Below are 144,179 nucleotides of genomic sequence, written 5' to 3' on the forward strand. Positions count from 1 at the left end.
GAGTCAGACAAAAATTGCTCCTGGAAGGCTCCAGGGACTGGTAATAGACTGCAGAGTCTTTCACCATCAGGTGAAAGTTTTTCTCCTTTTTGTTGCCAGCAGATGACAATTCAATGTCCTGTAAGGACACCATTGTGGACAGACACACACCACAAAACCTATCACAACTGGCATTAATTGGTACCCTTCCTGGTAATGTCACAAAGTCAGGAGGGAGAGTTGTCCAAGAGCAAAGAGAATACAGAGACTGAGTGGACTGGCAGCTGAGATAAGCCTGGAGAGGCACGGAGCAAGCTCAGAGGAGAAAGGCCTAATTCAGAGCTGTCGGTCTCAACATTTTCCTCTTCCACGCCTTCTCTGGGGCAGATTCTGTTCTCATTTATATCAGTGTAAATCCCAAGTACCGCCATTGACTTCAGATGAAGTTCAGAGTTAATACCTGATTTACATTAATGGAAGTGAGAGTAGAATTTGGCCCAGGGAAGGCTTGAGAAAGAAAAAGCTGAAACCAACAGCTCTCAATTATATTTTTCTCTTCAGAGCTTTCTATTGTTCCCTCTCCTTTATCAGAGCTTCTCTCCACTGTCATCTTCCTCTGTTCTAGGACGAGTCTGTAAACCGTGGAGTTACATTGTCACAACCAAGAACAGGTACTGGCCTTCTGTCTAGCTCTCTCTCTCTCTCTCTCTCTCTCTCGGAGTTAAACTAAGCCAAAGATAGCTTTCTTTCCCCCTTCCCCATGCAAATATCCCTTGTCTGCTGTATTCCAGAGAACATTCCTCAGGAAACACACCACCAATACATATGTTAAAATATCCTGTGAAACTTCTAAAGCAGCAAAGGAGATTATGGCACCAGAAAACAAAGGAACTGGGTGATTCCACGGTATTGGTGTGTGTATGGGGGTGTCTGCTTATATTTATGCTCACTTATGTCCAAAAAGTTTCTACTGCCATCTCCCCCTCTGTTGCCCACTTTTTGGGGAAGAATGTGAGAGCAAAATCTGATTCTTCAAATGCTAAGTCTTATGGAAAAGTCCTATAAAATGTAATAGGCTTGTGTACAAACTACTGTAAAAACCAATCACACATAATACAACATGAATAGCGTCTATAGGGTTGTTTTTAACCAATCTACATAATTCTGTAACAGGGACACACTCCCCCATTACATTCTGTATTATGGTTTCAAACAAAAATAACTCAAACTCTGCAAAGTTGATCAATTATTAAATTCTGTAGAACTTTTCCATTCAGGGAGCTTAAGAAAGTGTTCCATGCCTAGAAAACTGAACTGCTGGCACACATGATCACATTACATCAGGGTTGTAGCACTTTGGGCCAGATTCTGCTTGGCCCTTCTATGGGTGTATAGATGGAGGGGCAGGGAATTCTGGTCTTTGCACAGCTAGGTAAGTACTATATTAAGTAGAACTGCAGTTCCTGCATTCAGGAAGCTCAGAAACTGCTCCATTCCTATTTCTCTGGGAGCATAGGGTGGAGGATGGCTGGGAATATGGGGGAGTCATGACCATAACCTCCCGTTCACTTGTCTGGGAAGTGGGACTGGCTCACTCAAAGAAGTAGGTTGCAGCACCTAAACAGACGTCATAGCGGGAGTACGTCCCCTGTGTGCCTAAGGCACTGCAGGAACATTCTACATCTGTGAGACAGAACACACCCTAGTGCCCCATCTTGGTTCGCACCGACCTCCAACTGGCACTGTTCCTTAAAGGCACAGTTAGCCCTTTACTGGTATTTTCATTTAAATGGATACATGTGGATCAATAATACTTCAATTAAAGAGATCTAAATTTCAATAGCAATTTATTTTTTCAACACACACACTGGCGGATCTATCTTCCCATGCACACAATCCAGCCATAGGGCCAACTTCTGCTCTCCATCCCATCCGTGTAACACGACCCAAGTCAATGCATTGAAATCACTGGGATTACACAAGTATAACCAAAATATGACTAATAATTTCCCAGGGTAGATGTGCTAATGCACAGATGTGATTACTTAGGCAGTGTACATAGCTAGGTATTCTTACTGCACTCTTCACTGTGGTGTCTGAGCACCTAACCAAAAATCACTCTGTCTATCCTTGGTTCTCTCTAGTTTTCTCTCCCTTCCCAACAGTGTATCTCAAAGCCAGGTTTTTTTTAATTTGGGGGAAAGCCCTGAGGCAATAATGGGTTTTACATATCATCCTGGATGTGTCAAGACTGAAGGTGGTTCTCAGCTCTCATGGAAGAACTTTCCATACCCACAAGAACATTGTCTCCTATTGCAGGGGTACTCAATCTTTTTCTTTCTGAGGCCCCCCCCCAACATGCTATAAAAACTCCACAGCCCACCTGTGTCACAAAAACTGGTTTTCTGCATATACAAGCCAGGGCTGGCATACAGGGAAGCAAGCAAGGCAATTGCCGGGGCCCCCCAGGAAGTTACATTGCTCAGTCTTCGGCTTCTGCCCCAGATGGTGGGGCTCTGGGCCCTGGGCTTCAGCCCCATGCAATGGGGCTTTGGCCTTCTGCCCTGGGCCCCAGTGAGTCTATTGCTGGCCCTGCTTGGTGGACCCCCTGAAACCTGCTCATGGCCCCCCAGGGGGCCCCGGACCCCTCGTTGAGAACCACTGCTCTACTGGTACTAGTCTTACTGTTGCTTGACCATTCGAGTACCACTGATGATGACTGTTGATGTGGTAAGGCCTGAACTTTGATCAAGAGCTGGTCCCTGAGATAGTCCGGACATGAATCATCAAAAAGAAGCCTTTGAATTTGAGCCAGTATTTGGTGGCGAGCCACTGAAGCATCCAGAGTCTCACCCTAATGTGTTTGCATCTGTGGGCTGCTGCACGCTGAATAGGGTGACCAGATAGCAAGTGTGAAAAATCAGGACTCTTTTTTTCCGAAGGAGGAGGGTGGGTTGTGTATATACAACAAAGCCCCTAATATTGGGGAGGATCCGATAATAGTGGGCCATCTGGTCACTCTAATGCTGAACTAGCAAGAGCTTATCCAAACCCACTCATTTTATTGCATACACAGAGCTTTGCTGTTGTTGTGATGGAAGGTCACAAATGAGTAGTTCACCGTGGTGAGGACTGCTTCCATCAGGAGGAATCATAGCCTTGTGGTCAGCCATAGCTGGAAGGAGGGTTTATTAGCAACTGTAACTATTTGAGTTTTCAGTAGCAGCAAAGAAGACTCTTAGGCCAGAGTATCATATTGATGATTGGAGAAGAGTTTCTTACGGTGTTATGGTGCTGGCTTTCATACTTCCCGATCTTCTTGTGCATTTGATCAACTTCTCTGGGTTACAGAACAGTGTCTTACTGATGATAAGTAAGATGGATGAATGCCTGGTTCATTTAAGTGAGACTAATCACCCTACATTTTTCTGATTAAGTGATATAGAAATTGAGTTTCCGTGGGCAAAACTGTCCTCTAAATAGGACCCAGAAATTGGTCAAACCTTAAAATGAAGGAGAGTTTTCATACATTCTGTAATAGGCAGAATTCAAAAAAGAGGCGAGAAACTCCAGCATGGGGAGACATGTCTGAGTTGGTCAAACTTATTTGAATTTAAAAACATCTAGATCCAGGGAAGAGTGAAAGTTCAGTATGTCCTTATTTTAACTGAATTAGTTCTCCTATCCCTGCCTCGTAGGTGAATATGGCTTAGTGATCTCTGCTGGGAAGGTACAATAAGTGTGACTTACAGAAGGATCATCTTAGCTCTTCATTCTTCCTTGGTGTATAAATTGACCTTCATAGATGTGTAGATTGTAAGGCCAGTGGTCCCCACTGTGATCATATAGTTTGACCTTCTGCATAGCACAGGCCACCGAACTTCCCCAAAATAATTCCTAGAACAGATCTTCTAGTAAAACATTCAATCTTGATTTAAAAATTGTCAGTGATGGAAAATCTACCACTACAGTCGGTAAATTGTTCCAGTAGTTAATTATTCCCACCATAAAAAATTTACAGTGTATTTCTAGTCTGAATTTTTCTAGCTTCAACTTCCAGTCAGTGGGTTGTATTATAGCTTTCTCTGATAGATTAAATGGCCCATTATTAAATATTTGTTCCCCGTGTAGATACGTATATACTGTAATGTAACCCTTAATCTTTTCTTTGTGAAGACGAATAGATTGAGCTCCTTGAATCAGTCACTATAAGTCACTGTTTTCTAATCCTTTAATCATTCTCGGGGCTCTTCTCTGAATCCTCTCCAAATTTATCAAAATCCTTCTTGAATTGTGGGCACCAGAACTGGACATGCTATTCCAGCAGTTGTCGCACCAGTGCCAAATACAGAGGTAAAATAACCTCTCTAATCCTCCTTGAGAATCCCCCGTTTATGCATCCCAGGATTGCATTAGCTCTTTTGGGCACAGCATCACACTGGATACTCACATGCAGCTGATTATCCACACATTTGCCCAAATCTTTTTCAGAGTCACTGCTTTCCACAATAGAGTCCCCTATCCTGTCAGTATGGCCTACATTCTTTGTTTCCAAATGTATGCACTTACATTTAGCTGTATTAAAATGCATATTGTTTGCTTGCACTCTGTTTACAAAGCGATCTAGATCGCTCTGAATCAGTGACCTGTCCTCTTCGTTATTTACCATTCCCCACATTTTTGTGTCATTTGCAAACTTTGCCAGTAATAATTTTATGTTTTGTTTCAGATCATTGATAAAGATGTTAATAGCATAGAGCGAAGAACCAATCCCTGAGGGACCTCACTGGAAACAGACCCCCTTAATGACGATTCCCTGTTTACAGTCACATTTTGAGACCTATCAATTAAACTATTTTTAATCAAGATGATGTGTGCCATGTTAATTTTATATCATTCTAGTTTTTTAATCAAAACGTTGTGCAGTACCAAGTCATTCTCCTTACAGAAGTCTAAGTATATTACATCAATGCTCTTACCTTTATCAACCAAACTTACAACCTTATCAAAAAAAAATCAAGTTAGTTTAGCAAGATCTTTTTTCTATAAATTCATGTTGATTTGCATTAATTACATTACCCTCCTTTAGCTCTTAATTAATCGAGCCCTATATCAGCTGCTCCATTATCTTGCCCAGGATTGATCTCAGGCTGACACGTCTATATTTATCTGGGTCATCCCATTTAAAAATTAGCCCAACATTATCTTTCTTCCAGTCTTCTGGAACTTCCCCAGTGCTCCAAGACTTATTGAATCAACATTAACAGTGTAGTTAGCTCCTCACCTAGCTCTTTTAAAACTCCTGGATGCAAGTTATCTGGACTTGTTGATTTAAAAATGTCTCACTTTAATAGTTTCTGTGTAACATCCTCAGAGATAGAAGTGGAATAGAAGCTGTTATCATCACCATATGATGAGACTACTGCATCTGTTGTCCACCAGCCCCACAAAAAGAACAGAAATATTTATTGAATGCTTCTGCCTTTTCTGCATTATCATTAATAAATCTACCATTTCCATCTAACAATGCACCAATACCTTGTCAGGATTCTTTTTGGTTCCTAATATATTTTAAAAACTCCTTGTTATTGTCTTTATCTCTGCTGACCATAGAAGTCTTCTTGTGTACCTTGGCTTCTCTTATCAATTTTCTACAATTCCTAACTTCTGATTTACATTCATTACTATCAACTTCCCCTTTCTTCCATTTGTTATGTATTATTTTTTAATTTTTTACAGCTGCCTTCATGTCCCCTCTAAAGCATATTGGTTTTTTTTAACCAGCACAGCTTTCTTCCTCAGTTGTGGAATTGTTTTTTTTTGGGGGCCTCTAGTAAGGTGTGCTTAAGTGATTCCCAATTATCATTCATATTTTGCTGAATAAATTCTTCCTCACAGCTAATTTGGTTCATAAATTGTTTTCAGTTTTGTGAAACTGACCCTATTAAAGCACCAACTATTTATATTACTGGTCTGACTTTATTTTGCTTGTACATGATAAACGTGATCAAGTCATGATAGTTGTACCTAAGCTACCAGTAAAATTTAGATTTGAGATAAATTTCTCTTTATCTGTTAGGTCATATTGTCCCTCTTTTTACTCTCCCCTTTTGCTACTAGTTTAACCCCCTCCTGACTTCTCTAGCCAGCCTGTCCCCTTCTACTGATGTGGAGGCTATGCAGACTATGCAGCCCCCTCTCCTCATAGAAGGTGGACCAAAGTCCCACAAAACCAAAGCCCTGCACACTGCACCATTTACCTAGCCAGTGATTAATGTACAGAATCTTCTGACTCCTGTCTTCCTTTGCTCGTGGGACAGGAAGGATCTCAGAGAAGGCTGCTCGGATATTTTTCTGTTCCATGCAGTGTGTTATGGAGATCTTAAAAACTGAAGGCTTGTCTGGTCTCTGTGGACTCTGAAGATACCATGGGACCCTTTATCAGAGAAAAGTTTTGCCCATGACAAAAATCTCCCGTCTCATTACTGAAACATTCCAATTGTCTGCTCCAGTTCAGAGGTGGCTGCATCTCAGACGTAGTGTCAGCTTCTTAGTTTGTCAAGTGCCATTTCCCTCCTTGCAGATCCACCATTTTGGTGTTCGTTTGCACATGCGAAATACATCCATGGGAAGAGAGTCACTGTGACGTGCAATAGGTATGGAGGACAATAGTATCTGAAACCAATCAACAGGCACCATAAAATTGGGGTCTATCCGTGGCAGCACATTGTTCTCCCAGAAGAATATATGGACCGAGCAGTTTAAATACTCTTTATTGGTGACAGGTGAATCTCAAAAACTTCAGACATCCATTTTAGCTCAGAGAAGCCTTCTGAAGTCTGAGTGTTTATCTAAATGACCATAGCAGCACTTCTTCAGTATACCTCACTAGACTAGGGGTGGAATCTCACGTCAGCAGACTGCCCCATTTGATTAATGCATCTGGTTAGCACTGGAATAGCCTTCCTAACTTTTTTGATGATACTTCCAGTTCCTGCTCAAACCAAGAACCACAGAGGTGTCCAAACCTTTTTTTAAAACGGTTTTAAAATATTTTTTTAATCTTAAAAAATGTTTGGGTTGTGTTCTGACAGAAGATCCGGGCCCATTCTTATTTTATCTGAACTGATACGCCCACCTCTAATATTTACTCCATATTTAATGTCACCTCTATGTCTCATTTCTAATCAAACGTATGGGTGGATGGATATTAGTGTGTAGTTTGTTAATTTAAAGCAATACATACATAAAACTGTAATAGCACCAGGATTGTTTTTTGCTATGCTTGACCCCACACTTTATGTACAGCCTTGTAGAAGGAGGATTTGGCTAAGAAGATGAGTGCCATATAGTAGAGGAAAAGCTGAGATATGAACAGGGCCGTCTCTAGGTTTTTTGCTGCCCCAAGCTCCGAGAGCACAACTGTCCAAGGGAAAAACAGAAAAAAAAAGAAAAAGGGGGGGGGCCGGAAAGCCGCCCCTGGAATTGTGCCACCCCAAGCACGTGCTTGCTTTGCTGGTGCCTAGAGCCGGTCCTGGCTATGAACTTCCAGAGTGAATGAAGGGGGGGAATGCAATGGAAACAGCATCCATTGCCATACATCGATCCAGCCTAGAGGATAAAACAGAAAAGTGGTTGGCGCCAATCTTCTGACATGTTTGAAAGTAACACATTTATACAGGATGATTGGTACTGGAAACGGCAGTTTCAGAAACTGTACAGGGGAATCAGAGTTGAACAGATGCGCAGCGTGGAGTGGGGTTTGTAGTAAGAATAGCAGGGTGAGCACTGCTGTCATTCTTCTGTATCCCCTTCAGTGTGGGCTGTAGTTTAAAAGCTACAATCTGGCTCCGAGGGCACTGTGCTGTACTATCGAATACTGTAGTATTGACCCATAAGCCTTGCTTGTAATATAAGACTGGGCTGGACAGAGACGAAAAATGAATATATGATGGTATGAGCAAACCTTTGCAGGAAAAAAAAAATCTCTACAAAAACTTAACAAAGTTGTATAATTGAATAGAAAGACATCCTTAACATCCTTAAACTCCAGGACAATTCAGATCTGAGTCATAAAGTCACCAAATGGCAGCCATTTTCATGACTTTCTCATCTCTTCCCTATGCAGGGTCCTATACAGCACCCATCATCCTACAGCCCAAACCCTTGAGCCACAAAGCCCTTGGGTCAAGTCTGGATCCAGATTCAAACTTTGCATCTCCACTCTTCATCACTGCTTATGACCCAGTCCTGCTGCCAGTGAAGTCAATGGCAAAATGTTCATTGTTTTCAGTGGGAGCAGAAAAAGGGTCTTTAAGGATCAGCTTACACCTCATGGAAAAGCTTTGAATAATGGTCTATTTAATAACAATCCTGCTGGTGTCATATTTTGTGCAGTTTAGGGGAGAGGGTGGGCAAGGCTCTTCTTTCTTCTTTTATTACTAGGTCAGTTTACGTCAAAGCCGGGTCTTTATTCTTTAGGAGCTGATCTGTTCCTGCAGCTTAGACCCCACTTGAAGTCATAATCCTTTATTGGTGACATCACAGTCATTGCCACAGTGACCAAAGTGATGTCACAAAAAGAAGATTACAACTTTAAATGCGGAATAAGCCTCAAGAGGAGACGAACTCCTAAGGAACTAATAGCCTGTTATTATATAAATGTCCCTAATAATTATATAATTGTATTAGGAATAAAAAAAGAAGAAAAGATGTACAATATAACGGTATTGGCAGAGATGTTTCTAAATGTTCAAAGTTTTCCATGAGAATCAGAGTTTTCTTATATCTAAAATTCTATATAGTTTTTCAAAGTTTTATAGTACCATTTAGCTTGTTTAATCAATTGCAAAATCTCTTCAAATTTTAAAATGTTTATTACATTTTAAATCAAAAGCAAAACACAAGTTCTGTACAATCCTTAATTTGCTTTATCCACTGAAGAATTCCATATCAACACATAAGTAAAATATACCTTTTATCATTAGGGGCTTGTTACAGAATTTGCACATATGTATGTATAAAACTATTCTCTAAAAGAATATATGCAAACAAGAAACAATCATTGCAGCTTTTTATGAGCTTGGTTATATATGACCTACATCTTAGTTTTTAAACAAAGGTGTATATATATATATATATATATATATATATATAGAAATGACAATCCCATTCCACAGGCAGTTCCAGAGACTGTTTATATATACTAAGCTATCTGATTATTACATTGTTTTATTTGTATGGTAAATAGGAACCATCATAATGGAAAATTAGGACAAGAATACCCTAGATGAAGCTTCTCAGTAAGGTATTTATTGCAAGAATAATTTAGACATTGAAATATAGTTTAACAAGCCCAGGGTAATTTCAGAATCTTTCCTGAGAACATTCTTTGCAGATGTCCCCAATACACTGGGTGGTGTCAAAGCATGGTTTTCCATACTCAAATAATTATTAAAAGTTTCTACTTGGGAATTTGAAAGTTGATTTTCTTGCTTTGTAATGATAAGATTAACTTTAAAAAGATTTTACACCAACGCTTCTGACCACATAGTTTGCATCTCCAATAGCTTTTTACATTATGCAAGTAGACATTTAAGGTACTTAATACTTTCTAACCTCTAGTGCCCTATTTACACAGAGACAGGCAGTCAGCATGGATTAATCTGATCCTAATTAACCTCAAACTCTTCTGATATTTGGTCATTGCACAGTAGCGGGCTGCCAGGTACGCAGAGGTAAACTGAGCTGGATTATCTGCCAGCGCATTTGCTTCATGGAGGGAGGTCTAACCCTTGGTATTTTGAATGAGTTATGTGCATAGATGGTTTTAAATCGAGAGCATGGAAATTGCTGTGCAAGGTTGGAGCCACAATGAAACTGGAAACGACTGCTTGTCCGGCCTCTGCCTAAAGTCCTTTTATCCATCTAGGTTAGATTTTTATGTGTGGCATCTATCACCGTGGCAACTAAACACAACACAAAATCAAGAGCACAAAAGCCCGGAGAAAAAGGCATTTTCTTTCCATTTCTCAGGGGGGGAAAGGAATGTGACTTCGTATGGGAATTATTTTTCCTTCCTTTTTGCCTTCTTTCTTTAAGTGGACATGTGTGAGACATGCTTTGATCTGAACTCTGCCAGGCTTGGCTTTTGTCTGATCTCTTCTGGCAAGGAGTTCTACAGCCAGGGTCACAGGCAACATGAATAATATCTTTCATAAAAATGGAATATATCCCTGTATATTTTATGCTAACAGAATGACTCTCTCTCTCTCTGTATATATATATATACACACAGAGTGTGTGTGTACACACAGTACCTAGATAATGGGTGCATTAAAGATCGCATATTGGATCTATGGCCAAGCAGCACTGCATGGCAATAGCAGGGATAGATCTCAGATCCTCCTGCTCCAAAGCACTTGAGCTAAAGGAGAATCTCTGCAAGATGAAACAATGTCAGGACTCTTTCAGTCTGTGATAAAGTCAAGTTCTAGCTACACTGCTGCTCAGCACAATCTTCAGTCTCAAATCACAGGTTTACAGGAAAATTTCCCCGACGTGTCAGCAATATGAGGTTTGTGATCCACAGTTGAGCAGTTCTAACTCCAGCTAACTCCTAACGTAACAGAAGACTAGACTGAACTGTTTTTTGGTTTTTATTTTTCCCAGATATATAGAAGTATTTAAACCAAAAGAAAAAAAGGAAATATATGAAAAGACACTGCACTAGAGAGAAAATGACAAGCTATAAAAATCATACAATGTTGAGATTTCTTAGGGTCTGTCTACACTTGGAGCTGGAGGTATAATTTCTGGCTCGAGGAGCCATACCTCAACTAGCTCTGATCGAGCTAACATGCTAAAAATAGAAGTGTATCCATGGCAGCACAAGCGGCGGAAGGGGCTAGTTGTCCCGAGTACATACCTCTGGTCTTGGATGGGTACGTACCCAGGGTGGCTGGCCCCTCCTGCTGCTTGCACTGCTGTGGCCACACTGCTATTTTTGGTGGACTAGCTCTATCACAGTTGGTGAGGGTAAGTCCTCTGGAGCTGGAAATTGTACCTTCTAGCTCGAATGTAGATATAACTTTAGAGAGAAACAGTCCAAGCAAAGACATGAACATGCCTTCTGAGAGCAAATGAGAAGAAGTAGAGGAGAAAATATGAATGAAGTGCAAGATGGAGAAAAACATCCAGGTTGCAAAGGTCTAGTGGTACAGACCAGAAGAGGTGGTGTACTCCAGGAAATCAAATTATTTGAAATCTCTCCTGAGACCACAAATCCTGATCCCCAAGCATGGTAGAGTCCACATGCTTCTCTCTCTTATCTGTGTCTATCCCACCTTAGGACCAGTGGCCATGGGTTTTCTGTGCTCCTTGGGCTGATGGCAGGTGTTAGTCCTTAGTTTGCTGATCACTGGCGCTAAAATGGACTCTCAGTGCATGGTGATTCCACCCAGTGGTTGGGTGAATATATTAATATACAACCCCCATGACCTCTAGGCCATAACAAATAGCAGCAACCAAGGACCAACCAACCTCTGTATTTGGCACTGGTATAACCACTGCTGGAATACTGTGTCCAACTCTGGCGAACACAATTCAAGGAGGAGGTTGATAAATTGGAGAGGGTTCAGAGAGGAGCCATGAGAATTGTTAAAGGATTAGAAAACATGCCTTATTATGAGGATTTAAGGAACTCAATCTGTTTAACTTTAAAAAGAGATCGTGAAGGTGTCACTTGATCACAGTCTATAAACACCTACATGGGAAAAAATATTTGAAAATGAGCTCTTCAATCTAACAGACCAAATCAAATGGTTGGAAGTTGAAGCTAGACAAATTCAAACTGGAAATAATATGTAAATGTTTAGCAGTGAGGGTAATTAACCATTGGAACAATTTAGCGTGGGTTGTGGTGAATTCTCCATCACTGGCAATTTCTAAACAAAGATTGGATGTCTTTCTAAAAGCTCTGCTCTAGTTCAAACAGGAATTATTTCAGGGCAGCTCTATGGCCTGTGTGATACAGGAGGTCAGACTCACAGTGCTCCTTCTGGCCTTGGAATCTCTGAATCTATAAAAATGAACAAACACTTTATTAGGGTAAAGGACGGGGAACCGAGGCATGAACAGGGTAAACTGCAGAGCAATAATCAAATAAAAATATCCCTCTGATATCTGAATACAGTCCAAGTTCTGCAAAGAGTATACAAGCAAATGGTTGAATCCTGAAATGTGTTCACAGTTCCTACATGGTCACGGTATCCAGTGTTCTCATGTCAAAGCTGTATAGGGCTGACTGAATACCTGTAGGACAACAATCAAAGGAACACTGCAGGCCTAACCATTTCTTGTCACACCCCTTCAAGTTCAGGTGAGCTTTCACCTGGCTGTGCACCATCATTCTCTTGCTAGCAGCTAACATCTAACAGGGATTTCCTTGCCCATGGACTTCCTATCTAGTTTGGTGAGGTATTCCCAGTACTCACTGCTAAAGCTACAAGACAGATCCCTATCTGAGTGGAGAAGGTCGTGGGTGGCTCAAACCTCGGCCTTCCCTTTGCTTCTGGAGGTGAGGCTAGCAGATGGTTCTCTCCCTCTGGCTATGGCATCTTGGGTCTCTGTTTCTTTCTCTGGGTCTGGCTTGTGACTGGTGACTGCTTGGGTAGAAGGCCTGGCTTCTCTCCCTGCCTGATGCTTTCAACAGCCAAACTGTTTCAGAGACAGCTAACTGTGGGGGGAACAGCCCTGAGAAGCTGGGGGCTTCTGGTTAGCTGGTCTCTTGGCTGAGAGGCAAAACTGGGTTCTCTCCTCTCCTCTGCTGAGAGCAACTCCTGAGGTCTGTCTCATTCTCCTTCTAGCAGTTAACACTCAGCAGCCAGCATCCTTACCCCAAGCCATGTGTGTCCATAAGCAGTACCCATGTGCAGGCTGTTGGGGCCTGTAGTTGGTTGCACTGGCATGTCAGTGAGGCTTGTTCTGGCCCAGAAATGCCTCCTCTGTCCCAAGCCCCACTGCTATTTGGGGTCTCAAGCTCGGGCAGGCAGTTTCAGTTTTGGCAGCCCTGGTGCTGCTCTGTCTATGTGACGAAGGGTCTACATATATAAAACTGTAATGGAGTTTTAGAATTGAAACTGAAGGATGCTATGCACCGTGGCTCTAAGAAGTCAGATTGCTCTGAGACCAGTTGCGATCCTGGAAGATGGTGAATGCTGTTACCTCCCATTGCTTGCTGGCAGGTGAGGGCACTCAGCTCCTTGCAGGATTTAGCCCAGAGTTGGGTAAAGGGGCAGAAATAAAATCAGTTACCTGGTGCGGCAGAAAGTGTTGATCTACAAAGCACGTGGTGCTAAGTGGGAAAGCTGGCGTCTTTGACCACCTGAGCTATTATTTAAAACACATTTTCTGTCTCTCTTATTTGCATGCATTTGGGCTAATTTCCAGATATGAAATTAGCCAGATAGGCACTCGAGCAGGAGCTCAAGAACTGAAAATAAAATTGATTGCTGCCTGACCAGGAGAATGGGTATTAAAAACGAAATGAAGGGGTTATGTTTTCCCCAGGAGAGGAGATACTTCAAAGACTCTCTCAAATCCCTTTGCTCAGTGTTACCGAGACACCTTCTCACTCATTCTGCTTCCATTTTGTGGTGATGTTGTTCAGTACCTCTGGATATTGCCGAGTCATACTGGAACTGATCAGCCAGTTCTCCCACACTCTCCGTAGCCTGCTAGTGAGGGTATTGGCCTGGGACATGGGAGAGTTTTTCATCTCAGTTCACTCTGATTTCAGCAGAATAAGGACTTGAATCTGGCTTTCTCACATCCCAGGCCAGTGCTTACCCACAGAGGCCTCTCTCTCCCCATTGGTCAGGCCTTTTGACACCTCTTCCCGAATGTAAAACCTCAGGTGTTCATTTCGAATATGGATATTTTGAGACCATTCTATTTTCATGAAAATGTTTAAAAGATTTTGTTTTCATTCCAGATCAAAAACAAATGTCAGAACCTTGGAAGTTGCTGTGAAACAGAATTGTCCTCCTCCTCGAATCATAACAGCCTGAGGTGACCCATCCTGAGGGCTCAGACAAACAGTTCTGAAGAGGAAATTTCTGCCTATGTAATGGACCCGGCTTGCACCAATGGCAGGTATCTCAAAACATTTCCTGGGGGGGGCTGGGGGGGTGGGAAAAGACTTCTCCGCAACCAGACCCTAAGTTTTAATTACGTATTTGGTAACCAGCTAGAACTTTCTGAGGAAAACACTACAGAGAGGCTAGATTCAGGCATCACTAAAAGAAGAGGAACAGGGCTCCTTTGCTATTTGCCTGACTCTGATGTTAACATTGGGTCTGGCCTGGGGCAACTTAAAGACTGGAATGCATAACTATAGGCTATATAAATGATTATCCTTTAGAGAAGCAATAAATACAAAATATATGCAGTACTTAGAATGAAAACACATATAATATTTGCATTTGCACACAGCTTCCTTATGCCATATTCATACAAAAACTGATGTTGGTCGGAGCACAAGGCCAGGTCAGCACTTAACTGGAAATGTGTATGCAAATGAGGAACTGGTGTGCAGTAGTCATCTGCAAATGTATGTATTAAATGTGCACATAACTTTGAAAAAGTGGCCCAGAGAACACAGAATATGTTAATATTAGGTTGTTACCTACAGGGAATAATTATAAGCAGGGGCAAAATACAAGCTACAATGCAAGCTAAGGCCCAATCCTTCCACACATGCTTAACTTTAGACACCATGAGCAGTCTCATTGACTGTTGACTTCATTGGGACTACTCGCAATTAGGGTGACCATCTTTTCAAAAGGCAAAAGTGGGACACATGCAGGACATTCTATTACCTTGGCAAACAAGATTTTTCTTTCGTTTCAGTGTTTCAAGAAAGAAACAAACATTCTCCTTGGATTGTGCAAGAAAAAAATTACAGTAACTGTCAGCATATTGTCAAAATCAATTTTCCTGGATTGATCCATTCGCCTTAGATCTTTATGGGCATTCCAAATACTTTACCAATCATTCGTTTAAATTCCTTAGGTAAATCCAATACCTCATTACATAAAGAAACAAGGAAAGTCTTGATATCCTTTCCCTTAAGTCTGTCACTCAGGGCCCAAAAATACACAGATTAGTGCTTCTTAGGCTATTCTCAAGCAGTTCAGTTTTAAATTGCAAAAGTGCTTTTATCCTCTCCTATAACACTAGCAGCATTCTCATCAGAGCTCACTTTCTTGCCAGTCCCATTATGATTATCTTCCACTACCACATTTAGTATCAGTGGCTACAATAGGGCAAAATAGGAGAGGCACATTACAATTACTGGTGACTGTGTAAATGTCACATAGCAACAGGACACTACTTAGAATTGTAGTGATGGGACAATACAAGGAAGGGAGAGGAGAGGGGAAATTTATCTGGAAGGAGATGACGTACTAGAAGTTGTATATTTGGAAAGGCCTACAAAATTTATGAATATATTTATCACCTAAGGGTGAAGGCAGCTATTCAAGCTATCCAGATCTGGAAGAGAGGGACATAAAGGCATGAAACTGTAAGGTTTCATGTTGCCCAGGTGGTCTGGGCACTCCTGGCACAAAATTTGAATGGATCATTGTAGCTCCTGTTCTGCCAAGCCACAAAATGCATTGAATAAAAACAAGGGAAGACATAGGGATAGGGAAGAAGGCAAAACAATCTTTGGAGGTTTTCGCTAAATTCTGTCTCTGTGGGTGCTGTGTATCCTCTGCAGCTTCTTTTCTGAACTCTTTAGGCCTTTACACTGGGTTGAACTAGTCACATTTCTTTTTTGAACACATAACCGCCATTGATTCTGCAGTCTTCAGGCAGTTAATTTCCAGAAAGAACTAAATTTGCTCAGGAAAATTTCCATTTTTTTTCCTTCCCTCCCTCCCTCAATTTCCTGCCCCTGCACCATTCCCTGTGTTTGTTAGTCTTGCCCTTCTCAGTTTTGTGGCGTACCAAAAATCTTCCATCAACACTTTCAAAAATTCACATACCCTCCCCCCGCCCAAGCCCTCTCCTGTTTGTGGATATTTGGGTTGAAGGAACATTTCCCAGTGCCTACATTCTGCTGGGCACGCCAAAGAATAGGAGCTTCCCCACTTCTCAGCATCTTCATTTCTCTCTCCAGAAAGGAGGTGGAGAGCTGCAGAGGAGTTTTGCATGGTTTCAGGTTTCAAAACTAAAGGTTCATGTGGCTCTAATATAATGTTGGAAACACCAAAGGAAAACAACGTTGAGTTTGAAAATCCCAGATTATGTTTTATGATAATATGTAAATCTGCCTTTTTGCTTTCAAAGCGTTGCTTACCCTCTACTGAGGGTTCCATGTTGGTTAGCTTGTAAGGTCATGGACCCTCTCAAAAGCAGAGGTATTATTGGGATAGACACAAGTGACATTTCTCTATTTTTACAGTTCCTCTCCCTCATTTTAATTTTCATATCCTGTTTTCCCTCAGAGTATGGTTTTATGCCATCTCAAGGGGATGTTTAGAGGTATTTGTATATGTAGTTATTTTTGCTTTTTAACCACCATTTTAATTTTTCTATGTCTCTATGAGTTTGGTTTCCTAAGTGTCCAAAATAATCCTTTTATGTTCCTCCTGGGGAAAATTTGTGCCACTGCAGTGCAGCAGAAAAAAGTCCCCACCCCCAGATTCCTTTTGCTTTCTTACAGAAAATGGTTTCTGTGGAGAAGCAAAGAGAAGCTGCAACGATGCTCACTCACCCCTCCGGCAGCTCAGACGCTCTGTCCCGGCAGCTGGGGGAGAGGTAGATCACTTGAGGGAGAGGGGTCTGGTGATGCCCTGGGGCACCCAGGGACATTAGTCCCTCCCCTTCCCTGAACAGAGCAGCCAGGGCTGGGTCACATCAACCCCCAGAAACTTCCCCGGGCTGCAGGAAGCTCTACACCGTGAGGGGAGGGGGAGGACTTGGCAGGAGGGGGTCTGGGTGAAGGGTGGGGGTGAGGATCAGCGGGGTGGGGGTTGGGTGCAGGGGGGTCTGGCTTGTGCAGACAGGGGAAGCAGCTCTCCACACGTGACCCCTCCTCCCACCCAGAACTCGCCCACCTAGCCCCCTTGTATCAGGAGCCCCCTGCACCCATAACCCCCCCAAATTCCCTCCCGCCAAGCCTCACCCCTGCATCAGGAGCCCCCCACCCCACTGAGCCCTAATCACCTTCACCTGGACTCCCCTGCAGAGTCCCATTCCCCCTGCACCCAGAACCCTGCACGGAGCACCTGCACGGAGCACCTAGATTTCCCCCCAGACCTCCCACAGAGCTGCCCTCAGCCAGATTACACCACATAGAAACCTGGTACTTTTGAGGGAATTCTTCGCCAAAAAATTAAAAATTTTAAAATTCTGCAAAGTTCTGCATATTTTATTTGTCAAAATAAAATAACAATATAATCACACCATTTTAAATAATTGAAAATGGTAGGATTTTCAAATAAAATATGCAGAATTTTACAGAATTTTAAAATATTGTGCACAGAATTTTTAATTTTTTGGTGTGGAATTCCCTCAGGAGTAGTGTGTGTATGTTTTATTTTGTGTAGCCAGTATATTAAATCTTTAATCCTGTGCATCTCTCAACTCCTGGGAAATAAATTAAAAGACTGTGGTATTTCATAAGGTTGTGCAGGGTTAGGCAGCAGCCAAGTTGGAGTTTGGTGGATCACAGTGAAGCCTAAAAAGGGGATTAAGGGGCCTAAGACGAAGGTCAGTGGGGCTACTCATGTGCTGACTATGTGCACAAGTCTTTGCAGGATTGAAATTTAAGGCCTTGTGTACACTGCAGAGTTTTGTCGGAAAAAAGGCAGCTTTTGGCGGTGGAGGTGTACACACTGCAATGCCACTTTTGGTGTCAAAACTCTTCAGTTTTGGTGACAAAATAAAACCATCTCAACGAGACAGAAAGGGATTTTTGCGGAAAGGTTAAAATGACAAAGTGTCAGTGTAAATGCTGCCATTCATTATATCGCCAGAACTGACCTCCCCCGGTATCCCACAATACCTGTGACTGCTGGGCTCACTGTTTTCAACTGGGCTGCCCTGCAGGCATGTGCCCCTCCCCTTTCAAAGCTCCATGAAGTTCTGACAGTTCACTGTGCTGCTCTGCTCTGGGAGCAAAGAGCAAATCATTAATGTGGAATGCTGTTGTCTCCCGCACTACAAACGCAGAGGCAGGCAGGCAGGGGCGTGCATGTGTGTGTGTGTGTGTGTGTGTGTGTGCGCACATGCATGTGTGAGAGAGAGAGAGAGAGACTGCTGTGCTATGCAGAGCCAGCGAGGGAGAGGGGGGCTGATGTTGGGGGTGTCCCCCTCCCCATGCCTCAGGACTGGTTACTCAGGCTGCTGTTTGAACTTAGAGACAGTATGCCAACACACTCACTCTCCCCCAACACTCACTCTGTCTCTCTCACATCCCCCCAGACTCTCTCACACACTCCCCAACACACACGCTGTCTCTCTTTCCCACTCCCTGTCACATGCTCTCGCCCCCTCTCCCCCACACACGCTTCAGTTGAAAATCTGGCAGTCTAGTAGGATGCCTATGGAAGAATGGGATTCAGAAACCTGCATCATGTGACGCGGTGCCTGCCCCATGGGGCATTGCAAACCCTTCCCAAAGCACCCGCCGGCCAATTGCACAATGGGATAGCTACCCACAGTGCACTGCTCTCTGTGTTGATGCAAGAGCTGCTAGTGTGGATGTGCTCTGCCAACACAAGGAGCATAGTGAGGCCATGCAACAACACTTTAATTAAAGTGGCATAACTTTTGACAACAAAACTCTGCAGTGTAGACATAGCCTAACTAAAGAGAAGAAACACCAAGAATGTGTAACAAACAATAAGAAGCAAATGGAGAGGGAGGATGAGAGCCACACTCATGATATTGTGCGAGTAGCATCATGGAGCTATTTAAGCTAACTGCACACAGCTTCCTGGGTCCGGACAATTCAAATGTTATTTTTAAATTATGATTTGAAAAATTCCCTATCAAACCATTGCTCCCTGAGCTCCCTTACAACTTGCCATTTCTAGATAAAGTGATCCTGATCATGATGCCTTCTTTGATTCTTTTGTCTTTGATTCCCATCTGTCAGCTCAACAGCGACAACAGAACCAAATGAAGTTTTTCCACCTCTATCTTGCACTGGCTTTGTTCATCTTTAACGCTTTTTATTCTATGTCACTCTTCACTGCATCTATCCAACGCATCCTTGGTCTTCCTTTATTTCTAGTTTCTTACACTCTCGTATGTATTGCCATGCATGGTATCTGTAGGAGTGTGCGTGACCATCCCTCCCTGTCAGTCTCGGAGGGAGGCCATGCCTCCTCACTACTACACAGCTAGAACGGCCATCTGTAAAGGGGGGAAATTAGCAGTCTCTGGAGTTCAGGCCCTCAGGCAGGGCAGAGCAATAGAGAGTGTAGGGGCCCATGCCCTCAGGGAAGGCAGGGCACCAACCAGTCTAAGTGGGCTCTGGGCCTCAGGCAGGGCAAAGTAATAAATAGTCTAGAGTCTAATGTCCTAGCCCTGGCAGACAGTACACCAACACAGGCCTCCTGGTCTTAGGAGGGGAGGCTGCCACACACCCCCCACCCCTGAGGTGGGGTTGGCAGCAGGGGGGTAGGAGGACCTGGACCCACCCTACTCTACCGGGTCCCAGTCCAGGGCCCTAACAGTGGTGGAGTGTTCCACTAGTGAGTCAGCAGGGATTTGGCTGCAACACGCTGACCTGGCTTCAGGCAGCAATGCAGCCAGACTACAGTGTTTGGGGTGTCTGGCAGCTCTGGAAGATCTGACGAGTCCTTGGGGCAGTGGAGGTCCTCTTCAACTTCCCGTTCCAGCAGCGGGTGGGAAGTGTCTGTCTCCCTCAGTGGCTACTGCCCAAGTGAGGTCAGGGCCCACCTTTTGTACTTCCTGTACTGCCCGTCTGCTGCCAGAGGGGCGGGTGTGGCCTCCCTGTCAATCTTGGAGGGAGGCCATGCCTGCTCACTACAGTATCTTTCTGGGTCCATTCCTGACATGTGTCCAAGCCATCACAATCGTCTTTTATGAATCTTTCATAACAGCATTACTTTTTGCCTTAGCCGTATTTTTATTTTTTTTATTTTCTGCTGTCTTAACACCCTCAGCCAGTTTATTTCTGCAGTCAATAACTTATGTTCATCAGCTTTCCTCATCCTCCAACATTCCAACCCATACAGCAATATCAACACAATTGTCTCATATACGGTGATTTTCATTTTTGTCTAGCCTTCCAGATGTTGCAGAGCCTTCCAGATGTTGCAGAGCTTTCCAAATGCAGTAGCACCTTGTCTGAGTCTTCTCTTTTTATGTCATCCTCACAATTCCCATCCTCCACTGTACATGCATTTTCCCACTTATTCTAGTTCTTTGTCTCTGTTTTTGATCTTTACCTCTTCTTCTTGTCTTCCGTTTGACATAGTTTTTGTCTTCCCCATACTGATCTTCAGTCCAAATTTTCTGCTTTCCTGGTCTACCTTGTCAGTTATTCTCTGTACGTCCTCCTTGGTCAATTCTAAGAGGTCAATATTGTCTGCAAATCTAAACTTATTCACTGTCCTCCCACGTAACATGACTCCTCATTTCATCTCTCAGTGCTACAGCCGTCACTGCTTACAATGCCAAGTTAAACAAATCTGGCGATAGCATGCATCCTTGCCTCACGCCTGTGGTCATCCTGAACGTTCTGCCAGCTTCTTGTCTACTCTGTCTGCACTCATCCATTGTGTGTGTTTATATGTTTTCTGTCAGCTTGATCATTTTGCCAGGGACGGCATACATTTGCAAGACTTGCCATAATCCTTTCTGCCAAATGCTATCAAAAGCCTGTTTGAAGACTATAAAGTTGTTGCAACAGGCTTGGGGGTGGTCTATGTATTTCTCTGATAGCCGATCTATTACACTTTGTCCTAGCCTAAATCCAGCCTGTTCTTCTGCAAGCGCCACTTCCATGTACCTCTTCATTCTCCTCTGCAATGTCTTGGTGAATGCTTTTTCCGGCACACTCAGTGGGCTGATTCCTCTATAGTTCTTACATTCACTTTTATCTCCTTTCTTATGAATTGGTACTATTATCATTTTACCCCATTCACTTAGCACTTGCTCTTGCTTGTAAATCTTGTTGAATAGCTTGTGAACTGCCTTTACTATGTGTTTCTCACTTGTTTGCAACAGCTCTGAGGTTTTGTTGTCACTTCCTGGTGCCTTTTCCTTTTCCAACTTTCTATTGAGATCTTTACTTCTTCTTCTAAAAATTCTGGCATCTGCTCTCCCTCATTTGTACTGGGAAGCTTCTCTAGGACCATTTCATCTACTGTGTTCTGCATGTCATAAAGCTCTTCAAAATATTCTTTACATCATTTATTCTTTGCTTTTTCATCATCAGTTATTTGCCCATGCTTCTTTCACTGCCAATGTTTTCAACTTCTATGTCCCACTCAGTTCTCTAATCTTGCAATACAGTGTTGCATTTCTCTTTGCACAGTCTTCTGCTTATTTACATTTATCCAATTGTTATTCACTCTCTTCGCTTTCTGTTTTATCTTTCTGGTCATAATGCTGTACTCCGTTCTTAGACTTGCATCTTCCTTTTTATTCTCCTTCCATTTCCTATTCTTGTCACTCAACTGCAGCACTTCGTTCTTTGATTGCTTTGATTTGGACTCTAGCCCAACACTTGTTCAGCTGCTCTTGTAATCCAATATTTTACACTCACTATTCCATGTCTCTTCAGGGTTTGGTTCTTTTTTCACCCGAGATCTGATATTTTTCCATATGGCTTCCTTGTATTCTTTCCTGGTATCTGGCTCTTTCAATTTGTCCACATCATATATCTTGTTCTCAGTACTTTTTCAGTTGTTCTCAGCCTCAACCTCATTGATGACAACAGTAACTTATTATCTGATCTGTTATTGGTCTCAAATGATCTGCAGGACAACACACCTGATTTCCATCTGCAATTCACGAGTACAAAATCTATCATGATCTTCGTTTGCCCATTAGGTCAGTGGCGGATTACCGCGCGGGTCCATGGGACACATGCCCAGGGGCCCTGGCCAATTTGGGGGCTCCTGCCAGAGTTCTGAAACTCTGGCACCACCCCCTGCTCCTCCTCTCCCCACCTGGAGCCCTGCCACCCTGCTCCTCCTCTTCCCCCTGAGGTCCTGCCCCCTGGCCAGCCGGAAGCTGGAGCCTGGCAGTAGTAGGGTGAGCATATTCCCCCTGCCCCCTCCCGTGCCGAGCTGGCCTGAGCTGCTCCCCACCGCTTCGTGTGGAGCTGGCCCAAGCCTCTCTCCGCCCCACACGATGCAGAGCTGGCCTGAGCCTCTCCCTCTCTTGCCCCACCACTCACCCCTTCCCCCCTTAACCTGTTTTTAGCAAGACTGGGCATTTGTCCTGTTTGTTCTTGCCAACTGATGATCAGCAAATGGACAGGGGCCCAGGGGCCCCGAGAGCAGCCACTTGGCCCATGTCCTGCCCCCAAGGGCAGCTGGAGCGTTCAGGGATCCCCCTAGCAGCCCGGGCTCCCTGGGCAGCTCTTACCACAGCCCTGGCTTCTGGCCAGGCCAACAGGCGCAACCTTGGGGGGAAGGGGAGGAGCAGGAGATGTGGCCCCCAGGCTGGGATTGTGTGTGTGTTGGAGGGCCCAAATGTTCGTTTGCTCAAGGCACCAATAAATCTTAATCTGCATCTGCATCAGGTGATACCCAAGCTCATTTCTTCCGCAGTTTTCTTTGTTGAAATAGCCTATTTGTTATCACCAGGTTGTTAGGCTACTAAATTTCTGCCTTTCTCTTCTTTCATTTTCTTCACCGAGCCCAAATCTGCCTATTGCTCCAGCCCAGGAATTCCTCATCGATCCTTTTTTTGCGTTAAAATCTTCTATTACCAATACCATGTTTTGTCTGGAAGCTTATTGTATTGTTTTCTGTAGATTGTTATAAAATTAACCAATTTCTTCCTTGTGCCCCATTGAGGTTGGTGCATTGTGGGTGCATTGGATTTGACTCTGAATCCTGCCTTCGGCATATCGGGTTAAATGCCGTAAGAAGCTGACTGGCCTTTGGCTTTAGCACCAAGGTGACTCTGTCCTGGTGTCCATCATCTTTTCTTCCTGATGCACACTCATGTACACGGCCAGTTCCCAATGGGATTTTACATGCCAGTCACACCAGAAAAGAAGAGATCTTCAGCATGATTTTGTTTCCCATTCAAGAAAAATGTTTATCTTGTTGCCTTATAGGATTCCCCCGGGATTGAGATACAATAGTCTGGTAATGTACTATATACAGTGTACAGGATACGATTCCCTCTGTTCTTTCCAAATTCCTCATTTTGTTCTCTAAAATGAACATTTCCTGCTCTTTGCGACACATCACAGTTCCTGTTGTGCATATGCTTATTTTTCCAGCTTACACAAATCTATTATTTGCCGCCCCTGAGTGGTCTCAGTCTCTGACGTCTCCTGTTTTCTTTCTTATTTACTTTGCCTCTTGTATGCCACACTTGAGGCCATAACACACTTCTGATATTTTAAAGTAGCATTCATCACTGATATTGCTGAGGTATCAGGTATCATGGTGATGGACAGAGCTGGGCATAAATACTTGATCTATTACCCAGCTTAAAAAACGATGGTTGATCTGGCCCTCTGTGTTGTCTCCTGGTAGAGTATTTCCTCTCATTCTGTTTTCAGAATGCTGTCTTTTGTACACATTTCTTTAGAACTTCAGCGTCAGTTTGACTTCCACTGTTAATACTTCATTTTTCGTCTGCAATGAGTTCTGGAAACTAATGTTTATTTCTGGGTTGCTGCTGAAAGGGAATAGGACAGCCAGCCTACAATAAGCCATTTAAACATCAAAGTGTGTAGATTCTGATGCAATCTCCATCTGTCTGAATTGTGTGCTATGATAAATTGCAGGAACGAAACTCAATGGACAGTCCTATCTTTCAGTACCTCTTCTCATTTGTTAAAGACACTTATAATGCTAGTATTTAAAATCAAGGTCCCATAGAGTCACACATGGATATAATAACTGAGTGAGCCATAAAAAATGTTTTATGCTCCAACTCCCTTCTGTCCCTTCCTTCATCTCCATCTCACTCCACACTTTCCCTCTCACCCTCCTCTTTCTTCCCCTCCTGTTCTCGCCCCTTCTTCCTTTGTCTTCCTGGTTAGCTTATCCCCTCCTAACTAAATCAAAGCAAAAAACAAGGTGGGACAAACGCCATTTGCTGCCATTCGGTAGATCACTCTGCATGTATGTTATGCTCCTTTTCTCTATCTTGCTACAATTGTCTTGTCTATTCAGAGTATAATCTCTCTGGGCTAGGGACTTTTTCACAGTTTGTTACAGTGCCTCACACAATGGGGCACAACATTGGTTGGTCCATCAGTATTACTATAATACACACGGCAATAATAATAATGTTAAACTGTTACTGTTGTAGATTATAGTTATGTATCTTTCCATTTGTTGTATACCCAAGTTGGCCTTGCAAATCTTATCACTTTTCATTCAGTGTAGAGTAAAGACCAGACGGTAATCTGCTTTGGGATGTGAAGTACGTCTGTTGTGAAAACCATGGTTTAATGTCATCACAACTGCATCTCTGTAGAGGTCTGATCCAAACCCACCAGAATCAATGGAACGATTCCCATTAACTTCAACAGACTTTAGAGCAGACCTTTTCCTCCATATTTGTACAATTTTGTACTAATAGTTCTTACACCGCAAGGTCTCAGTTCTGCAAACGCTCGAATACAGTCTGTAATCAGACTACCTGTGAGAGTAAGGATTACTCTTGTGAGTAAAGACATGCAGGATTAGATCCTGAAGCTGTAGTTCCATCCAGATGTTGTAGTACCATAACAAACAACAAGAAAGAGGGCTTCAATTGTTCGTGCTTATCACCAAAATTCCACGAAGGGTTACATTTAATGTATTCAGATGTGTTCAGATTTGTATTGATACATTAACGGGTAACTCGGTGAAAAATCTTCACTCCTGCACCAGTTCTTGTGCTCCCCTTTACATCACCCCCTTAAGCATCTCAGAGCTTCCTTCTCTCATTCTCAACTTTAGCACATTCCATTGGATTTTTAAAATTATTTACACTTCCAAATGTAAGGGGACTATTGTCCCCTTACTAAAACTCAGTGGGCGTGTTTTGGTTGGCTAGCTCCCAGTACCAAAAGAAAGAGGAAGGGTCGATGGGAAATCAGGACCCTGAGACAGACAGTCCCCAGGAACAATGGGGAGAGGCCAATGCTTCAGGTCAGCCTGAATGACAGGGCGGGCAGGCTAATCAGGGAGTCAGGAAGCCAGGGTGGGTCCCATCCTCCATGTGAGCTGGAATTGCCTGGGTCAGACAGAGTGGAGCCAAGCTAAGGAGAAAGCAGGGGCCCAAGCTGAGGTGGGGAGCAGAGCCGTGCCAGTTCCAGAGGGGCCAGAAAAGCAGCCCAGGAAGCAGGTCAGTGCTGGGAGCAGAGTCACAGAAGCAGCCTGCAGAGCAGACCTGTCCTGGGAGCGGAGCTGTAGCAACCAGAGCCAGAGGGGCCAGAGAAGCAGCCCAGGGAGCTGGAGGCAGAGCAGCAGCGCTGAGGCAGAGTGGAGCTGGAGCTGAAGCTGGAGCAGTCCAGAGCCGAGTGCGGTGAGCAGCTGAGGAGCGCGAGGGGGACCCTGGGCAGTGTGCCCAGCGCAGGGAGATGCCCCCAGCTGAGAGGCCCTGCAGGCCAGACTTGGAGGGGGATCGTAACCCTGACGGGGTGGTGGTGACGCTGGGAAGAAGGGTCCTGCCACCTAAAGCCTGAAAACGTGTGGCCACCACTAGAGCGAGTGTCCGACCTGCAGCATCCCTGCAGCACAGCCTGGGCCTGAGAAGGGGCCTGGGACTTGTGAGGAACAGACTGAACTTCCCTTACATGCCATAGATCAGGGGTCGGCAACCTTTCAGAAGTGGTGTGCCAAGTCTTCATTTATTCACTCTAATTTAAGGTTTCGCTTGCCAGTAATACATTTTAACATTTTTAGAAGGTCTCTTTCTATAATCTATAATATATAACTACACTATTGTTGTACGTAAAGTAAATAAGGTTTTTAAAATGTTTAAGAAGCTTCATTAAAAATTAAATTAAAATGCAGATCTTATCAGTTTAGTGTGATCCTTGCCCTTGCTTTTCCTTGCTGAGTTTTCCAATGCTGGCACGTATTTAGATACTTTAAGTTGCACACACGCTTCTGAGTGATCAGTTGTTAACCGGCTCCAAGAGGGACAGAGGACAGCTTTCATGTGTGAAAATACCTGTTCACACAGGTATGTGGATCCAAATGCTGAAAGCATTGCAAACGCACTTTTCTTCAAACAATTAAATTTCACTGGCAGGGACGTCCAGCAGGTCAGAACAGAGGTCCCATGATCTCTCTCGGTAGCTTCAAGTGCTCTCCGCAGATCTCCAAACTTTGATGCCCACAATTCTGAGCTTTTTAATTGAATGAGCTGCATTTCGAAATCTTCAACACCCATCCACTGAAATACAGACAAATCCAAGTCGCTTTCGTTGAACTTTTCAGGTTTCATTAGAAAAGAAAGCATTGGGCCAAATTGCTGGAAATCTTGAAATCTGTCGGAAAACTCTGATACCAGTTCTTGCATGTACATTCTAATCTCAACGTCAAACGCAGTGCGCTGTTCCATGTGGCGTGATAGTGATGTAAGCAGCGAATCAGGACTTAAAAATATCCCAGTACAGTGGCGCTAGAACAATTTTTAAGGTGGGGGTGCTGACCTGTGCCCCCTCCTGCCCCTGTCTGCATCCCTCACTGCCCCAGGCTGGGGCCAGTGGGCCACAGCTGGGGGTGGCTGCAGAGTCCCAGGCCAGTGGCCGGGACCCCAGGCTGGCAGCAGAGCCCCCCAGACCGGTGCCTGGGACCCTGGGCTGGCAGCGGGGTGAGTGGGGCTGGTGGATAGAGCCCCAGCTGGTAGAGGGCTGGTGGCCGGTACCTGAGGCCAGCAGCAGAGCCCCTGTGACTGGTAGCCAGGACCCAGGCAGAGTGAGTGCCACTGAAAATCAGCTCGTGTGCTGCCTTTGGCATGCGTGCCATAGGTTGCCTACCCCTGCCATAGATGCTGGTTGTGATGTCCCCATGCCACAGAGCAGGGTTATGTGTTTTCCTTTAACCTTTCCCATTTTCCTTAAACTGATTGCTGTTTAATAAATTGTATTTGCTTTGAACTGTATGTAATGATCAGTGGGTCAGGGAAGCAGCCAGTGCAGAGAGCACCCTGCAGTGGGGACACCCTAGCCCCTGCCCTAGTGACCATGACAAGGCTGGGGGTCGAGCCCCCAAGGAATCCTGGGCCCAGCCTTGTTGGGGTTACGAGGACTCTTACACAGGGGAGTGGAAGGGGAACCCTTGAGGTCAGGCAGGCCTCTGAGTAAAGGAAGTGGAAGCAAGGACTCAGATCCTTTCGCAAGCCCACTTCACTGGGGTAGTATATAAGCCAGGAAAGTTCCCCACAATAGCGGGACCATTCCCCCACTTACACAAAGGTACATCTGTTGGTTATTATGTCCATTTCTGATGCCATTTCCTTTTCACTTCAAATAATAAATATGGATTCACACACCCATTCCTGTGGGCCTCCTTATATAATATGATCAATTCCGTTTTTTTCACCAAACGATGCTGCTGGACTTCCTGATAAACATACCAGCGGAGATGGCCTTGGGCAACAATCTGTCACAGTTCTGCCACACTATTCAGTTTTGTCAAGCTGAAGGCTAGCAGGCATTACAGAGTATATCTATGCTTCCTGTTTGCTATCCAGCAATGAGTTTGTAGTGTTCAGTCAGGCAATTGTCCTAGAAATAACACAGGTGCACAGCAAAACAGAAGGTTTAAGTATTGTTTTCTATTTAATGGACAACAAACAGTCAAGAAAGTCAATAGAGTAGCACATGCAACGGGGAATTTTCAAAAGTGATGAGCTAGGATGTCACTGCGTGATGCTTCTTGTTAAAATGCAAAGTCTTGTGTATTGCACAGCATGTTAGATCTAAGTTATGTGGCAAGCGCCCTCATGTTTATTTTAGTGGTGCTTAGGGACTAACCAAGGGTGGGGCCTCATTGTGCTAGGTGTTCTACAAACATATAGTAAGAGACCGATCCTGCCCCAAAAGGCTTGCAATCTAAATAGACACCGGGCAGGAAAAGGGGCAGAACATGCAAATGGAGTGATCAGTGTGATGGTGGCAAATTGTATTTTGGGGGGGGGGGGCTAATTTTGGGGGGTTGGGTTTGTTGAAAGAGGATCAGCTAACTGGGAAGACATGGGAAGGGAGATGGGACATTAAAGGAAGGAGTGCAGGGGGACAGGAAAGGGGAGAAGAGAGGAGGGGGGAAGAAAGAGGGTATGAAGGCAGTAGAGACTCTGAGGTGAAGAGACTCTGAGGGAGGAGGCGGAAGTAGCAAACGGCCAATCAGTACAGGCCAGAGAATGTCCAGTCAAAACTGCAGAAGATGCTTTATGGACATCATCCATGTCCAGCAACCCTTGTTACAAATCCAGCATTAGTTCCTGCTGACTTCAGTTTCTTTGCCCCCGGGCTAGCTCCTTCTTACTAATTTCTTCTTTCCCCGGCCCACATGGCTTGGGGGTAGAGGGCCCAGCCTGAGTCCTAGTGTGTCCGGAAGGGGAAGGAGGGGTATCTCCCCTGCACAATTCTGGGTGCAGGAGTCTTGAGGTTGAGGGGTGGTCCAGGCTGGACCCTGTCTCTGGACCCTGTGGTAGAAAATCTGCCAAAGCTGTGCTTGTGCCTGCTCCTGCTGGCTTCAGATGATTTCAGTGTCAAAGCTGCACTGAATTATGTGTCATTTGGGGAGAAGGGGAGAGTTTAGGAGGCACCTCTTTCTGCAAGACTCCCCCATGCCCATAAGAACTGTAGCACCTTCAGCTGTTGGCTACCCATTACAAAGCTGCAGGAGAAGAGTAGCTTGCTGCGTGCTTCACACCTTCCCTGGCCTCAGGGATGACAAACCCCACCCTGCCACCTACGTGCCATTGGAGAGAAAATCTGGCTAAGCTCCTGAGCATACCTGTCCTTGTTGCTGCCTTTACTGTGGAAGGATCTTCCTCTTGTTGACTTCCATTTTATAAGTAGAGCAGCCTGGGAGCTAGCACATGCAATTCATCCTCATCCCCCTTGTGGAGAAGCCACAGAACAACAACAATAAAAAGATGGGAAAGAGGCAGAGAGGTAAAATGGCAGATAGAGAAGGATTTATGGGGCACCAGCAGGGAATTGTGGCAACTGGACAAAAACGTAACGTATGCAACCATTTGCTCAGCCACAAAATCATTAATTTAAGCTGGGTTTTGTCCTGTCTAAACAAAACAAAACCAGCCCTAGAAAAGTCACAATTATGTTATGGAGAACAATGGGGTGAGGGGGAAAACCCACCAAACCCTCCCCCAGAATTTTAGCAGAAAACACGCCCAAGTCAGAGAGTCAGAGCAGAGATTAGTTGCAAATATATCGTGCAGTTCTGATTTTATTTTTGAGACAAGTTGAAACCAAATGAAATTAATCCAATTCACCTGTAAGACACAAAATAACAAATAAGTGCTTATAAAACGGATACTAGAACTTTTCTTTCCTAAATTACTTGTTTTTAGATTTCCTCTCATCTCAAAACACATCTTTATATAAAGCAAGGAACACCTTGTACAAGTACGGTTTGTTGGTAGGACATAGGAAGACAGCACTCCATCAGTTACACTTGGGTCACATTTGGGAGATTATCTTTGTACAAAGAGGGCTAAAATTTCCATTAAAAATGACAGTTAAAGGTGTTCAGCAGAGGGTTATTGAGCTGCCGGGACTTTTATTTTTTAATTGCAAAAATTGTGGAATTTGTGACAACCTGCCAGCCTTATGCATTACACGCAAGGCTCTGTTAATAGCAGATGTGCAGTTAAATCCCAAGGCATAGCGTTGAAAATGGACCTCACTTAACGTAATATTGTACACATAGTATCATAATATGGTACGTTAGCAAGATAAATCGTGTTTCAAGTTCTGTTGTAAAAACTATGATGCAGACCAGTTTGGTTTGAAAACCAATCTTGTTTTGGTAGTTAAAGGTGACCAATAAAACGTAACGACAGCATGTGCGCTTGTCTCCAAATCTGCCGGCAAAGAATAATGAAAGGCAGAACTAATACGGCGTCAGGGCAGACAGATCTGTTTTGTAAATCAGTGAAATGCTATCCATTGCTCTTCTGAGAGAATATCACCTCACAGCACTTATTTTGAATAGCTCAGCAATTTTTTGTGACAATAGGGAGCGTGCTGGGCTTTCAAAGGAGAAAACGATGATCATCAAATGAAGCTACTAAGGAAAGGTAGGACCTTGTCTTCATTCAGGAGCAGGTAAATCAAAAGAACCTACTAGTGGATAGTTTGGAGGGAGGTCACTATTTTTTTTTCTATTACAGCTTCACATTGTAGTGCCACTTGTTATATTCTTTGAAACCGCCACGAGATGGCACTAGCAGCTTTCACAGACCCTATTCAGTTGCTTCCTGCTCAAGTTTGGTAAGGCAGAGTAGCACAGTCTGCAGAAACCCTTATATCATCACAGAACAGTACTGAAACATTCGGCAGACTTTGAGATACCTGGACTCCCAGAGCTAGTTCCTAAGCTACAATAAGACTGGGAATTTTCCTAGTTGTTACCACTTTGCTTTGGCAAACCTATTCCAATTCTAACTGCACTTAGTATTAATGGACAGTGATTTTCATTTATGACAACCACATTAGATTTTAAATGCCTCCACTGAGCAAGATATTTCGTATTTCATGCATCAGGAAAAATTTTATTTAAATGGACAATTAACTCTAATTTCAGTCATATATAATTCAAGAGACTCCAAAGAAGAGCAGGACGGAGCCAGTATAATTTTGGAACTGTCTAGGACTCCAGCTGTCCTCTCTGTGGCCTGATCTGCAAACGACAAGTGCATGGGCGGCACGTAATGGAGGTGAGGGGAGAGAGGGAAAAGGGGATTTGGGTCTCCCAGAAAAATCTCCCCCCGCCATGGCCCCGGGGCTGGAGGAGCTGTTGCTCCCTGCTGTGGCCTTGCGGGGGGAGGGGTAGGAGTGAGTGGGGGGCCAGGCCTCAGGGGAAGAGGCAGAGTTGGGGAGGAATGGGGGAAGGGGAGGAAAGGGGTAGGGCCACGGGCAGGGCTGTGTGTGGAAGGAGGCCGAATGGGGGGAGGAGCTCCAGCCAGGGCAGAGAGCTCTACTGCTGACCCTGCCCAGGGCGAGAGCTCGACCTCAGCTGAGGCCAAGCTCTCAACCTCCCCACCCCTCGTGCCGCAACTGAGCTCTCCGCTTTCTCCCCTGCCCCGGCTGGGGCCTTGGGGGGTGGGGGGAAGGCTAAGCTCTCAGTCCCTGCTGCCTGGCACGGGGGGCGGCTGAGAGCAGCGAGCGGGGGCAGGGTCTCGGCCAGAAGAGGCCAGGCAGGGGGCTAGCCTCCCCAAGGGGAAGCTTCACCCGCTGCCCATGGACAAGTGCATATTTCAAATCATGAGGCTGACATTGTGTAAAAGCAGTCAAATACCTCACCACCCTGTGCACATGAAGGATGCTGCTTTCTAGGTGTCTCTTGAGCCATTCTTTCCTGACAGAATGACAGAAATTTTACAAGAGCCTGAGATAATGCACTACAGCATACTATATTCATTGCAGAGGCGAATATTCATCTAGTGTTTAATTATAGTAATTTCTGTCTCCAGCACATCTTGTTTTGTCACAGCAGACACGCCACAATGCAGTAATTCTAATTAGGGCTGTCAAGTGATTAAAAAAAGTAATAGTGATTAATCATGCTGTTAAACAATAACAGAATACCATTTATGTAAATATTTTTGGATGTTTTCCACATTTTCAAATATATTGATTTCAATTAAAACACAAAATACAAAGTGTACGGTGCTCACTTTATATTTATTTTTTATTATAAATATTTGTACTGTAAAAAATAGTATTTTTCAATTCACTTAATACAAGTACTGCAGTGCCATCTCTTTATCATGAAAGTGAACTTGCAAATGTAGAATTATGTACAAAAAAAACCTGCATTCAAAAATAAAACAGTGTAAAACTTTAGATCCTTCAAGTCCACTCAGTCCTACTTCTTGTTCAGCCAATCACTCAGACAAACAAGTTTGTTTACATTTAGGGGAGACAGTGCTGCCCGTTTATTATTTATAATGCCACCTGAAAGTGAGAACAGGCATTCACATGGCAATGTTGTAGCCAGTGTTGCAAGATATTTACATGCCAGATGCGCTAAAGATTCATATGTCCCTTCATGTTTCAACCACCATTCCAGAGGACATGTGTTCATGCTGATGACATGTTCTACTCGATAACAATCCAAAGCAGTGCGGACTGACGCATGTTCATTTTCACTATCTGCGTCACATGCCACCAGTAGAAAGTTGATTTTCTTTTTTGGTGGTTTGGGTTCTGTAGTTTCCGCATTGGAGTGTTGCTCTTTTAAGACTTCTGAAAGCATGCTCCACACCCCATCCTGATCAGATTTTGGAAGGCACTTCAGATTCTTAAACCTTGGGTCAAGTGCTGTAGCTATCTTTAGAATTCTCACATTGGTACCTTCTTTGCATTTTGTCAAATCTGCAGTGAAAGTGTTTTTAAAACGAACAACATGCTGGGTTATCATATGAGACTGCTATAACATGAAATATATGGCAGAATGCAGGTAAAATAGAGCAGGAGACATACATTTCTCCCCCAAGGAGTTAAGTCACAAATTTAATTAACACATTATTTTTTTAACGAGCATCATCAGCATGGAAGCATGTCCTCTGGAATGGTAGCCAAAGCATGAAGGGGCATATGAATGTTTAGCATATCTCCATGTAAATACCTTGCCATGCCGGCTACAAACGTACCATCTGTTCTTTCAGATGACATTGTAAATAAGAAGCGGCCAGCATTATCTACCGTAAATGTAAACAAATTTGTTTCTCTTAGGGATTGGCTGAACAAGTAGTAGGACTGAGTGGACTTGTAGGCGCTAAAGTTTTACATTGTTTTGTTTTTGAGTGCAGTTATGTAACAAAAAAAATCTACATTTTTAAGTTGCCCTTTCACGATAAAGAGATTGCACTACAGTACTTGTAAGAAGTGAATTGAAAAATACTATTTCTTTTGTTTATCATGTTTACAGTGCAAGTACTTGTAATAAAAATAATATAAAGTGAATACTGTACACTTTGTATTCTGTGTTGTAATTGAAATCAATAAATGTAGAAAAACATCCAAAATATTTAATAAATTTTATTGGTATTCTATTGTTTAACAGTGCGATTAATCGTGATTAATTTTTTAAATTGTGGTTAATTTTTTTTTAGTTAATCGCATGAGTTAACTGCAATTAATTCACAGCCCTAATGCTAACCTAACAAAGTTACTAACATAGTGTAAATAGTATTGTAAAAAGTGATAGTAACATACAATATTATAAAAAGAAAAGGAGGACTTGTGGCACCTTAGAGACTAACCAATTTATTTGAGCATAAGCTTTCGTGAGCTACAGCTCACTTCATCGGATGCATACCGTGGAAAATACAGAAAACATCAGAAAATACAGAGCTGATCCAGAGAATACAAGGGTGTGCTGTCTTCCAGGTGCTAAGATACGGGATGTGGACCTGAGGTTGAAGAGGATCCTAAAGGGAGCGGGAAAGAATCCTCTGATCGTCCTTCATGTGGGAACAAATGATACCGGTAGATTCTCGCTGGAACGTATCAAGGGAGACTGTGCCAGGCTGGGGAAGACACTTAAGGAAATCGAGGCTCAGGTGATCTTCAGTGGGATTCTGCCTGTTCCTAGAGAAGGGCAACAAAGGTGTTACAAGATTATGACTATCAACAGATGGTTCAGGCAGTGGTGCTATAAGGAGGGCTTTGGGATGTATGGCCACTGGGAGGCATTCATGGACAGAGGACAGTTCTCTCGGGATGGACTTCATCTGAGCAGGGAAGGATATAGACTTCTAGGATGGAGGCTGGCACAACTGATTAAGAGAGCTTTAAACTAGGAATTTGGGGGAGATGGTTGGGAGATGTCCGGGTAATCTCCAAAGCATTGAGAGGGAAGAAAACAAAGTAAGAAAGGATACAGCCGTGGGTAGGAGAATGGACGTAAGGAGGAAGGGCAGTGTGGATACCAGTCTGATAGGTCATATTGGCTGTAGAATGTCCATTCCTAATCGGGTAAAGAATGGGAGTGAGGCCAAACAGCAAAAATTAAGATGTTTGTACACCAATGCGAGGAGCCTAGGTAACAAAATGGAGGAACTAGAGCTACTGGTGCAGGAAGTGAAACCAGATATTATAGGGATAACAGAAACATGGTGGAATAGTAGTCATGACTGGACTACAGGTATTAAAGGGTATGTGCTGTTTAGGAAAGACAGAAATAAAGGTAAAGGTGGTGGAGTAGCATTGTATATCAATGATGAGGTAGAATGTAAAGAAATAAGAAGCGATGGAATGGATAAGACAGAGTCCGTCTGGGCAAAAATCACATTGGGGAAGAAAACTACTAGAGCCTCCCCTGTGATAGTTCTTGGGGTGTGCTATAGACCGCCGGGATCTAATTTGGATATGGATAGAGCCCTCTTTAATGTTTTTAATAAAGTAAATACTAATGGAAACTGTGTGATCGTGGGAGACTTTAACTTCCCAGATATAGACAAGGAGGACAAGTGCGAGTAATAATACTAGGGCTCAGATTTTCCTAGATGTGATAGTTGATGGATTCCTTCATCAAGTAGTTGCTGAATCGACAAGAGGGGATGCCATTTTAGATTTGATTTTGGTGAGTAGTGAGGACCTCATAGAAGAAATGGTTGTAGGGGACAACCTTGGTTCAAGTGATCATGAGCTAATTCTGTTCAAACTGAATGGAAGGATAAATACAAATAAATCTGCAACTAGGGTTTTTGATTTCAAAAGGGCTGACTTTCAAAACTTAAGGAAATTAGTTAAGGAAGAGGATTGGACTGAAGAATTTATGGATATAAAGGTGGAGGAGGCCTGGGATTACTTCAAGTCAAAGCTGCAAAAACTATTGGAAGCCTGCATCCCAAGAAAGGGGAAAAAAATTCATAGGCAGGAGTTGTAGACCAAGCTGGATGAGCAAGCATCTCAGAGAGGTGATTAAGAAAAAGCAGAAAGCATACAGAGAGTGGAAGATGGGAGGGATCAGCAAGGAAAGCTACCTTATTGAGGTCAGAATATGTAGGGACAAAGTGGGACAGGCTAAAAGTCAAGTACAGTTGGACCTTGCAAAGGGAATTAAAACCAATAGTAAAAGGTTCTATAGCCATATAAATAAGAAGAAAACAAAGAAAGAAGAAGCGGGCCTGCTAAACACTGAGGATGGAGTAGAGGTTAAGGATAATCTAGGCATGACCCAATATCTAAACAAATACTTTGCCTCAGTCCTTAATGAGGCTAATGAGGATCTTAGGGATAATGGTAGCATGACAAATGGGAATGAGGATATGGAGGTAGATATTACCATATCTGAGGTAGAAGCAAAACTCGAACAGCTTAATGGGACTAAATCGGGGGGCCCAGATAATCTTCATCCAAGAATATTAAAGGAATTGGCACATGAAATTGCAAGCCCATTAGCAAGAATTTTCAATGAATCTGTAAACTCAGGGGTTGTACCGTATGATTGGAGAATTGCTAACATAGTTCCTATTTTTCAGAAAGGAAAAAAAAGGTGATCCGGGTAACTACAGGCCTATTAGTTTGACATCTGTAGTACGCAAGATCTTGGAAAAAATTTTGAAGGAGAAAATAGTTAAGGACTGTCAAGTTTCCTTCCCCACTCTGAACGCTAGGGTACAGATGTGGGGACCTGCATGAAAACCTCCTAAGCTTATCTTTACCAGCTTAGGTCAAAACTTCCCCAAGGTACAAAATATTCCACCCTTTGTCCTTGGATTGGCCGCTACCACCACCAAACAAATACTGGTTACTGGGGAAGAGCTGTTTGGAAACGTCTTTCCCCCCAAATACTTCCCAAAACCTTGCACCCCACTTCCTGGACAAGGTTTGGTAAAAAGCCTCACCAATTTGCCTGGGTGACTACAGACCCAGACCCTTGGATCTTAAGAACAATGAACAATCCTCCCAACACTTGCACCCCCCCTTTCCTGGGAAATGTTGGATAAAAAGCCTCACCAATTTGCATAGGTGACCACAGACCAAAACCCTTGGATCTGAGAACAATGAAAAAGCATTCAGTTTTCTTACAAGAAGACTTTTAATAGAAATAGAAGTAAATAGAAGTAAAGAAATCCCCTCTGTAAAATCAGGATGGTAGATACCTTACAGGGTAATTAGATTCAGAACATAGAGAATCCCTCTAGGCCAAACCTTAAGTTACAAAAAAGATACACAGACAGAAATAGTTATTCTATTCAGCACAATTCTTTTCTCAGCCATTTAAAGAAATCATAATCTAACACATACCTAGCTAGATTACTTACTAAAAGTTCAAAGACTCCATTCCTGGTCTATCCCCGGCAAAGGCAGCATAAAGACAGACACACAGACCCTTTGTTTCTCTCCCTCCTCCCAGCTTTTGAAAGTATCTTGTCTCCTCATTGGTCATTTTGGTCAGGTGCCAGGGAGGTTACCTTTAGCTTCTTAACCCTTTACAGGTGAGAGGAGTTTTCCTCTGGCCAGGAGGGATTTTAAAGGGGTTTACCCTTCCCTTTATATTTATGACAACCCATTAATATGAGCTGGCAGATAACAGGCTGTCATAGTCCTTGGTGCAGAGGTTTCAGTTAACACAGCAAAGTCAGCATTGTTACAGATCACACCTAATACCCACCTACGTATTGCGTATGCACATGATTGTCACTCAGGTAAAACATTTTGGTTAGGCTAAACAAGCCAAGCTCCTTGAGTCTCCTTTCATAAGACAAGTTTTCCATTCCTCGGATCATCCTAGTAGCCCTTCTCTGTACCTGTTCTAGTTTGAATTCATCCTTCTTAAACATGGGAACTCAAACTGGAACAGGTACAGAGAAGGGCTACTAGGATGTATCATCCGCAAACTTTATTAGCACACTCCCACTTTTTGTGCCGAGGTCAGTAATAAAAAGATTAAATAAGATTGGTCCCAAAACCAAAAGAAGGTTGAGGGGAGATATGATTGCTCTCTATAAATATATCAGAGGGATAAATACGGGAAAGGGAGAGGAATTATTTAAGCTCCGTACCAATGTGGACACAAGAACAAATGGATATAAACTGGCCATCGGGAAGTTTAGACTTGAAATTAGACAAAGGTTTCTAACCATCAGAGACTGAAGTTCTGGAACAGCCTTCCAAGGGAAGCAGTGGGGGCAAAAGACCTATCTGGCTTCAAGATTAAACTCGATAAGTTTATGGAGAAGATGGTATGATGGGATAACATGATTCTGGCAATTAATTGATCTTTAACTATTCATGGTAAATAGGCCCAATGGCCTGTTATGGGATGTTAGATGGGGTGGGATCTGAGTTACTACAGAGAATTGTTTCCTGGGTATCTGGCTGGTGAATCATGCTCAGGGTTCAGCTGATCACCATATTTGGGGTCGGGAAGGAATTTTCCTCCAGGGCAGATTGGAAGAGGCCCTGGGGGTTTTTCGCCTTCCTCTATAGCATGGGCATGGATCACTTGCTGGAGGATTCTCTGCACCTTGAAGTCTTGAAACCATGATTTGAGGACTTCAATAGCTCAGACATAGGTGAGAGGTTTATCGCAGGAGTGGGTGGGTGAGATTCTGTGGCCTGCATTGTGCAGGAGGTCAGACTAGAAGGTACCAATATGATCATCTATCTATGAGTCTATGAGCTATTGCAATTATTTACAGTGCTGCACACATCCTGTGAAACCCCCATAATTATGGCCCATCCCCAGAAACTCATGGACCTATTCAGATTACAAAATATTTGTGCAGGTAAATTTGCCCTACCAAAGGTCATGGAATAGAAAACCCAGTTAGAGTCTGATCCTGCTCCCATTGAGGTCAATGGCAAAACTCCCACTGGCTGCAATGGAGCTGGATGAAGCGCTTATTCACCATATCCTCTCACTAACCACAGCCATCAGCACAGAAGCAAAGAAATCCTATCTTTTCTCCACCATAGCAGCAGCCACTAATTATACCCCAGTGAACTATTCAAAACCATGAGTGCAGGGGACTGGACTAGATGACCTCTCGAGCTTCCTTCCAGTCCTATGATTCTATGACCACAACAGCTGCATTCCGCTGGGCCAGTGTCAGGTTCAAGAGTGCAGGACACTGGATCTGAAAATCACTCCCAAGAGATGACAAGGAACCTCAGCACCTTCGAAGCAGAATGCAAAACGTACTTCTAAAGTGGCACAATGTTAAACTATAAAACACAATAAAACTCCCGACATATCTTTGTGTATACTGTGGAATTCCGGGGTGCACTCAGATCCCATGATGATGAGTGGCTATAGACAGATAGAAAGAGAATGTCATAGTGTAAATGTGGGACAAAGACCAAAAAATGAAGGCCGTATAAAAGAAAGTGTTATCGCTCTGACCACCAGGGAGGAATTGGTTGCGAATCTGAAGGTTGAAGTGAATTTAGGTGAAAGTGATCATGAAACGATAGATTTCATGATTCTAAGGAAAGGAAGGAGTGAGAGCAGCTGAATAAGAACCACGGACTTAAAAAAAGATTAGCTGAAATTACTGTAAAGTGGGTGCAAAACCAGCTGAAAGACTGTACTGAAAGAGTAGTTTTATGAATGGTTCATTGTCAAACTGGAGGTATGCATCTAGTGTGGGGCCTGCAGGGCGTCTATTTTAGGGCCAGTTAGGGTGACCAGATGTCCCAATTTTATAGGGACAGTCCCGATTTTTGAGTCTTTTTCTTATATAGGCTCCTATTACCCCTCCACCCCCGTCCCGATTTTTCACATTTGCTGTCTGGTCACCCTAGGTCTAATGAAAATATTGAATAGTACTAATGAGCTAGACAATGGAGTAGAGATTATGCTTATAAAATCTGCAGATAACATCAAGCTCAGAGGAGCTACAAGCACTCTTGCAGACAGAATTAGAATTTACGATGACTTTGACAAATTTGAGAATTGGTCTGAAAACAATAAGATGAAATTCAATATAGACAAGTGCAAAGTACTACACTTAGGAAGGAAAAATCGAACACGTAGCTACAAAATGTGGAATAACTGCCCAGGTGGTAGTACTGCTGGAAAGGCTCTGGGAGTTATGGTGGTGCACAAACTGAATATGAGTGAACAATGTGATGCAGCTGCAAACAAAAGGCTAATATCACTCTGGTGTGCATTAACAGGAGTGTCATATGTAAGACATGGCAGGTAATTGTCCCGCTCTACTCAGCCATGGTGAGGCCTCAGCTAAGGTATTGTGTCCAGTTCTGGACACCACACTTTAGGACAAACTGGTGAGCATTCAGAAGAGAGCGACAAAAATGAAAAAAATATTTAGAAAACCTGACCTATGAGGAAAGGTTAAAAAACCTTTGGGTTGGACTAGATGACCTCCTGAGGTCCCTTCCAACCCTGATATTCTGTGATTCATTCTATGAACCTGGGCATGCTCAGTCTTGAGAAAAGAAACTGGGGGGTTGGGGGGGGCGAACCACTGCAGTCTTCAAATATGTTAATGGCTGTTATAAAGGGGACAGTGATCAATTATTCTCCAAATCCACTGAAAGCAGGACAAGAAATAATGGGGTTAATTTACAGAAAGTGCGATTTAGTTTAGATAGGAAAAAATTCTAACTGTAAGGATAGGTAACCACTGGAATAGGCTTGTAAGGGAGTTTGTGGAATCCCCATCATTGGGGGTTTTTCAGAACAGTTTAGACAAACACCTGTCAGGGATGGTCTAGGTTTACTTGGGCCTGTCTCAACATAGGGGGCTGGACTAGATGACCTCTCAAGGTCCCTTCCAGCCCTACATTTCTATGATTCTAATACAGGAGACAAACTGAAGCGGGATTCATATATGTAAAATTTTTCATAACCTCTGTTAGTCATTTAGCTTTACTGGGATAAATAATTAGCAATAAGAAAAGAGAAATAAGACATGTTTGTAGAGGTAAATCTGAGTCTAAAATAAGAGACATCTCTTGTATTTAAGGCTGTGTTTATTTTATATTTGCTCTATTGATCAACATTGCCCAGAAGTGATGTGCTTATGTCTGATACAGTGATCTTTTGAAATCTGAGGAATGCCTCGCTAAAGTGACCAATATGACTCCACTGTGTTTAATAAATGAACACACAGAAGTTTAAATACAATTAACTTTCTGACTATTTTATTTGATAAAAGCAACACATGCTGGCATGGGAGAAGAGAAGTAGTTAAGGGGAAATCTGCAATGTTCATAACATAACAACAGTGATATGATACATAAGCAAAATGCCATAGCACGAACCTTGTGCATCTCCAGTCATCTGGATAAGTTCAACTCCCTTTTAAATTATAGAAAAGGGAACTAATGACACTTATTTTAATTGAAACACTCTTCAAAAGCTGGCTTTTATTATTATAACATAAAAGATTCCAGTACAATATTATTATTCCATTTCCTCTCAGTGGAGCATTCTGTGATTCCAAAATTTTGTTACACACCCCATGAATTATTCATACAGAACTTAAAAAAATAGAACATTATTTTCTAGTTAAATATCAGTAAACAGTGTAGAAGTACTTGGAAGAACAGAACCATCTGAGACAATATAAATTCTCTCTTCTGAGTCTGTTGAAATTTATTTGGCTTCCTTCCTATATTGGTTTACGTGATACAGTCTGGAGTTTAGATGTTCCCATTCCTGTATATTTACACCATATTAGTTGCTACTTGGTAATTTGCTATCTTGTGCTAATTTGCAGCCTTTCAACATCATCAGTATTTCTGATAAAGCCAGGCTATTGCTTTCAGCTACACTGAAGTCCAGTCATAAGGCACACTGTTGGTTGACAGATATTTCCAAGTCTTCTCTCCAGTAGCAGAACAAGCCAGCTTCCGTCAGGAGTCTGAATACTGACATGGTTCCAGGAACAAATAGACATGTCAGCTGAAGTCAGTTCTCTGAAGATCTTTTGATTCCATGTTCTTATGACTTTTTATAAGTATTATAAATATTGTGAATATGCTTTTTCCCCAACAATGAATGATAAAACACATTTTTTGACAAGGTTGAGCCAATTCTTTCCTGTTTATTGTCATATCTGAAAGTGGCTAATGTTGGTAAAATGGCTTCATAATGTTATTTCATCATTTATCTTTGTGCCACCACAAATTTTAGAGAAGAATATTGTGCCATTAGTCTAAACCAGGGATGGGAAAACGTTTTGGCCTGAGGGCCACACTGGGGAATAGAAGTCGTATGGCGGCCCATGAATGCTCACAAAATTGGGGTTGGGGTGCGGGCTCTGGTTGGCGGTGCAGGCTCTGGGGTGGGGTTGTGGATGAGGAGTTTGGGGTGTAGGAGTGTGCTCTGGGCTGGGACTGAGGGATTTGGAGGGCAGGAGGGGCATCAGGGCTGGGGCATAGGGAGAAGCTCGGGGTGCAGGCTCTGAGTGGCCCTTCTCTGGCTCCAACATGGAGGCGCGGCCAGGCGGCTCTGCATGCTGCCCCATCTGCAGGCACCACCCCTGCAGCTCCCATTGGAGCACTTAGGAGCTGGAGTGGGGCCATGCTGCAGCTTCCGGGAGCCGTGTGGAGCGGCCCCCAACCCAGCACCCCAGCTGGAGTGGGGCAAGTCCCAGTGGGAGCTCGCAGGCCAGCTTAAAATGGCTTGCGAGCCGGATCCGGACTGCGGGCCTTAGCTTGACCACCCCTGGTCTAAACCTTTTGGGCCTGATTCTTCACTGCCTTGCACCTTGCATAGTCATTTGCCAAGTGAGTGCAAAATGATACCATTCTGATCTGGTAGTGTTCTACACATATTTTGCCCAGCTGTAAATAATTACTTATAGCCCATGACAGTGGAGAATCAGGCCTACTGTGCTCTAAGAGTTCTGAGACCCTGCAAAGGAGAAAGGTCTCAGAGCCTGGGCTCCAGCTGAAGTCTGAATGTTTACACTGCAATTTTTAGCTCCACAGCCCAAGCCCCACAAGCCCAAGTCAGCAGACCCAGCCTCAGACTTGATGCTGCAGGTTTTTTAGGACATACCCTGAAGTCTCACCTAAACCCCAAGACTCCCACTGACTTTGATGGGCTTTGGAGCAGGCCAATAGTTGGTAAACATTCAAACACCATGTTAAATCCCTCATTCATGCTGTTTCTGCTTCCAAGCATCTCTAGACAGGGTTGTTTATCAAAAGTTGGAGTGAACCCAAACAGCTCTGGGTGGTAGTGGTGGGGAAAGTGCTAATATTCAGCTGGGTGTCCAGATCTGAAATACAATCCAATTTTTATAGTTAATAAGGAAGACAAGGTTTCCACGCAGTTCATGGTGTCTCAGTAGCTGACAACAGGCAGGAAACTCATAGATGAGGCAGAAGCACCATTCTCTATCACAGCGAGGAAAAAAAAAGCAAAAAATTCTGAACAGCACAAAGGAGGGCCAGTGAATTGACTGCCAATTCCTGCAAGCCTTTACTGTCAATTTCCTGCCTTTTGTGGATTTGGGTTACAACTTTAATGGTGTTTAAACAGAATGATTTTATATTTATTTCTTCCAGACTTCATGTTTTTTAAGGATGGTTTGTGAAATGGTATAAACTGTGTATTTAGTTGGGGGTTAGAATGGAGGTTTTTGGAGCTGTTCCACTCTCTTATGTAACTATTTATTTAGGCTGTTTTAAAACGAATAGTATTGTTGTGAGTAAGGCTGCTGAGTAATACACACAAGATCATTTTTCCTCCCTTGGCTTATTTACTGACTGATCAGAGTGGATCTTCCGCAACTGTACCTGTCTATTGATTAAATACAGATTTGTATATACTACTTTAAACCAGGTAATGTTCTTAGTGCCTAGACCAGAGCAGCAGTCAGCGTCAGTACTGTTTAACACAGAGATATATTGTCAGAACAGTTTGAAATAGATGGTAAAAATCCTCATAAAGGTACTTAGCCATTTCTCAGACTAATGGCTTCTCCATTTAAACATTTTTCCAAAATACCAAAAGTAATTACACCAGGACAGCTTGCCACTGTAACAACTTGCCAAAAATGTAACTTGATAAAAGGTATAATTCTACATGTTTTTCCCTTCAGATAAATTAAAAATTCTGACGAAAGTTTGGCAAGAAATTTGTTTTACACAGAAATTGGGCTGCGACCACCAATATTAAGTTTATGTACGAGGTGAATTTTTTACAACCAAAATAACAAACCCCTAAAAATAGGGAGCCTGCAGTGCATTTCTAACAGTGGGTCACCCTGCTCCCTTCCCGTATGAGGTGGGGAGAAAAGCTGGTCCCCTCATGGCATTTTCCCCAAACCAGTCCCTCAGATTGGGGATGTGGTGCAGGTCCCTTCTTCCACATGAAACAAACAAGAGGTTCTCTCCCCAAATCTGCAGATTCTCAAAGATCAGCTGGAGGCCTGTGCCTCTACACTGGTTCTGGGGCCCTCAGCCTCCTTGTCTGGCTCCACTGGAGCCATGCTACTAGGGTCTGCCCTTTTCATAGCTGCCTCTGGAACCTCATAAAGGAGGTGGGAAAGGGTTTGCCAGCGTGGAGAGAGCTCTTCAGAAAAGTTAGTGCAGCTTGAGGTTATATTTTCCTTTCAGTATCTTTACAGCTACTTGTCAGGGGAAGGTGGGTTACCATGTGCATCCCTAGGCACTTCCTGCTCTACATGCTAAGGGTCAGTCTCCCAAACCCCTTTCGCCAGAGCTAAAGGACACGGAGCACAAACCCCCTATCCGCACAGCTATAGACAGATCTACACATCGAGGATCCTCTCCACATGAATCCAGTGGACACAATCTCACCTGATATTATAATACACATTTATGAGGCATCCATTACAATGGTGTGGGGGAACCTTTTACAACATTTAGCACACAGTGGTGTAACACCTTCCCCTCAAGAAGGAGCAAGGAACTTGCCAGCCCAGATGGCTCAGATAGTGGAAATGCACTGCTGTAATTCACATATGCACAAATTTACATTAAAAGGTTCAGCATGGAGAAAGCTCAGATGTAGAATTCCTCCTCGTTGGTTGAAGAGCCTGGCTGAATGCTGCCAGGTGTTTTCCTAGCATTCAGAGAACAAGGGTTTGCTCTTGGTGACTGTCTGAGTTGGCAGTGAGATGCTAAGGGGGATGCTGAAGATGACAAGAAAGAACTGGAAGACCACTCCGAGAGAGACGGAAGTGAACTACTAGGGAGCTCAACAGTACTGCACATGGCTGACAACGGCCTTCTCCTGGAGTCAACCCGTTTAGATCTACTGACACTTTGCCTTTGTGAGGGAAGAGAAGCTTCCAAATCACTGCAAAATCCATTAAAGGTAGAGTAGGCTGAGACCACGGACAGATCTGAGAAGGACAGCTTCATCCCTGTGTCGACATCAGTCTCCTGTGAATCCTCCAAGTCCTCAATGTTAAGCTTGGGGCTGCATCTCCATGTTTTTAACCTGTTCACAGGTGACCCAGTATTTAAAATCTGGAATGGTTCACTAAAGTGAAAGGAGTCAGAGCCTGGAGAGGAGCTTGTTGTGGGCAAGCAGAACAGAGACTTGCTTCGCTGAAATGACCATGAAATGCTGGAGGCACTACTGGATCTTCGGGTGAAGTCTCCTCGGTCACCATTTCTCAAGTCCTGCTGGGAGACACCAAGGTACTGACCAAGGCCATTTGCCCGATGCAGCTTGATTTGACCAGCTGACTTCAGATGCTCACTAATTTGATCAGGGGCAGGTCTGTGACTGTGAGGAATGTAGCTTGGTGAAGGCGTGAAACAGGAATCCCTCGAAGATGGGAAATGAAGCTCGTTCTGCTTAGCAGACTTCCTATACCAAATACGTGCCTGCTGCGGGCGGGGGGGGGGGGGGGGGGGGAGGAGAGAAAAGAGGAAAGACCACATTAACACAGACTTGGCAATTTTACAACTGTAAGTCTTCACTGTTGAACTGTTACTGCATGTAACTATAAAGCAGACTGTCACTCAGTACACTCACAGTAAATATTTCACTTTAATAATAAAGAGAAAGCACTGTGCCAAAATCCAAATATTTATATAAGGGTCCTTGGAGGAAAACAAAAGTGAAGCCTGGAGCCTTAAAACTGTCCTGCCTCACAGGGTGAACTCCATGAAACAATAGTGAGATCCTGAGAAAGACACACATCTCCTGGAAGACAGGTGACATTTTAAGACTCTAGGACTGTAGCAAAATTTTCAGATGTGCTCTGAGAATTCTCTATGTAAGATTTTTAAGAACTATAGTATTCTATATGAGATTTCAAAACGCTGAGCTCAGAAAGACCCTTTTGAAAGGCATCTAATTCTATTCCAATTTAAAACAACCTGGCTCTTTACTTGTTTTTTATGTCTCATCTGACATTCAGTAAATCCTGCATTGCTTGATTACACACTTAGATAGTATGTGAAAAAACAAAACTATAGGAAATTGACATAAAAAGTCTCTGGAGCTTGTGTGTTGAAGCTCAGGGCACAATTGGATGGGTGAGAAGAGCTAGTTACTCCAGCTCACCAGGTTTTCCTTTTTAATCACAAAATCCCCAAGTTTTTCTCATTCTGAATTTTAATATATTGATTTATTTATTTAACCTTTTATGTAAAACCCAAAGAGAAACTGTTTTTTGGTATTCTACAAGTTTAACAAGCATGGACTTTTTAACTAATATAGATTATTATACAACTTCATTCATACTCTACTTCCAGCATTTCTTCTTTTAGTAAAGGAAATTGAAGATGAATAGTTCTTTCTCCATTAATTTCTTCACTAAGGATGGTGAGAAGTTTGCTACATTCTTCCTTTTGATTTTGACCGCTGCCATAAACCCAGAAATCTCATTCTCCCTCTTTTTCTCTGAAACTCACCCCCCCTTCCACTTCTCTCTGATCCAACTCATCCCCTACCTTATATTTTGTAGGAATGAAAAGGGCAGGTTACTTAGCTGTAACTGGAGGTTCTTTGAGATGCGTGATCCCTGTCTGTATTCCACTGAGGAGATTCAAAATCTGTGCTTCCTGCCTACTCTTGTGAGCCTTGGAACGACTCATTCCTCCATGGCTGGAACTTGTTGACAGGGCAACGTCCTTCTTGGACTTGGAAGAAGACTTTCGGCCATGCTTACGCGCATGCTTCCATGACTCATGGCTAGGTCCCTGCATTGGGTCTGTAGGACTGGTACTGGCGGAGCCAGATGGAGGTTCCATGGTAGGGGGAGCGCTCTTAGGTTGCTCAGGCTGATGGACAGGGGGGATTCCCTGGCCAGGATCCAATTTTGGCCCCATTGCAGCCTCCATGAGGTGATTTTTGAGGCAAAGAGCTCAGCTTTCCCATGTATGGACAGGGAAGGAGAGGAAGATACTGCACCCGGACATGATGTGGGATTTCCCCAAACAGTACAAACAGCACTGGTGCTCATCACTGATGGAAAACAAGTGAGAGCAGAAAGCACAGATTTTGAATCCCCTCGGTGGAATACAATAGGGACCATCACTCGAAGAAGAACTTCAGGGCCATCAACAGCCCTTTCTCCCCAGCCTTCCAACCTCAATTCTTATGATAGAAGGGCACCAATGCCACCACTGTCATCTATAGCCTTGCCCATATATCATTACCCTGAAACACTCCAATTCTTAGTGTCAGTCAAAACCAGCATCCCCCACTCTTTGAAAAACACTCACGTCACCCTTCTTCTCTTTTAACATTGCCCTATCTCCAAGATCTATTGTCTGAGCAAGGGACCCTTCCCCTCCCTCGCCCCCCCGCCCAACCCCCCTACTCCTAGCAAACCTTTTTTGAGTGGTTAATGACTTCCTGGATCCTTCTCCTCGTATTAGTTATTTCAGTGTGGCTTCAACAGTTTGTATTTAAATCACTTCTTTTGACAGTTTTACTGGAATTTCTCACATGATGCAAAATACCAATTTTTGCCCCCAGATATGCTTTCATGCAATTCCCACAGACTGCAGCAGGAGCTTCACACACATCCAAAGTTAGAATTAGGCCTAAATAAGCCAATACCTTATTTATTGTCCTCCACCTCATGACTTAACATGGCATGGTTCAAATACTGTACCACAGAGACAGTGTATCAGAACTGAGAAAGTATCTCACCTCTCAAGCTTCCACATCCATTACTTGACAGCTTGCTGACTTATTCAGCAAATGACTTCATTATTTATATTTTAAATGATATTATTACTTGATAAATTTTAAGAATTTTAAGATGGTAACAACTGGAATTTAGTGCAGATAGCAACCTACTGTTACTTTAATGCCTAGACAACGTCCAAGCATTGTTGTTGCTCATTTCTCACTAGTGCACACCCCCATGGTCTTAGTGGCAAAGATGTGCTGTTTAAATCTTTCATTATCCATTACATTGATTTTAGAGGGAACAAGGTACTTTCACATCTGCAAAAAATTGTTTGCTCATTTGTAACTGTCCATGCCAAGGGTACGTTATGGGACATAAACCCTGTTGAGTTCACTTATGTATTGTGGACGAATACACTAACACATGAAGCTATGGTAATTCATAATGTAATAGGCTATTCTTCTTAATGCCATACAGAACTAACTGAATCTTTGAATAAAATTAACTACAGTATTGTACCAGTTTGTTTAATGGATAAGGGATCATGATTTCAAAAGAGTCAAACAGAATGGGTCAAACTGAATGGTAGTCAATGAAGTTTTACCAGAGATGAATTTGGAGCTATGTTTCCAAGCTATATTATTTTTACTTATGCAGAAGGCAAGATAAGTTATTTTAGAAATTTCTGCATCAATTTGTATTTGAAGAAATTTCTGGGTAGCCTACAGAATGCAGTATTTCATTTTCAAGGACACAAACAAATTATCCCATTACTTTGTGTGTTTGTGCAGGAAATTATTTTGTTATATTGTTGTCAAGTATTTGAATACAGTTTACACTCACTAATGATTCAGATTTTTCTGCAGAATTGTTCTACTATGAGATAATCCATCTGTTTACCATACAGTTTAAGTAATTAAAAAATAAATAGTTGATAAATATTTAGACAAAATATGCACCAGTAGAAACTGAAGCTAGACTCACTGGGCTTCCCTGCAGGTGTTAAGAGCTCTTATTTGTGGATTCCTGGACTAGGGCCTTTGAAACATTAGATCACAAATACAGTTATCAAGTCAAATGACTTGTACTAGAAAATCTAAAAAATGCTTTGGGGGACAGATCTACCATTGACAAAGAGGCTGGTCTTATGGATAATGCAAAGGACTGGAAATCCAAAGGAGATATGGATTCTACTCTTGCACTGTGATGTCTTTGGCAAGTTACTATATCCCTGCACCAGTTTCTTTGTGTTAAAATATTTGTAATGAAATGACCTATAGTTTATGGGTGACATTTTCAAATACCATCTTAAATTATATGGGCAAGTGCAATATTTTCTGGAACACTTTCAGAAGCCCTTTATCCCACATCATGGGAAACTATCCTAACAGTGAAATGTATTAGACTGTATAATAATCTCCCAAGTGAAGTAGTGGAAATTCCATCTCTTGGCACATTTTATACCAGACCAGAGAAAACTCTAGCAAATACAGATTAGTGCAGAGGTGGGCAAACTATGGCCCACAGGCCACATCCAGCCCACGGGGACCGTCCTGCCCGGCCCCTGAGCTCCTGGCCCAGGAGGCTCGACCCCGGCCTCTCCCCTGCTGTGCTCCTCCCCCGCATCCAGGCCGCCACGCGGGCAGCACAGCTTGCGCCCGGCTACCTCCCAGGCTTTCCAATAAGCCTGTCCTGCCGCTCTGAGCCGCATGGTAAAAAGGGGGTGGGGGTGTGTAGATAAGGGGCAGGAGGTCCTGGGGAGCAGTCAGGGGACAGAGGGCAGTTGGATGGGGCAGAGGTTCAGAGGGGGCGGTCAGGAGGCAGGGCGGTTGGATTGGGGGTGGGGGGTCAGGGAGCAGGGAGGGTTGGGTTGGGGGGGCAGTTAGGGATGGAGGTCCCAGGAGGGGGCAGTCAGGGTACAAGGAGTGGAGGGGGTTGGATGGGTCGAGGGTTCCAGGGGGCCTGTCAGGGGGCAGGGGTGTGGATGGGGTCAGGGCAGTCAGGGGGCAGGAGGGTTGGATAGGAAGTGGGATCCCAGGGGGGCAGTTAGGGACGGGGGTCCCGGGAGGGGGTGGTCAGGGGATGGGAAGTGGGAGGGGGCAGACAGAGGGTGGGGACTAGGCTGTTTGCAGAGGCACAGCCTTCCCTACCCAGACCTCCATACCGTTTTGCAACCTCGATGTGGCCCTCGGTCCAAAAAGTTTGCCCACCCCTGGATTAGTGGATACTCCTCTATTGGTACAGAGCTAGAGTAGATAAAATGAATAGGACTTTTCCCTCTCTAAATTCTCTGATTTGCTGGATATCACAGAGGGAAAACCATATTTTAGCCTCGATTAAAACTCAGGGGAAATTGGCTCCCAGTCCTGTGTTGAGGCCACTATGCCATGCCTTTACTTACTAGCCAACTACTGTATACAGAGAGCTAGGCAGTCTGCTGTTCCTCTTTGCTTTTACCAATTAAATGTATATAACATTTAAAAAAAAAAAAAAGAATTGGAACCCATTTTCAAAATGTGATGGACCATAATGAGCCATGAAACATGAGCGAGAGAGACTGATCTTCCTCCGCTACTCTGACCTTGGAGAGATGAAAAGAGAAAAACAAGTGTTTTTCTCTTTTCAAGTAAATGACGTGGACATCTCAGATGTTCTTTTTAGCATAATGCCTTTATATTCCCCATGTGGGGCAAATCTTTTGTCTGACTTCAGAAGCAAAATCTCATCGACTAACTCTTTTTTTTCCCCTTCAGCCTCCTTACAGTTTGCTTTTTGCAATGCCCATTACCTCACTGCAGACTGACAAAGCACTGTCTGGTATATCTGTGCTGCTTGTGTTAGAAACAAAAGCTCCAGCTACACTGGAAAAGGATCAGCCATCTGACAGAACAGAAACGCTGTGTACAAACTGACACGCCACTTGCACAGCTTCTAGAACACTGAAAAGGTTGATTTTGATTGAAATTCCAAATAGAGAGGATGATATATCTTTCCGCACCATCTAAGGCTTTGCATGAATACCCATCAGAAAACAACTGCTGATTGAACAGATTAGCTCTATAATAAAAAAATAATATATTTTTAAAACCTAATGCTTGGTCTGTTACCCATGCTCACTGCAGTCTTCACAAATCTTCATTAAGTCTATGGGAAATTACAATCTCTCCACATCTCAACAGAATTTTTGGAGGATAACCAGTCAAACATTCAGAAATGAAGGAAACAACTTTTGGTGAAAGCTACAGAGATCTACAGAGGCTATATTATTAGGGCCTCCTACATCTGATGAGAAGAATCCAGGACTGCTAGTTAACGTTTTGCATGGTGACCGAAGAAAGGAAATTTCTACCTTAAAAAAAAAAAAAAAAAAAAGATTTCTCTTATTAGTCATTATTTTTATTTCAGTAGTTCCTAGAGGCCTCAACTGAGACCAGGGCCCTGTATAAATACAGAGTAAGGGACAATCCCGACTACAAAGATTTAAGGGTCAGATTTTGACACCCTTCCTTACACCAGTTAGTATCTTACTCTGTTAGATGGGCAGTTGTATTAATTTCAATAGAATATATGGACCCAAAGAGTCAAAGGTGTTAAAATGACCTTGTCAGAGATCTCCGCCTGCTTAGTACCATGGCAAACACATTATTACAAATCTCTTAAATCCTTGATTAAAGATACAGAGAAGAAGGAAACAGTTCAGCATTTGACATGTAAAGTAAGTAAGGCTTTTATTTTGATAACATCCCTTGTTCTCTCTCCCTTTAGCTGGAGAGAGTCTTTAGAAGGAAAAAGCCCCCATTTGGCAGTTTCTTAGATGGCATTAAAGATAGTAATAACTGTCCTTTTTTGGGGGGGAGGAGGGAGGGAAAGAAATGAGCTGAGATGAACTGGAGCTGTGATTACTATTGTTGTTGAAGTCTGATCCAGTTTCCCAGAAGACAAAACAAGACAAATACACACAAAAGAGGAGAGAAAAGAATAGCAAATATAGAAAATGCAGCTTCTGTCTCTGGTTGACTTTCACTTGCAACCTCACTGATGGCAAAACACAGGTATGGCACTTAGTCTTATTAGCTTCTCTGAGACCTGGCAAACTCGTATCAGCACCAAGCTACTTAGAACATTGCTTTTAGTTTCCTCTCTGGGCACAGACTTTCATCAATGTTGCAAAATATCCAGTCTTGGCTGCCTAAGGCAGACTCTTATTAGACAAGAAGAAAACAAGAGAGGGATACGAAGGAGAACAAAGTGAAGGAAAAGGACACACACATGGGGCAGGGATGACAAAATCTCACATCCCAGTTGATGGTTGGGATTTAGCCAGAGCCAGTGGAGGAGGTGACATCATCAGGATCCCTCTCTTTCTCTCTCTCTGACCCAGTCTGGTCAGGACATCTCTCAGGAGCAGGGCAACTAAGACTGAACAGTGTCATCATAGATCCTGGGGTTCCAGGAGATGGCACGGGTGGCAGCCAGGATGGTGAAGCTCGCTCCTTCCTTGTCTTTCAGTCAGCCAACATCCACATCCGTCCGCAATCCCCCCAGCCCCCCGAAGTCTTTTCTTTTTAAGAACCCAAAAAGGAGTGTGGTGTGTGTGTGTGTGATGGAATAGCCCATCCCCTCATTATTTTGTTTACTAATTAGGCCTAATTCCCAACATACCAATATTGATCCATTGATTTTTGATCCTACACTTTTCTTGTTTGCCAGGCATGATCCTTAAGTTATACTAGTAGGCCTCTTTGTTTGGACTAATTCAATCTGTCTGTCTTCCTTTTGCACCTTTCCCTATCAACATTTGTTGTTATAGCTTATTGTGACATTTTATAAACTTTCACTCACTTTTTACAACTGAGCTCACAATTACAGTAAATTTGTAGTCCCAGTCGTCACAACAGGAATCTTGTAACATTATATATCTATACTGGCTTTTTCTGACTGTATGTTATGTTTAAAATGGCATTCAGTATATTGATATGCTATTAAAGGTAATTTTTTAAATAAAAAGATATAAAAGAGGTTGTCTCTCTCTCACTCATGGTGAAGGACAGAATGGCCGAAAGATCACTTCCTGTTTTACTTAGCTTCCAAGACTCAATTTAGGATTGTGTGTTTCTATTAAAACCATCACTGATACTAGAGAACCCACAAACATCTAAGGCAGAAAAGGCAGAGCACATCTTGCAGGAGAAACACTGAGAGGACAAGATTTTTAAAAATACGAAGCAAAAGTTAGGTTCTTATATCTGTAACTAGACACAGGTCTTATCGAGTCCACTGTTATACAAACGGTCTGCCATTTTCAGCAACCTGTCCAACACATGCCTATCACAAGATGTGGTGTACCTCATCCAGTGCACTAAATTCCCCAATAAAAACTATGTGGGTGAAACCAGACAATCACTACGCTCTCAAATGAACTCACACAGAAAAACGATAAAAGATAAAAATACCACAGCACTCATGAGGGAACACTTTTCACAAAACGATCACTCCATATATGACCTCTCAGTCCATGTCCTCAAAGGAAACCTACACAAAAGATGAGGCTAGAAGCTTAAATTCATAACTTTACTAGATACTAAAAATCTAAAGACACTGGATTTATGGCTTAGTACAACAATCTAAAAGCCACCAATCTCCCTTTTTGGCTTATAAGTGCTGGAGTGTTAACAGGACACTTCACCTTGAATGGTCGCTTGAAATATGTGTTAACTATTTATGCTAAACAATCTGTTCCACCTTGTACTTAGCTGTGATGCTCTGAGTACTTTCCCAGACCTCAAGAAGAGCCCAGCGTAGCTTGAAAGCTTGTCTTTTTTACCAGCAGAAGTTGGTCCAATAAAAGATATGACCTCACCCACCCTGTTTCTCTAATTTTCTGCACACTAAGAAATTAAAGGAAACCTTTGTAAAGGCTATTCTTTTTGTCCTTCCAGTCAGAATTCCTCCTTGCCTTCCTTTCCTTTTACTGTTCATCAAATTTGTTCTATCCACTTGCACCATTAATTTAAGATGTCTCATACTTTTCTTTAAATCGCCATCCTTTCGTTTTGTTCTGCAGAAGTCGCATTTCCCCACCTTTTTTGGGGGCTGCCCTTGACTTTGTATTTCCTTTACACCTCCTTTGATTTCTAGTTAGTTTGTTCCTCTCTTTTCCCTTTTTATTTGTTCTTTTAATTGCAATTGCTCAGACTTTGGAAATGGAAATGCATTCTGCTATTTATCTCAAGAAGTGTTTGTAGCTATACCGGTTTTGAACACAGGCAAGATAGATAAAGGCAAACCTTTCACTGGATTAACAAATAAATAGTTATATACAAGCTTCTGATCCCTTTTTATATAGTACAACTTATTTGTTGATATTCATTTAGCTCAGTAACCTTAATTCTTTGTGTCTTTAAATATTTTGTACTGTACATATTTATCAGGATCACACAGAATGCCTTCATTTACATAGGTGGAATACCTCTGCACTCACAGATTTACTTCTGGGAGTTACACTGAAATGCTTGACAGTTATTTACTGAACTACTACATACATTGTAAAAATTCAACATATGAAAATAATGACAGAACCAATACTGATCATAGACAATCTTGCTCACACTAAATTCAACAACATAGCTACCATTGACTTCAGCTGGAATAAGATCAGGCTGTCTGAGTTAATTTGAGGAAGCAGACAAAGCAAAGATGCCACAACAAAACATTTTTGCGGGGTTTTATGTTTGCAAACAAAGGATATCAAATGCCAGACTCATCCATTAATAGGTTTTTTTTCTTGCTCTTAATCTAAGGGCCCCGATAATTGCATTTGCAGAATGGGTTAAGATGATGGAGCAATCTTACTGGTTGGCAGGAGTCCCAACCCCTGTAAGCATACCACAAGATACACACAGGTCACATTGCTGTGAGGTATATTAAAATCCCAGTCACATTAAGTACTTTATTACTCTGAAGTATAAATTTATTATTGGTGGGTATAAGTGATACTTTTGGCATGTGTAGATAATCTGAGTTTGTAGCAATCAAAATATTCTTGTTATTAATAACACAAACCTATATGCAAGTTGAAAAATGTTAAAATGTCATTTTGATGAGAGGTGAAAATTAATACGGCTACTGCGGCAATAGCCATGGAATGTTTAGACCCCTATACAGTACCCTACACACAGACATTATAATTTTTTTCATTCAGTGTCATTGTGCTGTAAATTATTGTAGTTGGAAGATTCACTATTAAAAACTGGAAATCAGAGAGAATTGCTGTAGCTCACGAAAGCTTATGCTCAAATAAATTGGTTACTCTATAAGGTGCCACTAGTAGTACTTTTCTTTTTGTGAATACAGACTAACACGGCTGCTACTCTGAAAAGAGATTACTGATAGGATATGGACCCTTTAATCTATAGAAGAAAAGCAATAAGTGAAGGTGATCCCAAGTGGTTACCACATCAAGGTGGTTCGTGGCCATTTTGAAATAAACTGGTTATCCCAACCTAGTGCCTATCCAGTCCACGTCACAAAAACCAGTCCAACAACTAAAGAATTAGTGGCAGTCTCAGCAGAGTGGCCAAGGACTGGATGGTCAGGAAGCGTGAATTGCCTTCTCAGCTGCAGTCAGACTTGAGGCACCTATGTGGGGCAGTGCCGTTGCTGCCAGTGGGATAGAGCTTCTACATAGGTGGGATCTGCAAGAGAGGTCTGGTGATCTTGGCAGTGAGAAGAGCTACGGGCATACAGCTGCCCCACATTGCAGAGATGGTCTGCGCACACCCAACTCTGCAGAAGTGTGCAGAGGACAGAAGGAGATATGGGTGCTCAGCAAGTTCAAGCAGAACTTCCCACAACTGTCAGCATCCTGAGCTCCACGAAGCAAAAGGATCAAACCTGGGGTGCCTGTTCTGCAGATAAAGGACTTCAGTAGCAAGGGCACCTTTCACAAAGAAAATTCACTGTAAACCTCCCCCCTTTAAAATCAGAATGATTACATTCTTCTAAATGTAAGGGTCTGACTTTCCTTGACACACATACTTAGCCCTATTAGCATTAAGAGCATGTGTATTTAGGGGATGATCTGTTCCTGTGGATTTTTAAAAATAAAGTGAACATTAATAGTGGGGGTGGGCTATTTTTATTAAGCAGAAATATAAATCACAAAATATTTAAGAATAAAAGGTTAAGCCTCAGGAAACCTCTTTAGCGAAGCAGTGGCTTTGAGGCACATGGTTAAGCAAAAAGCCACAATGTGTAACTGTGAAGCAACATGCCTCTGTTCAAGCTGTTGTATGTATCTTGATGAAGAGTGCAGTTTTGGAAAGCTTGCTATTTGTTATTCTATTTAACTCACTTGCATATGTTGAAGTGACTCCGAGCAGCCTTAGATACAGTATGGGTACTGTGCCTTTCACAACCTTTCCCCTCCTATTGACCAAACTCTCCATAGAATCTGTCTATGAGTACATGCAGCTTGAGATAAGATTGAGAGGGCAGACTGCAGGGAGCATGTCTCCTAAACAGCTCAGGTTGCTTCTCTGCTTCTCTATCCTTTTTTCTGGGTCTGATAGCTATTTTGCAGAACAAGAAGATTCCTGGGCCATCTATTGAGGTGCAGTTGGTCACGCAGTGTTTTAATACATATGTAAGAAAATAATTTGTACCATCAAAAATTCTGTTTACCGCTAATAAAAAGCTAGTAACTAATAGCTATTTTATAAATATATGTGACCTGGGTACTCATGTTTCTTATAAAAACTGCAAAAACATGCACCTTTAGCTATCAGTTCACAATCTTTCCCATTTCTACACTTGGCTCATCTCAGTCTCCTTTGCCGAACATGGGGCTAAGGGATATCTGAACATCATGGTATCACCTACAGCTGTATTGATTTTTATATTTTTCCATGCATACAGCATTTTATAAGCTCTCTTTTTAGCAGTACTTTCTTGGGTCTGCCTACCAGGATATTGTTATGGAAGCCCCACTCTTTATTTGCTGTTCTGGGACAAATTAGCATTCTTATACAAATTAACAAATAGGTTTCTGTTTCATCACATAAAAAATTAGAGATGTTAGAGAATACCTGCAAAAGGATCTTATTCCCATCATGGTCTTCTGTTTGCCACCTGCCTTCACTGATTGGGCTACAAGGACTGGGCAAGAGAGGAACAAGCTGTCCAACATCTTCTACTCGGAATTCCAGCACCGCTGACTCTGTAGGGGTTGGAATCTGGCCCTTAGGGAGTCTTTTTAAAGAGAACTGAATGTCTATATCCATGTTAGAATAGACAGGAAAGACACAAAAATCTGCCTTTTTCTGACACACCGGTCTTTTCAGGATTAACTGGTACAGTTTCATAATGTCAACAAAGTTTTCATTCCTGCAGTATATGGCAAAGCGGATAATTTCTCTCCCATAATGCACTGGTCGGATGGCCCACAAAGGGGTCCCATGGGCCAAAGTGAAGAAGTCCTGACTGCATGGCATGTAAGGGAGGAACTTGCCATGCACTCGTTCTGTATGGTGGTAATGCCAAGGTGGTCTCTGAAAGGTTTCATGGAGCTGTAAGATTGGTTCTTCTCCATATTCCTCCTGCAAAAACAGAATGACTGCAAGGGCTGGCTGAGAAACAGCAGCCTTACCAGACTTCCTGTGCTTCCTCGAGACCCGTCTTTCTGAGACTCGGAACAACTGGAGGTCTGGATGGATCCATGCTAACAGTTTATCAATGGCTTGCTGGAGAACTTTGGATTCACCAGGGTCTGTGATTATATGTATACTAACACGGAAAGGGTCCTGATTGTCCTCCACAGAAAGTTCACCTGATAGTATAAAAAAAACAAAATCTGTATTAGGTTTTAAAAATTATTTAGTAATTCCTCATATTGTGACGTGATTTATGTAGGTTTTGAAGGAGAAATACATTATTCAGTCAGTTACGTGATTTTTCTATATCAAGCTTGCCTACAATAGTCAGTAATATCTAGAGGTAAATATAGCCATAAATAAAAGAACCTAACAGAAAACAAACTAGTATTTATCAAGACAATATACTGCAATAATTATTATTTATACTACTCAAAATGGGCTAGGCACTGTACATTCCTGTGTAGAAACAGACAGCCCCCTGCCAAAGAGTTTACAGTCTGAAAGGCAAAAAAACAAAGAATTGGGAGAAAGCAAAACAACAAACAAAATGGTCAGGATCAAAATGGATATCTGGCTTGTTCAGTCCATGTTTTCGTTTTAATTTGTGCCACCCGGCTTTGTGCATGGAATTTACACAATGGAATTCTATTCTATCACCTTGCCATTAGTATTTCCCACCAAGTTAGAGTATTCAAGGGGCCTGAAGGCAAGTATCAGAAGATTGTATATGCGTAGTGAAGATATCTGCTTAGTAATAGCAAGTAGCACAAACATCATGGTATTCAAAAGCTGAACATCATTCAGGCAAAAATTACTTGTTACCCTCAAACGCATGAGGGAATCTCTATGATGTAGTCCCTGAAATCTCCCTGACTACAAAGAAGTAGGTTTGGCTAATGCCAAGTGACAGCTGATTGGAGGTCAGTGGAGATATTGCCAATTTCGCTCTGTTGAAGCTGTGTGTGAAGAGAGGTGTATGTAAGCAGAGACCCCAGAGAGCTCAATAAATCACTTGGCTAATTTAGCTATTTAGTTGAACTTAGGGCTGTCAAGCAATTAAAAAAATTAATCACAATTAATCACATGATTAAAAAATTAAACGCAATTAATCGCTCTGTTAAACAATAGAATACCATCTATTTAAATTATTTTTGGATGTTTTCTACATTTTCAAATATATTGATTTCAACTGCAACACAGAATACAAAGTGTACAGTGCTCACTTTATATTCATTTTTATAACAAATATTTGCAGCGTAGAAAACAAAAGAAATAGTATTTTTCAATTCACCTAATACAAGTACTGTAGTGCAATCTCTTTATCATGAAAGTCAAACTTACAAATGTAGAATTATGTACAAAAAAACTGCACTCAAAACCAAAACAATATAAAACTTTAGAGCCTACAAGTCCAATCAGTCTTACTTCTTGTTCAGCCAATCGCTCAGAAAACAAGTTTGTTTACATTTACAGGAGATAATGCTGCCCATTTCTTGTTTACAATGTCACCTGAAAGCGAGACCAGGTGTTCGCATGGCATTGTTGTAGCCGGCGTCACAAGATGTTTACGTGCCAGATGCACGAAAGATTCATATGTCCCGTCATGCTTCAACCACCCTTCCAGAGGACATGCCTCCATGCTGATGACGAGTTCTGCTCAATAACTATCTAAAGCAGTGCGGACTGAAGCATGTTTATTTTCATGATCTAATCAAATGCCAACAGCAGAAAGTGGTTCGGGTTCTGTAGTTTCTGCATCAGAGTGTTGCTCCTTTAAGACTTCTGAAAGCATGCTCCACACCTCATCCCTCTCAGATTTTGGAAGGCGCTTCTTGGGTCGAGTGCGGTAGCTATCTTTAGAAATTTCACATTGGTACCTTCTTTGCATTTTGTCAAATTTGCAGTGAAAGTGTTCTTGAAAAAGAACATGTGCTGGGTCATCATCCTAGATTGGTATAAACACGAAATATGTGGCAGAATGCGAGTAAAACAGAGCAGGAGACATACAATTCCCCCCTAAGGAGTTCAGTCACAAATTTAAACAAACACATTTTTTTTTAACAAGCGTCATCAGCATGGAGGCATGTCCTCTGGAACGGTGGCCAAAGCATGAGGAGGCATATGAATCTTTAGCACATCTGGCACGTAAATATATTGTGACACTGGCTACAACAGTGCCATGCAAACGCCAGTTCTCACTTTCAGGTGACACTGTAATTAAGAAGTGGGCAGCATTATCTCCTGTAAATGTAAACAAACTTGTTTTTCTTAGCCAGGGGTGGGCGAACTGCGGCCTGTGGGCTGGATCCGGCCCATCAGGGCTTTGGATCCAGCCCGTGGGATTGCCCCCCGTGGTGCCACAGGCCCCACGCCAGTCTCAGAAGTGGCTGGCACCATGTTCCTGTGGTCCCTGTGGGGTAGAGGGCTCCGTGCATTGCCCTTGCCTCCAGGCACCGCCCCCCGCAGCTCTCATTGGCCGGGAACGGGGAGGTACCTGGAGGCGTGGCAAGGGCAGTGCATGGAGCCCTGTGCCCCCCTGCTCTCCCAGGGGCTGAGCAGGGAGGTGGCTCTGGCCACTTCCCAGAGTGGCACAGCTAGGGCCAGGCCAGGAATGCAGGGAGACTGCCCAGGCTCCGGTGTGCGCTGCTGCCACCCCGGAGCCACTTTAGGTAAGCAGCGTCGGACTGGAGCCCGCACCCCGAACCCCTCCTGCACCCCACCCCCCAACTCCCTGCCCTGAGCCCCATTGCACCCCGCACCCCTCCTGCACCCCTGCCCTGAGTCCCCTGCACTCCCCACCCCTCCTGCACCCAACCCCCTTTCTTGAGCCCCCTCATACACCCCGCACCCCTCCTCTGCCCCAATCCCTTGCCCTGAGTCCGTTCCTGCACACTGCACCCCCTCCCACACCCTGCACTCCCTCCCGCACACCAACCCCCTGCCCCAGCCCTGCATACAATTTCCCCACCCAGATGTGGCCCTCGACCCAAAAAGTTTGCCCACCCCTGGTCTTAGCGATTGGCTGAACAAGAAGTAGGACTGAGTGGACTTGTAGGCTCTAAAGTTTTACATTGTTTTGTTTTTGAGTGCAGTTTTTTTGTACATAATTCTACATTTGTAAGTTTGACTTTCATGATAAAGAGATCACACTACAGTACTTGTATGAGGTGAATTGAAAAACACTATTTCTTTTGTTTATCATTTTTACAGTGCAAATATTTGTAATAAAAACTATATAAAGTGAGCACTGTCCACTTTGTATTCTGTGTTGTAACTGAAATTGATATATTTGAAAATATAGAAAAACATCCAAAAATATTTAATACATTTCAATTGGTATTCTATTGTTTAACAGTGCAATTAAAACTGTGATTAATAATGATTAATATTTTTAATTGCAATTAATTTTTTTGAGTTTATCATACGAGCTAACTGCAATTACTTGACAACCCTAGTTGAAATGGTTCTCTTTATTTAGTACTCTGATATTGCCTACATGCATGAGACTGAAGTGGAGACATAATGCCTAAATATGGTAGATTGACCAAGGGTTCCTAAGCTTTTAATTGTGTGGACCACATTTTAATAGCAAGAATATCTTATGGACTGTCTCCCCTTCTATTGGCAACTGCGTGAATGCCTTCTCTCCAGACTGGCAACTGGTATGTACAGCATATACCAAACATGCATTAACCTACAGGAGATTTGGGCAAATCAAACTGATGATGAGAAATATAGTGGCAGCAAAGTTCTCATGTCTCTGTCATGAAATGGGTGATGAGAAGTGACTGTGCCAAGTGGTTAACAGAAGAGAACAACAACCTGCAGCAAATCAATCACTGGTCATAATGATGTCGAAGGGCTCTCCTGCAGAGAATACTGCACGTGCTATTGCTCCAAGGCATCTATTGCTGATGTCCCTCTACAGGCCAGGAACAGTGGCTTTGAAACAAGAAATGGGAATGGGGACAGGGGGGAATCTAATAAAACCAAAAAGAAAACCATGTGGATTAGTTATACAATCACACTTTTTCTAAGAGCGGAATGCAAGATGTTCAAATCTATTCTCCCTCCATTTCCTTTGATAGCATCTATGTAACAAAGACGGTAACAAGGGATAGGCCTGATATTTATGCAAATAGATGGCTACAGCTTTGTAAGAAGCCTGGGCAGAAGGATGTGAAGCAAAGAGCTGCCATTCCTGTGGGCTGCTTACTTTGCATTAAAAAAAAAAAAATTCACTGAGCATGGCCTTTCTGCCCTCTTGTCGCTCAGCATGGTAGAGGGCTGCTGAATGGTCTAAAGCATTTTTCAAAAGCCAGGCTTTGTGAGAACCAGCATTGGCATTAGTATTCCAGAGCTATCACCAAATGTACCCGTCAGCACAAGATGCTAAAACAAACAGCCTCAGAAGACCACCAGAGTACAGCAGAAAGCCATCATTAGGAGCTAAAGCTACGTATACACCAGAGAAAATCATCTTTTGTTGTACTAGAAGAAACCATGAACTAAGCCAAAGCGGGAATGAGTGTAACTAATAAAAGCTGAAAGAGCTTCTGTATCAACTTTACATTAGCAGGAACACTTCTATTGCAGTACTGGTCCTACCTTTTTCCTGCAAAAGACAGCCTTTTCATTAAGGTGTGAAAAATGTAAACAGGAATATGAAGAGAGGAGTTTGATGAAAACTCTCTTAAGCTGATTACATGGTGTGAACTGCTTCTGTGCTATTAGCAAGGCTTTCTACTTCAGCTTGCACTTATCAAGAAAGGGGCAGGGAAAGCGCCACCGCTTCTCAAGTTAGTGCAATTCAGTTTGCCCTCTGGCAAATTGTCATAGAAGCAAATTAAAGTCTCAAATAAATTTGTTAGTCTCTAAGGTGCCACAAGTACTCCTTTTCTTTTTGCAAATACAGACTAACACGGCTGCTACTCTGAAACCTGCATATATATTAGGCTCTCTGTGCAACTGATTAAACCCATCAACAACAAAATGCTGAAACATTTATTTGAACCTAAACCGTACAGTTCTCACAAATGTTCTATTTTTGCCCCAGCAGACGGGAATTGTTTCCTTTTAGGGTGGCAGAAACATTAAAATTGCTAAAAGGGAAATATTATCAAGATTTAAATAATATTTATATATATTTTAACTTATCTGTTAACTTGTGTTACTACCATCAGCTGGAAGACTTAAAACTGAGATATGTTAGCAAACCGAGAGCCTGATCCCACAAGGACTGAGTGCCCTCAATGCCTATTAGCTTCAACGGGAGTTCAGGGTGCTCAGCATATTGCAGAACTGGATTCGGAATTTTTCTTTTTCCGTGTGTACAGCTTGATATTCTATTGCTGTTTGCTTTGTTTAAACTACAGACGTTTATTTATTTCCTGGGCAGAGAAACCGGAGGTCTCATAATGGCAAGGCAGCAGTCCAATCTTCCCTATATTCTCTCATCAGATATTACAAGTATATCTGGTGAGGAATTTTCAGCTGGAATCATTTTCTGACAGAAAATGCAGTTTCCACAAAAATCAAAACTTTCTATAGAAAATTCTTGATTTTTCCAAAAATCCTTGATTTTTCCATCAGGAAAATTGAAATGAAATATTTCATTTGGGGTCGGTTCAACATGAATATGAATATTGTGTTGTTTGAACTGTCCAATTTTTTCATTGAGACACCGGTCAATAAAACACTAAATTGCATTTTCCGATTAGTTTAGTTCTGGGCCCCATTCTCTCCTATGGGCTGGGCTCCCCGGAGAAGTATGAGTCCCATAAGGTGAAGTGTTCACTTCACTCATGCGAGTCAGGTGATTCTGGGTGCATTATGGGAGATGCATGCCAACCTGGGGAGCCTGGTATACAGCGGGGGAATGGGGGGGGGGGATCAGACCCTGAATTACAAATCCCATAAGGCAACGTGCCACCGTAAGGAAATGGAGTTTAAGGTTGAAATTACTTGAAACTGCGTTTTGGGAATGTTGACATGTTTCACTTGGATCAAAAATATTTCCAAGACAAAATATTTTGGAATTTCGTTCCACAGGAAATTTTGTCTTTTCATCCCACTTTGGGACACAAATAAATCCTGACATGTTGAAATTTCCCCTCAGATGAAAATTCCAAGTTTTGCTCAACTCTAATTACAAAGTTGACACTTCATTGGAGTGTTTTTTGAAAGATGTACAGTGAGGTACAGGAAGAAAAGTTATTTTACCAACAAATTGCATCATGTCTTGGATCGCTGTGAGAGAAGTAGTTAATGGTCATCTCTGGCCATGGCACTACGTTGTCCTTTGATAAATCACACACTACTAATAAAACAAGCAAGAGGGGAATCACAGCAATAGATTCACCAGCTCCTCCTTCTCCAGGTTAGTGGCATCTGCCAAATGAAGTGAGAGCAGTGAGCAGTAATCTATTCCTCAACATACCCTACTTTGCATACTGCCTCCGTTTATTCCAAAGGATGCTTGGGAGCAATGAGAAGTGCCTGGGATGCTCACTACAGCCTGTATGACACAGAATCATAGAATATCAGGGTTGGAAGGGACCTCAGGAGGTCATCTAGTCCAACCCCCTGCTCAAAGCAGGACCAATCCCCAATCAAATCATCCCACCCCATCCAGGGCTTTGTCAAGCCTGACCTTAAAAACTTCCAAGGAAGGAGATTCTACCACCTCCCTAGGTAACGCATTCCAGTGTTTCACCACCCTCTTAGTGAAAAAGTTTTTCCTAATATCCAACCTAAACCTCCCCCACTGCAACTTGAGACCATTACTCCTTGTCCTGTCCTCTTCTACCACTGAGAATAGTCTAGAACCATCCTCTCTGGAACCACCTCTCAGGTAGTTGAAAGCAGCTATCAAATCCCCCCTCATTCTTCTCTTCTGCAGACTAAACAATCCCAGTTCCCACAGCCTCTCCTCATAAGTCATGTGTTCCAGACCCCTAATCATTTTTGTTGCCCTTCGCTGGACTCTCTCCAATTTATCCAAGTCCTTCTTGTAGTGTGGGGCCCGAAACTGGACACAGTACTCCAGATGAGGCCTCACCAATGTCGAATAGAGGGGAACGATCACATCCCTCGATCTGCTCGCTATGCCCCTACTTATACATCCCAAAATGCCATTGGCCTTCTTGGCAACAAGGGCACACTGCTGACTCATATCCAGCTTCTCGTCCACTGTAACCCCTAGGTCCTTTTCCGTGGAACTGCTACCTAGCCATTCGGTCCCTAGTCTGTAGCTGTGCATTGGGTTCTTCCGTCCTAAGTGCAGGACCCTGCACTTATCCTTATTGAACCTCATCAGGTTTCTTTTGGCCCAATCCTCCAATTTGTCTAGGTCCCTCTGTATCCTATCCCTGCCCTCCAGCGTATCTACCACTCCTCCCAGTTTAGTATCATCCGCAAATTTGCTGAGAGTGCAATCCACACCATCCTCCAGATCATTTATGAAGATATTGAACAAAACCGGCCCCAGGACCGACCCCTGGGGCACTCCACTTGACACCGGCTGCCAACTAGACATGGAGCCATTGATCACTACCCGTTGAGCCCGATAATCTAGCCAACTTTCTACTCACCTTATAGTGCATTCATCCAGCCCATACTTCTTTAACTTGCTGACAAGAATACTGTGGGAGACCGTGTCAAAAGCTTTGCTAAAGTCAAGAAACAATACATCCACTGCTTTCCCTTCATCCACAGAACCAGTAATCTCATCATAGAAGGCGATTAGATTAGTCAGGCATGACCTACCCTTGGTGAATCCATGCTGACTGTTCCTGATCACTTTCCTCTCGTGTAAGTGCTTCAGGATTGATTCCTTGAGGACCTGCTCCATGATTTTTCCGGGGACTGAGGTGAGGCTGACTGGCCTGTAGTCCCCAGGACCCTCCTTCTTCCCTTTTTTAAAGATTGGCACTACATTAGCCTTTTTCCAGTCATCTGGGACTTCCCCCGTTCGCCACTAGTTTTCAAAGATAATGGCCAATGGCTCTGCAATCACATCCGCCAATTCCTTTAGCACTCTCGGATGCAACTCGTCCGGCCCCATGGACTTGTGCACGTCCAGCTTTTCCAAATAGTCCCTAACCACCTCTTTCTCCACAGAGGGCTGGCCATCTACTCCCCATGTTGTGATGCCCAGCGCAGCAGTCTGGGAGCTGTCCTTGTTAGTGAAGACAGAGGCAAAAAAAGCATTGAGCACATTAGCTTTTTGCACATCCTCTGTCACTAGGTTGCCTCCCTCATTCAGTAAGGGGCCCACACTTTCCTTGGCTTTCTTCTTGTTGCCAACATACCTGAAGAAACCCTTCTTGTTACTCTTGACATCTCTTGCTAGCTGCAGCTCCAGGTGCGATTTGGCCCTCCTAATTTCATTCCTACATGCCCGAGCAATATTTTTATACTCTTCCCTGGTCATATGTCCAACCTTCCACTTCTTGTAAGCTTCTTTTTTATGTTTAAGATCCGCTAGGATTTCACCGTTAAGCCAAGCTGGTCGCCTGCCATATTTACTATTCTTTCGACTCATCGGGATGGTTTGTCCCTGTAACCTCAACAGGGATTCCTTGAAATACAGCCAGCTCTCCTGGACTCCTTTCCCCTTCATGTTAGTCCCCCAGGGGATCCTACCCATCCGCTCCTTGAGGGAGTCAAAGTCTGCTTTCCTGAAGTCCAGGGTCCGTATCCTGCTGCTTACCTTTCTTCCCTGTGTCAGGACCCTGAACTCAACCAACTCATGGTCACTGCCTCCCAGATTTCCGTCCACTTTTGCTTCCCCCACTAATTCTTCCCTGTTTGTGAGCAGCAGGTCAAGAAAAGCTCCCCCCTTAGTTGGCTCATCTAGCACTTGCATCAGGAAATTGTCCCCTACGCTTTCCAAAAACTTCCTGGATTGTCTATGCACCGCTGTATTGCTCTCCCAGCAAATATCAGGAAAATTAAAGTCACCCATGAGAACCAGGGCGTGCGATCTAGTAGCTTCTGCGAGTTGCCGGAAGAAAGCCTCATCCACCTCATCCCCCTGGTCCGGTGGTCTATAGCAGACTCCCACCACTACATCACTCTTGTTGCTCACACTTCTAAACTTAATCCAGAGACACTCAGGTTTTTCTGCAGTTTCGTACCGGAGCTCTGAGCAGTCATACTGCTCCCTTACATACAGTGCTACTCCCCCACCTTTTCTGCCCTGCCTGTCCTTCCTGAACAGTTTATAACCATCCATGACAGTACTCCAGTCATGTGAGTTATCCCACCAAGTCTCTGTTATTCCAATCACGTCATAATTCCTTGACATCACCAGGACCTCCAGTTCTCCCTGCTTGTTTCCAAGGCTTTGTGCATTCGTATATAGGCACTTGAGATAACCTGCTGATCGCCCCTCATTCTCAGTATGAGGCAGGAGCCCTCCCCTCACAGACGTTCCTGCCTGTTCATGCAGTCTCTTCTGTCAGTACTCCTCACCACATCTCCACTAGTAGCAGCAGGTGATGATGCCAAGGTGGAATTTCATCTGTATGTGGCTGTATAGGCAATTCATAGCAATACAAGAGTTTTACATGCAGTTCAGGATGGACAGTCCACATCTGCAGAGCCTCCTATGACAGAGAATTGGTGTGCCTTCCTATGGTCATTTCAGGATAAAATAAGGATGGTGAGTCAAAATGACACTGATATCTAACAAATCATGCCACTCATCTGCTGCTGGAGGTAAAAGATTTCTTCATGACCCATGTCAAGGTTCCTTCCCCACTCTGAACGCTAGGGTACAGATGTGGGGACCTGCATGAAAACCTCCTAAGCTTATCTTTACCAGCTTAGGTCAAAACTTCCCCAAGGTACAAAATATTCCACCCTTTGTCCTTGGATTGGCCGCTACCACCACCAAACAAATACTGGTTACTGGGGAAGAGCTGTTTGGAAACGTCTTTCCCCGCAAATACTTCCCAAAACCTTGCACCCCACTTCCTGGACAAGGTTTGGTAAAAAGCCTCACCAATTTGCCTAGGTGACTACAGACCCAGACCCTTGGATCTTAAGAACAATGAACAATCCTACCAACACTTGCACCCCCCCTTTCCTGGGAAATGTTGGATAAAAAGCCTCACCAATTTGCATAGGTGACCACAGACCCAAACCCTTGGATCTGAGAACAATGAAAAAACATTCAGTTTTCTTACAAGAAGACTTTTAATAGAAATAGGAGTAAATAGAAGTAAAGAAATCCCCTCTGTAAAATCAGGATAGTAGATACCTTACAGGGTAATTAGATTCAAAACATAGAGAATCCCTCTAGGCAAAAACTTAAGTTACAAAAAAGATACACAGACAGAAATAGTTATTCTATTCAGCACAATTCTTTTCTCAGCCATTTAAAGAAATCATAATCTAACACGTACCTAGCTAGATTACTTACTAAAAGTTCTAAGACTCCATTCCTGGTCTGTCCCCGGCAAAGGCAGCATAAAGACAGACACACAGACCCTTTGTTTCTCTCCCTCCTCCCAGCTTTTGAAAGTATCTTGTCTCCTCATTGGTCATTTTGGTCAGGTGCCAGGGAGGTTACCTTTAGCTTCTTAACCCTTTACAAGTGAGAGGAGTTTTCCTCTGGCCAGGAGGGATTTTAAAGGGGTTTACCCTTCCCTTTATATTTATGACAACCCATTAATATGAGCTGGCAGATAACAGGCTGTCATAGTCCTTGGTGCAGAGGTTTCAGTTAACACAGCAAAGTCAGCATTGTTACAAATCACACCTAATACCCACCTACGTATTGCGTATGCACATGATTGTCACTCAGGTAAAACATTCTCAACCCTGTTGTACTTCTGATGTTGGCAGGGGTGGAGTAATTGCAACTCCTGGGGTAAGCCACAACCTCAGATTCTGCTCACCAGGAGGTCCCTACTGCAGCCACATCTTCATGCTTCCAAGTTCTGGCCTTTTCCCTCAGTCTACACTGCTAAAGCGCTCAACTACGCTGTGACAAACCCTGCACTGTTAAGGAAGGGGTTAAAAAGCTGCTCTGGGCCCTCATGGTCCCACCTCAATACATCTGCAAAGCATGCATGGCTTCGCTGAGGCGCTCAAAAGGAGAACAGACCAGCTCAGTGTGGCAGCAGAAGGGGAGCTAATTTAGCGCTTGTCTACACTGGCAAGTTTTGTCACCAAAAACTGGCTTTTGGTGACAAACCAGTGATAGCATACACACTGCAATGTGACTTTTCTCAACAACAACAACAACAACAAAAACCACCTAGTTTTGGCGACAAAAAACTTTCACCCCTGCGAGACACTTTTGTCTTTTCCCCTCCCTTTATTGTCGACAAACATGCAGTGTAGAGACCACAGGTTTTTTTTCCCTATTTTATTGGAGCTGAGGCAAGCGTACCATAGGGCGCGGGAGGCGAACCATCGCTCCAGTGCTGCACCTAAGACCTATAAGGAGCTGAATGCTATCCTCGGTGGTGACTCCACCTCCATTGCCGATAGCCCCGTGGATACTTCACAGGCAGGAGAAAGGGAGGGGGTAACCCAGAGGCTGAAATTCTGGATGAAGAAATCGAGCTAGAAGAGGATGTGGTGCTCCCAGCGGGGTTGCCTGGTGGGGCAGGCAGCCAGGAACTTTTCTCCACTCCAGAAGTGCTCAGCGGGGAGCAGGAAGCAGATAAGATGCCGGGTAAGTTGCTGTGGCTTGTGTATGGAATCAAAAAGTGGGAGGCAGGTAGTGTTTTCTGTGAGCTGGACATTGCCCTGTGTAGCTAATCTGCATGGCCAAGCAGGGTGTCGATGGACATTGAGACCTGCAGGGAATCCTCCAGAGAGGCTCTGGAAAGTTTCCAAGAGGTACTTGTTAATCTGCCACAGATTCCAAGGGATTGCAGCCTTGTTAGTTCCCCCATTGTAGGAAACTGTACCATGCCATTTAGCAATCACTGGAGCTGGGACCAAAGCGGCACATAGCTGAACTGCATATAGACCAGGGTGAAAGCCGCAAGCATTCAGCAGTTGTCCACTGGTTTCTCTGGTCACCCGCAGCAGCGCGATGTCAGCCAGCAGGTTGGCCGCCTGTGAAAAAGCGTGGGATAATTTTAGAATGAGTTCCCTGCAAAGCTGTCCTGCAAGCCGTGACCTTTTTGTCCATATGCACAACGGCCTTCCCCCCACTCCCGAAACTCACCATGACTGGGGTGCTCGCGGAGCTGTGTGCCTGCCTAGAGTCTCAGAGAGAAAGTGATTTCTACTAGCAAAAGGCCCTTTTTACTAAAATGTTTCAATCACTTGCTGGAACGTAACAATCCCTCTTCTATTCAGCACAGACCTTGAGGAACACACCATGCACCCCTGAGGACTGGCTTCGGCAGATAAGGAAGAACCCGAGGCGCAGCAAAGAAGACGTGTTCCGGGAGGCGCTGCAGCGCAATGAGAGACAGACCAGGGCACGGAAACAGTGCTGGAAAGCTGAAAGGCAGGTCAGAAAGGAGAGTGCTGCTTTTGCTAGGCAAGCGACAGAGCGGATGATAAAAGTGATGGAGGATCAGACGGAGATGCTCAAGTCTTTGATACAGCTGCAGAGTGAGCAGCTCTGTGATCAATCTTTCACTGCAGCACGTGCAGATGCACAATTCTTTGCCAACCCCACCCCACCCTCTATGCCCAGACCTTCCTTTTCACTTCACAGCCCTCCTGAGCCTCCCCATTGCTCCACCCCCTCTCACAGCTTGCACAGTGATCGCTGGAGCTACACACACAGTTGTGAGGTTTTATCCTTTTTAACAATAAATGAAGGCTAAGGTATTTAATGGCACAGCATTTTTATTCTGTGTTCTACAAAAGCGTATAGCAATCAATTCACTCTCGGGAACAGGCTTCTAAAGCATTGTGTTGCATGGATCTTGGGCCCCAAAACTGTACACGGATGCACCAGGAAAGCAACTCCATAGCATGTGTAACTGCCCCTCATTGTCAAAGTGGTTCCTCAAAGCCTTTCTGATGTTAATAGCAGCCCTCTGGGCTCCTCTGACAGCCCTAGCATCTGGCTGTTCAAACGTGCAGCCAAGCGCTCTGCCTCAGTGCTCCACACCTGAGCAAGTATTTCACCCTTAGATTCACACAGATTATGCGAAGTGCAGCACATGGCTATGACCACAGGAATATTATCCTTGGTAAGGTCTAGCCTGCCATTGAAACACCTCCAGTGAGCTTTCAAATGGCCAAAGGCACATTCGACTACCATGGGTACCCGCTCAGCCTGTTGTTAAAACGCTCCTTGCTGCTGTCCAGGTGACCTGTGTAAGGTTTCATGAGCCAGGGCTTTAAGGGGTAAGCTGGGTCTCCCAGGATTACTGTGGGCATTTCCACATCCCCCACTGTGAACTTGGGGTCTGGAAAGAAAGTCCCTGCCTGCAGCTTTCTGTACAGGCCACTGTTCCTGAAGATGCGTGCATCATGCACCTTTCCAGACCAGCTTGCATTGATGTCCGTGAAACACCATCGGTGATCCATAAGCACCTGCAACACCATGGAGAGGTATCCCTTCCTATTGATGTATTCAGCGGCAAGGTGGTCTGGTGCTAAAATTGGAATGTGTGTGCCATTAATCGCCCCACCACAGTTAGGGAAACCCATCTCTGCAAAGCCATCCACTATTTCATGCACATTTCCCAGAGTCACGGTCCTATGCAGCAGGATGCGATTTATTGCCCCGCACACTTGGAGTAATATGGCCCCAACAGTGGACTTTCCTCCTCCAAACTGATTTGCAACTGACCGGTAGCAGTCTGGATTCGCCAGCTTCCACACAGCGATTGCAACATGCTTCTCTACCGAAAGAGCAGCTCTCAATCTGGTGTCCTTGCACCGCGGGTCGGGGGACAGCTCAGCATATAACTCCCTGAAGGTTGCTTTACGCATCCTAAAGTTCTGTACCCACTGGTGTCATCCCACAACTGCACGACAATGTAATCCCACCAATCAGTGCTTGTTTCACTAGCCCAAAAGCAACGGTCTACCATATGCAGCTGCTCTGCGAATGCACAAAGCACTGATAAGTTGCTGCCGTCCATATCACACTCAGGTGCCTGCAATTCATCCTCTGCTAACTTTGCGAGTAACTCTGAGAGTAGCTGTGTTGCCATGTGCGATGTCCTCATGACAGCTAACAGCGCACAGGAGAGAAGTGCGGGAATCCATCCTCTCTCACTGCAGATGCTGGCACGCACGAAAAAAGAATGACAGTTGGAAAAACGGAGCAAAAGGAAGCCAGAAACCTTTGGAGGGGTAGGACACAAAGCGGTGCATGACGGTACATTTTGCACATCCCAGGATGCACCGCACTCTGTTTCCGCATTCCCACAACACCTAGTGACGGATGGTGTTGCTAGGCACTGTGGGACAGATACCCACAGTCCATTGCTCTCGCTGTCAACAAAGGTGCCCTGAACGTGTACGTGATCTGTTGACAGAGGGAGCAAATGTAGACACACTTTGGCGACTTTGCTTTTGTCGATTTTTCCTTGTCGACATTAGTTTCATCGAAAAAACTTGCCAGTGTAGACAAGCCCTCAGATTCATAGATTCCAAGGCCAGAAGGGACCACTGTGATCATCTAGTCTGATCTCCTGCGTGACACAGGCCATAGAACTTCCCCAAAATAATATCTAACCCTAACCCTAGAGCACTCTCAGCTCCTGGGAAAAAAGACTCACAACACTCAGAAGGTCTCAGACTTTACTTTGATTTCAGTTTTTAATGTCTTTACTTTGTGCACTGAAAAAGAGAGAACGTGTAGGAAGTGAACCAGGCAAGCACCAGTATAGCACTTTTGGTTGCAGTACTTTGCTGCCTGCTGCTGGGCCCTGGTTAGAGCCTGATGGAGTGGGTGGGCCTGGGCTCCCCTCCAGCCCCTAGGGACTGCAGAGGTAGAAAGCCTACCCTGATAGGGCGAAGTCTGGAAGAGAGAAAGCCCTGAAGCCAGAAGAGTCAAAACCCTGAGACCTTGACTAGAGGATGCCTGAAACCCCTAACCTGACCATAGGGCTATCCGGTGCCTGACTCTTTATGTACCCTGAAAGGGGTATATATAAATATGTGACCTGACCTGGCCACAAGCCTGAGTCACAAGAAAGGGGCAGACCATTGCAGGAAAGCCTGTTAGCAGGCGTGCCAGGAAAGAAGAGGTGAGCCTGCCCCACCTACGTTTCAGCCACCAAGGGCACCTGTGGTGACTGAACATCACGCAGGCCTTTATCATTTCTGCCTTGACTGCAATATCCTGCTCTGGTTTTTCTGGCACTAACCTCAGCCCACTCAAATCCCTTCAATAGGCTACTGCTAAGATCATCTTCTTGGCTTGTCATCCTAACCACATCACCCCTTTTCCAAGTCCCTGCCCCTTCTCCATCACTTCAAATACAAGATTTAAGGCCTTACCTTTAAGGCCATTCACAACTGAACTCCTCCCTACATATCCATTTTTGTATCGCATCTTGTCATGTTCTCTCCCTTCCTCTTCCGTTCTGCCAACAATGCCAGCCTTGACTGCCCAATCGATTGCTTCACCAGCTAACACCATCACACTTCCTTTCATGGCATGCATTCTGTGAGGAACACCATTCCCGAGCTAAGGGCTACCCCACCGTCCTTCAAATCCCTCCAGTTCCACTTCTCCTGTCATTCCTTTGATAAATTGCTCACAATTGCAAGCCAGGGAGCCAGTAGGGATTGTCCAGATCATTATATCTATTAAAAGAAAACAAAAATAAACCAACAACCCAAACTCAATCTTCAAATTGTGTGCATAGGTCTCCTATTATTATCCAGGGTTCAAAAAAGAACTAGATAAATTCATAGGAGGATAGGTCCAACAGTAGCTATTAGCCAGGATGGTGTCCCTAGCCTCTGTTTGCCAGAGGCTGGGAATGGGCGACAGGGGATGGATCACTTGATGATTGCCTATTCTGTTCATTCCCACTGGGGCACCTGGCATTGGCCACTGTTGGAAGACAGGATACTGGGCTAGATGAACCATTGGTCTGATCCAGTATGGCCATTCTTATGTTCTTATCTTCATCTTTTATCCCCCACTCCCTGTTACACCCTCTTGTTGCATCTTTTCTTTACAATCTAAGTTAACTCCACAGGGCAAGAACTACATTTTACTTGGTGTTTGGATAGCACAATGAAGCTCTGACCCTCACTGCGGCCTCTGGGGCCTACTGTAGTATGAATAAAAACTAATAATAAAAATAAGGATTGGGGGCTTGCGCTCTTGCACTGTGGCAGAAGGTGAGCAGTCAAAATATTTTGTAGCCCCCAGTACACACCTCCTTGTGAAGGTGCTTCCAGCTCCCTCTCCTCCTGATGCAGGGTCAAAGATTCTTTGTCTGCACTGTGACCTCCTCCTTCAGTTCTTACTCCTGAGACTATGAGCTCGCCCACTCCCCAGTGCCACAAATCACCATCCTCAAGCCTGCTGCTCTCCCGACACAGACAGCCACACCTCCTTGGTTATGCTCCATGACTATATGCTGCTGCTGCACTCTGTACTGACAACCATGAGTGTTAGAAATAATAATGAGTCAAGCTCCCAAAATTATGAGATTGGCTTAAAATCATGAGATTAAAATAAATACATAAATATGGGTTATTTTTATTTGTCTCCTTGTTTTTGATCCTTTAGGGTGCAAAGGAGGTACAAGAATGAGGGCTAGAAATTTAATTTAAAAAAACAAACAAACCAGAGGATCCTCACAAGGCTCCAGCAGCTGGGGCTTTAAGAAAAATAACAATTATTTCAAAATTCACAATAGCAACACTACCTCTGAGGTAACACTTTGCTTCCCCATGCACCATTATGCTTATGCTACCTATTGGCTTTGGGCTGAACTTCAGGGTAATGGTTCTCAAGGTGTTTTGATAAACTTGTGGTACTCATCTTCGGCTCACCTCTTGCTCAGACTTGGAGGAGGCACAGCATGTTGCACATGTGCATGCATACCCGTTTACTCTATATAACAAACCCAAATTTGGGACATGTTCCATTCTGACTGGTGACACTAATTTTCCAACCTCCTATACATCCCCATCCCTCCCTCCACAGCTCATTTCTGTCTGTGCTGGACACACACCAACAGTGAACTGCAAAATTAAAGAACTCCCAGATAGTGTCTACAATTTCACAAAGAACCCCCATCAATGGGAGGTTGATGGGATTCTGAGTTTCTGCGGGCGTTACGTGTTTACAGTTCAAAGCTTGCAAATCAGTCTGGTGCAAAAATTAATGGAAAGCTATGTAAACTGGAATCATGACACTTAGCACAGGGGATTAGTAATGGGATTTAGAGCCTTTCACCCCTAGACTGCTGGTGTGAATCCCCCCAAAGTCAGTAATGATTGAAGTTTGTTAAAATGTGAGGATGGTTTAGGAGTCTCTGTCCAATTCCCATTGCATAACTGCCCATTTCACAAAACTGAGAAATCAAAAAAAACACAGAACCCCTCTCTCCTAACAGATGTCAGAGCTTCATGTCCAGGTTCCATACCCACAGGGTGGCCTCTATATCAAGACAGGCTAGATATTTTAGATTGTCCTCCAGATGTCGGGTTGGATGCTCTTTCACCACATGATTTACTGTCTGCTATGCTTCTCCACAGTCACAGAATGGGGAGGAAACCAGACCTAGCTACTGCACGCTTGTGGTAATTCTGGTTCAGCCAGCAAGTAACCTATTGAGTCTAGTCCAGGATCTACAATCAAGTGGAGGCAGGTGCAGCAATGGACTCCTGAATTTACTTAGCGTGTTAGACTCTCTTTCCTACTGATGCTTCTAAGGGCGTAATTTTTGGCTACCTGGTGATACTGATCGTCCGTGCATGGTGAAGGATCAGCAGCTCTTTTGTCCAAGAGTGCATGAGCTGCATTAACAAAGGGGACCTGAGAGCGTCATATCCCAGACCACAGGAATGAGATTCATCCTCTGAATATATCTGAGATTGGGGCACTAGTCAACTGGAGACGTAATAGGCTGTTTTTATCTGTCGCAGCTCTCCAAGCAGACTGAACAATAACAACATCTCACTGACAGTCTGGCAGAGCTATACGTGCTAGCACATACAGACCGCAGGTTTGTGTGTAGTTCGAACAGCCATTAATGACATGAGTGGCCAAACTCAGCTCTGTGTCGACAAGCTGAATGTGGAGGCTGCAGCCCCAGACTGCAAAACAGTATGCAGCTGGAGCAAACACCAGTGCCAATACAGAAGTATGAAAGACCACAGTGTCTGCTCCCCAGGAGGTTCCCAATAGTTTTCATATCAAGGTGGTATGAAAAGAGATCTTCATTTTCTGGTGTTCCAGGTGAGGCCGTTTGCTAGGCTATGGTGGAGTGACAACTGGATGGAATGGCAGTGGCCACCCTTGGACATGGATCAAGATGGGTTGATTGGCAAAATAACTGCTTAGAAGACAAGTAATTGCCACTATCACAACCTGCTCTAATTGGCAACTTTGTTAGCAGTCTTCCCACAAAAACCAAGAATTGACTCTCTCTCTTTCTCTCCATCTGGATACTCAAATGAACTCATTACCTGTGGGCAGTTCCCATGTGAGAGCTGAATGTGACAGCTGAGGTAAACTGGAGAAGCTTGGGAAACTTGCCCTGCCACCCCTCATACTATACCTGTTCTGTGGAGAAATAGGGGAGCTGTCAATTCAGCAACCTTCATAAGCACTGAAGTAACACAAATGAAAAGAGAGACGGAGTACTCAAACAGATCCTGTTTCTGCAACCTTTTTCACACTGGTGAACAGTGTGTTCAACGGGACTACTTGTATGAGTAATTCCACATCAACATGAGTAACAGTAGAACAATTAGGCCTTAAAATAGCAGCTTGTCTTGCTTCTGAAGTTAAAGGTTTAGCAAAAATGTAGAGAAGTCGTAATTAAGTAGTAATTTATAATTAGTATATTTGTTTTGATTATTAGGTAACATATTTAGTTTACAATTGACTAGGATTGCATCATTTTTAGTGGGGAATAAAAAAAGCTGAAAGACAATGAAGTCTGGATTCTGACCAACTCCAGAATTCCACTTTAGAAGATTTAAGGTTTGTAAAAATGTAAGTCCCTTCCAGTCATAAAATTTTTCAAAATAAAAATATGAATTGCTATACTTGGCAGAAACCCAGGTTACTGATCTTTGTTATATTTCAGTTCTCTATTCCAAGTTCGCAAGGTGTACTAATTCAGCAAAAAAATCCATTAATAATCTCTCAATAAATTCAAAACTGTACAATTTGTATGAGCTTTCAAAATGCATCCAAAGAGTTAATCAGTCTTTTCACTCTTTCCTTCAATGGTTTGATTTAATATATGTATGCACTTTACTAAAATCTGGTTCACAAGTGAAACAGAGTTTTTCAAAAGTATGATTAAAAAAAGGGTAGAAAGTACATTGCCTTTTAAAAAAGAGTTTGGAGCTGTGCACACTTACACTATTGCTCAATTTGGCCCAAGAGCTAACTCTGTACACTACATAATATCATCTAATTGGCTAAGACATGGTCATATGCCATAAAATATGTTTGTAGTAATGCCTGCACAGGTAATCAATAGTTTGTGTACAAAAAACAACAAACTTCTTAGAAGGAGTAATAATGGAAAACTATTCCGGGGCACATAAACCTTTCAGGTAATAGGACTGTGCCATGAAATAGACACATACACACCTTAGCTGATGGGAAAGGAAAGCGGTAAGAGAAAGCATGCTTTGTGACTGAGGGCCTAATTCTCAGCCCTCCAGCCGAGTCTCACACACAGTTTGTATGTGAAACAAATCAGACCCTTTCCAGGGTATACAGTTCAGCTGGACCTATCCCAGTACCCTGACATTGGTATCTCTGTAGCTCTCCCCAGGCTCAGTCTAAGCAATCCTGATCCTGGAATGGGGATGTACCCCCGGGGGCTTCCTCCCGGGAGACACACTCCTTACCTGCTCTGGGCCCACTAAACCATCCAATCCCCTTCCTGGGGTGTTTCACAGTTCAGTAATCAGCCCCTTCTCTGGGCCTTCTCAACTCCCTTCCTCAGGACTTAAGCCACTTTCCTATTGGCTGGTATGGGGGGGACCCAGAGCCACCCACTACTCCAGGCCGCAGCACAGGGACCTTATGAATGGCAGCTACGTGCTGCTGCATTCCCCGTAACTAGCCACCATGCTGCTACCGTTGCCTGGGCCACTTCCCCACGGCCCCAGCACCTTCACAAATGCTTTACCCTTACCATAGGGCTGAAGTCTTTTACTCCGGCCCAACAGCCAGCCAGAAGCGCTCTCTTGCTCCCCCGGTCCCTGCCAGCAACTGATCTGGCCGTGGTCCTGCCCGTCCTTCCGCCAGCCAGGAAAACAATGGTCATTCCTCCAGCTCCAGTCACCAGCTGACTGACTCCTCTGGCCTTGCTGCGCCTTGTATGTGAGCCTGCTGGGCCCTGAATGGCTGCTCTCTGCAGCCTCTCTCATTGGCTGCTTCCCCCGCAGCTAGTCTAGGCAGCCTGGAGAACTTCTCTACTGCTCCTTTCTGGGGCAGGGTGTGGTAGGACCCGGGGGGGCCTCCAGCCATGGGCCTGTCGGCCTAATACTCCCTCTCTCACAGGGGAAATCTAAAAAACCGTACATGTTTATCACGTACACTAATTCCATTTCAGCTAATATCCCATGTGACAATTCAAAACAGAAAGGCTCTCCTGGTTTTCAAAGTGAAGTTATTTTATGGCTTAGTTCCTAAAAGACTCTAGTTGCTGTACTGGAAACAGTTGATGAATATAAATATACACTCTATGCAATTTGCAAGCATTATTCTTTAAAAGCTAGTAATATTCAATTTTTAAAAATTGAATATTACATTTCTAAAATAAGCATTAATTCAGCTATTAATTTAAATCTTTTTTCCTGTTCCCATTCAAGAATGGATAATTTATTTTAAAAATGTTTAAAATGCAAACTGGTTCTGAGACTCTAAAAAAAAGTCTTGCTCTCAGAAACAGAATGACAAAATGAGGGAAGCTGGCTAATACAGATTGAATACACAGAATATTTAAATAAAATGAAATCCTACATTGCTTAACATAAACTCTGTTTTTAATGGTGGTGGTGCTGAATACATTTACTTCATCATCTATTAAAATCAAGGCATTTTGAACCGTTATTGCATTTTTTAAATTCATTTTTAAATCAATTAAGTTAGACCAAATAACCCAGATACAACAAAGTGCAAGGAAAGAAATGGATAAGTTAGCAGCTAAAATTTGTTTATATCTCAATTATACACTATTACTTCACTGTGTTTCAGTCACCTCCTCCATAAAAAACCCAGAGGAACAAGGATACTTGCTATAAGGATTAGTCTTGGTTAAATTAGTTTGTAAAATGCTACATACATACCAATTATTTTTCCCAAACCCTAAAACTGTAAGTAAATTCTAGATGTCCTCAAAATGGTGTAATACAAGAGAAATCCTTAAAAGACAGTAAAAAAAAATCTCTTAATAGCAATAGTTATTTTTGATAGCATGGAAAGCATTAAATTACAAGGCAGCCAAAGTTAGTTAAGAATTCTGTAAGGGTCTGAGAAATCTGATGAATATATAACCTGAAAGGGCAGAATGGCAAATAATTTACTTCAGAGATACATTTTTACATGCAGTTCAGGATGGACATTCTATATCTGCAGAGTGGCGCACGTGATAGAGAATCTGTGTGCCTTCCAATGGTCATTTCAGGATAAAATAAGTGTGGTAAATTGAAATGAGATTGTTATGTAACAAATCATGCCACTTATTTGCCTGATGGAAATAAAAGATTTCTCCACGGTCCATTAATACGAGCAGGCAAATGACAAGGTGACATTGTCCTTGGTGCACAGCAATGTTAAAAATCTTATTGACTGCCCCTCTACATGGAAAGAAGAATGCAAGTGGAAATAATAGAATTATTTATTTTTTATGGGACTAAGATTGAATTGATACATTGGTAGGTGACATAAGTGCTTTCTCTGACCTAATTAATTTATCCTTTTAAACAACAATAAAAAAATTATACCATCCCTTTAGAGACAAGTCAAAGCTTCTACATATACCCGTCACCTGCAAAGAAGTGTATGGCCTGATTTCAGCAGTTCTGAACATTCAGAAATCCCACTGAAGTCAACTGATGCTGCAGAAGTTTAGAAAAAAACTTAAAAAAACCCTAAAAAAAATCACTCACAAAAGTCCAACATCCTTGCCTTTAGCATGTTGGTAACCGGGCAAATATATTATAAAGCTCTTAGAAATTACACATGAAAAAAAGACTTATTCAAGTCCATTCACCTGCAAGGGCAAACTATGCTCCCAACAGAAAATGTATCAGGGATTAAACTTCTACTACATTGTGTATTCTAACTGTGTGTCATTTTATATAGCTTGTACATACCCACATGAACACAATTTATTGGAGCAAACAGGATTTGACACACGCCTACCTAGTGTTCACTTGGAAAAAAAGGTGTATTCTTAACTCAAGTTAGAAGACTTGAGGTAAAATCCTAGTGATAACAAGGCAGTTTGTAGTTTTCACACATTAGCAGGCTGAATTAAATCCTAGGCTCCCAACAGCCTTTAACTAGATTTGCTAGTTCGCATGGAAACTACAAGCTGCCTTGTCTTCACTAGGATTTTACCTTGAATTATTTAACTCAAGTTAAGAACATACTGTTTATTCCTAATGAATACACTACCATATAGGTCAACCCACAGAATACAGCAGGAGAGAGGAAGAATGGTACTACAGTGATGAGTGCAACAGAAAAGCTTGTAAGTAATGAGATCACCAGATTAGAATAAGAATTTATACTACCTATGTAACTCAAGCCAGTCCCACACCCCTCAGCTCATATCTTCTTCTAAATAAGAAATTACTAAAGAGAAATTAATGTAAGACCTGCAGAATACTGATTTCTATTTGTGTATAGGTGCTCAGGTCAGTGGAATACTTCAGAACATTTACTCCAATCAAGCACAGTGTAAAAAGTAATACTGATCTACTTGGAGAACATGCATTTACATGTGGGTTCTGCTCTCTTGATGCACGGAGTGTGATGCATGTACATCACATACATATGGGAAAACTAAATATCTCTCTCTTTAATGTAGACTTCAATACTACTTTGGGAAACTAACTTCAGAAATCTGGCATTTTCAAACACTGGACTAACTTAATGGAAACTGTCTTAAGAACCTCTATTTTCAGAGATCTTCTGTCATTGGCACAGAATAGCAAGCAGCTCTGCCCACTTTATTCTAAATAGTGCATGTGGGTCAGCAGTTAGCATGGGACCAGGTTACCCTTCCTTGCTTCATTCCTTGGCTTTAACCATTTGGACAGATGTCACAAGCTTTTAAAATCATTTTCAGCATCATTTCAGCTGAGCTTGGATTTTCAAGAAAGACCTTTTCTGTAACCCTTAATTCAATGACAAATCTTTCTACCTACTTACTCGCAGTATTTTGGAAGCTGCAGCAATGATACTGTCATATAAGAAAACATAAACCAGGAGACTTAAATATATAATTTTCTTCTGCAAGACATTTTTAGCATCTTTCTTGCTATAACATTAGAGTGCCATTTAGTACCTTTACTGTAGTTAGGGGTTTATTGAGGTTTCTTACAAGCCAAATTTTGATTGTTGGTGAGGAAGAGAAGCAATTTGCTTACTTGTTTTTGGATTTACAGCATGGGTCCTCAGTGCGGTTGCTGCAAAAAAAATACAGGGGGTGGGTCACAGTCAGCCTCCATTCTTTATGGTTAGATGGGAGGGGAGCCTCACCAGCATTTTGTCTGTTGTAACATGACATTAGGGTATGGAAAACCCTCATTGAGGACCACTCACTTAGAGATCAGATATACAACTTCTGATGCTCTCTCTGGGTGCTCAGGGCTCGTTACTCCCCTATCTCCAGTGAGAGGAACACTTGCTGATACTTAACTGGGTGTCAGCTCCCTGACACCACTAGTCTGTTAGCCACCCAAACAATCTCCTCCGGGCTCTGCCAACCTTTATGTTGCCCTGCAGGATAACAACAGGTGTGCCACAGCTCCCAATCCCCTCTGAAAGCATCCCCCACCATGTCCAGCCCTTACCCACTGGACAGTCACAGAAATTACAAAAGAAGCTGTCCCCACAGGAACAGTGCACACACCTTGTTTGGTTCAATTGAGGCTCATCTCATATATAACATCACAGCACTGAGATACATTTAAAGTGAAAACAATGATAAATGTATTATCAAGAGCTAAGTCTTAAGAGACAATGAATAAGGATAATGGAAACAGAAATGAAAACATATAGAACAAAATCATAAAACACAAAGCTGGGTCTACACTAATCAATGGTTACCTCTCCTATATAATAAAGGAGTTTTTCCCCAAGGATTCAGTCTTTTGCAGAGCTCACTGGTTTTCTGGCAAACCAGGATCCAAGCATTCATGAACACCCCTGCTGCTCAGGCCTCCTTGCATTCTACTTATATTCTTCAAAGTTCACACCTGCCCCACAACCAGGGTATAGTCTCCAGTGTTTTCGCATCCCCGTTTACCTTGTATGCAGATGTGGCTTCCACTGTGGTGGCTCAGAACTGGGCTGTTGATTAATCATAATTAACTCATGCGATTAATTAAAAAAAATAATCACGAGTAATCGCACTGTTAAACAATAGAATACCAATTGACATTTATTAGATATTTTTGGATGTTTTTCTACATTTTCAAATATATTGATTTCTATTACAACACAATACCAAGTGTACAGTGCTCACTTTATATTATTTTTATTACAAATATTTGCACTATAAAAATGGTAAACAAATAGTATTTTTCAATTCACCTCGTACAAGCACTGTAGTGCAATCTCTTTATTGTGAAAGTGAAACATACAAATGTAGATTTTTTTTTGCTACAGAACTGCACTCAAAAACAAAACAATGTAAAACTTTAGAACCTACAAGTCCACTCAGTCCTACTTCTTGTTCAGCCAATCGCTAAAACAAACAGGAGGCTCTAAAGTTTTACATTGTTTCATTTGTTTCATTTCATTACATTGTTTCATTTCATAGTTTGTAGGCTCTAAAGTTTTACATTGTTTCATTTTTGAATGCAGGTTTTTTTGTACATAATTCTACATTTGTAAGTTCAACTGTCAAGATAAAGAGACTGCACTAAAGTACTTGTGAATTAAAAAATACTATTTCTTTTTGTTTTTTATAGTGCAAATATTTGTAATCAAAATAAACATAAATATAAACTGAGCACTGTACACTTTGTATTCTGTGTTGTAATTTAAATCAATATATTTGAAAATGTATAAAACATCCAAAAATATTTAAATAAATGGTATTCTATTATTGTTTAACAGTGTGATGAATTGCAATTAATTTTTTTTATTGTGCGATTAATCGCGATTAATTTTTTTAATCACTTGACAGCCCTACTCACTACGCTTAATTTACATAGTCAACAGCAAGACAGGTGAATCAATTTTCTTTGTCTGGCAAAACCTGTTTGACAACCCTACCTGGGACACACTCTCTAAAACTTATTTTCAATACATACACACAACTCCTTAAATATCATTCAGACATACATCTCACAACAATTATGATCTTCGGTATGACATAAGCTTTTATTAGATACCTCACTTGACCCTCTCTGGATAAATTATTATGAAAGAAATGTATTCAGTGTAGTGAGTTTGTCATCACTGTCAAGAGTTACTGTTACAGAACAGTGATCCCTTTGCCTGTTGGCACTGAGGGGTTCTTACGGTCACACAATTATCAAGGTATGAGACATTTAAACAAAACGTTGGTGTTTTTCATAGCCACGTGTTTAACTTTAAGCAAGTGAATACAGCATGTACTTAAACTCTTTGCTCAAGCAGGGACTTTGTTCTTATCTTAGAAAGGTCATAGATAGAGCTTTGAATTGAACCTAAACTGCCTATATCCCATGCTACAGCCTTAACTACAAAGCCATCATTCCTCTATGACCTGGGGTCAGTCACTTCATGTGTCCATGCCTCAATTCTTTCCTCTCACCCATTGTCCGTCTTGTCTAGTTAGATCATAAGTTCTTTGGGACATGACTGTCTTTAATTGTTTTTGTACGTGCAGATATTTCATCTCTAATTCCCAGGCGTCTATACTACCACACACAATGACATATCTCAGGATCCCTAGCACAATGGCAACTCATCTTGGTTGGGGACTCTAGAGGCTTGTAATACAAATAATCAATACCACCACCACGATAGCTTAGGAGATGTTTCCAGGCATTCTATGCCCAGCAATGGTGACATATGCAGATTTCCATGCTGTATATGACAGACAGGGCTCCACTCACATCCTCTGATGATTGGGAAGGGTCAACAGGAAGGATGCTGGAGCCAGTGGGTGAGATCTGCTGCTGCTGGGAGTAAAAGAGGTGGAGAGCTTGCAGGCTGCGCATGGTCAGAAACCACAGTCAAACCTGGAGGAAGTTGGGATGGCAAATCAAGAGATGGCAGCTGGGATGGTAAATCAAGGGCTGAGTTGAAATGAGTGACACTGACATTGCTTGGGGCAGTGGAGCCAAAACTAGACACTTTCTTCCTGTATTCAACCATCAGTTCTTCCACTTCAAGCCTGGTGGAATCTGATGAGCAGAAACATGGTTTTAGCATAGCTGCATACTGCTAGTGGGTAAGTAGCAATGACGCTGCTGTTCGTCACACAGCCCGTGAGAGGTTACGGTGCCCTTTACTCCTAGCAGTATGTCACAGGCCAGGATAGAGGTGAAGAAGATACCCTCCTCACATTTTCCACAGAGTTGAACCTTCACTCTCAGCCTTTTACTGCAACTTTTTAAACATATTGTCTGAGTTTTTAATGTTGACAGAGGCTGCAGACTGACTTCCAGATTACTTGGTTCCAATTTCCTCTCCCCACATTTTAATTAATTAGTCTTCTTTTTATAGTAACAACTTCCAGAACTGCATCATGCTAACATAAAGCCCACCATGAAATTATTTTTACAAGAGTATTTAGCAGAGCCTCTCACTAGCAATTCTTAAAAGATCTGTGGAAAAATGAAAAACAATATGGAAAGATTTCTGCTTATTGTAGAAAAAGGAGGGTGAAATCTGCAGAGATTTCTTCGTTTGCAGCAGGAAAAGAAATCCATAACAAAGCTATTCCTTTACATGTCTGCTGAGATATCAGAGGAAGGTAAATACATAGTTAATACAGAATTTAATGCCTTTGACAGCTGGTTTGAACTAACTGAACTTGCAGTGGGCAGCTATCTTAGGAAGGTTATTTTTGTGACATGGGTCTTTAAAGGCTAAGTCAAAACCATGCCCCAGCCTGGTTTTCATTACTGTTAGCAGTTACGAAGCAGTTAGTGAAGGCAGCCAGGCTCTCTCTGTATGCTATCATTTCTGTTTGCCTATAAATACATGCACTACTGCAGCTCCTCGAGCCTGTCACCACACTGTAGGTTATCTCTGCAACCAGAAGGGCTAAAGCTTTGTCTTTTAGTGAAAAGATCTAATTCTGGAGAATACACAGAAATGTGCAGAGATTTTGCTGTGCTGTATATTTATACGCTTTGCCTCAATGTAATGCAAACTTGAAGAAATTAGAGGTGAAAGAACTTGTGAGGACAGTGACTCCATCCTCCAATAAGTAAAGGGCATACTTCTCAGATACTAAACTGATCCTATACTTTCCTTTCCAAAAGGCCTCCTTTTCTCTCCACTTTTTCTTTTGGCAATGGATGCAGAAAAGAATAGAATTTCTGTCAGCTGGCAATATAAAAACCATCTGGTCTCGCCTATCAAAGTGAAGGGGAGAAAGGGGAGGCAGAGAAAGAGACAAAATTGGAGGGCAGAATAGAAAAACTGTTTGCATGTGAATCATTAAAAAAAAAAAAAAGAAAAAAAAGACAACCTCTCTTTTCTAACTAGTGGTGTGGGCGTGTCCTACCTGGAAGACTGGAGCCACAAGGAGGCCTGGTCTACACTATAAACTTAGGTCAACATAAGCCATGTTAAGTTGATCTAATAATGTATGTGTCTACACTACCGAGTTCCTTCTGCCGACCTAAGTGGCCTGTAAAGTGGACTTCTGTACTCCACTTCTGTGCAAGGCGTAGCGCTTGATTCAACATCCAGGGGTTGACATGGGGATAGTGTAGACACTGCATTGTGTAATTTGAATGAACTGGCCTCCAGGACGGGTCCCACAGTGCTGCGTGGTGACTGCGCTAGAGAGCACTTTCAACTCCACTGCACGTCAGCCAGGTATACAGGAAACAGCCGCTCCCCTGTTAAAGCCCCAAGAACTTTTGAATTTTCATTTCCTGTTTGATCAGCATGGAGAGCTTGCCAGCACAGCTGATCATGGAGACTTAAGGCCGCACACGCACTTCAGCATGGAGTACACAGGAGGTGGTGAATCTTATTGCTGGGTGGGGAGAAGTGTGTCTGTGCAGGCAGAGCTCCGATCCAGCAGAAGAAACGCTGACATCTATGCCAAGATTGCACAGGGCATGGGGGAAAAAGGCTACACCAGGGACACACAGCAGTGCCGCATGAAAATAGAGGAGCTTCAGCAAGCGTACCAGAAGACAAGGGCGGCGAACTGTCCTTCTGGTTCTGCCCCCTAGACATGCCATTTTTACGAGGAGCTGCATGGGATTCTTGGCAGCGAGCCCACCACTGTCCCAAAACACTCTGTGGATACCTCCCAGCACCCCCGGACGACCTCGAACAACGATGAGGAGAACACTGTTGATGATGATGAGGAGAATGCATGGCAGGCAAACGGAGGATCCATTCTCCCTGACAGCCAAGAACATGATGCCGGGGAAGGTACCTCTGGTGAGGACATATTTCCAATCAAACTGTAGGGGTTACATGCTATTATTTTTTATGTTTAATCTGAACAAAAAAGTAGGTGTAGTGGGTATCAGTGGCCGCTGCAGCTACACAGAGGGTGCGCTCCGAAAAAGACTGTTTATGTGCATGGTGATGGCCCGTGAATCCTCCATGGAGATCTCTAGGAAGCTTTCATGGAAGTACTCTGCAATCCTTTGCAGATGGTTTCTGGAAAGGGCTGCAGTAGGACACTTTCCCACACTACTCCAGTATCAACTCTGCAGGCATCATTGCAGCACACAGCACTGCAGCATAAGACCAGGTCTGTTCCCAGATGCTTGCAGCATCTACTCCCTTGCCGCTTCTTTTACCCTCAAGAGAGTGATATTGCATAGGGTCACCTAGGGGAAATGGGGGAAGTTTTCAATGCTAGCCCTTGAACCACAAATAATTCATCCTTTGGTGAAACCTGGGTCATACAACCACGCTTTCCCAAACATGCCATGGTTGTGATTGGAAGGGATCACCTTTTAATGCTGCTTGCAATACACAAGGGGGGGAGGGATGTTGGTTGCCTGTTTGTTTTTTACAAAAGTGGCACCGGGTTATGTGGGAAGGGAGACAAACTATCTGGGGGTCTTTACACTGGTGCCTATCCTCAAGCACCATCCAGGTTGCTAGGGGAAAAGGGGCTTTTCTCAAGTTCCAACCTGTGATCCCAAGGATGTTTTCACAAAAGCAGCAGCACAAGACTTCTTGTCCATGCCTCGTGGCCTTACTCACCATAGCTGGAGCAGCAAACCATCTCTTGCAATAGCCAGCGCATGTGATTACATTGTGGCTTGCAGTGAAGTGTATTGAGGGGTGTTTTCTTATAAAAAAAATTAACCTTGCACCAGAAACAATGTGTGCATTGTCAGTGCTACCCTTTTGCTTTGCATTCCTTGCAGCTGAAACCTTGTCTGTAGGTGCATCCTCCAAACCGGGACAGAGACTTTCCCAGATTAGAAGGCAGAAAAAGAAGACTCGCAAGAACATGTTCAATGAGTTAATGCACGCCTCTGAGAGTGACAAGACAGAGCTCAGAGCATGGAGGATTACACTGTCCGAGAATCTGGACAGGGACAGGGAAGACAAGAGAGCATGCAGGGAACAAGAGCATGCCACACAGGAAGAGATGCTGTGGATTATGAAGGGGCAATCAGACATGTTGAGGTGTCTGGTTGAGGTTCAAGAAAGGAAGCTGGATGATAGAGTCCTTCTGCAGAGAACCTGCTGCCATCCCCACCCAGTTCTACAGCCTTCTCCCACAAACATCCCATGGGATGCAGGCAGGGGGGGAGGTCAGTATCCCTTGCAAACAACACCAGGGGAGGGTACAAGGACCAGAAGGTGCCCATTCCCACGCCTTTGATTGTTATTGCAGTGCATCTGTAAGCAAGCTTTCCTAGTTTCTCCCTCCTTCCCAGCGTTATCAGCCTTTTGCCCCAGGTTATCTTACTTTTCTTGCTGTCTCTGTGTGTTTGTGTGCATAATAAAACTTTATGGATTGAGGAGAATAGGCTCTGTCTTCACTCAACACATGGAGGTTGGTGGGGTTGGAGTCTACAGGAGATAAAATGCAATGGAGGGGACAGTTTGGTAAGGAACAACACAGATAAGTGTCACATTACTCTGGCTCATTGCTGAAATTGTTTGTCAAAACCTCACGGAGACAAAGAGCCCTTTGATGTGCTCTTCTTATTGTCCTGGTGTCTGCCTGACAGACAATTTTGAGCAGCCAATCTGCCTCAACAGCCCACCCTGGCGGAAACTTTTCTCCCTTTGTTTCACAGATATTATGGAGCACACAGCAGGCAGCAGTAACAATGGGGACATTACTAGGTTAGACCTCAGTGAAAGCAAACAAACAATGCCAGCAACCTTTTAAATGTCCAAAGAAACATTCCACCACCATTCTGCACTTGCTCAGTCTATGACCTAATCGGTCCTTACTGCTGTCCAGGCTGCCAGTATACGGCTTCATGAGCCATGGGAGCAAGGGATAGGCTGGGTCTCAGAGGATCACGATTGGCATTTCAACATCACCAATGGTTATTTTGTAGTCTGGAAAGAAAGTCCCTGCTTACACCTTTCTAACAGACGTGTTCCAAAAGATGTGCACGTCATGCTCCTTTCCCAACCATCCCACGCTGATGTTGGTGAAATGGCCCCTGTGATCCACCAGTGCTTGGAGCACCATGGAAAAGTACCCCTTTCGGTTTATGTGCTCTTTGGCAAGGTGGTCTGGTGCCAAGATCGGGATATGTGTTCCGTTGACTGCCCCACCACAGCTGGGGAACCCCATCATGGCAAAACCATCCACTATGTTCTGCACATTGCCCATAGTTACTACCCTTCTTAGCAGAAGTCTGTTAATGGCCCTGGAAACTTGGATCACAACAGATCCCACGGTAGATTTACCCACTCCAAATTGATGCCCCACTAACCGGTAGTAGTGTGGCGTTGCAAGCTTCCACAGAGCTATTGCCACTCACTTCTCCACTGTCAGAGCAGCTCTCATTTTAGTATTGCTGCACTTCAGGGCTGGGGAAAGCTCTTCCCACAGTTCCTGGGAAGTGGCCTTACACATTCGAAAGTTCTGCAGCCACTGATTGTCATCCCATAGCTGCATAACGATGCAGTCCCACCAGTCAGTGCTTGTTTCCTGGGCCCAGAAACGGCGCTTAACTGTGTCAAGGTGATGCGTGACTGTTGCCAGCAACTACGAATTGCTCCGCTCTATGTCTTCCAGCAGGGCTGCTTGCGTGACATCACATTGTTCCAAGTGGCGGCTCTTGTATCAGTTGTGTAAAAACTTCAGGATAAGGCGCAAGGTGTTTGTAATGCTCACAACAACAGTGTACAGCTGAGTGGGGTCCATGCTTATTGTGCTATGGCATCCGTGTAGGTAACCCAGGCTTACGAAAAAGGCTTGGTTTGTTTGCCATTGATTTCAGGGAGAGAGGGAGGGAGGTAAGTGTATCATGGGAGGCTAATGCCATATTCCCATAACCATCTGTGCCAATGTTTTGATCCCATAAGGCATTGCAAGTCCAACCCAAAATTCCACTTGGCTATGTGCACTGTGGGTAAATACCCACATTGCAGTGCTCTGTGCATCGATGCAAGCCCTGCTAGTGAGGATGCACTCCGCTGACACAATGAGCGTAGTGTGGACACGCAAGATTGACTTGCTTAAATCAGAGGCTTGATTTCAACTTAACTTTGTTGTGTAAACATGGCCGAAGATACAAACACCACACGATTAAGTAATCTCAACGTATTGAGACTTTTACTGTTCCTTTGAGAATGGATGTTGTAAACTACTGCAATGAAGTGCTGAGATGGTGACTCATGACTAATGAGGAACCTTTAAACAAACACAAAAGGTCCACCTACCACACATTGAGTAACCTAAAAAACATTTATTTTAATTAGTTAACTGACTGCAAGGATTTATGTGGCTTGAACTTTGGGCCACAGGTCACACTTCCACGCTATTCCTGGACAGCCTCGGCAGAGCCACTATAAACACACCATAAGTCCCGGGAGACCAGTCACTGCAGGAAGTGCCACCCACAGTAGAGCTGATTGGAAGCTCCTCCAATGACCTCTGATTGGCCCAGGCCCGGTTCTAAGTCTCAGTTCGGATTCATGGCTCTGACTCTGGTTTGACCCTCGGCTCTGGCATCCAGCTTCTGACTCTGGTTCTGACACTTGTTTCTGTCTCCCAATTCCTGACTCCCGCTCCAACCATAGGACCTGACTACCCTTACCCTGGTTCCTGACACTGACAATTTAGATCGTGTTTCATGGGTGTCAACTGTGATGCTGGCAAACTAGGTGCCAGCTCATGCCAAGGCCCTCATGTTTCAACTGCGCACTGACAAATATATAGATATTGTTAAAATAAGTTGAGTTATAAAAATGTGCTTAATGTTTAGACTTTATGAAATGCTTGTAAGATGTTTTATGCAGTAATCTTACTTATAATATCTGTATACCATGTTATAAGGTAATATTTAAGTGTTTGCATTGTAATCCTCTGCAACTGTGTAAATCACCAGACAGGAGAGAGACATGAATTAGTGTGAAATGTTGGCTTCCAACAGAAGGTGTTTGGGCCTTTTCTGTTGGGCAAGGCCTTCAACACCAGATGAACTAATGGGGAACATCACCGGACAAAAAAGACTTTCCTGATTGCTCCCGGCCCCCCAACTCCCCATGAAGAGGAGACATGCAAGTGAATTCCTTCCATCAGCTAAGTTTGCAATTAGAAGCAGAAGGGACAAAAGAATAAAGTGCCCTAATGAGGAGGAACTATATCTCTATGCTGCTTGGACTCTGGGAGGCAACGTTTTCTAGGCATAAGCAAGAGATCCCCAGTGTTTAGTCTCAGTTAGCCATAAGGGACATAGAGAGCTTGCTTATTATTGAAGCTTCTAGTACCTTCTGAAACTTAAGAGTCTAACTCAATTGTGAATGTATGTTTACCTGCTTTAACCTTGTAAATAACTCATTTCCTTTTTCTAGTTAGTAAATCTTCAGATAGTTTATTACAGAATTGGGTATAAGTAAGGCTAAGATTTTGTCATGGTTATTTTTAGTAAAAGCCATGGACAGATCACAGGCAATAAACAAAAATTCATGGAAGCTGTGACCTATCTGTGATTGTTGCTGCTGAGACGCTATGTTCCCCCCCTCCCCCTCTGGTGGCTAGGACAGGGAGCTGCACGGTTCTCTCCCCCCACTCCCCGCAAGGCTGTCCCCAGTTGCTGGAACACTAAGGAGGGCCCCCTGAGAAGGCTGTCGCCTTTCGCTGGAACCCTGCAGTGGGACCTTGAGGAGGCTGTGACCTGTTGCTGGAAACCTGCCGGGGCCCTACTGGCTGCCAGCTCCAGTCCCGCAGACACAGGGGCTGAAGCAGAAAATGTCATGGAAGTCTCTGGAAGTCCCGGCTTCAGTGACCTCCGTGACATAAATGTAGCCTTAGCTATAAACATTGTCTTTGGTGTGAGATCTGAGGTGAAACTGACCTGGGGTCAGTGACTGGTCCTTTGGAACTGGAAGTAACCTGAATATTGTTGTGATTTTTTGTGTAAGAGACCATTTATCACAAAGGCAATCTTACCTTGCTGACAAGATAGATCAGTGTACCTAAGGGGACTGTCTGTGACTCCATGTTAAGGCTGCTATAGAGCCTGAGGAGTTTGCACTTGATACTTGGTTGGTGAAATCTAAGTACAGAATTCACAACCAATTTGGGGTTTGTGCCCTGCTTCTTAACAGTCTGCTCTGAGGTTGGTACTCATGTTCTTGAGCCACTGCCAGACAGCTTGACGCTAGACAACCGGAGGTTTGGGGGTGGAAGCAGGTCTTACCCCACTTTTCAAGGATCTGTCCCCATCAGAGCACTCTCTTTGGATGTTACTTGGAAAGTGCACTTGCACAATCCAGTCCGTACAGCAGGAGCTCTGAACCCTCTGGCCAAGGCCTTCTGGCCCTCCTTTTTGACTCTCAGGTGAAACAAACGAACAATCCAAAGTCAGCAAAAGAAGTTAAACGAAGGGGCAAAGAAAACCACTAGCTTCCTTCCTCAGAGTCTCCTGGGACTCCAGCACAAGCTACAGCATACAGTCTCTTCCCCCTCTTAGCAGAGATCATCTGTTTTCCTTTTTGAGAGGAAAGAGGTTCTGTTGGCTATCAGACCTCTTCCGGGGAGCTGGGAAACTTAACAACCAGCTCCCTTCCAGGGCTGCCCACTGATGAGTGGTGTTCCCTTCTTCTAAACTCCCTCTTTATGCCTGGCATGACTCGTAGGTGCAACAGGGCATGGCTACTCAAGCCTACAGCAGCTCCTTACCCCCATCCATGTTGGTGCAGGATTTATACAGACTGTTTTCCATCCCCCTTCCCCCCCAAAAAAATCAGAGACTGCATTAATAAGGGAAACACTGAGTTTGGAACAAAAGCTAGTTTATCTCACTTGATTAAAAGTGGACAAATTTAGTCATGGTATAAAACCACTCATTAAAAAGAGATTCAACAGCTAGTATTTTTTCTCTCTATCACATGAATGCGTGCCCCCTCCCCATCCCAAAAGAAATCTGATGAGGTTCAATAAGGATAAGTGCAGGGTCCTACACTTAGGATGGAAGAACCCAATGCACCGCTACAGACTAGGGACCGAATGGCTAGGCAGCAGTTCTGCAGAAAAGGACCTAGGGGTGAGAGTGGACGAGAAGCTGGATATGAGTCAGCAGTGTGCCCTTGTTGCCAAGAAGGCCAATGACATTTTGGGATGTATAAGTAGGGGCATAGCGAGCAGATCGAGGGACGTGATCGTTCCCCTCTATTCGACACTGGTGAGGCCTCATCTGGAGTACTGTGTCCAGTTTTGGGCCCCACACTACAAGAAGGATGTGGATAAATTGGAGAGAGTCCAGCGAAGGGCAACAAAAATGATTAGGGGTCTAGAGCACATGACTTATGAGGAGAGGCTGAGGGAGCTGGGATTGTTTAGTCTGCAGAAGAGAAGAATGAGGGGGGATTTGATAGCTGCTTTCAACTACCTGAAAGGGGGTTCCAAAGAGGATGGCTCTAGACTGTTCTCAATGGTAGCAGATGACAGAACGAGGAGTAATGGTCTCAAGTTGCAATGGGGGAGGTTTAGATTGGATATTAGGAAAAACTTTTTCACTAAGAGGGTGGTGAAACACTGGAATGCGTTACCTAGGGAGGTGGTAGAATCTCCTTCCTTAGAGGTTTTTAAGGTCAGGCTTGACAAAGCCCTGGCTGGGATGATTTAACTGGGAATTGGTCCTGCTTCGAGCAGGGGGTTGGACTAGATGACCTTCTGGGGTCCCTTCCAACCCTGATATTCTATGATTCTATGATTGTCTATACCCCTGTGTTTTTATTTCCCCAAACCTTGACTCTAATTCCTGATTAAAAGCAGGGTTTGGGGTCACCCTGCTGCTGCTATCTGGACCACAACAGAGCAGGCTGCATGCAGGCAATATTCCAGCTCCAATGCTGTCACACTGCGTCAGGTAAGAGTAAATTCCACTCTGTCTCCTCTAGTACAGCTCCAGCTAAGAAGATATTGGGGGTGGGTGAGCGGGTGGGGGAAAATCTCAGACTTACCAGTGAGATCTAGAGGCAGATTTTCAAAGGTATCTGGGCAACTAAATATGCTGTTAGGCACCGGGTAATATTTTCAGAAGTGCCTAAGCAGGTTAGGCACCTAATTCCCATTGACTTCAATGGAAGTTAAGCAGGTTAGACACTTAACTCCCATTGACTTCAATGGGAATTAGGTGCCTAACCTGCTTAGGCACTTTTATAAATCCTACTAGGCACCTATCCTCATCTTTAAGCACCTAAATACCTTTGTAAATCTGGCCCTTAGAGGACAGTGCACTATATGTGATTCGGGATACTTGTTTTCTGTTCCTGACACACACCTACTGCATGACCTTGGGCAAAGCAGATCACTTATCTGTGCCTCTGTTCCTCCCCCGCCCATTTGTTTTCTCTATTTAGATTGTAAGCTCTTTGAGTCAGGGGCTGTCCCTCACTATGTGTTTGTACAGCACCTAGCACAATAGGGACCTGATCTCTATTGAGTCCTCGAGGTGTTATTGTAATACAAAAAATAATAATTAAAACAACCCTGCTTACAGAAGGAGACAAGATTCTGCTTTCTGGTGGTGGTGAACACAAACAAGACTGAAAGAGGAAGGGAGAGGGTCACTGACAAGTAGGCAGGCAGGGGAGCCATTTGCCATGACGGAAAGATTTGAAAATTGGAGGATAATTGCACCACAAACAACTCTGTGCACAGATGGAACAGGTGGCCTTAAGCTGATTCATCATAATCTATGTGACTATCAACATCTAGCTTATGGCTGTTCTTTAGAATGCAAGTATGCATGTAAAAATACTGAATTTCTGTTTCAAATTTTGAAACTGGAAGCCACAGAGCCTCAAACCAACAGCTGGGCTTGAAAGTGAAAACAGTGATTTAGTAGAAAAGCTAACCAGTTTAGGAACTAATCAGCAAAGAAATGCAACTCTGCTCCAAGAAACCACAAGCGTTTACCTCAAATTCAATCCATGCACATGTTCTGCAGTAGAATTAGAGGATATCATTACATTTTTGAAAGAATTATTTCCTATTTGAATAGTGTTACTTTGCATAAACACCATCAATTTATTCTGACTGCACTTAATGAGAACTGCCAGCTGTCAAAATAAGATTAGGCCTTAAAGATCTTAAAGAGAAAGAACACTGATTTACACACACACACAGACAGTATGTTCAAAACCTTTTTTCTTTTATATACACCTGGTACTGTAGTGCTGGTTGTCATCTCTGGGCCATATTGTTCTTTGCAGGGGAGCAGGCCATGGAAAAGAGAGCCAGCAGAGGGAAGCCATTAGAAGAGAAGGTAGCCGGAAGGAGGAATTGCAATGGAAATTTTGCTCAATCCTTGCACCCTTGTTTATCAGTGACATTTCAGACTGATTATATAAAATAATTAGAAAAAAATAAGTCTTGTGGACCCTCCCTGACAAAGAAATCACTGGAGAAATAAAATTCACCACCCATACTAACATTAAAATAGCAGAATTCAACCCATCTTACCAGGTGGCTCCAGCTTTAACAGCTCCATGATACTACCTGGAACCAAAAACCAATAAAACCTCTACACTTACAGTTCTGAAAACAAATATTACACCTGCATAGACATAAGCCCAACAATAGCTGCAGAGCAGCATTGGGATGGTTCTCTCCAAATGAACATACAAAAAAAAACAAAACAACATTCCATTTCCGGTGGCATCCTGACCAAAGCAACATATACTCTTGCCTCTACAAAAGATCTATCCCCTGTGCTATGTATATATGTACAATGGCAGCTAGCTGTATATGAATGCAGCCACAGATCACTGCATTTGGATTGCCAACTCTCCCAAGATAAAAGGTAAAAAAGGAAGGTTTATGCTTTATAAAATACAAGTTTTAGAATATGACAAATTTTAAAATTTCCTCAACTGTAGTTACACCTTAGGTGTTTCAAGTCAGATATAGAAAACATGAGATTTTTTGGTGCACAAAGGAATTCTTGAATAGCCATTCTTTCACTAGGAATAAACACACAAAGTGCACCTTTCAATTTTATTGAGGCTAAAGTCATAATGACTTGAGTTTGGATCCTGTTCTTCCAATGAAGCTCATATAGAATGTCATTATTTTAGAGACTGTAAGACCAGAAGGGACCATTGTGATCATCTAGTCTGATCTCCTGTAGAACACAGGCCATAGGACTTCCCTGAATTAGTTCCTCTTTAACCTAGAGCATATCTTTAAGAAAAACATCTAATCTTGATTTAAAAATTTCCAGAGAATAAAATATCCACCACAACCCTTGGGGATTTAATATACGTATCGATCTCAAACTACTTTGTTTTCTGAGCACCATTTTGGTTGTAAGACAGTACTGTCCGTTTCCAGTTGCCTTTTTACCTCCATCTTGGACTGAAATTCCAAGAGAAGTTGCAAGGACTAACAATGCAAAGCAATCAAGGGTCATAAACCTAGAGGGTCTTATTCAAACACAAGCTCTCTTGAGCAGTGAGTCAGCAACCACTCAGAGAAACCCATCCTTCCATGTGAACCAGTAACCAAGCAACTGATTATCTAATGGTGACTCCAGTCACCTGAGGAAGGCATTGATGCTGATCAGGAGAGTAACCTTACAGAGGGGACTGAGAGTTTATAAAAGAAAGACTCTCTCACCAACCATTTGAGTGGGGGAGGGATCAGAAGCATGCTAGAAGGAGCAGGAGGGTCTTGGGACCCTGAAAGGGCACTGACCAAATCCCAAGGGGTTCTTGGAGTGGTGAGGACACTGGAGGGAAGGTTGTGTGTGCAGGTTTTGTTCTTTCTGCATGGATCTGTAAGTCTCTATGCTTTGTCTAGGAATAAAGTGTATGAGAGTGTTTCCAAAATTACTTTGCAAAGCTTCTGGGTTCCTTGCTGTAACTATTACATGTCCCTAATGGGTTAAACTGTAAACCGCAGTACCCACAAGGGTGGCGCTCTGGCAAAGGGTGTGCTTAAGTTACTGAAAAGACTTGGGGGGGGGGGGGCTAGGGGTCAGCACTGCTCCATGGGGGGGTCCAGGGCAGCTGGACTGTGGGGTCCACACAGCTGAGGGGGGAGTATCAGATGGAATCTGCACCCAGGAGTGTGCCTGAGAGGCCAGAGCGGCCAGAGCCAGTACCTGGATACTGCTCAGACTCAGTTGGTTTAGCATGCAAGATCGAGTGTTTGGGTCTAAACCTAGCAACCAGGTGATGCTCAGCAACCAGGTGACTGGACAGTGAAGAACTTTCCAAGCAACATATGTGAATGTTATTTTTTTTTAAACAAAGCATAAAACAGTTTAATACATTCAAACAAAAACTTCAGGCCCTTCATCCTTGACCCTCAATAGAAATAAGGCTTCCAGCGATGCCTTGCCTGATTTTTATGCAACAATGCAATGACAAAATGGAAAATTGGATAAACTGAGCACTATGAAACTTTACTGTGGTCTTTGTAGGAGAACCTCACAAAACAAGGTTCTCCTATCTGCTCTGTGCAGACCTTAAAGTTCCCATTACACTTTCCACAAGATTTGGTGTTTGCCTTGGTGTCGTCACCAAAATATCCTCTTTCCTCTTGCTCACTGACATCTGCCAAGTTGTGAATTGGTTAACTGTCCCTCTCTATCCCAGATGTGGCTGTATTTCAATGGTGTTGTATGTACAATGTACATTATTTGTGAAGCTCACTTGGATTCTCCTAGATAAAAGGATCTATATATAAATGTAAAATTATTACTCCTACTACAGTAAATTTCTACAAAAAATTGCAGTGACTTGGCTTGAAATGGAACCATATCCTTTAAGAGATTTTAAAAGAAATATTCAGTTAATCAAAGATTACTGATGACTATGATGAGCACTGTACTACTAGTATTATTGTTGTTTTTTTTAAATAAAAAGAACATTGAGGCATTATCTAATAAGTACACCTGGAGAATTACTGGAACTTTGCAAATGAATATGAAAATAGAAGGTTGGTTTCTCAGCATACTGATCTTGACAGTGGACATGTGTCCTTTTGTATCTTTTATTAGGCCTACATATTCTCAATAAAAATTATGCATGTTTTTCAAAGGGCGTTCTGAGAGTGAAAAATTAGCACCTCTGTACTAGATTCATGCCATTTGGGCACAGAGTAAGAAGCAGGCAGAGCCACAGGGAGCTAGTCTATGTTACAGAGGCAGACGGCCTCCCTGAATTCTCTTACGCCCAGGGGAAGTACACTCACTGCTACATCCCTTATGGGGTGCAGACTATTCCACTCTGCGTGCCAGATTGGTGTAAGGAGGGGGAGGAACAGCCCAGCTCCCTCCCCATCCTCTTGTGGGGGAAATAGGGAGGGAGAAGTTTTTACATTCCCTGGAGCTCAGTGCATCTGTCAGCACAATTTACAGTAAGTGCCTAGGAAAAACAACTCAGTCAGTCTGCAATCTGACCAGTAGCACTGAATGTTAGCAGACTTTTGTTTATTTAGATAATCTTCTTCTGTGGGGCTCTGCAACTTCAGAGCACAGAGGGGTTGTGTGTATGTGTCTGAGAGAAGAGATCACCAGGGTATATATTTAGAGTGGTTCTTCTAAAGCAACATTTTTACTGGTTAAAAGTAAAAGTTTTAAAAGTACCTAAGTCAATTGACTTTTAATGAGATGTTAGGTGCTTATGTCACTTGGGCAGTTTTGAAAATTCTACACCAAAATTATATGCATGTTTCAAAGCAAAGTGAAATAATTAACACTGAGCACTGATGATAACAGTGAATTCCAAGCTGTAGGCTAGAACACTCAACACTTAGGCTCCTTGTCACTAATGACTCCAACATCTTTGGATCTGACCATAAGAGGTGGTGCTTTAAATAGATTTATATTCATGTCACAACCACTCCATTTTCTTATAACTTTTTCAGAGTGTAGTTCCCCAGACATTCCTTCTGTGCCTCTGTTTAAGAAGTGGTGTCTCTGAAAGGCAGCACTAAATATAGACTATTTATCGTCTTAATTTACAATCAAAGTCAACTAGTTAACTAAACAAAATGAATGTATTTACACTAACAAAGGAACAGATTATAAACAGAAAGCAATATGTATACTTTACAATAATACTAGCTAGTTACAGAAGAAATATGGGACCAGATTCTGCTCTCAGCAACTTACACTAGTATAAATCTGCCTTGGAGAAATTACATTACACTTAAAAAAAAAAAAAAAAAAAAAAAAAGAGCATGGATGAAACTTCCAGGCTTCAATGACGTATACAACATGAGTATAATTCTTTCATCCTAACCATGAAAGTCACAGTCAAGGAATACATACAGCCTAAAAATACCCCAAAAGTATTACTTCATTTTCCAGTTACAGTAGGGTGACCAGACAGCAAGTGTGAAAAATCAGGACAGGGAGTGGCGGGTAATAGGAGCCTATATAAGACAAAACCCCAAATATTGGGACTGTCCCTATAAAATCAGGACATCTGGTCACCCTAAGTTAGAGTCAGTAAATGAAAGGTAGGTCAGTCATCAGCTATAAACTGCAAAGCAGGTGGGTGACATGCCTTTCACTTAATTGAGAACCACAGCACAAACCACAGTATGCTATTCCTCCTCTCACAGTCTTTATTTAAGCTATTTCTATCCAAGAATGACCTCTCACCCACTGAGTTTTAAATTGAAGAGTATTAGTGTTATATTGGTTTCTGGTTAAAATAGATTTTTGCTTTCTGTAGCTCAAGTTCCCCACACACTGTCACAAATACACATCCTATCCAACAGGGGTAGATATGCATTTTGCTCACTGATTTAGCTGAAAGTCGAGTAAATACATATATCCAGACAGTTCCTATTGGTTGCATACCTGAAAAATGCCAAGAGCAAAAGTTATTCCTTAAAAAGCCATTGGTAACTGGCTCCAGATCTAAGTACTATATATTTCAAATGCTACAAGGCAAATCAAGGCTTTGCTTAAAAATGCCCAGTTTTGGAGAAAGCCATTGGGAGAATGGATATCCAGAGCTATGCTAATGACCCATTTTTCACTTTGCTGGCAATTCTGAAAAATTTAAAGAAAGTTCAGTTTAGGTCAAACCAAAACCAATTTTTTGGAGAATCAAAAAAAAAGTCAGAAAAATTTTCTTTCTGATTGAATAAAACATTTTTTCTTTGGCATTTTTAACCCTTTAAATGAAAGAAAAGGAAATAAAGAACTACATTCACAAAATGATGGGAGTGTCCTCTCTTATGCCCAATCACCAGGGCACTCACCCAGGATATGAGACACCCAGGTTCAACTATCTGCTCCACAGCAGAGACTATGAATCCACAACTCCTCCACATCAAGATACATTTCTAATCACCAGGCTATAGAGTCAGGCTCATGCTCTCTTTGAGCCAATAACTGATCAAGTATTTTATACTAAGTGAAACAATTTCACGGGAGAGACTGAGAAAGGCCCACGCCAGATTAGCCAATAGCCTGGTGATTAGGGCACTCCCCTGAGTGGGGAAAGACCTGGGTTCAAGTCCATATGCCTGAGGAAGATTCCAGCCTGGGTCTCCTGTAGCTCAGATGAGAGCCCTAACCACTGGGCTATTGGGCACCAGAGAAGCAGCATCTCTTCCTCAATGCTGTGCTGAAATCCCCTTGTGAATCAAGACTGAAAAATCAAAATGATCTGTTTTGACATTTCTGAAATTTTTTCTTTTTTTGTTTTGATCAACAAAATTTACTTAAATGGACACAAATTCACAAAATGTTTTGGTTGACCCAAATCTACATTTTCTCAGAAAAAAAAAATGTTGAGGTGAAAAATGTCACCCAGCTCTGTTACCACAAATGTGAAGAACATGCAGAACTGGAGATTTGGAGAAGATCCTCCAAAACTCTACTGAATCAAAAGATAGACAGAGAGGCTGCTGGCAGCCTCTCAAAATCATAACTTGACAAAAACTTCACAATGGCTAGTAGACTAAGACCACTGCCTACCATATTGACCAACATTGTCTCACTGTTTCCTAGTAATCCCCTGTCAGTGGCTATCTTTTGTCTCTGTGCGTTGTGTGAAAAAAAACCCACTTCCTTTTGTTTTAAACCTGTTGCCCATTAATTTCATTTGGTAACCCCTAGTTCTTGTGTTATGAGAAGGAGTAAACAACACTTCCTTATTTACTTTCTCTACACCAGTCATGATTTTATAGACCGCTATCCTTTCCGCCCTTAGTTGTCTCTTTTCCAAGCTGAAAAGACCCAGTCTTTTTAATCTGTCCTCATGTGGAAGCTGTTCCATACCCCTAATCATTTTTTTTGCCCTTTTCTGAATCTTTTCCAATTCCAATATATCTTTTTTGAGATGGGGCGGTCACATCTGCATGCAGTATTCAAGAAGTGGGCATACCAGCGATTTATATAGAGGAAATATAATATTTTCTGTCTTATTATCTATCCCCTTCTGAATGATTCTCAACATTCTGTTCACCTTTTTGACCGCCGCTGTACACTGAGTGGATGTTTTTAGAGAACTATTCACAAAGATCTCTTTCTTGAATGGTAACAGCTAATTTAGACCCTATCATTTTATATGTATAGTTGGGATTATGTTTTCCAATGTGTATTAATTAAATTGAATGTCATCTGCCATTTTGTTGCCCAGTCACCTAGTTTTGTGAGATCCTTTTGTAGTTCTTTGCTCTCTGTATGGGACTTAACTATCTTGAATAGTTTTGATTCATGTGCAAATTTTGCCATCTCACTGTTTGCCCCTTTTTCCAGATCATTTATGAATATGTTGAACAGGACTGATCCCCATACAGACCCCTGGGGGACTCCACTATTTACCTCTGTCCACTCTGAAAACTGACCATTTATTCTTACTCTTTGTTTCCTATCTTTTAACCAGTTACCGATCCATGAGAGGACCTTCCCTCTTATCCCATGACAGCCTGCTTTCCTTAAGAGCTTTTGGTGAGGGACCTTGTCAAAGGCTTTCTGAAAATATAAGTACACTATATCCACTGGATCCCCCTTATTCACATGCTTGTTGACCCCCTCAAAGAATTTGAATAGATTAGTGAAGCATCATTTCACAAAAAACATGTTGACTCTTCCCCATCAAATTATGTTAATCTACGTGTCTAGCAATTTTGTTCTTTACTATAGTTTTAACTAGTCTGCCCAGTACTGAAGTCAGGCTTATCGGTCTGTAATTCCGGGATCACCTCTGGAACCCGTTTTAAAAATTGGCATCACATTAGCTATCCTCCAGTCATTTGGTAAAGAAGCTGATTTAAAGGATAGCTTACAGACTAGGCATCTGATGAAATGAGCTGTAGCTCACGAAAGCTTATGCTCAAATAAATTTGTTAGTCTCTAAGGTGCCAAAAGTACTCCTTTTCTTTTTGCGGATACGAACTAACATGGCTGCTACTCTGAAACCAGACTAGAGTTAGTAGTTCTGCAATTTCACATTTGAGTTCCTTCAGAACTCTTCCGTGAATATCATCTAGTCCTGGTGACTTATTACTGTTTAGTTTATCAATTTGTTCCCTCCTCTAATGACACCTCAATCTGGGACAGTTCCTCAGATTTGTCACCTAAAAAGAATGGCTCAGGTTTGGGAATCTCCCTCCCACCCTCAGCCATGAAGACCGATCAAAAGAATTCATTCAGTTTCTCCACAATGGCCTTACTGTCCTTGAGTGCTCCTTTAGCATCTTGAACGTCCAGTGGCTCCACTGATTGTTGAGCAGGCTTCCTGCTTCTGATGTTCTTAATTTTTTTGCTATTATTTTTTGAGTCTTTGGCTAGCTGTTCAAATTATTTCTTGGCCTTCCTAATCATATTTACTTTTCCCCTCAGGTCTATGGCTTTCTCCTGCTTTTGTATTGGCAGAGTAGCCTACAAAACTTTTGTAGTCTTCTCTGCAGCAGAGTTTAATAGTCTTCACAATGAGCAACTAAACTGAGTGCAATGAAGTCACCTGACAAGTCACCTTTCCTAGTTTCTTCTTTGGCATCTCTTTAGAAAACCTTTGCCCGCTGACTTGATTCAGAAATCTGCCAGAAAGAATGGCTTACTAGTTTAAGATTCAAATTTGAAACCCAACACTCCACAGAACCACAGATTACAATCCTGGCAGGACCAACAAAGCTCTTTAACCTTCTGAGTTAGAAAACTGCCATTCACCAGAAAGGGGTCTTTAGACATTTGCAAATCAGACAAAAATGAAAATTGCCAGAGAATCTTTAGTAAGAGTAGGGGTTTGCCCTACTATCTCTGCCCCAAATTTCTTCTCTTCCCTTCTCCAAATTGTTTTGCAGTCTACTGTGTGTTGGTTAGTTGCTATCCTCAATCTTGGCAGTTCATTTTAGTGGATCTCTATAGTGCGCACATAATTTGTGAAGTCCTTTGGGATGAAAGCAGCAATATAAAAGTAAACATTACTCCATTGTTTTTACTCTTTACTGGGGACATGGAAACCATTTCTGTCAAGTGATTTAAGATTGGGATGTGGAGCAATGAGTTTTCATGTGGACTTATAAAGCCAAGAGCTAACCTCTGCTCTTTTTTCTAAAGAGTTTTAAAAGAAGCTATCACAATTTATTATTTGCAAAAAGAACGGGAGTACTTGTGGCACCTTAGAGACTAACAAATTTATCTGACCATAAGTTGTCGTGGGCTACAGCCTACTTCATCAGATGAATGCATGCATGCATCTGATGAAGTAGGCTGTAGCCCACGAAAACTTATGCTCAAATAAATTTGTTAATCTCTAAGGTGCCACAAGTACTCCTGTTCTTTTTGCGGATACAGACTAACACAGCTGCTACTCTGAAATTTATTATTTGTAATTCAGTGGCAACTAGAGACCCGAATCAGATTTGGTGTGTGGTTATAGTAGGTGCTCTATAGAGAGTAGAAAAGTAGTCCCTGCCCTGAAGAGTTCACAGTCTGATCTACTCAAATATTACTATTCCTCTTGTGCTGTCTGAACAGACTGACCACACAATGTCTATGAAATAAAAAACTAAATCCCACAATTTGCGGTGCTACACCAGCTTCATTTGTCTTGGAAGCAGAAAAGAGACACATCACATTTTTAAGTTTGTATGTAAAAAGGCTGTCCTGTCTCCTGAACTTTTCTGTCTCTGCCAGAATGATAATACTTCCCAGTACTGACAAAGGACTGGTGTTAAAATACTATTGTAATCCCCACCACATCCTGGACTGCCTTGGTCAGCACAACATCTAGGTCACCACATTTAATGTGACAAACTGCAGCTGGCATGTAACTGAAATCACTTGTATGTACTAATCTATTACAAGTAAGAATTACCAAGATGAGTTTGCGCCTATTGTTTTCACTCAACACAGCAGTAATATAAATAAATAATTGATTACAAGTCAATGTCTAGACGAGAAATACTTTGCTTTAAGCCTCATCAGTGAGTTCATTTGTCAAATACTAATTATTACTGGGCCCATAATCTGCCAACCATATAAAAAATGATCCCTGACAGTAGGAAACCAGGAGTACATTCAAATAATAAGAACATTCTTAGGCTAAAGGCCTGAACTGCTCACTGGAGACATACATCCAGCAGACAGACAGCTAGCCCTTTGTCAGTCACATCAGCTCAGGATTCAGACATGTAGATAACTTTATTCTTTAAGGGTCTGATACAACTCTCAGTGAATTGGAATTCAACTGAAAGCAACTAAAATATTCCCACTGAGTTCAATAAGAGATAGATAAAACCTCAAATTATTCCTTCTGGCTAGGTGATACCTTGGGGAATTAGTCTGAGAACTGGACACCTGTGTGAACTGCTAAAGAAACTCCATTTCACCCAAAATCATGTGCATGGAGGACATTTGACAGCTGTCTTCTGATTATAAGAGAATTAGGGCTGCAGGGTGGGAAAGTCATCTTTGTGAATTTCTGTAGTGTTCACTTTGAGTAATAGCTTGCACCTATGAGGAGAAATCAGGAGGGAATTAGGGGGAAGAGATGCCATCTTACATTGATAAGAGGGCTTTATTTGCAGTTTTGCTTGAACAACCATTTCTGGGATTCAGAGAGTAGTAGATACAGTTCTTCCAGTAAATGACAGACTATTTTGGGGAAGATAAAGTCATTATTGTAGAAGACTGAAAAGCACCATGTGAAATTCCTTTTGGTGAAAGCAGAAAAATTTGCCATATCACATCACTGGAAAAAAGAAATCAGATACTGTGTTTCATATTTTATCACTTAGTTAACCTGAAATCTAATCTGGTCATAAGAAATATTTGGGAAGACTGGAAAACTTTCAGTTCACTTTCTCCCTTCTTTAAGCTGAAACGAAGAAATACCTTACAGAATTCTCTCCCCTTATGTTTTCTTGGCATCAGTTTATAATAGGCACTCACTCATTTCTAATTCCTGCGGCCTTTGCTGAAACGACATTAATCATTACGAACTCTGAGGCCCTATTCACATTGACTAGCCAAACCATGTTTCAGAATTGTGCTCTCACTCTACCCCAGGCACGGGCAAACTTTTTGGCCTGAGAGCCACATTGGGTTTTGGAAATTGTATGGCGGGCCGGTTAGGGGAGGCTGTGCCCCCGCCCCCATCCAACCCCCTTGCTTCTCACCCCCTGACAGCCCCCCCCGGGACTCCTGCGCCATCCAACCCCCCCTGTTCCCTGACAGCCCCCCCAGGACCTCTGCCCCATCCACCACCACCACCCCTGCTCCCTGTCCCCTGACCGCCCCCGGAACCCCTGCCCCTGACTACCCCCTACCGCCCCATCCAACCTGACTTCCCTCACGGGACCCCTGCCCCCATTCAACCCCCCCCCCCCCATTCTCCGCCCTCTGACTGCCCTGACCCCATCCACACCCAGGCCCCCTGACTACCACCCCAAACTCCCCTGCCCTCTATCCAACCCCCCCGCTCCCTGCCCCCTTACCGTGCAGCACAGAGCACCAGTGGCTGGCGGCGCTACAGCCGCGCCACCCAGAGCGTTGCGCCGGTGTAGTGTAGCAAATTGCTTTCCATAACTGCTACCAGTAGCACATTCTTACGCGGAGCAGTTTAATACACTACACCGGCAGCATGGCGCACTGAGGCTGCGGGGGAGGGGGAACAGCGGGAGGGGCTGGGGGAGAGCCTCCCGTGCCAGAAGCTCAGGGGCCGGGCAGGAGGGTCCCATGGGCTGGATGTGGCGAGCGGGCCGTAGTTTGCCCACCTCTGCTCTACCCTATCTTCTTATGATTTTAATGTTTATATCTTTGAGCATGGTTGTAACTCAGTTTGGCCCTATCCACACTGGCCAACCAATCCATCCACTGAACCACTGTTTCCAAACTGAGTTCCAAGCAGAGCATGGATGGGGTCCTTACCATGTAGGTGGCACATGTAATTCCCTGGGAACTCAGCTATCTCCCTGATAACAGCTTTGAAATAGAGCTGTCACTTGGCAGTGGAATACAGGACCAATCTAGGACACCACCCACATAGTGATCAGGGCCACTCCCTCCTGTGATCTTTGATGACTACTTTTTCCTCTTCTGACTGTATTTTGGGGACTCATCTCAGTCCCCCTTTTTCACTTGCAACAGCTCTGCATGGGTTACTGAAGCCCCAGAGCCTACTGCAGTGAACTTCATAGGCCCGTGAGAGGCTAGGGGTGAAGATCTGCTTGGTGGTAGAAAGAGATAGTGAGAGGAAATATTTAAATGATCATTTGCATGAGCCCTCTCTACACCCAGCCGGGTCACACAAGGTCAGTGCAAACTGGGCATATAAGTGGTAAGTGTGTTCGGTGCTGCTGTGTAAAGCAGGACCAAGATTTAGGGAGTTTTACTACTGATCTTAATGGGAGCAGAGTTAATCTAGTCCCAAGTGTTTTTGCAAATCCCGCCCATACATTGAAGAACTGATTTCAGTAAACATAATAGCCAAGAGGCTTTTTAAATTGTATACAGGGTTTTTGTAAAAGGTCTGTCAATCAACACTTTTATTTGTCTTTTTATTTCTCCTTTTATTATTATTACTTTGATCTTTAAACACATTGCTGCTAGTGATAGAGAAGAGTTTAGATAGATCCAAGACATATTATTGTAATATAATTTGAAAACCTGGAGATTTCTTTATTGCATTAAGCAGACATTAACAGACAGCAAATGAAAAAGAAAAGGGTGAGATTTTATTTTTAAAAGGTCTTAAAATTATACTCACTGCTTGTAGAGGACATGCGGCTGTACTCAGATCTGCAAGACAAAAATCTTAGTTCAGCAGGGCTGTACTATATTTAAATCTTTAAAAGATCACACAAAATTTGGCAAAGGAAACTATTGACTTTATTTAATTTGCTTTACACTGTCAAATTGCTTAAAACCTACATACAGTTATTTTTATAGTAAAATAACTCACTATGGAAAATATTTTGAATGTGCCCTCAAGATAGCGGACATTCTGCAGGAACGTTAAAAATATCTGTAGAGACTACACAACTAGAGAAGAAACTCTTTGAGGCTGTAACTAGTTTTCCAATACTGCTGGATTTTGACCCTCCTCCCCTTCCAAATATCTCCAAAAATGCTTTGCACCTGAAATTTCTAATGTGCATTCTGTAGATAGAAGAGAAATTGAATTGTCCTTTGCACAACGTTTGAAGGAAACCATAAAATTAATCTTAGAGATATGATTAATTGAAGAACGAGGCTTTTACCCTTTGGAGAAGTCTTTTCTGTCTCTTTTTTTCTTCTTTATAATGTCATATCTCAACAGAGCCTCAGTCTAGAAGTTCCACATTAGTTTTATCCAATTTATTGTCCACAACAAGAACTAGCGCTGTTCAGTATTTTGAAGAAGGCTAGGTAGTTAATTTTGCAGCTGTTCACTATATAACTCTGAATCTTTGAAATTTTTATTCATTCCTGAAGGAGCTAATAAACTTTTATGGTCACCAATTAATCTGTGATTTCATTTTCCAGATCAAAATATAAGCCCTTTTTATTGTGAGCTGGGGCTGAAAGTTTGTCAAAGAGATTTTTAATAGAAATCACAGGTTATTCACAATGTGTTGACAACTCTAAATGTTGTGATATTTTATGCTTTTCTTAAAGCTCCAGATCTTGGAAGCAAGTATGAGACTCTCAGCTTTTTATTTTTCAAAAAAAGTAAATTCCTAGCCCTCATGTTTGCACAGAAAAACTTAAAAAGTTACTCAAAAGACTCAGAAATGAGAAAACATCTGATAACTTGCTCACGGAACAAACAAACAAAACCCAAAACCGTATGTTGCTCTCTTTTTCTAATAATGATAGCTAGCTGGAGTACTTGAGTTCTGGAGCTCTTGCAAATATTTTAAGCATTCTAGGTACTATACAAAATGAACAATCACTTTCACAGGTCATAAATTTAAACAAGTTAAATATAGAAGTAAAAATCTCCTAAATAATTTAGCCCCAGCTTCCCGGAATGTCGTTTTGTTCCTGCTAGTTCATGTACTGATGTTGTTCTCATCCCCATTTTAAATGTTCCAAGTGACGGGGCTTCTAGCAGTTCCCTCGGGAAAGCATTCTGTGGTCTGAACACAGACTGGGGAAGGGATGCAAGAAGCGACTAGTGGAGCAGTAGCAGCTGTTATAGGGCTTGATCCTATGTTCATTGAAGTCAATGGCAAAGCTATCATTGACCTTAATGGTGAAGTATCAGGGCCACAGTCTTAGGCAGTACTGGGGACAGAGGCCAGGCTTTGTAGCAGCCATTAGTTCTGCATATTTTAAATGAAGGATGTTACCCTTTAAAGGCGAAATGGAAGGTGAAATTCAGGCAAGAATGGGTAAGGAGGATGCATCTCCTATACAGGATCATTTTCAGACCTTCCAGGTATCTTAGGGGGAGGTAGTGGAGTAACAAAGGCTCTGAAGCAAGGTGTGTATTATATGTGTGTGTATATATATATATAAAATAAAAGTGTGTGTGTGAAGGGTTGTTTTACTCACTGTCCAGTCATTGTTTCTATTTCTAGGTTTAACAGCCTCTCCTCCCTCCCATGTCTAAAAGTCTCCTTCTCCAGGCCTTCTTTATACCAGGAAAAAGAAATTATGTAAGAGCTGACAGCCCTCCTGCTGCCTGCTCCCTTTGCTTGCCCAGCACTGGCATGATGACACCTATTGTACTGAGATTTTTCCGTATCGCCTTTTACCTAGGAACTATTCTTTCACATCACAGTTATGCCTAAGAGGCTTCTTTTCATCCTTAAATAAACTATTATTAAATAGGCACATGGGGAAGAGCATGGTATAGTGATTTAACTACAGGCTTATGAGTCAGGAGAACTAGATTCTATTGCTGACTCTGACACCAGCTTGCTGTGTGACCTTGAGCAAGTCACTCAGTTCCTATGGATCAGATTATGATTTCACTTACATTGGTATAAATCCAAAGCAACTCTACTAACTTCACTGGATTTCCACCAGAGTAACTGAGATCACTGCATTAGTGTAAGTGATAACAGTGTATTTTAATGAAGTTGCTTTGGATTTCTACCAGACAGAGAAAGTTCAGAATATGACCATCTGTGTCTCAATTTAACTACTACAAAGGGATGTTTACTAACATTTTAATGGTTTTGGAGAGCCTCTGCTAGCAGTATTCTTCCTGTGCTTTAAACTGCCATTTATAATATTTTAAATACAGTGGAATAGAAATAACCACACCAGTATGTGCCACGCAGCTTCTGGTGTATTTCTCAGGTGGCTGAAAGCATGATGCTTACCTGCCTATGATTTTGTATCTTGTTCTTTAAATAGTAGTACACAGTACACCAAAGGAATGAACACTAACCAATAATGCATACACTGTTCTGGCTCAATTATAATAGATGTCAGTACAGATCTCCCTGCTAGAAAAATTCAGTTATTAAAGTCTCCGTAAAAGTTGCTTTCAAGGACCATATCTATAATAATATATTAGCAGGTTTCTCTACTGAGATATGAAAAAGCACACTGGAACTTTTGCATTACATTGGTGATGTCTGGTGGCAGAAATCATTTCAATACCAATCTGTGACAAAAGCTCCATTTAATATGTTTGAATACTCAAATCACAGGTGAATTCTGTACAGTGCCATGACAAGAGTGATATATAGAAATATAGATATTATGTGAAAGTTACAAAAAAACCAAAAGGTAAAAACAGTCCTTAAAAATAGGTTACAGCAGCAACGGTTTCTTCTCCTGAGAGGTTTCAGAGTAGCAGCTGTGTTAGTCTGTATCCGCAAAAAGAAAAGGAGGACTTGTGGCACCTTAGAGACTAACAAATTTATTTGAGCATAAGCTTTCGTGAGCTACAGCTCACTTCATTGGATGCAGCATCCGTTGAAGTGAGCTGTAGCTCATGAAAGCTTATGCTCAAATAAATTTGTTAGTCTCTAAGGTGCCACAAGTCCTCCTTTTCTTCTCCTGAGAGTTACACATAAATGGATGTATATGATGTGAGACTGACATCTGAGGGATGAACCAAATCAGCTAGAAGGAAGGATTTAATCAGAAAAATGTGAATGATAATTGGGAATCGTTTATGAACACCGTACAGATGCCAAAAATGCCACAATCAAGAAAGAAGGCCATACTGGTTTAAAAAATGACCTGGTTAAGAGGGGAGGTGAAGGCAGCTATAAATATATAACAAATGGAAGAAGGTGGAAGTTGATAATATGAATATAAATCAAGAAGGAATTGTAGAAAATTGATAAATGAAGCAAAGGGACACAAGGAGAAATCTATGGCAGCACAGTTAAGGACAATAAGAAAGAGTTTTAAAATATATTAGGAACAAAAAGAATCCTGACAATGGTATTGGTCCATGATTAGATGAAAAGGTAGACTAAATAATAATGCAGAAAAGGAAGACATGTGAAGTGAATATTTCTGTTCTGTATTTGGGGAAAACAGATGATATACTCTCATCATATGGTGATAAGAATACTCTTTCCATTCCACTAGTATTTATGGAGAATGTTAAATAGGAGCTACTAAAGTTAGACATTTTTAAATCAGCAACTCCAGAACACTTGCATTCAAGAGTTTTAAAAGAGCTGCCTGAGGAGCTCGCTGGACCATTAATGTTGATATACTATACTTAGATTCCTGTAACGTGTTTAACATAGTATCACATGACATTGTGATTAAAAAACTAGAATATACAATTAACATGGCACTCATTAAATGGATTAAAAACTGGCTAACTGGTAGGTCTCAAAATGTAATTGTAAACGGGGAACCATCATTGAACGGGTGAGCTGGGTTTCAGAGCCTGGGCTCCAGCCCAAACGTTTACAATGCTATTTTTAGCCCTGTAACACGAACTTAGCAAGCTCAACTCAGTTGAACCAGGCTCTGACTTTCTGCTGTGGGTTTTATTTTCCCCCCTGTGTAGATGTATCTTAATACACAAATGTACAAATTCATAAGTGAGTGTCTGTAAGCTGAGCTGTGTGGCACCAAAAAATAAATAAAATCAACTCATGAAACTATTTTATTTTAAGCATCGTGGCCTGTTTGAAGATTAACATTAAATAGATTATTTTAATTCTGTTCCGACATGTAAGTATTTTACACCCATTTTACAGTTAGGTAAACCAAGGTAGAGGGATTAAATGACTTATCCATGGTTAAGTAGTGAGCCAGTGTCAGAGCCCCGAGTAGCACCACTACATAACAGTAGCATGGTCAAGAAGCTCACATATGCCATGTAGTGATCAACTGTGAGAACACAATGATGAAAAGGGATATTTAAGGAAACATTTAATGCACAAAAAACTAACAAATAACAATGCAGCCAGGTGCAAAAAGTGTTCATAATTTGTCAAATATACTTTTAAAAATATCTGATATATGATGCATGTTCAAATAAGATAAAAAAAAGACACCAGCTTGGGTTTCTCCGTGTTGACACAAGCATTGCACAAACACCACTGTTTTCCTGCCTCCCAAAATTAGGCAAGAGCTTTACAATTTAATAAGCAGTGGATTCAATTTGAAATGTAACCATGAAGACATATATAAGTGGAACATTTATATTTTGTCCATACAGTAAGTTATAACTGCCTTTCTTCTTATGTTCTATATGGGTGTTTTTTCCTGACTTTCACTAAAAGAATTAATTATTTGAAATGTAAGTGGAAAAGATTCTTAAAGTCGCAGTTTCAAATAACTTCTAATTAAAGAAGGGGAAAATTAGAGCTTTGAATATATTAGTAAATTAATATTGCAAGTTGTTAACTCTTTAAAGCTTTTCACATGCATTAAAAGCCTTACTACAGACCTCAATCCTGCACTCACTGAATTCAACTGAAGTTTTATCATTGACTTCAAAAGACAGCAAGAATAGGTCCTGGGCATTAAAAAGTATATGCACAACAAATTCTAAAATTATTTTAAAAGATAACTTTGTTTTGGTATTTTTAACGAAAAATATAGCACTGCACAGAAAACTGTGCCTTATGGTTCATATAAAAGGTCATGAATCATAAAAGCCACATGGATTAATTTTAGTAAAACTAAGACAAAGAAAACATATTATTGCAAGTCACTCTTTCAGACAGTTTAGTATTAATTTTTCATTTGCATACATATATGTCACCATCCTCCTTATTTGTTGCTTCCCCCACCCTTCCTTCCAATTAAAGGAGAGGCTATATATAAGAAAAAAATAAGGCCATGTATATTTCTCTCTCTCTAAACATGCAGCTTTCCTCAATATCAATGGGTGTTCTGCCACAGATTGCAGCTGTATATGGTGGCACTTGGTTTTGGGGGCAGAGAAGAGTGTTCAGTAACAACTGAAAAAAGGCAGTGATTTTGAAAATCAAGAATTACATTGTTCTGAGAAACAGATACATTTAGTTTAGCCAAAGGTGATGCTGGAACTCTTTCAAATCTCATTAATAAACAGCCAATACAAACTAATTGGTTTATATGTTCTATTCTCTTTATTTAAGTACTTGGCAACTCAGCCCAATCCAGTCTTATTGGATTCAGTAACTTAAAATATACTGTTTTTGATCGGCTTTCCAACTTGATCAACTGAAGAACATACAATAGCACAAAGATACATTCAAGTGGATTTGTAAAACGATGGTTTAAAACTGGAATCAAACTCTGCTGCAGAATAGGGGTTTGCCTACTATTGTGGCTAACAGCAGCATCAGCTCAAGAAGAAAAATATATTTTATGGAACTATTTCATGAATTATAGCGGTAGTTAGTTGCTATATAACAGTTTTAGCAATACATATATATAAAGCTCATGCTTGAATAGAGATGAAAACGGTTCACAAAGCCTGGATTTGCTAGAGTGTCAACACTATTATTCACAGAATGATAGAAAGAGACCACTTGATGTATAATAATAAAACTGCTACTGAATGATTTCGACAGTTGTTCTAAGAATACTTTCATAGTATGATTGTTGAACTTAAAAATAGGTGTCAATTGATTCTTTTTCATCACTGAAATAGCTACATAACAAGGAAACCAGCTGAGTTTTTGCAATACTATGATGAAGATACAGAAAACCCTATTTCTGCTATAAGAGTAATAAGCAAACAATATGAGTAGCCTTGATAGAATTCAATTTTTATATAATTTTGACACATAATATTGATATTATTAACACTTTTTATCCATTTAAATTTTCACAGTTGAGGGAAATCACGGGTGAGTCAGACAAAATTATTTAATGACAGCCGTTGTGATTAAAAAAGTTAAACTTTATAACCATTAAAACACAAATTGTCAACAACATGTCAAAATATACAAAGTAAATAGCCTTCCACCAACTCTAATTGGCTAAGTAGGAACTGCCTGAGAACTTATCTGTAAATTTCTATTATTGGTGGAAATATTTTTTCATCCATTTGTACGTATGTACGGTGAAATCAACATTTATCAACATTTACCAAAAAAAACATCTCAGCCTTCCAAGCCTAAATATGAGCAGTTGATTTGGTGAGTAAACAAAAATAAAAATATAGTTGCATGTACCTCTTTCACATGTTTATCACAGACTAACATCTGCTAAACATAGTAAAATAATGAAAATGCAATGACCTATTTCTTTTGAAGACATATTTCAGTGTAAAGCGTTCTAGTTGATAATTACCATATGTCATGGTTAAAACTCCGCAAAACAGTGCGTTCTTCTAAAGATACATGTTCCAGTGTCAAAAGTGTGACAGGGATGTGACACAAAATCATCCATATTAACAGCTCATCAACACCAGACATAAGCAGCTGCCATGCTGATCACTAAGGTCTAAAGGCTAATGTCACCATCTGGGGCAAATCCTTTCAAGTGCCCCTTCCAACAAAAGACAGGTTTTTCTGTTTTGGAAGAACATGGTAAATTAAAAGTGACTTGACATGTCAAGGATTTTCTGAACTTTGACCCAGCTATGAATTAGCTGATTATGTTGTTTTCCCTTTATTCGCATTCCAGATTCCCAGAGGGTGAAATGAAAAGCCTGTTACCCAACAAATAGAAAAAAAAGTGTGGATTTTTTCCTTTATGCTGAAGCCAGATAAAAAACATTAACTTGCAGGGACTAGTCATGTCCACAATATTGTAGCTATTTAAGGTGAAAGGAAAAATAGCCCACAATCTCTCAGGATTACAGAAATGTGCAGAAAAATGTGTAATTTATAATGAAGGTATTTAAATTTTGCTTATTTGATTACGATGAATATAAAAGGAAATCATAAACCAAATCCCATATACAGCTGAATCCCTTTTTTTAAAAACCAGTAATAATATTATTTTGAAATTGTACACCCAGCATCTGACAGCAGGTGGCAGAATCTGTTTCACTGTTTTGTCACGTTTCTGGTCTTATACACTAGCATAGTGACATGGATCTCATACATTGCAGAGGGTATAATTCACCAGCACCAGTTGAGCTCAAGGTGCCTCCTCTTTTCCTGAATCTCATCATGGGACTCAGAAGCAATTTGAACCCATGACTGGTGTGGGAGAGGGAAAGAGAGAAAGCCCCCTTCTTTACTCCCCAGACTCCTGTATGCGGCCAGGGACCAAGGTGAGAAACAGGAATGCTCTTGACTTCTCTGACTCCTTCATAGCTGGAAAGGAAGCATCTGTTGTACACATGCACAACCCTATGCCTCTCTGCATGACCCAAGCTAGAAGAAAAAGTCCAGGCAAGAATTGAGGAGGTACTGACCTGGGAGGGAAGGATGGCAGGAGAAGACCTTCAAGCCCCTTTGTAGGACCCAGAAAAGATCTAGAGCAGCTGGGACAAGATGGAGAGGTGGCAGCCTCCTCTAAGCAGAGCCAAGAGGCAGCCAAGGGCTAAAGGCACCCCTCCATGCTCTCCCTCCCTCCCTCTAAAGACAGGAGGAGGGAGGGAGATGAGACTAAGAGGTAAGGAGGGCTGCAAATCCCTTGTCCATGGCCCCCTCCACAGAAGTCCTACTTGAGGACTCAGCCTCCCTTGCCACAGGAAGCCAGGTGACAGGAGAAGGCAGCAGCATCTGAGACAGGGCTGCAGTGGAAATACCCTGTCTCTGCCATAGAGAGGGGCAGAAGGTTGCAACAACAGTAGATGGGAGCGAGAACAGAAGGGGATTTGGAAAAAAGTATTGTCTTGTGGTCAAAACACTGGACTGATCCTCAGGAGATTTGGGATCTGTTCCTGGCTCTGCCACAGTCTTCATGTGTGACCTTCGCCAAGTCATTTACTATGCCTTGGTCCCCCATCTGTAAAATGAGGATGACGATAAAACTTTCCTGCCTCAGCTGGCTGTTGAGAGAGTCAATTCATTAAGATTGTGAGGTGCTCTGATACTATGAGATAGAATATTTCCTGCTTCCCCAGGGCACTAAACAGGAGGATCAACAGGTGGGAGCTGGCTAAGAGACACCCCCCACCCCAATCCTTTGTGGAATCATAGAATCATAGAATCATAGAATATCAGGGTTGGAAGGGACCCCAGAAGGTCATCTAGTCCAACCCCCTGCTCAAAGCAGGACCAAGTCCCAGTTAAATCATCCCAGCCAGGGCTTTGTCAAGCCTGACCTTAAAAACCTGTAAGGAAGGAGATTCTACCACCTCCCTAGGTAACGCATTCCAGTGTTTCACCACCCTCTTAGTGAAAAAGTTTTTCCTAATATCCAATCTAAACCTCCCCCATTGCAACTTGAGACCATTACTCCTCGTTCTGTCATCTGCTACCATTGAGAACAGTCTAGAGCCATCCTCTTTGGAACCCCCTTTCAGGTAGTTGAAAGCAGCTATCAAATCCCCCCTCATTCTTCTCTTCTGCAGACTAAACAATCCCAGCTCCCTCAGCCTCTCCTCATAAGTCATGTGCTCTAGACCCCTAATCATTTTTGTTGCCCTTCGCTGGACTCTCTCCAATTTATCCACATCCTTCTTGTAGTGTGGGGCCCAAAACTGGACACAGTACTCCAGATGAGGCCTCACCAGTGTCGAATAGAGGGGAACGATCACGTCCCTCGATCTGCTCGCTATGCCCCTACTTATACATCCCAAAATGCCATTGGCCTTCTTGGCAACAAGGGCACACTGCTGACTCATATCCAGCTTCTCGTCCACTGTCACCCCTAGGTCCTTTTCCGCAGAACTGCTGCCTAGCCATTCGGTCCCTAGTCTGTAGCGGTGCATTGGGTTCTTCCGTCCTAAGTGCAGGACCCTGCACTTATCCTTATTGAACCTCATCAGATTTCTTTTGGCCCAATCCTCCAATTTGTCTAGGTCCTTCTGTATCCTATCCCTCCCCTCCAGCGTATCTACCACTCCTCCCAGTTTAGTATCATCCGCAAATTTGCTGAGAGTGCAATCCACACCATCCTCCAGATCATTTATGAAGATATTGAACAAAACCGGCCCCAGGACCGACCCCTGGGGCACTCCACTTGACACCGGCTGCCAACTAGACATGGAGCCATTGATCACTACCCGTTGAGCCCGACAATCTAGCCAGCTTTCTACCCACCTTATAGTGCATTCATCCAGCCCATACTTCCTTAACTTGCTGACAAGAATGCTGTGGGAGACCGTGTCAAAAGCTTTGCTAAAGTCAAGAAACAATACATCCCTGCTTTCCCTTCATCCACAGAACCAGTAATCTCATCATAAAAGGCGATTAGATTAGTCAGGCATGACCTTCCCTTGGTGAATCCATGCTGACTGTTCCTGATCACTTTCCTCTCCTCTAAGTGCTTCAGGATTGATTCTTTGAGGACCTGCTCCATGATTTTTCCCGGGACTGAGGTGAGGCTGACTGGCCTGTAGTTCCCAGGATCCTCCTTCTTCCCTTTTTTAAAGATGGGCACTACATTAGCCTTTTTCCAGTCATCCGGGACTTCCCCCGTTCGCCACGAGTTTTCAAAGATAATGGCCAAGGGCTCTGCAATCACAGCCGCCAATTCCTTCAGCACTCTCGGATGCAATTCGTCCGGCCCCATGGACTTGTGCACGTCCAGCTTTTCTAAGTAGTCCCTAACCACCTCTATCTCTACAGAGGGCTGGCCATCTCTTCCCCATAGAGGAGCTGGGCAGGAGGAGACAGGAGCTGGAAGGAGACAGCCTCTTGGCTGCAGCTGTCCCAGTCTTGTGCAAAGCAGGACCAAGTCCCAGTTAAATCATCCCAGCCAGGGCTTTGTCAAGCCTGACCTTAAAAACCTGTAAGGAAGGAGATTCTACCACCTCCCTAGGTAACGCATTCCAGTGTTTCACCACCCTCTTAGTGAAAAAGTTTTTCCTAATATCCAATCTAAACCTCCCCCATTGCAACTTGAGACCATTACTCCTCGTTCTGTCATCTGCTACCATTGAGAACAGTCTAGAGCCATCCTCTTTGGAACCCCCTTTCAGGTAGTTGAAAGCAGCTATCAAATCCCCCCCTCATTCTTCTCTTCTGCAGACTAAACAATCCCAGCTCCTCAGCCTCTCCTCATAAGTCATGTGCTCTAGACCCCTAATCCATTTTTGTTGCCCTTCGCTGGACTCTCTCCAATTTATCCACATCCTTCTTGTAGTGTGGGGCCCAAAACTGGACACAGTACTCCAGATGAGGCCTCACCAGTGTCGAATAGAGGGGAACGATCACGTCCCTCGATCTGCTCGCTATGCCCCTACTTATACATCCCAAAATGCCATTGGCCTTCTTGGCAACAAGGGCACACTGCTGACTCATATCCAGCTTCTCGTCCACTGTCACCCCTAGGTCCTTTTCCGCAGAACTGCTGCCTAGCCATTCGGTCCCTAGTCTGTAGCGGTGCATTGGGTTCTTCCGTCCTAAGTGCAGGACCCTGCACTTATCCTTATTGAACCTCATCAGATTTCTTTTGGCCCAATCCTCCAATTTGTCTAGGTCCTTCTGTATCCTATCCCTCCCCTCCAGCGTATCTACCACTCCTCCCAGTTTAGTATCATCCGCAAATTTGCTGAGAGTGCAATCCACACCATCCTCCAGATCATTTATGAAGATATTGAACAAAACCGGCCCCAGGACCGACCCCTGGGGCACTCCACTTGACACCGGCTGCCAACTAGACATGGAGCCATTGATCACTACCCGTTGAGCCCGACAATCTAGCCAGCTTTCTACCCACCTTATAGTGCATTCATCCAGCCCATACTTCCTTAACTTGCTGACAAGAATGCTGTGGGAGACCGTGTCAAAAGCTTTGCTAAAGTCAAGAAACAATACATCCACTGCTTTCCCTTCATCCACAGAACCAGTAATCTCATCATAAAAGGCGATTAGATTAGTCAGGCATGACCTTCCCTTGGTGAATCCATGCTGACTGTTCCTGATCACTTTCCTCTCCTCTAAGTGCTTCAGGATTGATTCTTTGAGGACCTGCTCCATGATTTTTCCCGGGACTGAGGTGAGGCTGACTGGCCTGTAGTTCCCAGGATCCTCCTTCTTCCCTTTTTTAAAGATGGGCACTACATTAGCCTTTTTCCAGTCATCCGGGACTTCCCCCGTTCGCCACGAGTTTTCAAAGATAATGGCCAAGGGCTCTGCAATCACAGCCGCCAATTCCTTCAGCACTCTCGGATGCAATTCGTCCGGCCCCATGGACTTGTGCACGTCCAGCTTTTCTAAGTAGTCCCTAACCACCTCTATCTCTACAGAGGGCTGGCCATCTCTTCCCCATAGAGGAGCTGGGCAGGAGGAGACAGGAGCTGGAAGGAGACAGCCTCTTGGCTGCAGCTGTCCCAGTCTTGTGCAAAGCAGTACATTTCAGCTCCTGTGCATGTCCCCTGAGAGCCCCTGCTGTGGGCTTGCACACTCCCTTGTTTGTCTGGGCCTTTCTGGAATACAGTATAACAAACAGCCAGGAAAACTGAGTCGAAATCAAAGGGGCACTCTGGGGCAGGCCAGCTGCACTAACATGTAATGATTATTTGTGACTGTCATTATAGATACATCTTTTGTGTGCCCTGACCTAAAGCCAAACCTAGGGAGCAACTACCCTGAGTATTTATGACCCCTGAGTATTTATGACCCAGCACAGATTCAGCTCAGCGTTTTCCCAATCCGCAACGTAACGCTGATAGTGCAAAGCTTGAACTTAACTCACCAGGCAAGACACAGAACAGGGGAGCGAGCTGCGGCCCCGCTGCTGCCTCTCGGAGCAGGAGCAAAAGAAAAGAGGAAGCGGAGAAAAGCAACAAGTGCAGCAGCATCTCTGTCCGTCTCGCTGCGAGATGGGGGCGGGGGGGAATCAAACCAGCAAGACGCAGGAGCTGAGCCAGCCAAACCCCCCCCCCACCCGTGCGGCCGCCAGCCGGGCAAGCGAACTGGGGGTGGACGGGGGAAGCCGTCCCGGGCTGGACAAGCTGCCTTCACTTCTGTGTAGCTGCGGCAGTCACCGCGCTCTCCCGGGAGAGACGAGCTGCCCAGGCACTTCCAGGTGTCCCTAGAGCGGCTGGGGGCGCCTGGCTCCCCAGGGGATGGGGGGGGGGAGTACCGCACCCCCCCCCCATGCGAGCCAAGCGGGCTCATTTCTGGGGACCGCTCCCGGCCAGGCTATCCGGGGCTCAGCGAGCCTGCCCCGCTCCCCTGGACCCCATGCCCTCGCTGCAGAGCCGGGGTCCCTCCACCCGCATCCGGGCCCCAGCGCCTCCTTTTGCCTTTTGCCCGGGACTCACCCTCCTGTCTCGGCTCCCGAGTCCACGCAGTCATCCTCGCCGCCCGGCTTCCTCTCCATGGCAGGCGTCAGGGCTCCATCTCCGCGGCCGCCGCCTCCTCCCCTCCCCCGGCTGGCTGCGGCCGCCTCCCGCCGCGCGCCCCCCCAGCGTTGGGGGCGAGGAGCCCGCGCAGGCCGCCGGGCTCCCCTCTCCCTTGGTAGCGAGAGCGTGTGCGGGAGCCTCCCCGCCCCCAGCCGGCTCCGCCGCCGGGCTCCGGGTGTCAGCGCCGCTCCTCTGGCCCGGCCCCCTCCCCGCCTTCGCGCGCGGCTCCTGCATCTCCCCCGCCCGCCCCGCGGCCTGCCCGCGCCACAGCAGCGACTCTCCCGCTGAGAAGGGGGCGCAGCCTCCCCCCACGCTGTGGAAGGGGGTCTGTCCCACAGGTGACATCTTCGCTGAGAAAAGCTCCCCAGCCGGGCCCTATTAGTTATTACAAACACATCTGGGAGTCACACTCACACACACGTGCTTGGGAGCACATGGCACAAACTCCAAGGAACCCACCCTGCTAGGCTCCAGTGGCTCTGGCTGAAGTCTGCCTTCTCCCCCCTCCCTTTGCTGGTTACAAGGGGCTACCTTTCAGGGGCCTTGGTCGTATATAGTCTGAGACGTACTTTGAGATCTGCTGGGATGAAATGGGAAGGATTATTGCCTGGGCTTTTCAAAGAGACTTGTCGACACTAGGAAGTGTTGCCACTTTAATCATACTTGTAGTTAAAGTGGTAACCCACTCCCCTGTCGTGGGCGCAGTATGGTAGCTATAAAGGTGCTTTCTTTGGCTGGTTGAGCTGATTCTGGTTCAGGAAATGAAATAAATTATGTGGGCATAAGGCCCTTTATGCCCCTTTATAACTGCATACAGACTACAGTTTCAGGTGCATAGCAATATAATGATTTTGGTTTTAAAAAAAACCAACCTTTAACCAACATATAACTTTTCTAGTAGACCAAGCTGAAGAGAGTTGCGTGCCCAATGCCCATTGAAAGTCACACTGATTTCCTTCCCCAGACCTGAAGAGATCTGTGTAGCTCAAAAACTTGAACCTTCTACCAACAGAAGTCGGTCTAATAATAATTACCTCACTCTCATTGAAGATATATGGAGCTTTCTCCCTTCTCACCTGGTTTCAACTTGTGCTTGATACTCCAACAAAGTTAAATACAATTACTTTTTAAATTATATCATCCCATTCTGCAGAAATTAGGACACAATTCCTACTGACTCAAAAGAACCATACAAATAATTCTCATTTCCTACAATCTGTATTATTACTCACTATGACCAAAGAAAGTGGTGAAAGTCTCAGCATTTGTGACATTTAAAACTACATTGGACAAGACATTAAATAATATACTGTGGGAAACAAGCCTATATTGGCAAAAGGTGGACTAGATGCTTTAGTACTATATGTGTTTTCCATCTCTAATTTCCATAGCTCTGTCTACTTTGCCATAGATTTTGGGAAATTTCCCTTTATTGCACCATAACCAGTTCACTTTCATTGGTGGGAGCAGTGTTGGCAGCACTACCGTAGAGTAAGTACAGGCAAGGCATAGGTTAACGTCCTGTTGTCTAGACCTGTTCTAAGCAAGTCTGTTGTAGACATAGGTAGGTGACACCACATTAAAAAATGGCTTGTGGTCTGTTTGTACCATCTCTGTTCCTGGAAGTGGAACTTGTTTAGAAGTAGTGCAACAGTGGATGATTCCTAAAACACCCTAAAGACCCTAAACCAAAGGTCCCCAAACTCTGGGGCGTTGTTTAAAAAATGCCCCAGAGAGTGTGCGGATAACAAGGGAGGCATGGAGGAATGTCTGTGGGGGCATGGCGGGGCCCAGGCCAGCCTCCACAAGGGGTGGGGAGGGAGTGCCACCCAGCCCCTCCACGTCCCCAGCTCTGCTCTGGTCCCGTCCCCAACCTTGGTGTGGCTCTGCTCCTGGCCCCAGACCCACCCCAACTGTGGCCCCAGCCTCGGCTCCCTTACCCCGTCTTTGTTCCCCCGTCCTGAGCCGCATCCCCACTCCCATCCCCAGTTCCAGGAGGACAGGGGGGCATTGACAAGGGTTAGGGAGATGCAACCCTCAAAAGTTTGGGGACCATTGCCCTAAAAACAATAAGACTATTTCAGACTAACCAATTTATTTGAGCATGAGCTTTCGTGAGCTACAGCTCACTTCATCGGATGCAATTGGTTAGTCTCTAAGGTGCCACAAGTACTCCTTTTCTTTTTGCGAATACAGACTAACACGGCTGTTACTCTGAAGACTATTTCAGTTTCACTGTATGAAGTACATGAGACTCCTCAGCCCCTGGGCACTATTCCCCTATGGTTCTGTATGGTACTGCAGAGATGGTCTAGGCTTGTGGCCAATGTGTCCATAAATCATACAGATCCATTACCTCCAAATACAATTGGTATATAAGGATTGTAGGCTGTAGCAGTTTTGAATATTTTAATGAATTTTAATATATGTTAACATTGGTTCAAAATAGCCTTTCCCCCCCGGTATACAGGATCTCTCCGACTATTCAACTAAAAAAAAAGGTTTATATATTGTATAAACTCTGTTCAATGAAGTCCCATCCCTCCCACCCCCATTGAGTTAGTAAAAACTAGTTTGGACAAAGTGCTAGAAAATGTCCTATAAGGAACAATCCTGCACTATCAGGGGGATGTCACATATATAGCCCTTTATACATTAAAATATTAAGGGACAGATTCTTCCCCTCTCCCCCTGACTCCTGTAGAATAACACAATTGAAATCAATAGGGTTAGTTACATGTGCAAAGTTACATCTGAAGGACTGGAGACAGAGTACTGTACTAGGCAGCATAAACAATGGTGGCAGAATCTGGTCCTAAACTAGTTAATCCTCAAAACACCCTGTGAGGTAAGAGGTATTTGTGACGTTTCGCCCTGGTGTTATCTGGACCTGTGATTTGCTAGGTCACTCCAATCCTTGACTCTGGGAGCCAGCCTTACTCTGCTCTGCTGTGAGAACCCCCACTCCTGGGCTGTTCACGCACAGCCTCTGGCATGTAAGCTGCTCCTTGGATTGTACAACCAAATGACACTAGCCAATATCTCTGGTCCCAGACACAACCCTTGGAACCTCTGTCTTGCAGTGTCCAGTTATGGATGCTGCAAACTTATATGAGTTCGTCAATTTAACAAAGAAATTGATATGTACCAGGCTTTTTATCCCGAGGGGAGTCTCTGACACGCTTCAGACCAAATGCACTGCTTCAGGTAGAATAAACAAACAGATGTATTAACTACAAAGATAGATTTTAAGTGATTATAAGTCAAAGCATAACAAGTCAGATTTGGTCAAATGAAATAAAAGCAAAACGCATTCTAAGCTGATCTTAACACTTTCAATGCCCTTACAAACTTGGATGCTTCTCACCACAAGCTGGCTGGTTGCTCTTCAGCCAGGCTCTCCCCTTTGATCAGCACTTCATTTGCTTGGTGTGGTGTCTGTAGATGTAGGTGGAAGAGAGAGGAAGAGCATGGCAAATGTCTCTCCCTTTTACCATGTCCTTTCTTCCCTCTTGGCTTTGCCCACCCCCTTCAGAGTCAGGTAAACATTACCTCATCACAGTCCTAAACTGACCAAAGGAAGGAGGTGACTCACTTGAGAGTCCAACAGATCCTTTGTAGTTGCCTAGGTCAGTGTCCTTTGTTCCTGTGAGGCTGGGCTAGGTTTGTCCCATACATGCCCTGATGAGATGTGAAGTGCCCCACTGCTTTTGGAGAGTTTTTGTCTGGGCTTGCTTTAAGCCATGAGGATACATTTTCAGCCTCATAGCTATATACATGACATTATAACCTATAACATTACTGTAACAACAATTACTATAACATCACTATAACCACAATGCTCAGTGCATCATGAGCCTTCCAAAGACACCAGACATAACAAACTTTGCATTGGATACCACACAATCATTTTACAAGGATGAACATGGGGATGCTGGACATTCCCCCAAGGGACAGAGGGACACAGTATTATCCCGTTACAGTTGATGTGATTAAGTGATTTGCCCAAGGCTACAAATTGAGTTAGTGGCAAAATCAGGATTAGAATTCAGTTCTTGGCTCTTAACCTTGTCCCCAATACTGTGAGACACTGAATGTATAACTCCCAGTGATATCAGTTGAGGTCATTGAGCATCTCTCAATAAGTATTCAGCACTTTGTAGGACAAGGACTCTGGTGTTCAAGTCACCCATCCTCACTGCCTCTCTTGGATCCAGTCTACACACAGAAATCATACCTAGTTAACTAAATCGATTTATAAATAAATTTAGTTACATCAGTGCAACTGCATTTACATCAGTTCACTTTAAATTGGTTATAAGTTTGATTTCAAACCAAATTGAACTAAATCAGTTTAAGAGTGGCTAAAACTCATTTAAGAGTGTCTGCACAAAGGAGTTGTACTGCTTTTACTAAACCAATTTAAAAACAGATGTAGTTAAATTGGTGCAACTTCTTTAAGTAGACTTTTAGATAAGCAACTAATAGATCATTTGCCTCTCTGACTTTTACTATTCTAATTAGTAATGTATATGCATTGGCATTTGAAAGGATCTGGAATAGATTTTATGCCGCATTTAAGATTAGTTTGCTCCATCTATCCCAGGGGAAAACCCCCACAAGCTTAAAGGACATATATAATTAAGGTAGTAAGTAAAGCTACCACAAACTAGAAGCTCTCTTTATTTATATATTTGCCTTATTTAACCGTGTTTAATTCTGGTCTTTCAGGTAATTAGGATGAAAAGAACTCTAATAAATTCCAAGCATGTCAGAGATTTTAGTGAATGAGGTGCTAAACCACCTCTTTCACTTAGCTGTTTCTTATTTACTAGTACCTCACATGAACTCTTTTGTGGTATGTTGAAAAGGAAAGTTAATATAAATTTATTTCCTATATTTGGAAGGTCATGTTGGTACTTATAAAGATTAGACTAATGTTAATGCAACTATTCCTGCGTAAGGGTACGTTTACAGTATGAAATTATTTCGAAAGTATTCTATTCGAATTTTCGGAAGCGATTTTATACATTCGGTCTTGTGTGTCCCCACTAAAGCGTGTGCATTCGGCAGACGGTGCAGTATGGTGCACCGCTTCTCTCCTGGTACTATGAATCCACCTCGCATTTCCTCTCATCTTGCTATGTAATCTCTATAAGTATCTACTCTTTCTCTTCCTCATCGACTACTTCCGCTGCCAACTCTGCTCAGCTATCGTGAACCAAGCAGCACAGCTTCCGTCGCCAGCTGTGCTCTCCCGCTCTTGCCGCGCTACCGAGCTTCTCCATGTTGTCTGTCCTGGGCTCCCGCTACCGTGAAAGCTACAGAAGACAACCATTTCCCGCCTTTTTTCTGCTATCGTGAACCAAACAGCACCTCTTCCGCTGCCACTCTGCTCTCCTACATTTCGTGCCCTTTTTCCAGGATTACCCATGCAGGCGCCATAGCGCGGCAAGCACGGAGCCCGCTCAGATCTCCGCTGCAGTTTTGACCATTATAAATACCTCGCACATTATCCAGCAGCATGTGCAGTACCTGCAAAACCAGGCGAGGAAGCGATGACAGCGCGATTACGATAGTGATGAGGACATGGACACAAACGTTCCTAGAAGCACAGCATGTGGCCATTGGGAGATCATGGTGGCATTGGGCCAGGATCATGCCGTGGAATCCTGATTCAAGCACAGACTGGTGGGACCGCATAGTGTTGCGGGTTTGGGATGATTCCCAGTGTGTGCAAAACTTTCATATGCGTAGGGCCTCTTTCATGGAACTTTGTGACTTGCTGTGCCCTGCCCTGAAGCGCAAAGACACCAAAATGAGAGCAGCCCTCACAGTTGAGAAGAGAGTGGCCATAGCTTTGTGGAAGTTTGCAACGCCCGACAGCTCCCGGTCAGTCGGGAATCAGTTTGGAGTGGGCAAATCTACTGTGGGGGCTGCTGTGCTGCAAGTAGCCAACGCAATCATTGACCAGCTGCTATCAAGGGTAGTGACTTTGGGAAATGTGCAGACCATTGTGGATGGCTTTAATGCACTGAAGTTCCCTAACTACAGCGAGGCGATAGACGGAACGCATATCCCTACCTTGGCCCCGGAACACTGGGTGCGGCCAGTACATAAACCGCAAGGGGTACTTTTCCATGGTGCTCCAAGCACTGGTGGATCCCAAGGGATGTTTCACCGACATCAACGTGGGATGGCCGGGAAAGGTGCATGATGCTCGCATCTTCAGGAACTCTGGTCTGTTTGCACAGCTGCAGGAAGGGACTTACTTCCCAGACCAGAAAATTACTGTTGGGAATGTTGAAATGCTTATAGTTATCCTTGGGGACCCAGCCTACCCCTTAATGCCATGGCTCATGAAGCCATACACAGGCACCCTGGACAGTAGTAAGGAGCAGTTCAACTATAGGCTGAGCAAGTGCAGAATGGTGGTAGAATGTGCTTTTGGACATTTGAAAGCGCACTGGCGCAGTTTACTGACTCGGTTAGATCTCAGCACAAGCAATATTCCAATTGTAATTGCTGCTTGTTGTGTGCTCCACAACATCTGTGAGAGTAAGGGGGAGATGTTTATGGCGGGGTGGGAGGTTGAGGCAACTTGCCTGGCGGCCAGTTTCACACAGCCAGACAACAGGGCGATTAGAAGAGCGCAGCAGGGCGTGCTGCGCATCAGAGAAGCTTTGAAAGCCAGTTTCATGACTGGCCAGGGTACAGTGTGACAGTTGTGTTTGTTTCTCTTGAAGTTACCCACCCCCTATATATATGAAAGGAAATAAAGTCACAATTGTTTAAAAAACGTTCTTTATTATTTGTTGCACAACACATTGAGAGAAATCAGAAGGTAGATCGGGGGGAGGGAGGTACTGGGGGAGGGAGGTGGAGGAGGAGGGAAGGACAAGTCCAGAAACCAAATCAAAATTTCGGATATGCCAGCTTTCTGCTAGCTTGTGCAATGATCTGGGGTTGAGTGTGTGGGTCCCCATAGCTTCCCCCTCCGTGTTCTTGTGTGTCTGGGTGAGGAGGCTATGGAACTTGGGGAGGAGGGAGGGCAGTTATACAGGGGCTGCAGCAGCAGTCTGTGGTCCTGCTGCCTTTCCCGCATTAGATCCACCATACAGCGGAGCATGTCAGTTTGCTCCCCCATGAGCTTGACCATAGCATCCTGCCTGCTCTCATCACATGGGTCCCTCCTCTCTTCGTGTTCATTTAGCGCTTTATGGGACTCTGCAATTGTTTGCCTCCACGCATTCAGCTGGTTCCTAGCAGTGCGGGAGGACTGCATGAACTCGGTGAATATGTCGTCCAGAGTTCGTTTTTTCTGTCTTCTAATCTGGACCAGCCTCTGGGGCGGAGTAGATAGGGGCCGCGTTGAAACATTTGCACCTGCGGGAGGAGAAAAAGGGAGGGTAGTATTTTAAAAGATACATTTTAGAGAACAAAGGGGACATTTTCTCAGTGAAACAGGCAATTCATAATACACAGCACATGTTCTTTCTGTACAAGGTCGCATTTTGCGTCTTATACTGAAGTGTCTGCCACTTTGGTGTGAGTAAGCCATCACACGCGTCCGGGCAACAGAATTCAGCTTGCAGGCAGCCATGATAAGCCCTAGGGGCACACGGTGTTCTGCTTCTTCTGCATTCATTTCAATGCTTTCAAACTGCCAGGCCCCCTTTCCCATAGCAAGCAATGCCTGGTGGGTTTGCTATATAAAAGGAGGGCCTGCGGACTCTCTGGGACGATTGCTTCACACAACACCCCCCCAACCCCCCGCACCCACTGTGTGGCTCTGACGAGGCTCTGAGCAGGGATGAGCCCTTTAAACTAAACGCGAACAGCCCAGCGCAGCTGGGTTTTCCCCCACCCCCCCACCGCGTGGCTCCAATCAGGCTCTCACTCACCAGAAGTGTCTTCTCCAGGGTCATGGTCCGGGAGCCCACATTGGGAGTGGGAGGAGGCTATTGGGTCCAGCATTAAGAATAGTTCCTGGCTAGGGGGGAAAATGGATTCCCCACTTGCCGCCTGTGCACTGTCCTCCTCCTCCTCGTCCTCCAATAACTCATCCTTCTCGCTCCGTGCAACTCCCCCCTTGCAGGTGTCCACGGACAGTGGTGGGGTAGTGGTGGCGTCACCCCCCATAATTGCATGCAGCTCACGGTAGAAGCAACATGTATAGGGCTGTGACCCAGAGCACCCGTTCGGCTCCCTGGCTTTTTGGTACATTTGCCTGAGCTCCTTGATTTTTATACGACACTGCTCTGTGTCCCTGGAGTAGCCTCTTTCCATCATGGCCCTGGAGACTTTAGCGTACGTATTTGCATTTCTTTTTTTGGAACGAAGTTCTGCCATAACAGATTCATCTCCCCAACATGCAATGAGATCCAGTACCTCCCATTCGGACCATGCTGGAGCTTGTCTGAGAATCCGGGACTGCGTGGTCTCTTGTGATGGTGGATTCTGCATGGTCACCTGTGATGGTGGGCTGTGCCGATGGTCGCCTGTGCTGATGGTGATCGCTCAAATAAATTGGTTAGTCTCTAAGGTGACACAAGTCCTCCTTTTCTTTTTGCGAATACAGACTAACATGGCTGCTACTCTGAAACCAAACAGGAAATGAAATTCAAAAGTTCCCGGGGCTTTTACTGTCTACCTGGCTAGTGCATCGGAATTGAGAGTGTTGTCCAGAGCGGTCACAAGGGAGCATTCTGGGATAGCTCCCGGAGGCCAATAACGTCGAATTTCCTCCACAGTACCTGTAATCCGGAACTGCAATCTCGATTTTAGCGCTACTCCACTTGCCGAGGTGGAGTACAGAAATCGGATTAAAGAGCCCTTTAAATCGAAAAAAATGGTTTGGTCGTGTGGACAGAATCAGTTTTATTTCGAATTAACTCAGCTAATTCCGAAATAACCGTGTACTGTAGACCAGGCCTAAATTTCCGCACTTTCTAACCCTTCAGTTGTGTAACAACAATGCTTATAAAAACCATCAGAGACAAAGCACCAATATGAGAGGCAATCTTGCAAGAACCCTGAAAAATAAACTATTCTTATTGAGTAGTTTTTGTACAAAATAAGTCCAGCTAGCACTTAATACAGGAAATTAACATCAGCTCTTCATGCAAATGTTTTGCTACTTGCTTTTTTCTCAAGATGCTGGCTTTCTCAATGGGTGTTGATGAAGTCATCAGGATAAGCCCTGTTAAAGTGCAGTACCAAACTCAGGACATGCATGTTGGATTTTGGATACAAAATCCAGAACAGTTACATTTTTGGAAGGCAGAGGAGGGTTACAGTTTGACATACCATTCAATCTTCATGCTAGATCAGCTCTAAAATGATGGCTTTCGTACAGGTGAATATTGTCAAAATAGTTGTGGTGGTTTCCCACAAAGAGTGGGCTCTTTTAAAGAGTTAAGATGAGGTCACATTTCATTGGTGGTGAGTCTCAAGCCATGCACCCAACCTCCTATAATATTTGTTAACAAATATATATGCAATAAAAAGTTGTTCATTCAGAGTATTAAGGCCAGAATTTACTATGGAGTTCAAGGGAGTTTGGTTCCCAACTTCCATTATCCTTAGGCTTCTTTGAAAATCCCAGCATACACACATCCACATACAGTGAATGGTGTACTGCATTAGATATATATCTTTATAAGCAAATGACTTGTAGTACTTAAATTATAGTATATTAATATGTTATTGAGAAAATCTAGTAGTCAATAACAGCTGTTATAAAATCTTGAGTATTTAGATTCTGATCGGTTTCAGAGTAACAGCCGTGTTAGTCTGTATTCGCAAAAAGAAAAGGAGTACTTGTGGCACCTTAGAGACTAACCAATTTATTTGAGCATAAGCTTTTGTGAGCTACAGCTCACTTCATCGGATGCATACTGTGGAAAGTACAGAAGATCTTTTTATACACACAAACCATGAAAAAATGCGTGTTTACCACTACAAAAGGTTTTCTTTCCCCCCCACCCCACTCTCCTGCTGGTAATAGCTTATTTAAAGTGATCACCCTCCTTACAATGTGTATGATAATCAAGTTGGGCCATTTCCAGCACAAATCCAGGTTTTCTCCTCACCCCCCCTACAAACCCACTCTCCTGTTGGTAATAGCTTATCTAAAGTGATCACTCTCCTTACAATGTGTATGATAATCCAGGTGGGCCATTTCCAGCACAAATCCAGGGTTTAACAAGAATGTCTGGGGGGCGGGGTTAGGAAAGAACAAGGGGAAATAGGTTACCTTGCATAATGACTTAGCCACTCCCAGTCTCTATTCAAGCCTAAGTTAATTGTATCCAATTTGCAAATGAATTCCAATTCAACAGTCTCTCGCTGGAGTCTGGTTTTGAAGTTTTTTTGTTGTAATATCGCAACTTTCATGTCTGTAATCGCGTGACCAGAGAGATTGAAGTGTTCTCCGACTGGTTTATGAATGTTATAATTCTTGACATCTGATTTGTGTCCATTTATTCTTTTATGTAGAGACTGTCCAGTTTGACCAATGTACATGGCAGAGGGGCATTGCTGGCACATGATGGCATATATCACATTGGTGGATGTGCAGGTGAATGAGCCTCTGATAGTGTGGCTGATGTTATTCTGATCCTGTACCACTGAAGTCAATGGGAGTTTTGTCATTGATTTAAAGGGGAAGAGGATTGAACTCCTATCTTTCAATGTGTAAAGTTAGAGTCTTACTAGGTTAGGCAATGAAATATGCTATTCATGGTTGGAAATCTGAGATAACTCAACACTGTGTACTTTAAAAAAATCCAGTGTGTATTTAGGCCCCAATCCTGTAAAATGAGCCAGCTGAACGGGGCTTTACATCCACACAGAACCCTATGCAGGAGCAAGAATCCAGCTTGCAGGACTACAGCCTTTGGGTGAAATTCACACCAGTGAAGAGACTGTGCAAGGCCCTCTGCACCATTTAAGCAGTTAGGGCCAGATCCTCCGCTGGTGTAAACTGGGCAAACTCCATTTGACTTCAATAGAGCTAGGCTGATTTATACCAGATGAAGATCTGGCACTTAGGTCCAAATCCTGACTCAGTCTTAAGATAGAGTGAGGGCTGCACAAGGCCCTTACTCCCATGTAGGGGAGCTCAGTACTGGCTTCAGAGACCCTGAAGATGGTCAGGCTGATGTAGAATGGCCAAGTCCGGCAAAAATTTGGAAGGGGGTCTGTAGATCATGCAAATGAGCTCCACATCTCTTCTACCACTAGCTTCTGGGAGAGGGGTAAAGGAGGGGAACTGGAGCTAAGGCAACAAAGCGTTCCACTGTATTTGTGTGGACTTGGGGCGTTGTCAGAAGGGTACGTACAATCAGACTGTCCTCTGATATACCTGAAGGAGAGAAGTCTTCTGTCCATCTGAAAGGGTCCATTTTGGAACTGTCAGCTTGAACTGTTTGGGCTATACTTCCCTTTTAGAGGCCTCCACATATGACAGGAGACCCCTGGAGACACAGGCCTACACTGAGTTAAGGATGCCTTGTGTATCAAGTCATAGATTCTGCCCTTTGGGCAGAGGGTGGACTAAAGCTGCTGTAAAATCGCTATGTGCTGGCCCATAATGGGGGCATTGCTTCTCAGGCATCCAATTACATTCCATGGGCCTGCAGAGCTCAGCGAAGCAGGATTTGACCCACAACTGGGACCTTTAATGATGCACAGGGCCTTGTTGGTTCTCCTGTACTGGGGTGAATTTCACTCCTGCATATCAGGCTTCTGGGAGCTCAGATGACATGGAGAAATCTGCACTCCCCTCGACAGGCAGAAACAGTGTTCATATTATTTTATGGGGGGTGTCACCACATGCTTGGGAGCGTTAGAGGTTATTAATATGTATTGGGTGTCCACAAGAATTTAAGGAGAACTAGGGGGTTGTTAACAAGTATTATGGGGTTGTTTGCCCGACAACTCCTATTGGGAGGCTGTTCCAGATCCTCACCCCTCTGATGGTTAAAAACCTTCTTCTAATTGCCAGCCTGAAGCTGTTCATGGTCAGTTTATATCCATTTGTTCTTGTGCTGACACTGTCCTTTAGATTAAATAGTTCTTAACCCCTCCCCCCATGTATTTATAGAGAGCAATCTATCCCCCCTCAGACTTCTTTTTGCTAGACTAAACAAGCAACCTCCTCTTGTTGCCTCTCCTGCTGCCCATTACTGTGGTATCTGAATGCATTCCATGGCAATAGTGAAGTCTCTAGAGGACTCCCTGGAATCTCTGGCTCTTCACTCTTTGGAGGTTATAACAGACTCTTCTGGGGTAGTTATTTTATGGGACAGGCGAGGCATGTTATAGAAGTGGTAGCTAATGTTCCTGTGAATGCCGTTTAGGTTATGGTAGGAAAAGTTTTATCAAAAAAGCAAGTTTTCCTGAAAGTGGTCAGGCTGTGGATTGATCCCCTCTGGAAATTTATTCCACAGCCAGATCCCTTCAACTGAGAGTGCTTTGGGCTCAGCTGTCATGTATTTCATTCTGGACTTTACAATCTGTCCTAGGTCTTTCAGGGTATGACTACAAGCAATTAGACACCTGCGGCTGGCCCATGCCAGCTGACTCGGGCTTGTGGGGCTTAGGCTAAGAGGCTGTTTAATTGCGGTGTAGGCATTTGAGCCCGGGCTCTTGGACCCTGTGAAGTGGGAGGGTCCCATAACTCGGGCTGCAGCCCATGCCCAAATGTCTACACCACAATAGGTTTTTAATTGCAATGTAGGTTTTTAAATGCAATACTCTCAGTAAGTCTGCATAGAGATCCATGCTAACAGCAGGCAAGGCTAGTGTGATTAAACTGTATCTTCTCTGTAATAATGTATGAATACTGGATGTTGACCTGGTTATTGGGATGTTTACTGTATGAATCTATAAAAACAAGCAGGAAGGGACACTGCAGCTCAAGATAAGATTTAAAGGGACTCTCTCTCAAGAGAGGAAGAAGTTCAGGGGAGTTCGGGGGAACCAGATTGAACTACAGGCACATGCTGGGGATGGTATGCCTTTAGATAATATAGGCATGTGTGTAGACTGTTGTTTTAAAATCTTTTTCCTCTATATGCTTTGCTCCTACTGTTAAAATAAATAATACTTTGGCCTAACAAGGCTGTCTAATCACTTTGTTCACAATGGTCACTGACTCCCGGAGTGAAGAATCGCAGTTGCCTAACCCAGTTGGATCTGCTGGGTAAACACAGTTGATACACGAGTAACCCGAGGGCCAGTCTAAGGGTAGGAGAATTATGGAATTCCACCCCAGGAGAGGTAAAGGCCCAAGGCCTAACAACTGCGGGGATGCATTTGGAGATCAGGAAGGGGGCAGCGGTGCAGTTAGCCCTGTAACCGTGACAGCAACTATCACAGATCCCCTGGGAGGATAGTCACTTCCACAAAATAATGGGTAAGGGATGTCTGCATGATATTCTAGCAATTGCAATTCAAATAAAAGCATTAATTCAAGTCTATTTTATCAGGTTTCAGAGTAACAGCCGTGTTAGTCTGTATTCGCAAAAAGAAAAGGAGGACTTGTGGCACCTTAGAGACTAACCAATTTATTTGAGCATGAGCTTTCGTGAGCATCCAATGAAGTGAGCTGTAGCTCACGAAAGCTCATGCTCAAACAAATTGGTTAGTCTCTAAGGTGCCACAAGTCCTCCTTTTCTATTTTATCAGCCATTCACAATTTTCATGAGATAAATTGAAACAACAATGGAACTAATTTATGAAAAATCAACTGTCTGCACTTACTTTCTTTCTCTGTTGACTGTTGGATCTTTCCCCAGGCCCTGGCCCATCTAGCCCACAAGTAATATATCCCTGACAGACTTTCAAGAGCACAGAGACAGGCAGTGAAAGGATGTCTTGAGAAAAAGGATTGCAAAAGCTACACTCAAAGCATCTAATACGTAGCAGCTAAAAAGAAAGACAACAACACATACAGGATGCTCTTAATCCAAATCCCAGTAATCGAATTACATGATAGGCTACAGCTTCTTGTCTCTTAATTTATAAAAGGATCAAGCAGTATTAGAATAGGGCTGCTACACACCATGAAGTGCTCATCCTAGCATGACAGCACATACAAAAACACCACATATCATGAAGGAGCAAGAGAAATGGATTCAGCAGCCATTCTGTAGCTAGAAATTCAAGAAATGGGATCTTCATGTCCTTGTTTTTCTCTTCAGTAACTGAAAGATGCTATTTGTGTTCAATGCAAGTGTATGACTTTTATGAAATGGGAGTTACACACATGTATCCAGGGCAGAACAGAAATACAAGCATGCAGACAATTAAATAATAGGGCTCATTGACAATTTATGGCTAATCTGAAGATATAATATTTATTATTGTGTACCGAGGCTTTTAAAATGTACATTTTATTTCAGATGTATTTATTTATTGTAATGGAGGACCAGATCCTTAGTCAATTATGTGGTCCCATTGACATTACTGGGACTGCTTGCATTGGTATGTAAGGACTGCTCACGCACATAAGGGTTTGGAGGACTGGCCAATAAGTTGTTACATTTCAACTTTTTTTCCTGTTACTAGTACAGCTATAAAAGCTACACAGAAAGAAGAGCAAAACTGAAAAGAAAAACAAAATACAGACTGTGTAAAAACTCGTCAAACTTATAACACAAAGTTACTAAAAGAAGATGCAAGTATTACCAGCCCTCAGGATGAAGTACTTAGGGTCAACTAAAGGGATTCGAACATAATCAGAATTTGGCCCCCATTCTGTTTCAGCTTGTTCTGTATATGAGGAGATTAGGTCAGATTCAAAGTTATTCAGCTAAGATTTATCAAATATACCTTGCTGTATGTTTAGACCAAAATTTTCAAAATTTAGACTCCCAAATAAAAGTGGCTTGATTTTCAGAGGTGCTGAGCACACACAAATCCCACTGCCTGGAATGGGCATTGTCTTGTACTGCCTAACTATGACTTTAGAAGCGTAACTGTCAGCACCAGTTTTGAAAAATATTGTCTGTAAGAATAATAAAATCTTCAAAAATAAAACCAAGAAAGAGGTGGAGTGATTGATATATAGATATGTAGGATACTCACTGCAATTTATCAGCTCCACAAACTAGTGTCAAATTGCATCTCTGGTTTCGGCATCTGTTTTGCTTTCATTTTCACAGAGTCAGTTTGCCTCTTCTTTCTCCCTCAACTCCCACGGATGACTTTTCAGAGCTAACGGTTTTAAGACTATCATGGTCTGACCTCCCTGAGCTCTTCTGCCAGACCCCTACCCTGTATACATTTATGTCGCACTCAGTACATAATTTGTAATGAAAGAGGTGCCAGGACTCAAGCAATTAGGTGCCGGGGCTCAAGCAATTTTTTTACATTCATAACTGATGCAGCAAGCCCTGAGATGCCGGGGCTATGAACTGCTAAGCCGAGAGGTGCCGAGGCTCAGCACTGGCAAGCCCTGGCACAAATTAAGCACGGGTTCCACTTAGAGACTCATTTCTGCCATGCTGCTCGCAGTGAATCAAAGCGACCTGTGCTTGTTGTTGTTCTTTCTCCTTGACTTCTTTCTACCTCCCTGACATTCAGTTGTGAGCTAACATTTGGAGAGCACTCAGCACATCACGGGCACCGCAGCTTATAAATAAATAATATTAATAGTAATCTTCTACATGTAAAACAGGACTCTGTAATCTATTTATAACAGAGCTGCTTCTATGTATTGTTTGAGTGACTGTGGTTGATGCTGAAAAGCCACAGTTCCTGCCCCAGGGAGCTTACAGTTTAAATGTAGATATAGGCAGAACAATTCAGCCGTGTCATATGCCAGGTTGCAATACAAGCCTGCGGTAGTGGAGAACTCTTGAAGTGCTCACTGAAAAGTTTCAAGGAAGAGAAGTGTTTTAAAGGGTAATTTGAAGGCTAAAAGGAAGATTGTTGATGCATGAAAGTGGGGTGAGTTCAATGGAAAAAGGGGTGCACACAACTTTATTTTACACTCCAAAGGAGCTACAGCTACCCCAAACACATACAGCTCCTAAATTGAACTACTCCCCGCTCCAGGCAGGCTCCCTCCAATTCCTAGCCCTGGAAGAATCTTCTGAATACCTACTAACCTATTGTAGTTAATATGACTACTTTAACTTATCAATTCTAGATGAATATTTCTTGTGGGATAAAACATTTCTCCATGGTGAAATAGTTATTTTAAGTGACTATTTTAGTTACTGCGGTTACTGTATTGTGAGATCACCCCCATGAAGACTGCTAAGAAACTGTTTATTGTTGGAGTGATTGCTTCCACTCTTCCTTTTTGGCAAAGATTTGGTCACTGAGAGAAGTACATGGAACAAGGATCCCTCACTCACGTTCCCCACCCACAATGTATCTAAAAAAAAGTGCAGCCATAATATAACACCATATGTTTAAACATTTGCTATGTATACAAAAATGCTGAAGTGTGGTAATGTTGGACGTTTACAGGATAGTTTTGCAACAGTAATAGCTGCAAGAAGAGTATTAGATGGCTCAGAGGACTGGAAAAGGGCTGGGGACCCTTTCACCTCTATGGGGCTGGTTCAATCCAGCCTCCAAAGGTCAGCTATGATTTAAAGTCCAGAATCTAGACAGTGGCTCGTGGGCAATGAATTGGAATTTTCATTGTGGTAAACAGATGATCACATCCCCAAAACACCACCACATTTAGTAGCCTGAATTGAGAGGCAAAGGTATGTAAAGTAACCTATGCTATCACCCCGAGAATTCGTCTCTTTAGGATAAGGAGGAGTCATACACGAAGAGCTTTGCTGTTCTGTAGAGCAAGGACTCTGATATTAACTAACTAAAATTTACACAGTGCTTTGAAGATACCAAGTGCTGTTTAACTGCTAAGTTTATTATTATAGTTATATATTCTTAGTACATTTGAAGAACTATTAATCCTGCTGTTAATCTGGTAAATAAAGAGATCAGGAATACTGTCTACTCTCAATTGTCAGTAACAGTGTATTTAATTAGTCAGAGATACTGATATTTAGCCTTTTCATTCTCAAGCAATTCTGGCTTTATGATTTGCATTATTTCTGAGCTAATTTTTGGACAGAACAGTTTGGTAGTTTCTGTTTTGTTGCATCTGAGAAATTTACTAGGGGCCCTAATCCTCTCCTCCTCACAAAGTTCTAGTAAATAGACTTTGTGCAGGGGCTCCCATAGCAGGCATATGCCCTCCCCCTCTCTCAATCTGCCCCAAAGTACTTTTCTGTACTGCTGCAGATGGCGATCCTAGGGAGCTGAGCTCTGCAGTATCTACCCCTCTGCAAGGGCTATCTGCGGTCTCCTGTGTAACAGGAACACACTCACCCTACAGCCACTCATGCGTAGGGCATATGTGCTGCTTGCAGAGGATGAGGCAGGTTATGCCCCTTGTTTTCTCACAAGGATATATAAAATAATCAACAATGATGAGAGAAACAAGTGTCCACTGGAAAGCTGATGTGGGAAGGTCTGCAATATTACTGTGCATTATTCTACTGAGGTCATCAACCAGATCTGTCATCGTAGATACAGGAGCCGCCGCAAGCTAAGGCAGAATTTGAGCTCACACTCACATATCTCTTATTTCACAGACTTTGTACTGCCTCCCACTTAGCCTCCTTGTAACATCTGTTTTTTCAATGATTATCAGTGGAAACAAATACTGTGTTGTCTGAGATGTGTGAAAAAGCAGATTGAGAGGTAAAGCTATAGGCAATCACCCACATGACGAGATGACGTTGCTGTTTATCTTTGTCTTATTTTCTGAACTCCCATTTAATAACAAAAACCATTCTAGGAGACGTGTACCTCAGAATTGCTAGGACTCAAGACGCAGTCCAGTCCCTGGTAGCTTGGATTAAAAATTACTGGTAATTTAAGATTTCTTTTGTAAGAAGGCATCTCCTCAAATGCTAAAAATTACAGTTCCAATTCTGCATGACTCTCAAGCTGCTCAGACATAGAGGAGGGAGGCGGCTGAATGAAGAGCAGGAGCAGGCCCACGCTAACTTCTGTCACTGATTTAAGTTCAGACTTTGTGCCAAATGAGGATCAGGAGCTCAGCTCCACTCCACCTCAGCCATGACCCTTTGTGCTGGGACTGGTGTAGGAGGTGACAAGTTTCCTATCATAAGGCAAATTCTCCACCAGCATGTCTGGCTGTTTTAAGGCCACTTTGTGCTGCAGACATGTTAATGGGCTAATGCAGCACCATGCAGCTTTAGCTCACTGGAGAATTTAGCCCAAAATGGGAGGTAGGGAAAGAGCAGAATCTGCAACTTTCAGCACAGGGAAGAGCCAACTTATTAATTGGAGTGTCCTACCTTATCTATGCTGTGTCCAAGCCCTCCCAATCTCACACCTTTCCTTGTTAAGGAGGAACTAGGTCAGATCTGCAGGTCCTTTTGTGTGTGTGTGTGGAAAGAAAAAAAACCAGGAACACTCTATCAGTAGCTTCAATTCAACTACCCAAATAAAATGAAGCCTCTTGCTTCCTGATTAGCAGCACTCCCCAAATCCACAAGCAAACCCACCTCACACTTGGCACTCCTGGGAGTCCCACATGTCTCACCTCATAGATTGCCAAAAGAAGACATTTGTGGGAGTAGACAAATGGGGTGTCACAGCTGGTATCATTGGCAGAGTAGAGGTAATCAGTAGAGTCCTGCGTGGAGACATAATCTGTATCCGCATCCAAGCCGCAAACATGGTCTGTGGATATCTGCAGATATAAAGCAGATACCTGCAGAATTGCAGGGCTCTAATAATGGGGAGCAGAGGGAGAGAACTTTATTAGAGACAAGAATGGATAAGTAGAGAAGAGCAGAGTTATAAAGGACTCTAAAATTGAGAGCAAGAAACTCATTGAGTCAAAGAGGGAGGCTGTGATATGGCCATTGAGTCAAAGTGCCTTTCATTCCAAAGGATCCCAAAGCACAGTACAACTGAAATGCAGCCACCTCTGGGGTCAGAGGGTGGTAACCAGCCAGTGGATGATAATCTGCACAAAAGTGGAGGCAGGGGAAACTTTTGGCCAAGGACAGTGGAGAAAACGCCCACAATTAGGGAAGAGCCATGAGCTCTTTAACGTAGAAAGGACCTTTCCAAAGAAGTAAGGGCAATTTGAGCTATTGCAACCAACAGAAATGAGGTCTGATTCTGATCTCCCATATTTTCACATAACTCTGTTGACTTCTTTGAAATTTCTCCTGGTAAGTCACCAGCATGAGTGAGAAGAGCATCAGGCCTGTGGACCACAGCATTGCACCTTTTGCGTTAGGACTGCTAGTTCCCTTGCTGTGAAAACTTCTCTGTCAGCACTCAGAAAAGTCCACAGAAATACTGAGAAACTAGGAGCAATTTGAAGGACAACTGCCCAAGGGCATGAGACTGCCATGAAAGACTGACAGTATTTATTTCCGGAAAGACCCTTGTAGCCATTGTTGTCATTGGCAATTTTGTTCTCTTTGACAACAAGGGCGGACGTTATTACAGTTGTGACTCCTGGCGAAAGGAAGTCTGCCTGCCTCTGTACACCCCATTGGCTTCATTTTGTTAACCTAATTGTGTAGGACACTGTAACCAGTACAAAGCTATCAGACCCACAGTGAATAACACAGGCTGGTAAGACTATATTAAAAATGAGACTTGCATGTCTTCTGTAGAAACAAGATGAGTGACGTAATATCTTTTATTGGACCAATTTCTGTTGGTGAAAGAGACAAGTTTTCGAGCTTATGCACTAACAGAAGTTGGCCAGTAAAAGATATTACCTCATCCACCTTGTATGGGTACAACACTGCATGTCTACTGTAGGCACTTTGTATCCATTTGTAATATCTGTTTGCGGGCAGATTGTGAATCTCTTACTCCCACATTGGTGAGCTGTTAGGGCTTCTGTTTCTCAAGATTTATTTTCATTTGGGGGGGGGGGGGTTATTTATAGCAATTTTTGAGGTTTATGTCCATGTCTTTGTCTCTGTATATACTATAATGAGTAATGTATGTTGTATAAATTACTCATTCCAGTAGTATTTACTCTAATGAGTAATCTCTTTGTAATGTTCCCTAGTGTGCTTTAACCTAGTACTTCCCCCTGCTGAATGACAACAAAAAAACCCCACCTGAAACAAACAACCTAAACAAACAAAAGTAAAACAAAATAAAATCTAAAATACCAATATAGAAATTAAAAAATGGAGTTTTTGTCCCAAAAAGGGAGAAATGCCACAGACTTCATGATGTCCACAAAAAAACTTCATTATTCTTCTCAATTTTACATGCAACGCACTCAGATACTACAGTGATGGGTGGCAGTATAAACCCCTAAGATAAAGATAAGGTAAGGTAAGAACAGATACATGGAACAAATTCTTCTTTTACTAATTTATATTGTTCTGTACTATATTGGACCAAATTCTCATCCTCAGTGTAAAATGGCAGAGATCCATTGATTTAATGGATTGACACCAGCTGAGGACCTGTCCCATTGTTCTGTACTTTGTGCACTCTGAGATTTTATCCTTTGTTTGGCGCACACATTGTCTATTGTACAACACTCTGCAGATTAGTGGCACTACATAGATAATAGCTTTAGTGTTGGATGTGAGAAAAATAACAGGAATAAAGAGTGGGATTATATTAACTGAGCTTCTAATCCATATATTAGCACTCAAACAGGCAACAAACATCCTCTTTCTTTTAGCCTTATATGTGAAAGGACTAGGGACAGCTGAACATTGCAAAATATTTTCAGTGAATAGTTCTTTGAATTTTGAAAGTAATTTGTTTTGACTGTGTTCCCTGCAGTTCTGGGTTCACTTTTTGTGAAAATTCTAGCAAATGAATATACAGCTTGCCAAAACCATGAGATTTGAAGGGTCTGATCCATCACCCATGGAAAGACAAAGCTGCCACTGACTTGAATGGTACAGGATCCGAACCAAAGCTGATATTCACAGAAAGCAAATTCCGAGTTCATAATCACAAGTGTTCAGAGCAGAAACCCAAGTCTAAGAGTTACTCACTCAGTCAGGGGGTATACCCTATGTGACCTATGTTTTGAATCTAAACAGCTTGCATTTTGAATATTTAACACATGCAGTTAATTGCTCACAAACAAGCTATGGAAAATTATTGACAGGAAGTGATGGGTGAATAATTTCTAATAATGAATAAATATGAGAAAAACACTATCAGTTTGTGATCAGAAAAATGTTAGGAGATCCAGACAGCACAGCTATTGTGCCACATAGGATAGGTCATGGGGTGAGCTCCCCGCTGCCCCCTTTGGAGAGTCTAATGCTGCTGAGGGCAGCAGTCTGATATAGTCTTTGTGATCCCTGAGTGTAAAGTATGATCACTTGTGCTTGACCCCTGTGCTGGGACACAGGGATGGGGACGTTCCTATTCCTTGCATCCTCTCCTCTCCATCTATGCAGGACCACACCCAGTCTAGCTCTATATTTATAGTAGGGCTGTAGATTAATCGCAGTTAACTCACACAATTAACTCAAAAAAATTGTGATTAAAAAAATTAATCCCGATTAATAGCAGTTTCAATCACACTGATAAACAATAGAATACCAATTGAAATGTATTAAATATTTTGGATGTTTTTCTACATTTTCATATATATTGTATTCTGTGTTGTAATTGAAATCAAAGCATATATTATTTTGATTATGAATATCTGCACTGTAAAATGCTAAAAGAAACAGTATTTTTCAATTCACCTCATACAAGTACTGTAGTGCAATCTCTTTGTTGTGAAAGTGCAACTTAAAAATGTAGATTTTTTTGGTTATATAACTGCACTCAAAAACAAAATAAAGTAAAACTTCAGAGCCTACAAGTCCACTCAGTCTTACTTCTTGTTCAGCCAATCGCTAAGACAAACAAGTTTATTTACATCTACAGGAGATAATGCGGCCCTCTTCTTATTTACAATGTCACCAGAAAGTGAGAACAGGCATTTGCATTACACTTTTATAGCCAGCATTGCAAGGTATTATGTGCCAGATATGCTAAACATTCATGTGCCCCTTCATGCTTCAGCTACCATTCCAGAGGACATGCTTCCATGCTGATGACGTTTGTTAAAAAAATAATGTGTTAATGAAATTTGTGACTGAAATACTTGGGGGAGAATCGTATGTTCCCTGATCTGTTTTACCCGCATTCTGAAATATATTTTATGTTATAGCTGTCTTGGATGATGATCTAGCACATGTTGTTCATTTTAAGAACACTTTCACTGCAGATCTGACAAAATGCAAAGAAGGTACTAATGCAAGATTTCTAAAGATAGCTACAGCGCTCGACCCAAGGTTTAAGAATCTGAAGTGCCTTCCAAAATCTGAGAGGGATGAGGTGTGGAGCATGCTTTCAAAAGTCTTAAAAGAGCAACACTCAGATGTGGAAACTATAGAACCCGAATCACCAAAAAAGAAAATCAACCTTCTGCTGGTGGTATCACACTCGGATAATGAAAATGAATGTGCATCGGTCTGCACTGCTTTGAATTGTTATCGAGCAGAACCCATCATCAGCATGAACATTTGTCTTCTGGAATGGTGGTTGAAGCATGAAGGGACATAAGAATCCTTAATGCATCTGGCACGTAAATATCTCATGACACCAGCTACAACAGTGCCATGTTAACACCTGTTCTCACTTTCAGGTGACATTGTAAACAAGAAGTGGGCAGCATTATCTCCTGCAAATGTAAATAAACTTGGTTGTCTGAGCAATTGGCTGAACAAGAAGTATGACTGAGTGGACTTGCAGGCTCTAAAATTTTACATTGTTTTATTTTTGAGTGCAGTTATATAACAAAAAAAATCTATATTTATAAGTTGCACTTTCACGACAAAGAGATTGCACTACAGTACTTGTATGAGGTGAACTGAAAAATACTATTTCTTTTATCATTTTTATAGTGCAAATATTCATAATCAAAAATAATATATGCTTGAATTTCAATTACAACACAGAATACAATATATATGAAAATGTAGAAAAACATCCAAAATATTTAATACATTTCAATTGGTATTCTATTGTTTAATAGTGTAATTGAAACTGCCATTAATTGGGATTAATTTTTTTATCATTTTTGAATGCAGGTTTTTTTTGTACATAATTTGTAATTTCAACTTTCATGATAAAGAGATTGCACTACAGTACTTGTGTTAGATGAATTGAAAAATACTATTTCTTTTGTTTTTTTTACAGTGCAAATACTTGTACTTAAAAATAAATATAAAGTGAGCACTGTACACTTTGTATTCTGTGTTGTAATTGAAATCAATATATTTGAAAATATAGAAAACATCCAAAATATTTAAATAAATGGTATCCTATTATTGTTTAACAGTGCGATTAATCACGATTAATTTTTTAATCACACGATTAATTGTGATTAATTTTTTAATCGATTGACAGCCCTAATTTATATTACATATTTGTAACTTTACTATAATTAATTTGGGAATGTAAGTGTATCTTGGAGGTTGGAAAGTGCAATGCTTTGTAAGAATTGGTGGGCAACAATGAATGTCCTAGTACAGCCAATGCCTATATTAATGTCTGATTAGATACAGTCCACCCGTTCTCCAAGAAACATCTGTGTAATCTTAAATTATTAGAAGTCTCATACAGTAACTCTGGAGGTCAAGGCTCCCATCTAGTGGTGAAAGGTAGCTACTAGCTGGAATTCGAATGGCTGAAACTCTTGTAAATAGTCACATATAGTGCATCATCTTCCAAGGGCAAGGAAGAGAGAGTCTTAGATGAATATGTTCTCAGGGCAGCTAACCCCTTGCGCTGCCACTGTAGCTACACTCTCTTTTTAGTGCACTTGTTTGATCAGAGCTAGCTGGGCTATGTCTCCCTGAGCTGGGAATTATACCCCAGCTCAATGTGTAGACATACGCTTTGAGCCCTTCAGGGCTGTGCTGTCTGTGCTGCTGCTGATAGGCACCCAATTGGGAAAGGACTTAAGCGTGGGTTAAGGTCAGTGGACCTTCACCGCATGCTTTCAAGTTAAACATATGCTTAAGGGCTATCCTGGATAGGGATGCTTTGCTTTTCTGAATCAGGATGCCAGTGAAGGTTTGGTGCAGAAGAAACAGAGTGACAGGTTTTTGTTACTAGCATAGATATCTATCCAGGTACTGGTATGCCTCCCCCCACTCCCCATAGTATCAGAGAGAGTGACTTGCTGACCTCAGAGAGTAGGGAAGGAGAGTGATCTGGAAGGCTTCCTATGAGTTAGGTTGCTGTTACATAATTCAGTGCGTTGGGGAGGAGAGAGGGAGAGTAGGAGGAGGAGAGACTACAAAAACTAACCAACCTAAAAAGAATTCCAAGGTTGGGAAAAGGAAGGAGACGAGACCACAGAGATCAAGGGAAAGGGGAACACTGTCTATGGCAGGGCATTATTTTTTCTATTTATTAAGATCAGGCATGAAACTTTAATCAGGTGGAGGTAATCAACTGTACTAAATAAGCTATAAAATGTGACACACTGTGTAAGACATGGTTGGGTATAAAAAAGAAAAGGATCTAAATGAATTGATCTATGTTTT

General features: G+C 43.0%; 1 protein-coding gene and 1 long non-coding RNA gene across 4 annotated transcripts; both read right to left on the reverse strand.

The window, feature by feature from the left end:
- Positions 1-26,558: 26,558 nt before the first annotated feature.
- Positions 26,559-29,397, reverse strand: LOC122463379. Its single transcript, XR_006286665.1, has 3 exons — positions 29,181-29,397; positions 27,796-27,946; positions 26,559-26,610 (listed from the first exon to the last, which is right to left on the reverse strand). It is a non-coding gene; the product is annotated as an uncharacterized LOC122463379 (long non-coding RNA).
- Positions 29,398-40,515: 11,118 nt separating this feature from the next.
- On the reverse strand, positions 40,516-119,695 carry FAM124A (family with sequence similarity 124 member A). Of its 3 annotated transcripts, none has more exons than XM_043532597.1 (5): positions 119,470-119,695; positions 106,495-106,526; positions 69,056-69,206; positions 56,559-57,298; positions 40,516-45,211 (listed from the first exon to the last, which is right to left on the reverse strand). In XM_043532597.1, the coding sequence occupies exons 1-5, from the start codon at positions 119,501-119,503 to the stop codon at positions 44,375-44,377; spliced, it is 1,794 nt and encodes a 597-aa protein (XP_043388532.1). In that variant the 5' UTR covers positions 119,504-119,695; the 3' UTR covers positions 40,516-44,374. The 3 variants fall into 3 exon arrangements, with proteins under 3 accessions (XP_043388532.1, XP_037749175.1, XP_037749179.1); XM_037893247.2 differs by lacking the exon at positions 69,056-69,206 and adding an exon at positions 80,886-80,924 and having other exon boundaries at positions 119,470-119,693; XM_037893251.2 differs by lacking the exon at positions 69,056-69,206 and having other exon boundaries at positions 119,470-119,690.
- Positions 119,696-144,179: the final 24,484 nt, after the last annotated feature.

Source organism: Chelonia mydas, chromosome 1, assembly GCF_015237465.2.
Source record: "Chelonia mydas isolate rCheMyd1 chromosome 1, rCheMyd1.pri.v2, whole genome shotgun sequence".
Classification (NCBI taxonomy): domain Eukaryota; kingdom Metazoa; phylum Chordata; order Testudines; family Cheloniidae; genus Chelonia; species Chelonia mydas.

Bases quoted from the DNA above. Each gene is read 5' to 3' on its own strand.
- FAM124A (XM_043532597.1), bottom strand. From the start codon at position 119,503: ATGACTGCGTGGACTCGGGAGCCGAGACAGGAGG. The intron at 69,207-106,494 runs GTGAGTATAATT...GCTTTTTCACAG, and splicing joins CCGCATGTCCTCTACAAGCA to GCGGCCAACCTGCTGGCTGA. The intron at 57,299-69,055 runs GTACAGTTTCCT...TTATACTATCAG, and splicing joins AGTGATTGCTAAATGGCATG to GTGAACTTTCTGTGGAGGAC.